We start from the raw sequence: 144,179 nt of genomic DNA on the forward strand, positions 1-144,179 counted from the left end.
TTTTTCCAGATAGATATAGAAAATTTTCGAAAACTACAAACATTTTTAAAACTATTTTTTAAAAAAAGAAATGAATAAATATTTTTTCAGTGAGTATGGTAAGTCAATAATAATAATTGTAGTCTCTCAAGGACAATGTAATGTGATAAATGATTTTTAGTGTTTTTTAAAAAAAATTAAAAAAAAGTACGCGTACGGTAAAAAAAAAATAAAAAAAAGTTTTTAAAAACATATGTAAAAAAAAGATGAAAGATAAGGTTGGCTCTTAAAAGAACCGTTGTGTTCATGCAGGGACAGAGGAAAGGAAGATTATTCAAAGCGACAAATGTGCTGATCTATTTTGTTGTTCACTAGGGAAACACTGGTCTCCCTATGGCAAATTAGATCTTTACAAAATGTGCAATGAATATCAACCTTCCGAAATCGAGGGTTCATTTCCAGAGGGCCAGCAAAAGGAGATTCTCCCCCCACAGATGAAGGGCTCACCTGACCTGCAGAAGAAGGAGTAAGCCCTGCAGGTGATGGTCCAGGCTGAGCTGCTGTGGATGTACTGGCTCGTCTTTCTGAAGAGTTACCTCCAAAAAGATGACCATGTGTCCTTCTGTGTACATCCTGGAGGTGTCTCTTCATGGTGTGATTCCCAAAGGAATACTTCCTGTTAGGATTACCTCTAGAAAGTACACGCTGACACAGCTTGCAAGTAACTAAGGGTGCATTCACCTTTTGCTGGCCTTCTGGAAAAGTAAAATAATCCCAAACATAAGAAGGCTTTTGTTTCCTCTATCTCTGCCTCAAGACAGTGCTGCTAGTGCTAGCCTCACTCTCAGAAGAGCTCTGCTGTTCTGCCATCGTATCCCAAAGACAAACCAGCTCCTTCTCCCAAGGGATCACAAGCAGAAATGAGGGGAATGGGTGTGGTGTAGGAGAGTTCTAGAACTGAAAGTAGTTTCAACCAATCAAAAGTTGTGTTTCAAGATCACATGACCTACCGTACGCTTACGGTACGCTTACGGTACGCTTACGGCAAAAAGTACGTGTGCGCGTAAAAAAGACACGCGCTTGCGCGCATGCGCATAACAGTCACTCCCCGGCACTTCCGCGTAACGTGCGCGTGTGGCGTAAGCGCGCACGCGTCCCACGCGCAGTACGCGCGGCTACGCAAAGTGCGTAACTATACGCAAGCAGCGTAGATAGATTACGGACGTTGCGTAAACCGTACGCTTACCGTGAGCTTACGGTACGCGTACTAAAAAAAAAATAAAAAAAAAAAAAAGAACTGGAAATAAATTTTACATGTTTATTTTAAAAAATATATTAAAAAAAAATATTTAAGGATTTTAAAAATTAAAGCATAGTCTTTATAAAAGGTAAGAAAATTAAATTAAAAATATGTTTGAAAAAATTGAAGAATAAAAAAAAAATTAGCATTTAAAAAACCTTGCAAATTCACTAAAAAAACCATGGGTTTCACACACGTTATAGTTAGGAATTAGCATTTAAAAAACCTTTGAAATTCAGTGAAAAAACCATAGGTTTCACACACGTTATAGTTAGGAATTAGCATTTAAAAAACCTTAGAAATTCAGTGAAAAAACCATAGGTTTCACACATGTTATAGTTAGCTGGACATTTTACTCGTAAAAAACCAATGAAATTGCCCCGTTATAGTTAGTTCAGCTAACTATAACTCGCGCGCCCGCAATGCACTGCTGATGACGTCACATATTACATCACTCATGACATGGTCAGTGACATCACTCATGACATCACTGATGACATCTCAAATGACATCACTTGTACGTACCATTATAAGGATAGTTAATCGATATTTTTGTAAAAGATATTTTTGACACAATAGATCTGTTACATGATATTGTTGATTTTGATATTATGTTAGTGATCCCAAGAACAGACAGGAGAGATCTCTAAGAGGATTCTAAAGAAGAAATTCTGGATGCCAGTCAATCCCCGTTGAATCTTGCGAGTCTAGGAATTAAGCATCAGGGGGTCGAATGGCTGATTCTGGACCGGCATATGAAGTGGATCATCCTATAGCCTTACTGCTAGTACAGAACATGAAAGGTGTTTTATTTGCTGAATATCAAATGTGGGATTCTGAGTTTCTCATACTCTTGGAAAGAATGGAGGGGTAATGTTGTATCCTAGTAAACTGTGAAAACCTTCCTAGAGAAAAATAGACGTATTCATTGTAGATGATATGATGCATTGTAGGAATATTCTAGATGGGGAATTAAAATCATCGTAGTGGCAGAAGTGGCCAAGTGTTGCAGGGAATGGTGTTCCGCTAAAATGTGGTCTTTGTCTCATATAGATTGTTGAGTCAACTCTGGGCAAAGATCTCCTAGGTTTGGATGAGTGCTGTGTATTTACCGGTTCTAGACATAATAAGAGCCTCTTAAATTATTTAGTTAGTGCCATACTCGTTTTCTGTTTTTTGATCCTGGTAGTTCCATAGTGGGCATTAAGGAAGAGGGTGATAGGACCCAGGGACTGTTATTGTGTTATTTCCCTACTTTTATGCAGGGTAATTAAATACCTTGTCCATTGAATAGGTTTTATCTAAGGATAGAATACAGAAGATTACACATATCCTTCTTTAAAAATAATATGAGGAGGCAAATTGTTTTGAAATTGCTGTTTAGAAGGTGCAGAAAAATAAAAATATTGCTCAAATGGTCATGGTCTATTAGATATTCTGCATGCTTTTTTTAAACTGTTATATGAAAAAATTACAATTGTACTGGAATTGTTATGAGATCATTGATTTTTAAACATTAATATGTAAAAATGACATTGTACTGGGATTGATATAAGATAATTTCTTCATTAGCATTGATGTATAATTTTAAAATGTTCCTATTTGTATAGTGAAGACATGATGCCACATAAACACATTTAATGCTAACAGAAAAGGGAGATCGAAGTTTGTCATTATACATACACACACACACACACACACTCACAGACACACACAGAAATCACTTTTTATTTAAGGATCTTTAGAATCTATTTAAAGTAATTCAAGGCAGGACAGATCAACATGTGCTTTCTGGGTATAGGGAAAATTCTAACCACCTAATCTTAATTGATTTGTAGATTCTACATTACTGACTTAGGAATGTCAACATAAACAATACTGCAATGATCTTTTCATGAGAAAACTGAAGGATTTCGCAGATTAGATGGTTGGTGCGTAAAAGACAGCAAACATTTTTCAGTGTGGATAGTTGGAATTTTGTGTTTTTGGTTATCTACACAAAGAACAGCACACAATCAAAGAGTTTTCCAGGACACTTTGTATTGCACAAGCACTTGTCCAAGTCTTTGGCAAATCTGTGCTTCAATCCGAAAAATTCAAAGATGTAAAAAGTTGAAGGAAAACTTTGCAGGTTTAACGCTCTCTCTCGGAGTAGTTTTTAGGTCTACCTACTGATAGCTTTACCAATGTACACCTCAAATTGCAACATACAACACGAAACACACAACATACAATATACAAAGAGAAAATGACTTTGAGGCAGCACCTTTGGCTTGTTTTCTTCAGCTGCCTTTGGGCATTGGTTTGAAGGATGCCCGCCACATTTGGTATCATCTCATAGCATTTTGTGGATGAATACACATGTTTGCTTTTGTTATTGCTTACAGTAACGAAAAGGGGAAAAGAAGTTATTTTATTTGTAAATATTTTTTGGCCATCATGTGATTATGTTTTATTTTTTTGTTTTATACTGTGGAAATATGGATTTTTCTGATCAGTTATGTCCCCTATCTTGGACCCCAACGGTTTCATGTATGAATCACAAGTACATGTATGCTCCCTCCAGTTCCAGTTCTGAAGACGCAAATACATGTGCGTCCACCGTCAACATGTCCTCTTTCAGATCCGCCATGAATAGGCCGGATATTCCATTCCTAAGTATGAAAGGCCACCGGCTTTATAAGGTTCACTTATGCCATTTTACAGTCCAGGCAAGTAGGCCCCGATTCTGTCATCAAGCTCTTCTTGCCTTCTGCCTCTGAAAGCTCCAGTCTGAGCCTGCATCTGTGACCATGAACTTTGTCTCATTCCCTGCGCGGCTCACGAAGCCTGACATCAGCCTGTTGCCTGCCAAAAACTGTATTTCACCTTCAAGATTATCTCCTCCGTCCCTATCCAATGCATTCCTGTCTAGTAGTTTAAGTAAACATCCTGCCAGCTACCGAGCAAAGGCCCGGCTTCTCTGTCTTTATGTAAGTAATTCATAGCCCTGTTACTATGGAAGATTCCTGCCCTCGCATCTAGTGTAGACACTTAGACGCTTGTACACGTACTAACAGTCAGTATAGTCAGTATAGAATAAGATTCTACTCTAAGAGACCTCTCTTTTGGATAACATGGTTCTTTAAACATAGGATGTTAGATATGATTTGGGGATTAGGTTGACTTGACCCTCCAGACTTCTGTCGCCACATGTAGAGTTGAATGTCAAGTCCCCTTCACCCCCTAGCTGCACGTTAATCACACGTCATGCTGCTGCGCGCGCATCTCTGCCAAGTATTTCTGCTGACATTGCGAAATTATTTCATAGGCCCACCCATATGTGACATCATAACCAATGACGTTTTCCTTGTTACACCCAATTACGCCTCCTTCAGCTACGCATGTGAAATGTTATCTTTGCTATCAATTGTTACGCCTCTTGCATTGGCTTCACTGTAATGCCTATTGTATAAAAGTGAATAATTATCAATAATGTATGTACTTCACTTCCTGAACCTTCGTGGTGAAGGAACTTGGAGCAACCGATTATAATCGACCATTGGAATAAAGCCCATTCCGAACCTCTAATACCACGGATTCTGCCTCTTATTTACTGAGCTATTTTATTATGTTTCTGTATCAAATTAAGTCCCGGTAATTAAATTATTTACCACAAGAATGGCGCCCGAATAGGGACACTTTCTCATCTCACGCGCCGGTGGTGCGTTGCAGGCCCGGTCTCCTGCCACAGCTGGACGGACAACAACGCGTACCAGCAGGATTTCCTGTATCTCCCTCCGGTCAAGCGGGGGCGACTGAGGCTGCGATCAACACCCAGACGAGGCGGTGAGAAGTGCGAAGTATCCCGACCAGAGCCTAGCTGAGAGAGCAAGATCCGAGGTATACAGAGGCCCACCAGTTTCCGAAAGTCCCGAGTCGAGTCCAGTTTCCGAAGTGTTCGAGTCGAGTCCAGTCCGGTTCAAGTTCAGTTCCGTTCCGAGGCCTTCCGTTTCCGAGCTACCCGGTGAGTACCATTACTGGGGAGGCGTTCTGGCGTGCACATAAGTTGTGCCGGTCCAGACGGGTTTGGGTACACAAATCCGGTCTGCACTGTTTCAGCAGTGTATCTGTACTGTTTAGCAGTATATCTAGTATATCTAGTATATAAATTCAGAATAATTCAGTTAATGCCGAGTATTATGTTCAGTAATTAAGTTTCCCTAGATCGTATCATCATTGTGCTCACTTAAATGTTAAATGTTAAATGTGTTAATACGTTCCGCATATTGTGGTATGAATGACTGTTCATTATCGTGTTTATTGTATTAAGTTTGTTCAAGATCAGGTATCAGATCAGTTCTCAATATGCCGCTCTTTTCGAAATTAAGACAGATCACAACTAGAAAAGGGGTACTCGAAGAAGCTGTTCCTATTCCTCCTAGGGACACTCCAGGGTACTTCATGTATCATAAACACGGCTTAGACGCTATATTATTTCTTGATTTATGGGTAGACTACACTAAGGAATTACCAGAAAGTCAGAGGTGGCCCGCGGCTGGGACCTGGGATGCAGAGTGCATCGTGAAAGTAGAGGAAGAATTATGGAAAAAGAAAGCTAGACAATCACAGAAAGACGCCATTGAATTATGGCGTAAAGAATCGTATAGACGTACAGAAAAAGCACGTAGACAGGAAGAGAAGAGTAAAGAGAATTCAAATGAAATCCGAGAAAATCTATTAATTGAAGAAGGTGCACGAGTGAAATCAGAACAAGTAGACAGACAAAGACATGCCCTTATGAAGGGTATGTATCCCCTTCTGGCCGAGGGATTACCTAAGGCTACTGCGGGGATACCAAAAGACTTGCCACCCCCATTATTTCCAATAAAGGTACATCCCAAGGGGCATCCTAGAACCGCAGAAGATGTTTTTCTTTCCTCATATTTAGATGACGCAGTTCCCGAGTATGCTAACCCCGCCCCGCATAGACCGTCGGCCGGGGAGGTTCAACGCCAAGATCCTGTATCTGTATCTTTACAACATCAAATCCTGACACAAGTTCCGGCAAGCACGTCCGTTTCCACATCTGAGAGATTAGCAGTAGACCAGTTCGAACAAAGCGAGGAGGAAGGATCAGGACTGCCCACAGGACAGTCAGAAACCATAGCCTATGTAGGTAGAGGAAGATCTTGTAATAGTACTAGATGTTTTACTGACCCGATACGTCCGATATGCCCAGATAATAACAGGAATTTCCAAACACCTATAATAAATATAAAGTCCCCCGAGCATTCGTTCCAAGCCGCTGACAAATTACTGCGAGAACGAAGGGGTTATCATTTTCTCGATTCTATGGATGAACAAGAATTAGCCAGGTCAGCCGTTCATTGGGTTGACAGTCCCGGAAAGTATGATGATGATACAGTAGCACACACATTTTTGAATCTCACCCCAGATGAACAGCGTTTAGCTGGGATTTATATGATTCAACAACTTCTTATACTATATAAAAGCCAACATTCAGATCCTGGTCCCTTACCTGATATATTGACTGAATTACTCACAAATAGATGGAGAGGTTCAGGTACTAAGCTAATTAAAGAAATACTAGAATCAAGAAAGCAGTACATTCTTTTCGTATGTCCAGAACATGTCTCACTGCCCATTAAGGAAAGAACCACGTATTACATGGACAGACAGAATCCCTTACGAGAAGTACACCCAATAAAAGGCGAGGACAATGAGTTTAAAAGTGTATTTGTATATACGCCCATATCGAAAATAGAATTGTTAGAAATGAAGAAAGTGGTACCCAGTCATGACAAAGACCCAGCGGGTTTCCACCGAGAAATTAAAGACATGTTACTCATGGGAGAGTATACCTATCCCGACATTATGACCATATTAAAGGTATTGATGCCTGCTGGCATTTATGAAAAACTCAAGGAAAAAGAGTGGGAGGTGGGAGACCAAAAGATAGACTGGACAGCATTAGAAAATGAAGAAAAGGCCCGAGGTCCAGGTTCGGGGCTTGGGGACAAAACTAAAGCACTACCAGGTTTACTAGTACAGGTACTGCCACGTTTATTAACCACGAAAAAGGAAGACTGGGGTGCAATTTCAGCCTGTAAACAAAAGCAAGATGAAGACACTAGCGATTTCTATGCACGATTTGAAAAATGTTTTGGTATAAATAGTGGCATAAAAGCAAGTAGCGAATCATACCCACATCTGTTTGTGACAAAATTAGTTGAAAATTCCTTGCCCCAAGTGAAGAATAGAGTATTAAAATTCGAGAGTACCTGGCAAGGTAACACCCCATCACAAATGTTACAAATGTTACAGTATCATCACAATAGAATTAGAGAGGAACAAGATCATGAACAAAGACGCATGAAAGACACGAAAATGAAAATGCTAGTCTCCCAGACAGTTCCAGCTGAAGGACATAAAAAGGGTACGACACATTCCGGTGATTCAGCAGGACCTGTAAAAGGGACATGCAACTATTGTAAACAACCAGGTCATTATGTACACGATTGTCCAGTCCTGAAGCGTAATATCGCCACAGGTATTACAAAAGAAAGACCACGGCCACTTAGACAGGATCAGAATGAACAAGGAGCCTCGCAGCATGCACAGTCCATGCCAGCCCCACAACAGTCTATACAGTTTGTGCCAGCTGCACCTGCGCTGCCTGTTGCTGCCACACAAACCACGACACGACAGCTGTACCAGACCGCACAGTATGACTATCCTGATTATCAACGATATGCATGAAACAGCCTAGAGAGGGAAGTTGACTTACCCCTTATCGAGGTCCCTGTAGACCAAGAAGGACCTTATGTACATAGTGAATTATTAGGCCAAGATAGAAAATTTTTACTTGATACAGGGGCAAGTCGAACAACCATAAAACGTAGTGAAGTTCCAGGGGCACCCCTCTCAGGCTCACAGAATATTTCCCTTGGTTTTTCAGGAAAACCTATTGTTAATGAAGTATCACAGCCTCTTCCACTTACGATAGGACCTTTGACCCGAACTACAGATTTATTGCTCACTAAATCCTGTCCAGAAAACTTGTTAGGTATAAAAACACTGAAAGCTCTAGGAGCTATAATATGTTGTTCTCCGGAAGGAGTAAGATTGTTTTTACGTGATTTCAAAGGTCACTATGTGTCTAGAGACATGGATCCCCGACTGCAGACTTTACCTACACATCTATGGGCACAAGGCCCTACTGATGTTGGTTGCATGAATATTACACCATATCGAGTTACACTAAAGGCAGGAGTGGTACTACCACGAATGCGGCAATACAAGTTACCACCAGATGCTGTAGTGGCTTTACTACAAATCATTGACGAGCTCATTGCCCAAGGAGTGGTTGTAGAAACAGACTCCAATGTATGTAATTCACCGATAATTCAGATTCTTAAACGAACAGATCCGAAGGCCCCGCCAGTATATCGATTGGTTATTGATTTGCGCGAATTGAACAAATGCATTGTGCCACAATTTCCTGTGGTCCCAGATATCTCGTCATTACTGACAGCTATTGATTCCGAAGCAACATTCTTTACTGTAATTGATCTCAAAAACGCCTTTTTCAGCGTCCCAATAGATCCGGAAAGCCAATATTTGTTCGGATTTAGTTTAAATGGACGTAGCTTCAAATTCTCACGCGCACCTCAAGGATTTACAGAAAGCCCCAGCATCTATAGCCAAGCACTGAAACGAGAACTCGACAGTATCCACATACCAGTAAACACTGCCCTGCTTCAATATGTCGATGATCTGCTGATCACCGCCAGAAGCGAACCTGAATGTGAGAAAGCATCACTGACAGTTTTACAATTTCTAGCCGAAAAGGGGCACAAGGTGTCCCCTTCTAAGCTGCAATTCTGTGTCCAGCGAGTTGTTTATCTTGGACACTCGCTGTCCAAGGAGGGAAGGCAGCTTACACCCGACCGCATTCAGTTAATAGCTAACATGCCAATACCCAAGACACAAAAGGAGGTACGGGCTTTCATAGGCCTCACTTCATATTGTAGACAGTGGATCCCTCAGTATGCATTTCTAGCAAAACCACTCATTCAGTTGACAACACAGGAGGCAGCCACATCGACTGTTCTCCCTTGGACTCAGGAACATACACAAGCTTTTGAAAGCTTAAAGAAAGTTTTATGTCAAGCACCGGTTTTAGCAACACCATGTTACAATAAACAGTTTACACTTTTTGTTACAGAACGCGAAGGTACTGCCTTGTCAGTACTCACACAGGAACAAGCAGGAGCACACAAACCATGTGCTTATTTTTCTAGTACATTAGATCCAGTAGCTCAGGCTTTGCCTGCATGCCTAAAATCAGTGGCAGCAACCGCTTTAGCAATCAGACAAAGCGATGCTATAGTGTTAGGACATCCATTGACAGTTCAAGTACCACATGCAGTAGAGGTTCTTTTGAATCGAACGCAAACACAACATTTAACTATAGCGCGACTTACAGGGTATGAATTAACATTGTTTCAGCCACATATAGAAATCAGACGTTGTAACACATTGAATCCTGCCACACTTTTACCTGTAATCGGAACAGACCCACTAGCACATGACTGTATTGAAGTTATTACAATCACGACGAAACCCAGACAAGACTTAACCGATGTCCCATTGCCAGACCCAGACCTGACGTTGTATGTAGATGGTTCATGTATGAGAAAAAGTACAGGAGAACTAGTGGCCGCTTACGCAGTTACAACAGACACTGAAATCATTGAAACAAATTGCATAAATACCTTGTCCGCTCAAGCAGCAGAGCTCGTCGCTCTGACACAAGCCTGTATTCAAGCCACAAATAAAAAAGTCAACATATACACTGATTCACGTTATGCATTCGGAGTTGTACATGACTTCGGCGTGCTGTGGCGAGAGAGAGGTTATTTAACTTCTCACGGTGCCCACATTCAGCACGGACCCCTCATTCATGTTTTATTAGATGCAATACATCTACCCACTGCAATATCAATTATGAAATGTAAAGCTCATACGAAAGTTACTGATATCATTTCTCAAGGCAATGATTTAGCTGACAGAACAGCTAAACAGACGGCTCAAACTCAAACATCCGACATGACAAAGACAATAGTCCCGACGCCAACACATTGTATGACGGTTAAAGATCCTACTCTTGACGTAATTGATATACAGACACATGCTACACCAGACGAAATAAAGAAATGGACTGAATTAGGAGGGATCCAAACGGATCAAGGATGGTTGATGAAGGAAAAGTCTGTGTGGTTCCTTCCTGATTCAATGGTCCAGGTTATAATTAACACTGTACATAGTCCAGCACATCTAGGAGAAAAAGTTATGCTAGACAGCATTCAACACATTTGGTTCAATAAACATTTACGAGCAGCAGCCAAACAAAAAGTTCGTACCTGTATGATCTGTTGTCAGTTCAACCCAGGAAAAAGCGTTCCCATAGAACAGGGTGGATTTCAGCCTCCTGATCACCCTTTTGAAGTCCTCCAGATGGATTATATCCAGATGGAACGATGTCGAGGATTCAAATATGTTCTCGTAGTTGTCTGTGCTCTTTCCCGTTGGACGGAGGCATACCCGGTTTCAGATTACACGGCCCCGACTACTGCCAAACAGTTGGTTCGAGAATTCTTCCCACGATACGGTTTACCACGTGTTGTTCACTCAGATAACGGCCAGCCGTTCTCATCCGAACTAATGAAACACGTTTCACTTTTGTTAGGCTATCAGTGGAAATTCCACTGTGTCCGACACCCCGAAGCAGCAGGTCTCGTAGAAAGACATAATCAGACCCTGAAAATTAGATTGTCCAAAATATGCAGACAGAAAGGTGTCGACTGGGTAGTAGCGTTACCAGTTGCACTCTTTTACACAAGAATGGTAGCACACTCTCGAACAGGGCTATCCCCGTATGAAGTGATCTTCGGCAGACCACCAAATATGTGGGGGACGCCTATACCACGCAAAATAACTGATATTGACTGTAATATGCTGACAGATTACTTGGCTTCCTTGATGTCTGCACTACAATCTTGTCGTTCACAGGTAGCTGCAGCTTTTCCTGACAACACTGAGGTGAAACCCCATGACGTAATTCCAGGCGACCTGGTCCTAGTGAGGAACTTTGATCGAAAGACTCAGCTGGATCCTAGGTGGAAGTCGCCGCAGCTGGTCTTGCTCACCACAAGGACAGCCGTGAAGATCGAGGGCAGGAAAGGCTGGATTCATTCAAGTCATATCAAGAAATTTCATGGACTACCAGCGGATGTGAATACCACACCTCGTGTGTCTTCACCCATTGACTCAAAACTTCCTTTTGTTGAAAAGAGTAATTCCGAACTTTATAAACTAAAACTCAGGTCCAATCAGTCAAGCAATTTGATTGTTTAAGTCCTCTCCGAGGTGAAGCGGTTGAATTGTCTCTGACATGTATCCCTTGGACCTGAATAGAGAATGCACCCGAAAAATGTTGAAACGACAGGCGTACTGTAAATCACTGCGTAGTCATTGTACAGTGACGTTATTAATTTTGTTTTCCTTAAGTCTTTTAATAATTACTGCAAGTATATTGTTGCATATATATTATCCTATTTTTAGACACGTTTATAATGTTACGGCTGAACATTCTTTTAGTGAATTACCTCCGCTTGAGTTGTCTTATAGATTTGCGCTGCGCAATAACACGTTTATTAGTATGTTACATCATTCCCATCAGGTTAGCAATGCTACAAATTGTTGGATATGTGGCCGACTCCCTCCCTATCAGAATTATAAAGGAATTCTACCTCTCTTTCCATACCCGTTCACACACAACGGCTCCTGTGGAGCATGGTTTAGCTTAATCAATTCCCTAGATTCGAATTCTGCAGTTTATCAAGATAACTGGGTATGGGGAAATTTGAATTTAGTTTTACTTAAGGTCTGCTATCCTAACAAGGAGGGATTTCCCCAGAGAACAGGAACTGATCTAGAAAATGAAGTGTATGGATTAGGTAATTTTACGCTTAATCTTATGATCCTAAATGTCGAATCCGAAGCTACTCCAATTTTGCCCGCTATGTCAATATTTCCAGTAAAAGGTGAATTATGTGTAAGAAAGAATGGTTCCCTACATATGGGCCATAGTAGATGCACCACTGTAGTAGAATTTAGTGATCAAGGCAAGTCTACATTTAGAGCTTCCCGCCATTCCTATTTTATATGTGGTCAGACGGCATATGTACGTTTGCCTCTAGATTGGGATGGTACCTGCTACATTGGATTTCTTTTGCCACCTGTTTTCCTAGCTCCTCCTGATTATCACAGAAATACTCATTTAGTATATAATAGAGTAAGGAGAGATCTCCCGATAGTCGATTACACTGAAACAGCATGGGAAAAATACACAGATTTCAATAAAGGTCTCTTTCCCTATATAGGTACAGTTACTAATAGTAAGCTGATACGTAGATTAACCAGAACCCTTGAAGCAGTAGTGAACGAAACTATTTCCGCCTTAGGCAATTTAACAGAAGAACAGTCTGCTATGCGGATTGTTGTGCTTCAAAATCGTCTTGTCCTTGACGTCATCCTGGCCGATAGGGGCGGAGCTTGTAGGGTCATCGGATCAAGTTGTTGCATTTTCATACCAGAAAATTCGCCCTCTGTATATAAAGCCATAACCCGCCTTCATAAGATTGTAAGCCAGATACACCAGAATCCAGGCACCTGGACTTGGTCCGGTTGGTTTTGGAGTGTATTATCTACCTTTGGATGGAAGGTCCTATCCTTCCTAGGTATTGGCTTTCTCATACTATTCAGTTGCTGTCTATGCCTACAATGTGGACCAGCGATCTGTGGTCTGTGTGCCACATCGTGTATTCCAGCACCAAGATCTCGTTCGTCCCAGAAGAAAAAAGAAGAACAAATGATGCTATATGAACAGATCAATGGATTGATGAAGATTGATATCTCTTGACGGGCAAGTAGGGGACAAGGAGGGAATGTGGAAATATGGATTTTTCTGATCAGTTATGTCCCCTATCTTGGACCCCAACGGTTTCATGTATGAATCACAAGTACATGTATGCTCCCTCCAGTTCCAGTTCTGAAGACGCAAATACATGTGCGTCCACCGTCAACATGTCCTCTTTCAGATCCGCCATGAATAGGCCGGATATTCCATTCCTAAGTATGAAAGGCCACCGGCTTTATAAGGTTCACTTATGCCATTTTACAGTCCAGGCAAGTAGGCCCCGATTCTGTCATCAAGCTCTTCTTGCCTTCTGCCTCTGAAAGCTCCAGTCTGAGCCTGCATCTGTGACCATGAACTTTGTCTCATTCCCTGCGCGGCTCACGAAGCCTGACATCAGCCTGTTGCCTGCCAAAAACTGTATTTCACCTTCAAGATTATCTCCTCCGTCCCTATCCAATGCATTCCTGTCTAGTAGTTTAAGTAAACATCCTGCCAGCTACCGAGCAAAGGCCCGGCTTCTCTGTCTTTATGCAAGTAATTCATAGCCCTGTTACTATGGAAGATTCCTGCCCTCGCATCTAGTGTAGACACTTAGACGCTTGTACACGTACTAACAGTCAGTATAGTCAGTATAGAATAAGATTCTACTCTAAGAGACCTCTCTTTTGGATAACATGGTTCTTTAAACATAGGATGTTAGATATGATTTGGGGATTAGGTTGACTTGACCCTCCAGACTTCTGTCGCCACATGTAGAGTTGAATGTCAAGTCCCCTTCACCCCCTAGCTGCACGTTAATCACACGTCATGCTGCTGCGCGCGCATCTCTGCCAAGTATTTCTGCTGACATTGCGAAATTATTTCATAGGCCCACCCATATGTGACATCATAACCAATGACGTTTTCCTTGTTACACCCAATTACGCCTCCTTCAGCTACGCATGTGAAATGTTATCTTTGCTATCAATTGTTACGCCTCTTGCATTGGCTTCACTGTAATGCCTATTGTATAAAAGTGAATAATTATCAATAATGTATGTACTTCACTTCCTGAACCTTCGTGGTGAAGGAACTTGGAGCAACCGATTATAATCGACCATTGGAATAAAGCCCATTCCGAACCTCTAATACCACGGATTCTGCCTCTTATTTACTGAGCTATTTTATTATGTTTCTGTATCAAATTAAGTCCCGGTCATTAAATTATTTACCACAATACTCTTCTTAGAAGTGGTGTTTTATTTTTTAGTTTTATACTCTTCTTAGAAGTGGGTGCTCGAGTGGATCCAGAGTTCCTGCATGGAGAAAACACATAAAAAGCAATAGAAAGAATGCATGCAAATAGTCTGAACCACTAGCAGTCAACTAAGTAGCATTCCAATTTTTTGGAACTACTTCAATTGTGATAATGAATAACGTGTTTTAAATTGTGTTTTGTTTTTATTTTGAACATCAGATTATACTTTTGAACAACTTTTATGTCCTCAATATATATACATATATTTTCCAGTTGATTATGATCTATGGCTAACACTATTCATCATTTGTTCTGTATAATGACAATGGGGCATATTTACAAGGGGATAGCGCCACCAGAACGTCACTTTTAGTGACGTTCTGGTGGCGATATCCCCTTCTACTTATGTACATAGATGCTTTAAACCACTTAACGTGGCTTAACGCCACCTTTTACTTAAGGTCCCTTTTCACATTTCACTTAGCATGAAAGGGCATGCAATGGGTGTTGCAGTGGGTGTTCTGCAGCAAAACCCATTGCTTTTTGGTGTGGCTCCATATTTAAAAGGCTGGGGCAGCACCAAAAACTGAGGAATACCTAGCCTTAGACTGGCGATACAAAAAGAAATTTATTAATTTCTACTTTTTTTGCTCTTTCCATGTGAGCAGAATCAGCACATATAGAAAGAGCAAATCGCCTTTCAAGATTGTTTGTGTGCAGGAAGGTGCCCATTCCTTCACATAAGCAATACCCCTGCAGCGCAGGCACCCTTGTAACATGGCACAAGGGTGCCTTTGCTGGTGCTAGGCAGTTTTATTAGCACCATCGCTAGGGGAAACACAGGGGTGCACTGAATTTGTGCTAATACAGCCCATCCCTGCGTTTTAGAAATGTCGGAGCGTTGAGTTACCAATTTTGGCGCAACACCACTCTCCGACATTTTGTTATAAATATCCCCCAATGTATTTCATATCACGCACTTAAAAATTAGAAATAACCTTACATATGCTTACGTCCACTAGTTGGGATCACCTGGGGCCTGATTCACAAAGGTAAACTTACACGTGTGTGTAAGTTTAATATTTTTTGGGCTATTCACAGACTACAAATAAATAGTACCTTAGTGACTGTGTAGACTTCGCACTCTGGCCGGACAACTCCACACATAAAAAGATAGGACAGGTCTACTTGCATATTGCAAAGAAAAAAATAATAAACTTAATTAACCGTCGGTGGAGAGCTCTGCTCTGCCCGCGGAGTGTGCAGAGTTTTGCCTACTCCGTGTTCCGCGGAGAACGTGGAGTAATCAAAACTCCGCACACTCCGCGGTAGAGCGGAGTTGGTCCGTCGCCCGCCTCCACCCCCATATTAAAAATGAATTAAAACTACAATAAGAAGTAAATAAAAAAGACTTACCTTCACTGTGGCGTCCCTGGGCTGCCGTCATCCTCTTCCTTGCGTCTAAGGTTGATCTACGCATGCGCGCGCACCCGCACATGCACATTCCTTGCGAGAAATGTGCATGCGCGGGAACGCGTGCATGTGCAGATCACCCTGAGAAGTGAGCAAGAGGAGGATGGCAGCCCAGGGACGCCGCAGTGAAGTTAAGTCTTTTTTATTTACTTGTTATTGTAGTTTTCATTGATTTTTAATAGAGGGGGGGTGGCGGAGCGGAGTTCCACTGAGTTTGTCACCAACTCCGTGGACGTTCGGGTAGTGCCGCCCCGCCCAGCCTTAAACTTAATCAGGCCCAGAGTTTTCAACCCAAAGATTCCACCTGCTTGCAGCCAGCTATCTTTGGGTATGTTATTACCACGGAAAACTTGCAAAAATCATCATGATAAATCCAGTGCCCTCATGTTAATCCCCAAAAACTCTAAAACCTATTTTTTGTCCTCTCTGAAGTTACCAAAAATTACTGTAACAGTACATCCAAGGATGGGGAGGACGGACTACCCTTAATGAAGACATGGCTTGGCAGTTCGGGCTGGACTGTTCCCTTGAGGCACAGGGTCAGACTGATTTGCATATGGCCATGTCTGAACTGGGGTGGCTGAGTGGGCTAAAGAACGGTGATGGATTAAAACCAGATCAGTTGACTGGGGGTGAGTGCTTGCAATGTTCAACACTCCGTCCATCATTTCCTTTGGTTTTTGCTTTGTTCGCCATAAGTTGGCAGGGTATGCTCAGACGTGAGTCCCTTGCTCACTTTGCCACTGGATTCAAGCAAGCCTGGCTGAAGACGGCTGAAATGCCAGAAACCGGTCCTAGGAAGCTTGTTTCCGGTCCAGGGAAGACATGGCTTGGCAGTTCAGGCTGGACTGTTCCCATGAGGCACAGGGTCAGACTGATTTGCATATGGCCATGTCTGATCTGGGGTGGCTGAGTGGGCTAAAGAACGGTGATGGATTAAAACCAGATCAGTTGACTGGGGGTGAGTGCTTGCAATGTTCAAAACTCCGTCCATCATTTCCTTTGGTTTTTGCTTTGTTCGCCATAAGTTGGCAGGGTATGCTCAGACGTGAGTCCCTTGCTCACTTTGCCACTGGATTCAAGCAAGCCTAGCTGAAGACGGCTGAAATGCCAGAAACCGGTCCTAGGAAGCTTGTTTCCGGTCCAGGGAAGACATGGCTTGGCAGTTCGGGCTGGACTGTTCCCATGAGGCACAGGGTCAGACTGATTTGCATATGGCCATGTCTGAACTGGGGTGGCTGAGTGGGCTAAAGAACGGTGATGGATTAAACCCAGATCAGTTGACTGGGGGTGAGTGCTTGCAATGTTCAACACTCCGTCCATCATTTCCTTTGGTTTTTGCTTTGTTCGCCATAAGTTGGCAGGGTATGCTCAGACGTGAGTCCCTTGCTCACTTTGCCACTGGATTCAAGCAAGCCAGCCTGGCTGAAGACGGCTGAAATGCCAGAAACTGGTCCTAGGAAGCTTGTTTCAGGTCCAGGGAAGACATGGCTTGGCAGTTCGGGCTGGAATGTTCCCATGAGGCACAGGGTCGGACTGATTTGCATATGGCCATGTCTGAACTGGGGTGGCTGAGTGGGCTAAAGAACGGTGATGGATTAAACCCAGATCAGTTGACTGGGGGTGAGTGCTTGCAATGTTCAACACTCCGTCCATCATTTCCTTTGGTTTTTGCTTTGTTCGCCATAAGTTGGCAGGGTATGCTCAGACGTGAGTCCCTTGCTCACTTTGCCACTGGATTCAAGCAAGCCTGGCTGAAGACGGCTGAAATTCCAGAAACCGGTCCTAGGAAGCTTGTTTCCGGTCCAGGGAAGACATGGCTTGGCCGTTCAGGCTGGACTGTTCCCATGAGGCACAGGGTCAGACTGATTTGCATATGGCCATGTCTGAACTGGGGTGGCTGAGTGGGCTAAAGAACGGTGATGGATTAAAACCAGATCAGTTGACTGGGGGTGAGTGCTTGCAATGTTCAACACTCCGTCCATCATTTCCTTTGGTTTTTGCTTTGTTCGCCATAAGTTGGCAGGGTATGCTCAGACGTGAGTCCCTTGCTCACTTTGCCACTGGATTCAAGCAAGCCTGGCTGAAGACGCCTGAAATGCCAGAAACCGGTCCTAAGAAGCTTGTTTCCGGTCCAGGGAAGACATGGCTTGGCAGTTCGGGCTGGACTGTTCCCATGAGGCACAGGGTCAGACTGATCTGCATATGGCCATGTCTGAACTGGGGTGGCTGAGTGGGCTAAAGAACGATGATGGATTAAACCCAGTTCAGCTGACTGGGGGTGAGTGCTTGCAATGTTCAACACTCCGTCATCATTTCCTTTGGTTTTTGCTTTGTTCGCCTAAGTTGGCAGGGTATGCTCAGACGTGAGTCCCTTGCTCACTTTGCCACTGGATTCAAGCAAGCCAGCCTGGCTGAAGACGGCTGAAATGCCAGAAACTGGTCCTAGGAAGCTTGTTTCAGGTCCAGGGAAGACATGGCTTGGCAGTTCGGGCTGGAATGTTCCCATGAGGCACAGGGTCGGACTGATTTGCATATGGCCATGTCTGAACTGGGGTGGCTGAGTGGGCTAAAGAACGGTGATGGATTAAACCCAGATCAGTTGACTGGGGGTGAGTGCTTGCAATGTTCAACACTCCGTCCATCATTTCCTTTGGTTTTTGCTTTGTTCGCCATAAGTTGGCAGGGTATGCTCAGACGTGAGTCCCTTGCTCACTTTGCCACTGGATTCAAGCAAGCCTGGCTGAAGACGGCTGAAATTCCAGAAACCGGTCCTAGGAAGCTTGTTTCCGGTCCAGGGAAGACATGGCTTGGCCGTTCAGGCTGGACTGTTCCCATGAGGCACAGGGTCAGACTGATTTGCATATGGCCATGTCTGAACTGGGGTGGCTGAGTGGGCTAAAGAACGGTGATGGATTAAAACCAGATCAGTTGACTGGGGGTGAGTGCTTGCAATGTTCAACACTCCGTCCATCATTTCCTTTGGTTTTTGCTTTGTTCGCCATAAGTTGGCAGGGTATGCTCAGACGTGAGTCCCTTGCTCACTTTGCCACTGGATTCAAGCAAGCCTGGCTGAAGACGCCTGAAATGCCAGAAACCGGTCCTAAGAAGCTTGTTTCCGGTCCAGGGAAGACATGGCTTGGCAGTTCGGGCTGGACTGTTCCCATGAGGCACAGGGTCAGACTGATCTGCATATGGCCATGTCTGAACTGGGGTGGCTGAGTGGGCTAAAGAACGATGATGGATTAAACCCAGTTCAGCTGACTGGGGGTGAGTGCTTGCAATGTTCAACACTCCGTCATCATTTCCTTTGGTTTTTGCTTTGTTCGCCATAAGTTGGCAGGGTATGCTCAGACGTGAGTCCTTTGCTCACTTTGCCACTGGATTCAAGCAAGCCTGGCTGAAGACGGCTGAAATGCCAGAAACCGGTCCTAGGAAGCTTGTTACCGGTCCAGGGAAGACATGGCTTGGCAGTTCGGGCTGGACTGTTCCCATGAGGCACAGGGTCAGACTGATTTGCATATGGCCATGTCTGAACTGGGGTGGCTGAGTGGGCTAAAGAACGGTGATGGATTAAACCCAGTTCAGCTGACTGGGGGTGAGTGCTTGCAATGTTCAACACTCCGTCCATCATTTCCTTTGGTTTTTGCTTTGTTCGCCATCAGTTGGCAGGGTATGCTCAGACGTGAGTCCCTTGCTCACTTTGCCACTGGATTCAAGCAAGCCTGGCTGAAGACGGCTGAAATGCCAGAAACCGGTCCTAGGAAGCTTGTTACCGGTCCAGGGAAGACATGGCTTGGCAGTTCGGGCTGGACTGTTCCCATGAGGCACAGGGTCAGACTGATTTGCATATGGCCATGTCTGAACTGGGGTGGCTGAGTGGGCTAAAGAACGGTGATGGATTAAACCCAGATCAGTTGACTGGGGGTGAGTGCTTGCAATGTTCAACACTCCGTCATCATTTCCTTTGGTTTTTGCTTTGTTCGCCATAAGTTGGCAGGGTATGCTCAGACGTGAGTCCCTTGCTCACTTTGCCACTGGATTCAAGCAAGCCTGGCTGAAGATGGCTGAAATGCCAGAAACCGGTCCTAGGAAGCATGTTTCCGGTCCAGGGAAGACTTGGCTTGGCAGTTCGGGCTGAACTGTTCCCATGAGGCACAGGGTCAGACTGATTTGCATATGGCCATGTCTGAACTGGGGTGGCTGAGTGGGCTAAAGAACAGTGATGGATTAAACCCAGATCAGTTGACTGGGGGTGAGTGCTTGCAATGTTCAACACTCCGTCCATCATTTCCTTTGGTTTTTGCTTTGTTCGCCTTAAGTTGGCAGGGTATGCTCAGACGTGAGTCCCTTGCTCACTTTGCCACTGGATTGAAGCAAGCCTGGCTGAAGACGGCTGAAATGCCAGAAAACGGTCCTAGGAAGCTTGTTTCCGGTCCAGGGAAGACATGGCTTGGCAGTTCAGGCTGGACTGTTCCCATGAAGCACAGGGTCAGACTGATTTGCATATGGCCATGTCTGAACTGGGGTGGCTGAGTGGGCTAAAGAACGGTGATGGATTAAACCCAGATCAGTTGACTGGGGGTGAGTGCTTGCAATGTTCAACACTCCGTCCATCATTTCCTTTGGTTTTTGCTTTGTTCGCCATAAGTTGGCAGGGTATGCTCAGACGTGAGTCCCTTGCTCACTTTGCCACTGGATTCAAGCAAGCCTGGCTGAAGACGGCTGAAATGCCAGAAACCGGTCCTAGGAAGCTTGTTTCCGGTCCAGGGAAGACATGGCTTGGCAGTTCGGGCTGGACTGTTCCCATGAGACACAGGGTCAGACTGATTTGCATATGGCCATGTCTGAACTGGGGTGGCTGAGTGGGCTACAGAACGGTGATGGATTAAACCCAGATCAGTTGACTGGGGGTGAGTGCTTGCAATGTTCAACACTCCGTCCATCATTTCCTTTGGTTTTTGCTTTGTTCGCCATAAGTTGGCAGGGTATGCTCAGACGTGAGTCCCTTGCTCACTTTGCCACTGGATTCAAGCAAGCCTGGCTGAAGTCGGCTGAAATGCCAGAAACCGGTCCTAGGAAGCTTGTTTCCGGTCCAGGGAAGACATGGCTTGGCAGTTCGGGCTGGACTGTTCCCATGAGGCACAGGGTCAGGCTGATTTGCATATGGCCATGTCTGAACTGGGGTGGCTGAGTGGGCTAAAGAACGGTGATGGATTAAACCCAGATCAGTTGACTGGGGGTGAGGGCTTGCAATGCTCAACACTCCGTCCATCATTTCCTTTGGTTTTTGCTTTGTTAGCCATAAGTTGGCAGGGTATGCTCAGACGTGAGTCCCTTGCTCACTTTGCCACTGGATTCAAGCAAGCCTGGCTGAAGACGGCTGAAATGCCAGAAACCGGTCCTAGGAAGCTTGTTTCCAGTCCAGGGAAGACATGGCTTGGCAGTTCGGGCTGGACTGTTCCCATGAGGCACAGGGTCAGACTGATTTGCATATGTCCATGTCTGAACTGGGGTGGCTGAGTGGGCTAAAGAACGGTGATGGATTAAACCCAGATCAGTTGACTGGGGTGAGTGCTTGCAATGTTCAACACTCCGTCCATCATTTCCTTTGGTTTTTGCTTTGTTCGCCATAAGTTGGCAGGGTATGCTCAGACAGGAGTCCCTTGCTCACTTTGCCACTGGATTCAAGCAAGCCTGGCTGAAGACGGCTGAAATGCCAGAAAACCGGTCCTAGGAAGCTTGTTTCCGGTCCAGGGAAGACATGGCTTGGCAGTTCGGGCTGGACTGTTCCCATGAGGCACAGGGTCAAACTGATTTGCATATGGCCATGTCTGAACTGGGGTGGCTGAGTGGGCTAAAGAACGGTGATGGATTAAACCCAGATCAGTTGACTGGGGGTGAGTGCTTGCAATGTTCAACACTCCGTCCATCATTTCCTTTGGTTTTTACCCTTAATGAAGGCCACAATATATTTCAAGATCATTTATAATATTAAAGCAGAGGTCAGTGCATGGACATCCTGTGATTAATACATTTGTGGTTTATTTAAAATTGCATACAAAGCACATTCATGTTAAAATCAATAGTTGTTTATTCAACAATAAAGTTATGCGATGTTCAATATACAGCAATGTACGAATGTTACACAGAAGTCAATCAATACCATCGATTTATTGGTTCATGTAAGAAGAAAAATCAATGTAATTATGTAATAATTAACGAGTATTCAGTTTATGCATTTAACATGGCTCAAAAAACAATATTTTACCACGAATGACAGTAGTACTATGTACTGTGTACTTTCTATCCACGTTCACTCTCATTTGCTTCTTTCCTTCTCATTGGGTATCCATTACTCAGTTTAAATGTGATTGTGCCATTTAAATGAAAAGAAAAATTACATCTCTTTGGTTTGTATTATGTAAAGTGCCCACAAACATCTTAGCTACAGAAGAGTCATATAAAATGTTAAATAAATTACTTTATGAATATTTTTTTAGTCGATGCAAATGTGTTTGTAACTGCCACATTCTAATTTGCACTAAACAAAAGTGCATTAAAATTCTCTCTGTCAATCACAAACCACACATTGCAAAACCTTGACAGCTCCCCTCTCCTGCCTATTTACAAGGAAATGCGCCAATGCTATCAACTTCTCCTGAAGCCACAAATAGATAATGGCTACTGCTGCAAGGAGCTGATGGGAAGCTTTAGAAAACTGAAAGAGACCCATTTGGGACCAGCTGTCCCGGTGTGCAAGCTGCCAACAATGAGTGAAAGGAGCAGATGGCCCTTGGGCAGTTGCAGGAATCCCTCAATATCCCTTCAAGACTGTGGGCCTAATTTATCAAAGAGCTGCATCACCCCTGTGCCTTGCAATGGGGCGCAAGAGTGACTAAAAACCTAGGAGAGATTTATCAAGCCATGCAAGGTTACCTTGCATGGCCCTGAGTGGCTTGAAAAATCTAGAGTAGGGCAACATAAATAAATCACTGCATTGCCTTACTCTGCCCCAGGGAGGCATTCCATGGGTGGAGCGCAGGTGTTTCCACGCACCCACCCATTGATTTGGGTGCATTCCCAGGTTTACCATTACTGGTAGACCTGAGAATTCGTCCAAATGCTATGCATCCAATATCTTTATTTCTCCTTGTTTTTTCCTCTTTCTATGTGTGATGCATTCTGCAGCACACATAGAAAGAGGAAAACGCCTCAGGGGTTTGTTTTTGTGCCGGAAGCTGTTCCTTCTTGTTTACAACCCAGGCACCCTTGCGTGGTGGTGTAAGGATGCCTCCATTGGTGCTAGGCAGCACATTGTGCTCCGGTGAAGGGAAAACACAGGCATGCGCCATACCAGTTTTGAATACGGCACAATCCTGCCCTTTCCTTATCATGCGGCACAGTAAGGTGACTTTCTGCGCTGCATGATGTTTTCATAAATATAACCCTGTGTATTTTTGTGGCATTTAAACCCACACCCCTTTAAGGACATGGATTGCAATACTAGAATTTTGTTAAAAGGAGAGCTGAGGTGGTTGCTGTTTCTTGCAGGCATAGACCAGAGTGTTCGCTAATATGTGCAATGAGGCACACAGCCTATTTCTTTCTCATTTACATTATTGATGTAGGATGTGTGCACCTCGCTGAACACAGTCCCTTTACATAGCAGAGCTTTAGTGAAATCTTCATAGCATGAAGGGTGAGAATGGGCGAGGCCTGTGAACAAAAATCCGTCCAGGCAGCACTGTTCAAAGCAGCCCTTCATTGCACTACAGTAAACCCAAACACCTCGGGTTCTCTACAAATAAAACTAAAATAGTCTAACAAGATATATCTAATATATTGGCTAAACTTAGTGAAGTAAAGCTAGATGAAACACTTAGTGGGATTCCAGGTAGGTCTTATTCCATCAGAGAAGACAGCTTGTACAACCACACAAGTCAGCTCCCAACACTTAGCAGTATCTAGAGTAAGTTGTCAATGGGCCCTAATAATACATGCACACTTTTCAGGATAAGATAGAGCAAGCAGCAGTATTATTTCTGCAAAATATAAAGAGAAAGAAGAACAGCATGCACGAGGTAACAAAACACTGCACACAGAGCACGGAGGTAAATATTTGTCGCCCAGGAGATGGACTGCCTATCTAATGCAGCGTGCCCACTGAATACATGCTGATAACAATTCTGTGCTGAAAAAAATAACACTACGTTTCAATTCTGTGCCAGGACATAAAGCCCATCGCTCTTCTGGGGCCACTCAAAAGTCGAGCAGTGCTTTCTGTGCTGTTAATATGATGATGCTGAACTAGCCTGTTAGGGTTGACACAAAAGTATGTCAAAGTCCATCTCAAAATTCAAGTCAGTCAGGGTAATTGCTATCACAGTTTCACAGTTACCTAATATGTAAACACTGTGACACGCCCACGAATATAGAATATCATTGTCATGCATGAATTAACATTATTATGGTGTGCATTACCGCCCCATTTCTATTTCAAAATATAGAAATCCATGATATGTGAAGCACCAATTGTAATGCAGGGATCCACATTTCCATGGTATGTAAATTACCATTTTTTTTAGTGATGCAAGTACCATTTTCAAAATGCTACCCACACAAGCTCCTAATTATCTCAGCTCCTCTCCCCTTATCAACCTTCTGCTCCAATAGCTGCCCGGCCTGCAATAGTTGCCAACCACTGCCTGTCTGATGCTACCATGCTCTTAGAACTGCAGAGGCTCTCCACCTACTACTGGCCCACGTGTTAGTAGTGTAGCATGCAGCTGCACACTCCCTGTGCTTTTCTTTCTCAATAGACCTTCTGGTTTTGCTCTTGCATGGAGGGTGATCTGATCAGCCTCCTGCTTCACTGTAGTCACCAGTGGATACATCTTTCTGACACATGTGCATGGGATAAGACCAGTTTTAAAGGTATCATGTTTTTCCAAGCTACCTGTAAAAGCATGGTGTTTTGAGTCAGGGGAAGAATGGGCTGGTCAACTGTGTACTTATGTTGGCAGGGGGTTGCATCAAAAATGTCATCTAGGTCATGTCAGCTCTCACAGCAATGAAAGTAGTCCCCAGTACAGCAGCCTACTATGGAAAAGTCAGATTGCCTGGAAGGGCAGTCCAGCCCTGGGTGATGCTGCTTCACTCATAAAGGTGGCATGAACTGCCTGTACCTGAATCTAGCCTCCCCAGCACCAACAATTTCTGAACTGGGATATTTAAAAAAGAATACCAATTTTGAAGCTTTAGAGGAGGGTGGCAATGGGACTTGCTCCAAAAAGTTCAAAAGTACCACCCACAGCTACAATTGTTCCCCTAACGTTTTAGGGGGAAAATAGTGGAGATTTGATGAAGCCTCCGCTCCTCTGACTTCTCCATCAGGCAGCGGTGGCTCCTCTTCTAAAGCGGAGGAGCGTCGCCCCACTGCTCTGCGATCAATTAAAAAAAGGAAAACTAAAATAATAATAACTAATGTTATTATCATTTTAGTTTTCCAAACTGCTTAGGGGTGGGCAGGTGGGCCTGGGCTGGCCAGAGCAGGGGCCAAGGAGAGGAGTGTTAGGCACACTCTAAAGCGCGCAGGACTGTTTGGCCAGCCCTCTTGAACCGGCCAAACAGTCCTGCGCACTTTGTATGTGCCTCACAAGGCTGCGTTACACAGCCTGGTGAAGAACATGCAGAGGCTCCATGTCCCCGTCTGAGCACCGAACCACGGCACTCAGACTAATCACAACGCAGCATTGCAGCGTTGTGATTGGCCAGGGGATTCTGGGAGCCTGTGTGCCTCCTTTTGTGGCTGGGCAAAGACGTCGGAGATGGCCGCCGGCACCCGGGTAAGTCATTTTATTTTATTTTTTATTCCCCCCTCTGCTTCCCCATGCCCTTGCCCACCACCCCCGTTCAGTAGCAGCTGCCACTGCCATCAGACCCACAAGGCATCATCATTTATTTCACCAGAAATGGTGGCAGGTTCAACGTCCAATCTAGGATGACCAGTGAACCATAATTTCTAATGGTTCAAACACCGTGCAAACCATGGTAGTCTTCGAGTGCTCCTAACATGCTGGCTTTACCTTTCAGAGACTTTGTATATCAGGTTGCTAACAAAGTGGGGATATATTCCTAGTCGCCATATATGATTACAGAAGTTACTTCAACCCCTATAATCACTGAGGTCAAGTTTAAGTACAACTTACTTTTCACTACCAGTGAGATACATGTGGTACCTCTATAAGATGAAACAGTTACCATGAAAATCCTAAATGGTGTACGAATTTGCAGGATTCCTCTGGCAAATGATTTAAAACATTTCATCCAAAAGCATCTTGTAATTCTGCAAAAAGATGCCAGAACAAAAATGTGGAAACATCGATATATAATTTTTTTTTTTATTATTAATTTTTTTTATTGAGCAGAGCAAGAAGGTACCAAAATACACGTTTTCAGTCACAAAATTTGGATCACCACCATTGGAGAAACCATTAATATTAGTATGTCGACAGACTACTTACTAAACAACGTACAAGGTGTTATATATTCTTGTGTTTTATATACTATATCATACCATTCCTGTTAGACGGACCGGGAGGGTCGGCCGAGGACAAGGGGAGAGGTCTCCGGGGAGAGCCGTCTCCAGCGATTGTACAGACGAGTAACTTCCCCCCCACAGATGTACACCACACAAGGGTAGGATTTAACGTTCTTTATAAGCGATTTCTTAAGGTACGATGGAATGGTACAAGGAGGTCTGGACTCAGGGGTCCCCTCGATTCTAGTCTCTTGGTTTGGGAAGGAGGGTAGCGGGACAGTCTGGTTACCAATCTGGTAGATGCGATGATGGATAGCTCACAATCCTCGAGCTCGGTGTTCGGGCTTGGACGGGCCGCGGCAGCGCCAGCAGGTCCCGGTGAAGGTGGTCGTTACACGGTCCGCGGCAGCGCCAGCAGGTCCCGATGAAGGTGGTAGTTCCAACGGGCCGCGGCAGCGCCAGCAGGTCCCAACGAAGGTGGTAGTCCCAACGGGCCGCGGCAGCGCCAGCAGGTCCCAACGAAGGTGGTAGTCACAACGGTCCGCGGCAGCGCCAGCAGGTCCCGACGAGGATGGAGGTTGCAGAAGGCCGCGGCAGCGCCAGCAGGCAGGACGATAGTTCACAAGGCAGGGCTACGGCAGCGCCGGTAGTCCGTCAAGGATGAGTTCTTCTCGGTGTCTCTCGACTCCAGGATACAACTGCCTTCCTGCTCTGGAGCTGCCCTAGTTATAGGTCTGGCGCCCTTTGATGTCCGGACCCTCGCACTTGGAGGTCGGGGGGGTCCGGGATGAGGGAGTCCAGACACCCAGCAGGGGGTGGAGCCAGCACCTGGGGGAGCTGGAGGCGATCGGCACCTGGCGGGGGAGAGCCATCGACACTTCTTCCTCCCATTGACCTGCCAAGTGGTCCGTTCACCTCCTGGGTGGAGGGTGGTGCCGGGATGTCGGGGCCGGGCCAGGCCCAGGGTTAGGGTCGAGCTGAGGCCACGCGGCCTCGTGGCGCAGTGTCCAAGATGGCGGCTGATCCGGCCGGGGGAGCCGGTAGTGGTTCGGCCCCATGATACATGGATGTCCGGGGGCAGGAGTTCCGTTGGGAGACGGGGTGCGGGTTGCCCTTGTGGGTAACACCTGGGAGTCCGGGGCTTGGGCCTTGTCATGCGGGGAGGGAGCAAGCCCTTCATGTGGCCTGTCCAACAATTCCGTTATATATTAACAAACTGATGTATAAAGTGCAAATGCAAAATAAGGCTACGAAATCACATGTGTCTCGACTGATATAAAATTAATCTTTAAGACACAAATTAAGTTCTAGATTAAAGTGCAAATGCAATAGCAGCCGGTAATTCACTTTGGCAAAATACAGTACTGTTAACATCAAATACGAGTATTATCACCACATAATGGGCAAATATAATAGCAGCAAAACTTCACTTAGAAGAAAACAGTATTTCAGTCATAAAATACGGAATATAAGGTTAACAAGATAAAGTGCAAATATAAATAGCAGCCAATAAATAGCATACTAAAAATCATATAAAACTTGTGTAAGTAGAAAATCATTGCCCCAATCCAGTTTGTGGATCAGTAGTGATTTATGATTTAAGCTGACAAATTAAACACCAAAAATAAAAAAAGACAAAAAAAAAGTATATAATACTCTTCGAAAATTAAAAAAACACGCGACAGCTCTACGACCTGTCCTTGAGTAGGAGTAATTCTTCAAATCTTTTCCAATTTTTCTCATATTTCCTTATGCCGCCTACTCGCTTGGCATATGCCTCTTCAAATTTCCAAATCCTTTTCATTTTATTAAACCAATTTAAATGATTTGGAATCTCCTTAGATTTCCAATTTTGAAGTATCAAGGAACGGGCCACCATACAAGATATAGCTAAAAAAAACCTATCAGAGCTAGATAAGTTGGCCTCGTCCCTTGAATGCCTATAACTACTCCCATATCGTTAAAAATCTCCCCCCAGAACTGCTCCAATTGCGGACAGGAGCAGAAAATGTGTAGCCATCCTCCTTCCTCCTACTGATGGCAACGGAAACACTTATTAAGATGGTCGGGATATCGTTTCTGAATCATAGCCGGGGTCCAATAAGCGAGCCATCTTGAAAGAAAGGACATTCTTTTAAAATTAGCGGCGCGCAGGGATCTGTGCCCTAAAAGGCATATTTTTTCCCATTCCTTAGGAGTAAATCTACATCCAGTATCCCTGGCTATTTTTTCAATGTGGCAGACTGTCCCCTTTGCCTGTTCATCCTTCCGCAATACAGAATACCATTTCCCAAGTCCCGAAAACTTGGAGTCATAATGTTCTACCATGGTATTATGTGGAGTATTCAAAATGCCCTCGATACTGGAAATAAAATGAACTATCCGCATATATTCGAGAAATGTGGGCTTTCTACAACCTCCTGCCCTAACCATAATTTCTTGCCAAGATACTATTTTATTATTGATAATGAAACATTTAAGTTGAGAGAACCCACACTCTCCCCATATCTCAATATGTCTTAGTTGCAGGTGAAGGCCAAGGCTGTTACACTCACCCAGACCCAGATATTAAAAACCTGAGGAGCTATTTTTTTTAAAAACTGCTTGAAGCCTAAACTGAACTTCTCGTAGAGACTTGTTTTTAAAAAGGCGGGCATTTGCGTTCCCCCTTCTACTGCCATTTTATCAACAAAAAAACTATCATAGATGCACTTATAATGTAATAGGTCCACCACTAAATTCAATAAGGCTGCCTGATAATATGTCCGTACTTGCGAAAATGCTAGACCCCCTTGATTTATGGGCAACTGAACTGTAGCTAATTTTACTCTAGGAACCCTTTTTGCCCAAATAAATTCCCTAAACAATATATCTAACTCATTAAAATAAGATTGATTGAGACGAATAGGGACATTTAAGAATAAGAAAATCAGTAGGGGAAGAATGGACATTTTAACCAAAGAAACTCTCCCTATAATAGTAAGGGGGAGTGCAGACCATTGTTCAAGGGAGCTTTTTATCTTCTGCTTAGTTCTAAGATAATTTAGTTCAAATAATTTCTGATACTGGTTAGTAACATAGATACCCAAATATCTTATCGTGTCAGTTTTCAGAGCCTGGGCCCTCAAATTGTTAGGAAAGACATTGGGATCAATATTAAGAGCCAGTATCTTGGTCTTTTTTTCATTTATTTTGTATCCACCAAATTGTTGAAAAAGAAAAAACTCTTTAAAGGCTAGCTCTAGGTTCTCTTTCGTCAGGGTTAAATATAGAATGATATCGTCAGCGAACAACTTAACTTTTGACATCCCTGGTATAGGAGAAAAAATAGCAGCATTATTACGAATTTTTAAAACCAAGGGTTCAATAAAAAAGGTAAAAAGTAGTGGGGAAAGCGGGCAACCCTGCCTGGTTCCCCGTTTTATTATAATTTCCCCTATTTGTTCCTGATTAATAACCACCTTTGCGCTAGCACTATGATAAATATTCTTTAACATATTAATAATCTGCTGTGGAAGACCAATACGACTTAAGGTTCAAAACAATGTTTGCCAGTTCACAAGATCAAAGGCTTTTTCAGCGTCAACCATAATTATTGCGGCAGGAATTTCGTTGGTATTAAAAAAATCTAAGGCATGAATTAAAAATTGAGTGTTAGTAGCCATAGATCGACCTGCTATAAAACCTGTCTGGTCCTTATGGATTATTTCTTGAGCAGCAGGAAGGAAGAGCTGAGCACATACTTGCATCAAGATCTTGTAATCAGAATTAAGTAGACTGATTGGCCTAAAAGAATTGACATCTAATGGGTTCTTATCTTTTTTCACAAAGGATATTATTATAGACTCCTTAAATTCAGTTGATATAGTTCCACCCTTTCTAATATCATTAAAAAGTCTATTTATGGGAGATACCAGTTCTTTAATAAAAACCTTATAAAATTCGATGGGAAATCCATCCTGTCCACATGCCTTGCCCCCTGCCATAGAGTTAATTGCACATATAATTTCTTCTTCCATTATTTCATCGTCTAATTCTTTAATTCTGGCCTCTGAAAGTCTTGGAAGATCAACATCCATCAAGTACTTCCGAATGTGTTCGTCATTAACCGGATACTCTGTTGAATAGAGCTGTCCGTAGTGATGGAGGAAAACCCGTGAAACATTATCCCTATTTGAAACAACTAGTTCTGTGACCGGGTCCCTGATGGAAGTGATTAGGGAGGATTCCATTTTTTTCCTGGTAGAATTGCCGCCTACTCGCTTGGCATATGCCTCTTCAAATTTCCAAATCCTTTTCATTTTATTAAACCAATTTAAATGATTTGGAATCTTCTTAGATTTCCAATTTTGAAGTATCAAGGAACGGGCCACCATACAAGATATAGCTAAAAAAAAACTATCAGAGCTAGATAAGTTGGCCTCGTCCCTTGAATACCCGAATAATGCAGTTTCAGCCTGGGGAAAAACACTCATGCCTATAACTACTCCCATATTGTTAACAATTTCCCCCCAGAACTGCTCCAATTGCGGACAGGAGCAGAAAATGTGTAGCCATCCTCCTTCCTCCTCCTGATGACAACGGAAACACTTATTAAGATGGTCGGGATATCGTTTCTGAATCATAGCCGGGGTCCAATAAGCGAGCCATCTTGAAAGAAAGGACATTCTTTTAAAATTAGCGGCGCGCAGGGATCTGTGCCCTAAAAGGCATATTTTTTCCCATTCCTTAGGAGTAAATCTACATCCAGTATCCCTGGCTATTTTTTCAATGTGGCAGACTGTCCCCTTTGCCTGTTCATCCTTCCACAATACAGAATACCATTTCCCAAGTCCCGAAAACTTGGAGTCATAAAGTTCTACCATGGTATTATGTGGAGTATTCAAAATGCCCTCGATACTGGAAATAAAATGAACTATCCGCATATATTTGAGAAATGTGGGCTTTCTACATCCTCCTGCCCTAACCATAATTTCTTGCCAAGATACTATTTTATTATTGATAATGAAACATTTAAGTTGAGAGAACCCACACTCTCCCCATATCTCAATATGTCTTAGTTGCAGGTGAAGGCCAAGGCTGTTACACTCACCCAGACCCAGATATTAAAAACCTGAGGAGCTATTTTTTTTTTAAAACTGCTTGAAGCCTAAGCTGAACTTCTCGTAGAGACTTGTTTTTAAAAAGGCGGGCATTTGCGTTCCCCCTTCTACTGCCATTTTATCAACAAAAAAAACTATCATAGATGCACTTATAATGTAATAGGTCCACCACTAAATTCAATAAGGCTGCCTGATAATATGTCCGTACTTGCGAAAATGCTAGACCCCCTTGATTTATGGGCAACTGAACTGTAGCTAATTTTACTCTAGGAACCTTTTTTGCCCAAATAAATTCCCTAAACAATATATCTAACTCATTAAAATAAGATTGATTGAGACGAATAGGGACATTTAAGAATAAGAAAATCAGTAGGGGAAGAATGGACATTTTAACCAAAGAAACCCTCCCTATAATAGTAAGGGGGAGTGCAGACCATTGTTCAAGGGAGCTTTTTATCTTCTGCTTAGTTCTAAGATAATTTAGATCAAATAATTTCTGATACTGGTTAGTAACATAGATACCCAAATATCTTATCGGGTCAGTTTTCATAGCCTGGGCCCTCAAATTGTTAGGAAAGACATTGGGATCAATATTAAGAGCCAGTATCTTGGTCTTTTTTTCATTTATTTTGTATCCACCAAATTGTTGAAAAAGAAAAAACTCTTTAAAGGCTAGCTCTAGGTTCTCTTTCGTCAGGGTTAAATATAGAATGATATCGTCAGCGAACAACTTAACTTTTGACATCCCTGGTATAGGAGAAAAAATAGCAGCTTTATTACGAATTTTTAAAACCAAGGGTTCAATAAAAAAGGTAAAAAGTAGCGGGGAAAGCGGGCAACCCTGCCTGGTTCCCCGTTTTATTATAATTTCCCCTATTTGTTCCTGATTAATAACCACCTTTGCGCTAGCACTATGATAAATATTCTTTAACATATTAATAATCTGCTGTGGAAGACCAATACGACTTAAGGTTCAAAACAATGTTTGCCAGTTCACAAGATCAAAGGCTTTTTCAGCGTCAACCATAATTATTGCGGCAGGAATTTAGTTGGTATTAAAAAAATCTAAGGCATGAATTTAAAATTGAGTGTTAGTAGCCATAGATCAACCTGCTATAAAACCTGTCTGGTCCTTATGGATTATTTCTTGAGCAGCAGGAAGGAAGCGCTGAGCCCATACTTTCATCAAGATCTTGTAATCAGAATTAAGTAGACTGATTGGCCTAAAAGAATTGACATCTAATGGGTTCTTATCTTTTTTCACAAAGGATATTATTATAGACTCCTTAAATTCAGTTGATATAGTTCCACCCTTTCTAATATCATTAAAAAGTCTCTTTATGGGAGATACCAGTTCTTTAATAAAAACCTTATAAAATTCGATGGGAAATCCATCCTGTCCACATGCCTTGCCCCCTGCCATAGAGTTAATTGCACATATAATTTCTTCTTCCATTATTTCATCGTCTAATTCTTTAATTCTGGCCTCTGAAAGTCTGGGAAGATCAACATCCATCAAGTACTTCCGAATTTGTTCGTCATTAACCAGATACTCTGTTGAATAGAGCTGTCCGTAGTGATGGAGGAAAACCCGTGAAACATTATCCCTATCTGAAACAACTAGTTCTGTGACCGGGTCCCTGATGGAAGTGATTAGGGAGGATTCCATTTTTTTCCTGGTAGAATTGGCTAACAGCTTCCCCATTAACTGACTCTCTTCATACATTTTTTGCTGATAAATTTTGGAATTGCATATTTCCTCAAGGATAAAAAAATCTCTTAGTTCCCTGCTAGCTTTATTTAAGGAGTTGGGGGAATGTTGTAGCATTAAGGCATATTCTTGATCCACCTTATTCTGAAGATTCTCAATTTGCAACCTCCGGGTTTTGGACTGCCCGGCCATGATAGCTATTATTTGGGCCCGGGCCGCGGCCTTAAAACCTCCCCAGACAGCGAAGGGGGTGGCGGTATTATTATTAACCTCAAAATATTGTACAATCCACTCCCTAAATCCAGTAATCCAATCTGCATTTTGAAGGAGGAGGCGATCCATTTGTCACCTTGATCGTTCCTTATCTCTCCCCTCCAATAGCAAGGAAACCCCAACAACCGCATGGTCAGAAAAGGAATTACTACTAATCCATGCATTTGTCACCTGTATAGACCTTGATGTTAATAGATAATCTAGTCGAGAGGCCGAAGAAAAGCGATGGGAGTAGAAGGTAAAGGATTCCATTTCTTGATGGAGATCCCGCCAAAAGTCTACAAGTCCAAACTGTTCCATAATTGCCACCATCATTTTTTTGGTATTAGGCTTCGACTGTCTTTTGTTTTTATTAGTGGAATCCTTTCTAATATCCATGATATAGCTAAAATCTCCCCCTAGAACAATTTGCCCAGGAGAACTAATCAGCCTTTCGTGGATCTGGGTTAGAGGTAAGACATTATCGGATATTGGGCCATAATAATTAATAAAATGTATTATCTGACCCCTAATTTTTGTTGTTACCCAGATCCATCTCCCTAAAATGTCTCTATGTACTTGGAGAAACTCCCAATCCATTCTATTAGAGAAATAGATTGCTACCCCCCTCATTGCTGCCCCTGAAGAGGCAAAAAAAGCCTTTGAGAATTTTTTAGGGATAAACAAGTTGGGGGAATTAGACTTAAGATGGGTTTCCTGAAGAAAGAGAACGCGGGGGTCCAAAAAAGTGGCCCATCTTATAAGTGCACCATATTTCTTTTTATTTAATATCCCATTGGTGTTCAACAACAGAATCTTACAACTACCAGTTGTCATACTTCTGTGCTCTGTAAATCAATCCTGGCCTTCTTACTACTGCTCTTTTTCCTGCTAACACCCAACCACGCACCACCCTAAAAAACCCTCCCCCGGAAATGTGGAAACCCCCCCCTACACCACGCAGGCCACATCACCCACCTCCCACAATTATTCCTGGGTGTCATGTTGTTACACCCCATGGGGCGATCGTGGTCACACCCCCCCCTAACCCTCCCCCCTCCTGTCCCCTGATTAGAACAAACCAAGCATTACGGAAAAAAGAGAAAGAAAAATAGAAGAAAGAAAAAGGGAAGAAAAACAATTTAGAATACATTTCTTATCATTTCTTATCAAGGATAACCAACACCAGCTTAAATAGAACTAGGATCACACTTCACACGAGGGACCAGATATCCCCTTTAAACAAATCTGGGCCTCCTCGATATCCGAAAACATAAAAAATCTCCCCTTCACCAGCACCTTTATTTTCGATTGCTGAACGATAGAGGCCTGAGCCCCATGAGCTTTAAAGAGATGTAACATCTTAACGAACTCTTTTCTTCTTCGAGCTGCAACAGCTGTCATATCGGAAAAGATTCTACATTTCTGCGTCTCGTTAATGGGAAATTGTCGCTTTTGAATAGCTTTTGCCAACACCTTCTCTTTAATTCTATAGTCAGCAAAGTTGAGAACAATTGTTCTCGGATAAGGAGAATTTGGAAAAGGTTGGGCTGGAATACGATGTGCCCTAGTGATAGACAGATCTCCTTCGTAGTCTGGCAACACTTGCTGCTTGATAAACGTGTTTACCCAAAGGAGAGTCTGGGATCCCTCAATCCCTTCAGGCACCCCCACTAGGCGCAGATTAGATCTCCTAGAATGACTTTCCAGTTCCTCGACCTTATTCTCTAAATATCTTTTCTTCTTGTCCGCTTCCTTTGACTCAGCCATCACCGTCACCAGTTGATCTTCAATGGTGGAGATTCTGGCCTCTGCTTCAGAGACTCTAGAGGGGGGGCCGGTAATAGCCTCTTCAATTTTATCTAGCCTCTGATTAAGGGTATTGATCTCGATTTGCTGAAGCTTTTTCATTTCCCTTATCTCTTCTAAAATTAAATTCAGCATATCTCGAATATCAATTTGAAAATTTTCGGATTTCTCCGTACCAAATTTCACAAACGATAAAGTATCAACGCTAGATGACGGTAAAGTTAAGAATGATTCTTGTGATTTCGAAGAGAGATCCAATAATAGCGGGGCAGAAGCCTGTGGGTTATCCAGAGTTCGTCCTAATTCTGGGAGATCTGGCTGAACCGGTAAGTCATTAATCAGCACTGGAGTATCTACCTGTCCACCTGACCCAATCCCCGCTATGGAACAAGGTTCAAGACTTTTTGATTTTGACACATTTGGGTGCTCAAGGCCAGATGTGTCTTGCCCCCTGCCATTGGGATCCAATCCAGCTGCTGGAGAGGACACGCCGGGATCGATAGATTGTTGAAGTGTAGGGGAGTGAGGAGGTAGTAAAATTTGTTTTTTGGTAAATAAAGGAAATTTTTTCACCTCCTTTTGCACGTTCCCCCCAGTGGAGAGGTCCTGGTTATTCTGACCTAGCAGGATAGCCCCTTCCAGGCTAATATTCAATTGTGCCCCTTGCAAGGTTTGACTATCGACAGCCGTGGTAAAGGATATGGTAAAGGATATATCCTCATCTGAGGTGACAGGCGAACTGCAACTGCCCGGTGAAGAAGGCACAGCTCCCCTGTCAGTTTTTCGGACTGCTTGGCGTGCAATCTTGATGAGAGCGCAACGGGTTTTCTTCACTTTTTGTGCTTCAGTTCTGGCCGCTTTGAAATTTGCAGCACGCTCCCTCTGAGGTCTCACCCTTTTCCTCTAAGAGCCAAGGAGGCTGACTCCCCCCCCCCTCCCTCGGCAGGATCTCTAGACCGAGGAAACTGAAAACACACCCCTGTGTAAATGTTCATCTGCCAGTACATTCCAGCTCTCTAGCCAGCAACCCCCTTTTATTTTCTCCTTACGTCTGAAACAGGGCCTGAGCGCGCTCAGGGTGTACTCAGCTGCTCGCCTGTACCGAAGACAAATCCATCCAGGCCTCTGGCAGCTGAGAGTTCCAACATGGTCGAGAGCAGGACCAAAGAAGCAGCTGGTTCATACTCTTGCCAAGCAGCGTCTTCCCCCGGTTTAATGTCCGTTTTTTTTTCCCCTTTGCCCTCCCTAGACGACAGCAGCAAAGAAAACGCCAATCTCCCGCTAACGTCATCTCAAGGTTCATAGAGCGTTGCTGTGAAGCGTTCTCAACAGGGAGCAGGCACCCGCCATCGGCCGCGGCGACCAGCGAGGGGGAGGGGGAGGGACCACGAACGCAACTAGCAGCGTGGAGGCGTGGCTCCCTGACGCTGCATCCTCCTCCAGCCCGATTTAGCTAACGATATGTAATTTTTACTAGCAAACAAAGAAACACCCCCTTAAATTTGGATCATTAGGGTAAATTATCTGTCTATCCACTTCAGAAATAGATATGGCCATTACCTTGTTAATTGTGTGATTAATGTTGGAGAATTCATTTTTAAAATTTTTATTCAGAGCATCTTTTTCTCATTAATTGATTGCACATTTACATCCATAACAATATATTTTTTAAATATCCTTTCTACTTGAATAGGAGCCTTGGCAATTAATGGTGTGAAGGGTTAATTAGGGTTTGATAGAAATATGACATCTATTGTAAACCAGCTAATAGCCCACTCTTCCAAACCCTATTTTGAGATGGAAAGCTAGGTTTTCAACAGTAAAGATTCAGGTGGGTTCATTGTTGGACTCATCCATCATAAGGCTGCTGACTATGGTGTATTACTAGGATATTATTGTCAGAATATAGTCAGATATAAATATTGTGTCGTAAATAACATCCTGTTGCCCCACTGGATAGTTATAGAAAATGTACACCCATTGAGTCAAAATGTATGCAAAAAGTATCCAGCATAGGATATTTATATGAGGAAATATTACTGCATATGATATTCTGACATACAATCCAACAACACCACATTTAGAAAGTGCATTCTTTGTGGGTAGGAATTACATGAGCTTACAAACAAGGATGTAATAAATCATAGAGCGTGCAAACGGAGGAGGATCGCACAACAAGAGAAGAGCAATCTCAGCAAATATACATCGCCTTCTTTCCCACCATTACATTTTCTGTAAATAATTGTATGAAAAATATTATTAAAGTAAGATAAAATAAAAAACAACAACTTCAGACTCATGGGAAGCATCTGTCACACCAAAACATTGGGCCTGATTTAGATTATGGCGGATGGGCTACTCCGTCACAATGGTGACGGATATCCCATCCACAGAAATATAAATACCATAGTATATAATGGGATTTATATTTCAGCATATGGGATATCCTTCACCGTTGTGACGGAGTAACCCTCCCGCTCAAGATCTAAATCAGGCTCATTGTCTTTACATAATATTTATATGGCCAGAGCGAGTAAGCTTATAGTGGATTGTCACTGGCACATAGCTATCATATTCGTCGGGAGAAGGAGGGCACATGTATTTCTTCAATATATTCACTAGTTCAACAAGAAAAGGAACAGGGTTTCCACAGCAATCAATTAGCGGCCTATAAATAAACATTCACTTCCTGCAGCGCAGATAGCCACAGGTTCCATTACTACAAACTCACGCTTGTCACAATGTCAGCATCCACTCTGTCCCAGTGCAGCCTACAGGGGTCTCTCATTCGTTTTTGTTTGTAATGCTAATAGTATAGTGTCCCACTGTGTGGTATTGGTGCCACCCTGCCAGCCATGAGGCATATCCCAGAGGACCATTGTTTCCACCCTTGTCCACTTTTGGACCTCTGCTAGCTACCGCATATTTTCTAGAAGTTTGCTACCCTTCCAAGCAAGAGCAACCATCCTTATAGCTAGGATCAACCCCAAATCAATTTGACGCACACCCTTGATAAAAATCCACTTAGTATATAACAGAACTTTATTCCACTCAGTATACCTGCGATTTCTCTACCCAAATTGCCCTTTCGGTGTGTCTTTATATCAGTCAATTCAACCTGCGAAGCAGTGGAAACAGCATCATAAAGGCGAGATGCGGCCCATCTAGATGTTCCATGTGTCAGCATCACCTGCAGAAGTGGAGACACAAGTGGCTCCACCTCCCTGAGTCCCCAAGTATTCTGAACTGCTTTCAACAGGGCACCATGTGCAAGAAACTAAGAAACTGGCCAGGGCCTATTGCCCATTGATCCATTTCGGTGAAGATCTTCACCCACCTGTACTCCAGGATCCAACCCAGGGTGGCGGTTGTGCAATCTAGCCACTGACTTGAATACAGGAGAACCCAGAGCCAGATCTCTAATACATACTGCTCGCAGGACCCCAAGTTCCTCCAAAATAGTAGCGGGGAATTACCCAGCCCTGCCTTATACCAAGATAAGGGCTCCACTGCAGGTTGAAAATCTGGACATTAAGTTACATCATCTGGCCCTAACCACCAGATTGGTCTTTGCAAGTGGGCAGCTGTTAGACCTGTCCGCCTTAGTATGGTCTTCCTCCAAAACATTTTGCCTTTCTCTTCCATTTTTTTTGCTGATCTCAGTTCTGCTGGCCTCAGGACTTGGTGCACTTTACTTCTTCTAACTAGTTCTAAAGTGCTTGTACTCTCTCTTCTAAATATGGTGGAATTGACCAATAGGCACATTTAATTTACTTGTAAACCCTTAGTAAAGTGGTACTACAAGTAACCAAGACCTGTAAATTAAATGCTACCAGTGCTACTGTTTCATTTCTCTCTGCTGGGACGCCATTCATACATGAAAACGCCATAGTAGACATGCCAAATTCTGACAGTGAAACTCCTTTACGACTTTGATTTGAAATTATGCCAACTGCCTTTGGCATATCGATGGGAAAAAAAATGTAGATTAATATATTATCTACTTGGACTAATTACTTTAAGGTCCTACATTGATCTAGTCTCCAAGGGGTCTTCAGTCCACTTAAGAATTTTTCTGTCCTGAAGATGGTCTACTGATGTAGCACATGACAAGACCGAAACAACGACCAATCTAACCCATTTAGCAAATTGTTAGATAGGGACTTTTTATTGAATGTAGACATTTTATTTGGAAGATTGCCAATCTGTGTTACTTATGTATATGTGAACCTTGTTTTGTACCCTTTGAATTTAACTATTCGATTACAAATGTCTACAAAAAAGTATACACCAGTTGCTGAATGATTTTTTGATTTATTCACTTTTCCTTATGTAAATTGATTTAGAAAATTCAAATATTTTGAGCAATTAGTCTGGGCACTCATAAATGATATTAATACATTTTGTTTCAGTATATTGAAATAAAATCCCTTCCAGGTACTTTTACCTGATAACTAATGGGCCTGCAGCACTGATTGTGCCACCCACCTAAGTAGCCCTTTCAGCATGTACGAGGCCTGCCATTGCAGCCTGTATGGGCATTTTTTAAACTTCCATGCTGACCAGGTAAATTAAATATTTTGCCCAGCCCAAACCTTTCGTTTTATTACATATTAGCCACACCTAGGTTAAGCCCAGAGCATTCCAGTGGGCAAGGTGCAGAGTATTTAAAAAATCTGAGATGCAATTTTAAGTTTTACAGGTCCTGGTAGTGAAAAACTCTCCAACTAATTTTTCACTACTGCAAAACCTATGTCTTACATAGGATAGCATTGCCTTATTAGATTAAATAAGTGAAATCTTCCAATTGGGAGCTGGTAGAACTGTCAAGTTTTGTATCTATGGAATTGTAATTAGGAGCCCTCGTTAATGGTAAAGTCAGATACGTATCACAATTCTAAAAATAACACTTTTAGAAAGTTTGTATTTTGATGTAGGTGGCAGTTGGGCTGATTACATTGCTCCCAAACAGTGACACAAAGTGAAGCTAGAAGTTGGCATGATCGGCCACTGTAAGTTACAAGGGGAAGAGGCTGTCAACTAACAAGCTTGCACAAACAACAGTTGATGCACAGAATGCAGAACAATGTCATACATTCACCCCAGTACAGAGATCTGGACCTAAATCCATCGTTTTTTTGCTCACCATGCCATTCCAGTTTGAACCCAGCCATATGCAAATCAGTCTTGACTCTGTGCCTCATGGGAACAGTCCAGCCCGAACTGCCAAGCCAGGTCCTCCCTGGACTGGAAACAAGCATCCTAGGACCGGTTTCGGGGTTTCACCCCTCTTTAGCCAGGATAGCTTGATTCCAGTGGTATGGAGAGCACGGGACTCACGTCTGAGCATACCCGTCCCACTCGGGGTGACAAATGCAAAAACAACAGTTTATGGACAGAATGCAGAACAATGTCATACACTCACCCCAGTACAGAGATCTGGGCCTAAATCCATCTTTTTTTTGCTCACCATGCCATTCCAGTTTGAACCCAGCCATATGCAAATCAGTCTTGACCCTGTGCCTCATGGGAACTGTCCAGCCCGAACTGCCAAGCCAGGTCCTCCCTGGACTGGAAAAAGCATCCTAGGACGGGTTTCGGGGTTTCACCCCTCTTCAGCCAGGATAGCTTGATTCCAGTGGCATGGAGAGCACGGGACTCACGTCTGAGCATACCCGTCCCACTCGGGGTGACAAATGCAAAAACAACAGTAGATGGACAGAATGCAGAACAATGTCATACATTCACCCCAGTACAGAGATCTGGGCCTAAATCCATCGTTTTGTTTGCTCACCATGCCATTACAGTTTGAACCCAGCCATATGCAAATCAGTCTTGACCCTGTTCCTCATGGGAACAGTCCAGCCTGAACTGCCAAGCCAGGTCCTCCCTGGACTGGAAACAAGAATCCTAAGACCGGTTTGGGGGTTTCACCCCTCTTAAGCCAGGATAGCTTGATTCCATTGGCATGGAGAGCACGGGACTCACGTCTGAGCATACCCGTCCCACTCGGGGTGACAAATGCAAAAACAACAGTTGATGGACAGAATGCAGAACAATGTCATACATTCACCCCAGTACAGAGATCTGGGCCTAAATCCATAGTTTTTTTGCTCACCATGCCATTCCAGTTTGAACCCTGCCATATGCAAATCAGTCTTGACCCTGTGCCTCATGGGAACAGTCCAGCCCGAACTGCCAAGCCAGCTCCTCCCTGTACTGGAAAAAAGAATCCTAGGGCCGGTTTCGAGGTTTCACCCCTCTTCAGCCAGGATAGCTTGATTCCAGTGGCATGGAGAGCACGGGACTTACATCTGAGCATACCCGTCCCACTCGGGGTGACGAATGCAAAAACAACATTTGATGGACAGAATGCAGAACAAGGTCATAGATTCACCCCAGTACCGAGATCTGGGCCTAAATCCATCGTTTTTTTGCTCGCCATGCCATTCCAGTTTGAACCCAGCCATAAGCAAATCAGTCTTCACCCTGTGCCTCATGGGAACAGTCCAGCCCGAACTGCCAAGCCAGGTCCTCCCTGGACTGGAAACAAGCATCCTAGGACCGGTTTCGGGGTTTCACCCCTCTTCAGCCAGGATAGCTTGATACCAGTGCCATGGAGAGCACGGGACTCACGTCTGAGCATACCCGTCCCACTCGGGGTGACAAATGCAAAAACAACAGTTGATGGACAGAATGCAGAACAATGTCATACATTCACCCCAGTACAGACATCTCGGCCTAAATCCATCGTTTTTTTGCTCACCATGCCATTCCAGTTTGAACCCAGCCATATGCAAATCAGTCTTGACCCTGTGCCTCATTGGAACAGTCCAGCACGAACTGCCAAGCCAGGTCCTCCCTGGACTGGAAACAAGCATCCTGGGACCGGTTTCGGGGTTTCTCCCCTCTTCAGCCAGGATAGCTTGATTCCAGTGCCATGGAGAGAACAGATTCCCGTCTGAGCATACCCGTCCCACTCGGGGTGACAAATGCAAAAACAACAGTTGATGGACAGAATGCAGAACAATGTTATACATTCACCCGAGTACAGAGATCTGGGCCTAAATCCATCGTTTTTTTGCTCACCATGCCATTCCAGTTTGAACACAGCCATATGCAAAGCAGTTTTCACCCTGTGCCTCATGGAAACAGTCCAGCCCGAACTGCCATTCCAGGTCCTCCCTGGACTGGAAAAAAGAATCCTAGGGCTGGTTTCATGGTGTTACCCCTCTTCAGCCAGGATAGCTTGATTCCAGTGGCATGGAGAGCACGGGACTCACGTCTGAGCATACCCGTCCCACTCGGGGTGACAAATGCAAAAACAACAGTTGATGGACAGAATGCAGAACAATGTCATACATTGACCCCAGTACAGAGATCTGGGCCTAAGTCCATCGTTTTTTTGCTCACCATGCCATTCCAGTTTGAACCCAGCCATATGCAAATCAGTCTTGACCCTGTGCCTCATGGGAAGAGTCCAGCCCGAACTGCCAAGCCAGGTCCTCCCTGGACTGGAAACAAGCATCCTAGGACCGGTTTCGGGGTTTCACCCCTCTTCAGCCAGGATAGCTTGATTCCAGTGGCATGGAGAGCACGGGACTCACGTCTGAGCATACCCGTCCCACTCGGGGTGACAAATGCAAAAACAACAGTTTATGGACAGAATGCAGAACAATGTCATACATTCACCCCAGTACAGAGATCTGGGCCTAAATCCATCTTTTTTTTGCTCACCATGCCATTCCAGTTTGAACCCAGCCATATGCAAATCAGTCTTGACCCTGTGCCTCATGGGAACTGTCTAGCCCGAACTGCCAAGCCAGGTCCTCCCTGGACTGGAAACAAGCATCCTAGGACCGGTTTCGGGGTTTCACCCCTCTTCAGCCAGGATAGCTTGATTCCAGTTACATGGAGAGCACGGGACTCACGTCTGAGCATACCCGTCCCACTCGGGGTGACAAATGCAAAAACAACAGTTTATGGACAGAATGCAGAACAATGTCATACATTCACCCCAGTACAGAGATCTGGGCCTAAATCCATCTTTTTTTTGCTCACCATGCCATTCCAGTTTGAACCCAGCCATATGCAAATCAGTCTTGACCCTGTGCCTCATGGGAACTGTCTAGCCCGAACTGCCAAGCCAGGTCCTCCCTGGACTGGAAACAAGCATCCTAGGACGGGTTTCGGGGTTTCACCCCTCTTCAGCCAGGATAGCTTGATTCCAGTGGCATGGAGAGCACGGGACTCACGTCTGAGCATACCCGTCCCACTCGGGGTGACAAATGCAAAAACAACAGTAGATGGACAGAATGCAGAACAATGTCATACATTCACCCCAGTACAGAGATCTGGGCCTAAATCCATCGTTTTGTTTGCTCACCATGCCATTCCAGTTTGAACCCAGCCATATGCAAATCAGTCTTGACCCTGTTCCTCATGGGAACAGTCCAGCCTGAACTGCCAAGCCAGGTCCTCCCTGGACTGGAAACAAGAATCCTAGGACCGGTTTTGGGGTTTCACCCCTCTTCAGCCAGGATAGCTTGATTCCATTGGCATGGAGAGCACGGGACTCACATCTGAGCATACCCGTCCCACTCGGGGTGACAAATGCAAAAACAACATTTGATGGACAGAATGCAGAACAAGGTCATAGATTCACCCCAGTACCGAGATCTGGGCCTAAATCCATCGTTTTTTTGCTCACCATGCCATTCCAGTTTGAACCCAGCCATAAGCAAATCAGTCTTCACCCTGTGCCTCATGGGAACAGTCCAGCCCGAACTGCCAAGCCAGGTCCTCCCTGGACTGGAAACAAGCATCCTAGGACTGGTTTCGGGGTTTCACCCCTCTTCAGCCAGGATAGCTTGATACCAGTGCCATGGAGAGCACGGGACTCACGTCTGAGCATACCCGTCCCACTCGGGGTGAAAAATGCAAAAACAACAGTTGATGGACAGAATGCAGAACAATGTCATACATTCACCCCAGTACAGAGATCTGGGCCTAAATCCATCGTTTTTTTGCTCACCATGCCATTCCAGTTTGAACCCAGCCATATGCAAATCAGTCTTGACACTGTGCCTCATTAGAACAGTCCAGCCCGAACTGCCAAGCCAGGTCCTCCCTGGACTGGAAACAAGCATCCTGGGACCGGTTTCGGGGTTTCTCCCCTCTTCAGCCAGGATAGCTTGATTCCAGTGACATGGAGAGAACGGATTCACGTCTGAGCATACCCGTCCCACTCGGGGTGACAAATGCAAAAACAACAGTTGATGGACAGAATGCAGAACAATGTTATACATTCACCCCAGTACAGAGATCTGGGCCTAAATCCATCGTTTTTTTGCTCACCATGCCATTCCAGTTTGAACCCAGCCGTATGCAAAGCAGTCTTCACCCTGTGCCTCATGGGAACAGTCCAGCCCGAACTGCCAAGCCAGGTCCTCCCTGGACTGGAAAAAAGAATCCTAGGGCCAGTTTCATGGTTTTACCCCTCTTCAGCCAGGATAGCTTGATTCCAGTGGCATGGAGAGCACGGGACTCACGTCTGAGCATACCCGTCTCACTCGGGGTGACAAATGCAAAATCAACAGTTGATGGACAGAATGCAGAACAATGTCATACATTCACCCCAGTACAGAGATCTGGGCCTAAATCCATGTTTTTTTTGCTCACCATGCCATTCCAGTTTGAACCCAGCCATATGCAAATCAGTCTTGACCCTGTGCCTCATGGGAAGAGTCCAGCCCGAACTGCCAAGCCAGGTCCTCCCTGGACTGGAAACAAGCATCCTAGGACCGGTTTCGGGGTTTCACCCCTCTTCAGCCAGGATAGCCTGATTCCAGTGGCATGGAGAGCACGGGACTCACGTCTGAGCATACCCGTTCCACTCGGGGTGACAAATGCAACAACAGCAGTTGATGGACAGAATGCAGAACAAGGTCATACATTCACCCCAGTACAGAGATCTGGGCCTAAATCCATCGTTTTTTTGCTCACCATGCCATTCCAGTTTGAACCCAGCCATATGCAAATCAGTCTTGACCCTGTGCCTCATGGGAACAGTCCAGCCCGAACTTCCAAGCCAGGTCCTCCGTGGACTGGAAACAAGCATCCTAGGACCGGTGTCGGGGTTTCACCCCTCTTCAGCCGGGATAGCTTGATTCCAGTAGCATGGAGAGCACAGGACCCACGTCTGAGCATACCCATCCCACTCAAGGGTGACAAATGCAAAAACAACAACATGTTGATGGACAGAATGCAGAACAATGTCATACATTCACCCCAGTACAGAGATCTGGGCCTAAATCCATCGTATTTTTGCTCACCATGCCATTCCAGTTTGAACCCAGCCATATGCAAATCAGTCTTGACCCTGTTTCTCATGGGAACAGTCCAGCCGGAACTGCCAAGCCAGGTCCTCCCTGGACTGGAAACAAGCATCCTAAGACCGGTTTCGGGGTTTCATCCCTCTTCAGCCAGGATAGCTTGATTCCAGTGGCATGGAGAGGACGGGACTCACATCTGAGTATACCCGTCCCACTCCTCGGGGTGACAAATGCAAAAACAACAACATGTTGATGGACAGAATGCAGAACAATGTCATACATTCACCCCAGTACAGAGATCTGGGCCTAAATCCATCTTTTTTTTGCTCACCATGCCATTCCAGTTTGAACCCAGCCATATGCAAATCAGTCTTGACCCTGTGCCTCATGGGAACTGTCTAGCCCGAACTGCCAAGCCAGGTCCTCCCTGGACTGGAAACAAGCATCCTAGGACGGGTTTCGGGGTTTCACCCCTCTTCAGCCAGGATAGCTTGATTCCAGTGGCATGGAGAGCACGGGACTCACGTCTGAGCATACCCGTCCCACTCGGGGTGACAAATGCAAAAACAACAGTAGATGGACAGAATGCAGAACAATGTCATACATTCACCCCAGTACAGAGATCTGGGCCTAAATCCATCGTTTTGTTTGCTCACCATGCCATTCCAGTTTGAACCCAGCCATATGCAAATCAGTCTTGACCCTGTTCCTCATGGGAACAGTCCAGCCTGAACTGCCAAGCCAGGTCCTCCCTGGACTGGAAACAAGAATCCTAGGACCGGTTTTGGGGTTTCACCCCTCTTCAGCCAGGATAGCTTGATTCCATTGGCATGGAGAGCACGGGACTCACATCTGAGCATACCCGTCCCACTCGGGGTGACAAATGCAAAAACAACATTTGATGGACAGAATGCAGAACAAGGTCATAGATTCACCCCAGTACCGAGATCTGGGCCTAAATCCATCGTTTTTTTGCTCACCATGCCATTCCAGTTTGAACCCAGCCATAAGCAAATCAGTCTTCACCCTGTGCCTCATGGGAACAGTCCAGCCCGAACTGCCAAGCCAGGTCCTCCCTGGACTGGAAACAAGCATCCTAGGACTGGTTTTGGGGTTTCACCCCTCTTCAGCCAGGATAGCTTGATACCAGTGCCATGGAGAGCACGGGACTCACGTCTGAGCATACCCGTCCCACTCGGGGTGACAATTGCAAAAACAACAGTTGATGGACAGAATGCAGAACAATGTCATACATTCACCCCAGTACAGAGATCTGGGCCTAAATCCATCGTTTTTTTGCTCACCATGCCATTCCAGTTTGAACCCAGCCATATGCAAATCAGTCTTGACACTGTGCCTCATTAGAACAGTCCAGCCCGAACTGCCAAGCCAGGTCCTCCCTGGACTGGAAACAAGCATCCTGGGACCGGTTTCGGGGTTTCTCCCCTCTTCAGCCAGGATAGCTTGATTCCAGTGACATGGAGAGAACGGATTCACGTCTGAGCATACCCGTCCCACTCGGGGTGACAAATGCAAAAACAACAGTTGATGGACAGAATGCAGAACAATGTTATACATTCACCCCAGTACAGAGATCTGGGCCTAAATCCATCGTTTTTTTGCTCACCATGCCATTCCAGTTTGAACCCAGCCGTATGCAAAGCAGTCTTCACCCTGTGCCTCATGGGAACAGTCCAGCCCGAACTGCCAAGCCAGGTCCTCCCTGGACTGGAAAAAAGAATCCTAGGGCCAGTTTCATGGTTTTACCCCTCTTCAGCCAGGATAGCTTGATTCCAGTGGCATGGAGAGCACGGGACTCACGTCTGAGCATACCCGTCTCACTCGGGGTGACAAATGCAAAATCAACAGTTGATGGACAGAATGCAGAACAATGTCATACATTCACCCCAGTACAGAGATCTGGGCCTAAATCCATGTTTTTTTTGCTCACCATGCCATTCCAGTTTGAACCCAGCCATATGCAAATCAGTCTTGACCCTGTGCCTCATGGGAAGAGTCCAGCCCGAACTACCAAGCCAGGTCCTCCCTGGACTGGAAACAAGCATCCTAGGACCGGTTTCGGGGTTTCACCCCTCTTCAGCCAGGATAGCCTGATTCCAGTGGCATGGAGAGCACGGGACTCACGTCTGAGCATACCCGTTCCACTCGGGGTGACAAATGCAACAACAGCAGTTGATGGACAGAATGCAGAACAAGGTCATACATTCACCCCAGTACAGAGATCTGGGCCTAAATCCATCGTTTTTTTGCTCACCATGCCATTCCAGTTTGAACCCAGCCATATGCAAATCAGTCTTGACCCTGTGCCTCATGGGAACAGTCCAGCCCGAACTTCCAAGCCAGGTCCTCCGTGGACTGGAAACAAGCATCCTAGGACCGGTGTCGGGGTTTCACCCCTCTTCAGCCGGGATAGCTTGATTCCAGTAGCATGGAGAGCACAGGACCCACGTCTGAGCATACCCATCCCACTCAAGGGTGACAAATGCAAAAACAACAACATGTTGATGGACAGAATGCAGAACAATGTCATACATTCACCCCAGTACAGAGATCTGGGCCTAAATCCATCGTATTTTTGCTCACCATGCCATTCCAGTTTGAACCCAGCCATATGCAAATCAGTCTTGACCCTGTTTCTCATGGGAACAGTCCAGCCGGAACTGCCAAGCCAGGTCCTCCCTGGACTGGAAACAAGCATCCTAAGACCGGTTTCGGGGTTTCATCCCTCTTCAGCCAGGATAGCTTGATTCCAGTGGCATGGAGAGGACGGGACTCACATCTGAGTATACCCGTCCCACTCCTCGGGGTGACAAATGCAAAAACAACAACATGTTGATGGACAGAATGCAGAACAATGTCATAGATTCAACCCAGTACAGAGATCTGGGCCTAAATCCATCGTTTTTTTGCTCACCATGCCATTCCAGTTCGAACCCAGCCATATGCAAATCAGTCTTGACCCTGTTCCTCATGGGAACAGTCCAGCCCGAACTGCCAAGCCAGGTCCTCCCTGGACTGGAAATAAACATCCTAAGACCGGTTTCAGGGTTTCACCCCTCTTCCGCCAGGATAGCTTGATTCCAGTGGCATGGAGAGCACGGGACTCACGTCTGAGCATACCCGTCCCACTCGGGGTGACAAATGCAAAAACAACAGTTGATGGACAGAATGCAGAACAATGTCATACATTCACCCCAGTACAGAGATCTGGGCCTAAATCCATTGTTTTTTTGCTCACCATGTCATTCCAGTTTGAACCCAGCCATATGCAAATCAGTCTTGTCCCTGTGCCTCATGGGAACAGTCCAGCCCGAACTGCTAAACCAGGTCCTCCCTGGACTGGAAACAAGCACCCTAGGGCCAGTTTCGGTGTTTTATCCCTCTTCAGCCAGGATATCTTGATTCCAGTGGCATGGAGAGCACGGGACTCACGTCTGAGCATACCCGTCCCACTCGGGGTGACAAATGCAAAAACAAGAGTTGATGGACAGAATGCAGAACAATGTCCTACATTCACCCCAGTACTGGGCCTAAATCCATCATTTTTTACTCACCATGCTATTCCAAGCATCACACATTTCCTCTAACACTTTCACACTTGTTCTTGGAACTTTAAGCATCATTGCTATCATATGTGGTGTAGGTTTGTGCATGTGTGAGTCCATTACCTTGCAATCCTTTTGATAACTGTGACAGGATGCCTGATTTAATTTTCCTGTGTTCACATACAAAGGGAAATGCAGGGAAAGAGACAGAATAGGCAGCTGATTCTGGGAGCAGATAAAACAGGAATCAGGAAAGGGAAGAATTTTAAGAGGGGGAAGTGTGCATGTTGTAAGGAGCCAGAACATTCAGCCGGAAAACGAAGGGTGCTGAGGGAACAGGACAGTAAAAAGTAGGCACCTTGGGTAGCCAGGAACAGAAAGAAAATGGTACTCCTATGAGATTTGGATGGGACTGCACAGTCCAGAGGGGAAGCAAACGGGATACTGGAAAGGTGGAAAGATGACAAGAATTCAAACAATGACACTGAGAGGGTTGTGGAGCAGTGATTGTTCTTGGCTGGTTGGGAACAGGAGGACGCCATTTCCAATTTTGAAGTCCAAGGAGGAGCTACAGCCAGCGAAGTGTATTGGATCACTTTTTAAAGAAACGTGCAAGGGGAAGAGAGAGGAAAGCTGGTGGGGAGAATATACTACCAGAAAAGTGATAAAGGTGAAGAAAGGAATTGTACTACATACATTTCAACAGACCCGATTCAGGCAGGAAACTCCCAATTTTTTAAGTCAAAAATTGTATTAGTTCCTTGTCTGAAATTGCTTCTGCTTATATGATATTCTTTGGGGAAAGTACAGTCCCCCAATTCTTTTTAAAACTCTCCCGCTGTCTAATTTCAAAATGTTGCCATGTATGCTACTGTTTAGTTTAGATGTATTTTTTCCAAGTGTTTATCACATGCACTTGTTACTAGAGCAATTACTGTGGAATGTACCAGAGAGTAAAAAAGTAGCAACACAGTTGGGAATAATATAATAAAATTGAGGCCTTCTGTTGGCTGAGGAATGAGCCGAGGCTAGGCAGGAACCACCACTCGAGTCAAGGTAAGCTAGATACACACTAAAAGATAACCTGTGCTCACCCTCTGGTAGCTTGGCACAGAGCAGCCAGGCTTATCTACAGAGGCAATGTGTAAAGTATTTGTGTGACACAGACACAGTAACACAATGAATAAACTACAAAAAGACTTCACACAGGTTTAGGAAAATGGAGTTTTGTATTCTGAACAAAGTAAGACCAAAACATCAAAAATCCAATGCATAAACGTTGAGATATTGAATTTTAAAAGAATAAATCCAATAAAGCATTTAGAAGCAAATAGCGCTAAAAATGCTACTTTAGGGATAGCTGGACTGGGACAAAGTCAAAGTTTGGGCTAACCTCATAGAAGTGCAGGCTGGCTACAGGACTCATGCAGGCCCCGGTGAACAAAGTACCTCTCCTGGTAACAAGCAATGAGATCTTCTCCACACATTCAAGGCGATGCGTCAGTTCCGAAGATGGGTGCTGGAGTTGAGTGGCATTGAGGGATGTACCGGATTCTGCCATGTGGTCGAGGAGATGCATGAATCTTACTAAGCTGCAATGGCAGTGATACGTTGTCCAATGCATCAATCTCTGGAGGCAAAGCTCTGGTTAAGATGTGCCGGTTCTGCAACATGCAGACAGGCGATGTGTCAAAATCCATGTTGCAAGTATCTGGGCCACTTCTAGTGAGCCAGGCACAGGAGATGGGGTACAGATGTTGATTTCCCTGAGTTTCAAGCAACAGGAGGCAAGCCAGCAAGCCCTTTGAGATCACTTGGAAGAAAGGTAGAGTCCAGCTCTCCTTTAGCAGAGTCAGAGAGCAGCAGGCAGCAGGTCCACACAAGAGGAAAGCAAGCCTTCCAAGTCTGCATTTAAAAGATGAACCCTTTAAGCAGCACAACAGTTCTTCTGACAGAGGTTCAGTTCAAGATTCAGACGTGTCAGATTTTAGGGGGTTCAGAGACTCAGTGCTTATACCCAAAAATGCCTTTGATGTGGGGGTGGCTTCATAGAAGCTTTCTGAAGTGTACAAGTATCCCTTTTAACCCAGCCCTGTCTGCCAGGTGGTCCATCGGGAGTAATCTGTCCTTTCTGTGGCGACAAGACACAGCCTATTCAAGCCCTGCATCCTGCGCAGGCAAGGCAACCAGAATACAGATGTATGTAGATCGGTACTCAGACACACCTATCCTTCCTGTGTTGTGGCTGTCTAGAGTGAATGCACAAAGTGTAGCTGTTACCCACCCCAGTCGTGTTTTGAAGAGACAGGCTGTCAGGCAACAGAGCAGTAAGTGTAGAGAAATATCCACTTTCTAAAAGTGGCATTTCTAAAACAGTAAGTTAAATCCAACGTCACCAGTGAAGACGATTCATCATTACCATTCCAAAGATATGAAACATGAAAAAGCTACTCCTCTCTGATCTGGAATTACATCTTAAAAGTGTATTACAGAACTCCCAATGCTAGACTATGGAAGGAGTAGGCCTCACGGTGGTTAAAAACAAATAGGCTGTTTGTCACTACTAGGACATGTAAAACATAATCACACATGTTCTAGCTTTTACTTGCATGACACCCTGCCCTTGGAATTACTTAGGTCCTACCTTAGGGGTGACTGTATGCAATAAACAGGAGATTAAACGTTTTTTAAGTTGCTCTAGATGCCAAGTCAAAGAATCAGTAAACTGCACACAAAGGCACTGCAGTGACAGGCCTCAGGCAGGTTTCAAATGCTGCTTATGTGGGTGGTTCAATAAGTGCTCCAGGCACACTAGTAGCATTTGAAGTACAGGCCCTGGGTATATGTTACAAGAAACTTACCAGTACATCAAATATATAAATCAGGTATGCACCCATGTCATCAGGTTAGCGGAGAAGCACGTGAACTTTAGCACAGGTTAGCAGTGGTAAAGTGCTCGGAGTCCTAAGGCCAACAAAAAGAATCAGCAAAAACAGGAGGTAAAAGGCAAAAAGTATTGGGGAAGACCAGCATAAGGAAGCCAGGTCTAACACATTCTCTTACATATTTCCATTTATAAAAAGCCCAGATTATGAGTTTCTTCTCAGTCAGGGCCACTATTCCTGCATTTGAATTTACAAGGTGCAGGAGCAATGGATCCGATTTTAATGAGCAGATGTTATTATCAGTAAAACCACTATAGGAGTGGACTGCAATGCAGCCTGGACCTTCGTTTGTGCCACAGCTGACACTCAAACATTCTTCACCATGCCAGACTACAGTCTCCCATTCACTTTCCCACCATCCACACCACCCTCTCTCTTCCTTGGACTACCCAAAGGCAAATCTACCAGTTGCAGATGATTCAAACTGTGGCAGCTGCCTTTCCTTGGACAACCCAAAGGCAAATCTACCAGTTGCAGTTGATTCAAACTGTGGTAGCTGCCTTCTGCTTGGAATTGGAAATGTGAATTAATTTCTGGCCTTCTGAGACATTTACATTAGCTTCCTCTTAAAAAAAACAACTTTTTTGAGGCTCAAGCCCCTTGCACTGTGACTTAGGGCCTTATTTAGGAATTGGCAGTCTTAGGACTGCCATCGATTTTTGGCTGCAAGACCGCCTGCATAGCAGGCGATCCGACTTTCTCCAGACTGCGTACTCCACCAAGAGTTGAGCTCATTACGACCTGCCCTTCCTTCCAACCTTTCCATGGTAATGACCCCGCAATTAAAAGTTTGGTGGAAAGGCAGGTTTTGGGGGTGAAAGCATGTCTCTAGGGTGAGTGTGCCCTGGAGACATGTTCATGGTGACACCTATGTGTGCCCCCATGCCATCTGCATGGTTGCATGCACTGTTGCTCCTGCAAACAGTGCTCCAGGGACACAGTGCGCCTGACTTCCCAGATGCATTTCCACATGGCTGGCATTGGCTGTGGCACTTAACTATACCCCCAGTATTCCGCTGCCATGAATGCACCACAGGCACACTGCCATCCCTGCGATGATATCTCAATACAACAGTCAGGATGCTGCCTGCTCGTCTGCATTTTCCTGACTACCGCAGGCTGACAGTGTGCCCGCCAATTACAAAATCAGGCCCTTAATAGATTGAACCATCATGTGTTTATGCATGTTATGCTGATCTTCAATGATATGCACTGCACTGGTTGCCGGTAAGGAAAAGAGTGCAGTTCAAGGCCCTTGTCTTGGCTCACAAAGCAACGAGAGGGGTTGGCCCCTACTATCTGAGACAGAGACTTCAGAAATATCTTCCCTCAAGAACTCTCAGATCCTGCAACCAAAATCTCTTAATCACTCCGAGGTTTAGAAAGGCTAGGACAGGTGGGCGTGCTTTCTCAGTGAAAACTAGTGAAAACTACAATGTTATGGAACACCCTACCCAATGACAGCTGGACAGGGAACTGCCATTCAGAAAGGCCCTCAAGACTTGGTTGTTCAGAATGCCTTAGAGACCGCTGCTATCCTCTTCCTGCTTTATCCCTTGCACCTGTAGGACGCTAGCGCCGGGACACTTCCGTTGGAAGTAGCTGTCGCGCTCTATAAATATATATAATAATATAATAATATGCTAGCAGCAAACACAAAAATTATGCATTACAGATGGGTTTATTAAAAGACAAAATGTCACATCGAATCTGGCCCTAAAACAAAAACAAAAAAATGTTTGTGTAGAATTGGTGTGAGAACATTTTAAAATTAAATATGGTTGTCTACAAAATGTAAAAACAGAATCCAAATATCTGTACCAACTACCTGTGCCATCACTACTACTTATATAAGTATTGAGATAACCTACACTCCTGAATCAAACATTCAAACAAAAGTAATCTACTTTTTCATAAGTAATCCTGAATTAAACAATGGTGCTGTCCCTGACTTAACCTGGCTAGCCCCCGCCAGGAACTCAAAACATTCAAAAGGCAAACAGAATCTGTTTGGCTGTCGGGACGCACTGTTCACATGCCCAATGGTGCTCAATAATTTTTTTTAAAATGCATAAATAACATTATTGTACGAATCTTTGAAGAAATCAAAAGGAATTAGTGCATTTTAGTTATGAACAGTTGCTTAGTTTCTTATAACCAAGAAAGATTTCATCCAACACTAATGAAAAGAAGCAATGCTCAATAAAAAATGATGACAGTTCAAAACGCTGTATGCTTCTTTATTTTCTTTTTCAGATTTTCATTTCTTGATTGTTCCAAATGGCATCAACACAATTCCCAATGCATTTCGGTGCTGGCACCTTCTTCAGGGGAATACTAGAAAAATATATATACAATCCATCTGTTTTCAACATTCTCATTACAAAAGAAAATAGTATCATTGCAATAAAGTTAAACAAGAGCAAAATTAGACCATTGCACCGGTCCCCATACAACATGAGGGTGTTATATGCAAATGTAATCATTTAAATAAAATGAATGCGTAAGTTCAACCAAACATACCCTTAGAAACACGCAGAATAAACTGTGTAGAAACACCCTGTGTCACCAAATGAAATCCAAGTTCAGATAGGGAAATGTAAGCCATCACCCAAACTCCTGACAAAGCATGCAAAGTGTTTTATTGTCGTGCGCAGGGAAACTCACCTACGCGAATGCCAAAGACAATGTACAGATCAGAATCCGGCCCTACACAGGCTGATGACCGTAATGCGCTGCAAGGAGAATCATGGAAACAATAGGTATAGCCAAACCTGAATTATCACAAAAACAATGTAGATGACATTACTCATGAGACACCTACTTCAAACTTCTGAAATCAAACAGTCGTAGTCTCCCTCTCCTCCACCGATTGTGTAAATGCCTCCAATCTCCGTAAAACTGAAACAGGAAAATATCTATGTCTCCGACACCTTCCAAAGATAATCCAAAATCCCAACGGTATTCGTGAAGCCCTGGCCTTACCTCTGAAAAGAAGTCGCAAGTCAAAGAGTAACTGCTCTCCCCTCCGTGTTCATGGTGTCTCGGGAAATTATGCTTCTCAGTGTTTAACTTCCAGCGTATGCGTGACGGCGAGTGTCATAAAAAAATAGAAGACAGGCTTGCCACTAGTGCGCGCAAAGGACAAACTCTAAACGGGCGAATACACAATAACAATAGTGTTTAAAAAATATTAAAAAACTAAATAGTATTTGAAAAGAAATATAAAAGTGCAACCTTAGAATGCACGTGAGAAAAATAGTAAAAATGAATAATCATAAGTAGTGAAAGAATAACGATGTCAAGAAACTATGTCAGGGAAAATATCGAGATGAGGAAAGATAATAAAAACGTGTCGCTCTGAAAGCGCAACTCAATCCTCATGTAAGTGCATCATGATAATGCACAAAAACAATATATAGAATGTTAGAATGTTAGAAGTGACACTTATCATGTGCTCAATGTACCTGTGCCTTCAATATGTACAACGGACACTTAACATATGCTCAAGATTTTCTGCGTGTTGATAGAGATAGTAAATGAAAAGACTTTAAAATAAAGGATATGGTATGCTCACATGATTACATATGCTGAATCAAACAATAATACAATTAAATTCACAAGAAACAAGTAAATTCAATTTTATCATTCAATCCCCAAGGACTCAAGGTTTTTATAAAGCGAATCCAAAATGTTTGTGCCAAATGTCTAACAATATCAACATGCGGCAGGACCGACAACTGTTCCAGTATGGTGAAACGTAGTTGGGGTATCGTGTGTTTTTTTTTCCCCCAGTGTACTGCTAAACATGACTTCACATTTGCCGTGCGGATCATACTTTTAGGTTCCGTCACTCTGATCTTGATTTTCCTGGTTGTTCTCCCTACATATACTAGCCCACACGGGCACTTAATGGCGTATATTACCATACAGGTGTTACAGTCAGATGTATGTTTCAATAAAAATAAAGCGTTACAACAAACAAATGATGGACGGAATGCTGACAATGCATACATTCTCCCCCAGTCAAGAGATCTGGGTTAAATCCATCGTTCTTTTGCCCACTACACCACCCCAGTTTAGACATGGCCATATGCAAATCAGTCTTGACCCTGTGCCTCATGGGAACAGTCCAGCCCGAACTGCCAAGCCATGTCTTCCCTGGACCAGAATCAAGCATCCTAGGACCGGTTTCTGGCTATCAGCCGTCATCAGCCAGGATAGCTTGACTCCAGTGGCGTAGTGAGCACGGGTCCCACGTCTGGGAATATCCATCCCACTTAGGGCGAAAAGCGTTACAACAAACAAATGATGGACGGAATGCTGACAATGCATACATTCTCCCCCAGTCAAGAGATCTGGGTTAAATCCATCGTTCTTTTGCCCACTACACCACCCCAGTTTAGACATGGCCATATGCAAATCAGTCTTGACCCTGTGCCTCATGGGAACAGTCCAGCCCGAACTGCCAAGCCATGTCTTCTCTGGACCAGAATCAAGCATCCTAGGACCGGTTTCTTGCTATCAGCCGTCATCAGCCAGGATAGCTTGACTCCAGTGGCGTAGTGAGCACGGGTCCCACGTCTGGGAATACCCATCCCACTTAGGGCGAAAAGCGTTACAACAAACAAATGATGGACGGAATGCTGACAATGCATACATTCTCCCCCAGTCAAGAGATCTGGGTTAAATCCATCGTTCTTTTGCCCACTACACCACCCCAGTTTAGACATGGCCATATGCAAATCAGTCGTGACCCTGTGCCTCATGGGAACAGTCCAGCCCGAACTGCCAAGCCATGTCTTCCCTGGACCAGAATCAAGCATCCTAGGACCGGTTTCTGGCTATCAGCCGTCATCAGCCAGGATAGCTTGACTCCAGTGGCGTAGTGAGCACGGGTCCCACGTCTGGGAATACCCATCCCACTTAGGGCGAAGAGCGTTACAACAAACAAATGATGGACGGAATGCTGACAATGCATACATTCTCCCCCAGTCAAGAGATCTGGGTTAAATCCATCGTTCTTTTGCCCACTACACGACCCCAGTTTAGACATGGCCATATGCAAATCAGTCTTGACCCTGTGCCTCATGGGAACAGTCCAGCCCGAACTGCCAAGCCATGTCTTCCCTGGACCAGAATCAAGCATCCTAGGACCGGTTTCTGGCTATCAGCCGTCATCAGCCAGGATAGCTTGACTCCAGTGGCGTAGTGAGCACGGATCCCACGTCTGGGAATACCCTTCCCACTTAGGGCGAAAAGCGTTACAACAAACAAATGATGGACGGAATGCTGACAATGCATACATTCTCCCCCAGTCAAGAGATCTGGGTTAAATCCATCGTTCTTTTGCCCACTACACCACCCCAGTTTAGACATGGCCATATGCAAATCAGTCTTGACCCTGTGCCTCATGGGAACAGTCCAGCCCGAACTGCCAAGCCATGTCTTCCCTGGACCAGAATCAAGCATCCTAGGACCGGTTTCTGGCTATCAGCCGTCATCAGCCAGGATAGCTTGACTCCAGTGGCGTAGTGAGCACGGGTCCCACGTCTGGGAATACCCATCCCACTTAGGGTGAAAAGCGTTACAACAAACAAATGATGGACGGAATGCTGACAATGCATACATTCTCCCCCAGTCAAGAGATCTGGGTTAAATCCATCGTTCTTTTGCCCACTACACCACCCCAGTTTAGACATGGCCATATGCAAATCAGTCTTGACCCTGTGCCTCATGGGAACAGTCCAGCCCGAACTGCCAAGCCATGTCTTCCCTGGACCAGAATCAAGCATCCTAGGACCGGTTTCTGGCTATCAGCCGTCATCAGCCAGGATAGCTTGACTCCAGTGGCGTAGTGAGCACGGGTCCCACGTCTGGGAATACCCATCCCACTTAGGGCGAAAAGCGTTACAACAAACAAATGATGGACGGAATGCTGACAATGCATACATTCTCCCCCAGTCAAGAGATCTGGGTTAAATCCATTGTTCTTTTGCCCACTACACCACCCCAGTTTAGACATGGCCATATGCAAATCAGTCTTGACCCTGTGCCTCATGGGAACAGTCCAGCCCGAACTGCCAAGCCATGTCTTCCCTGGACCAGAATCAAGCATCCTAGGACCGGTTTCTGGCTATCAGCCGTCATCAACCAGGATAGCTTGACTCCAGTGGCGTAGTGAGCACGGGTCCCACGTCTGGGAATACCCATCCCACTTAGGGCGAAAAGCGTTACAACAAACAAATGATGGACGGAATGCTGACAATGCATACATTCTCCCCCAGTCAAGAGATCTGGGTTAAATCCATCGTTCTTTTGCCCACTACACCACCCCAGTTTGGACATGGCCATATGCAAATCAGTCTTGACCCTGTGCCTCATGGGAACAGTCCAGCCCGAACTGCCAAGCCATGTCTTCCCTGGACCAGAATCAAGCATCCTAGGACCGGTTTCTGGCTATCAGCCGTCATCAGCCAGGATAGCTTGACTCCAGTGGCGTAGTGAGCACGGGTCCCACGTCTGGGAATACCCATCCCACTTAGGGCGAAAAGCGTTACAACAAACAAATGATGGACGGAATGCTGACAATGCATACATTCTCCCCCAGTCAAGAGATCTGGGTTAAATCCATCGTTCTTTTGCCCACTACACCACCCCAGTTTAGACATGGCCATATGCAAATCAGTCTTGACCCTGTGCCTCATGGGAACAGTCCAGCCCGAACTGCCAAGCCATGTCTTCCCTGGACCAGAATCAAGCATCCTAGGACCGGTTTCTGGCTATCAGCCGTCATCAGCCAGGATAGCTTGACTCCAGTGGCGTAGTGAGCACGGGTCCCACGTCTGGGAATACCCATCCCACTTAGGGCGAAAAGCGTTACAACAAACAAATGATGGACGGAATGCTGACAATGCATACATTCTCCCCCAGTCAAGAGATCTGGGTTAAATCCATCGTTCTTTTGCCCACTACACCACCCCAGTTTAGACATGGCCATATGCAAATCAGTCTTGACCCTGTGCCTCATGGGAACAGTCCAGCCCGAACTGCCAAGCCATGTCTTCCCTGGACCAGAATCAAGCATCCTAGGACCGGTTTCTGGCTATCAGCCGTCATCAGCCAGGATAGCTTGACTCCAGTGGCGTAGTGAGCACGGGTCCCACGTCTGGGAATACCCATCCCACTTAGGGCGAAAAGCGTTACAACAAACAAATGATGGACGGAATGCTGACAATGCATACATTCTCCCCCAGTCAAGAGATCTGGGTTAAATCCATCGTTCTTTTGCCCACTACACCACCCCAGTTTAGACATGGCCATATGCAAATCAGTCTTGACCCTGTGCCTCATGGGAACAGTCCAGCCCGAACTGCCAAGCCATGTCTTCCCTGGACCAGAATCAAGCATCCTAGGACCGGTTTCTGGCTATCAGCCGTCATCAGCCAGGATAGCTTGACTCCAGTGGCATAGTGAGCACGGGTCCCACGTCTGGGAATACCCATCCCACTTAGGGCGAAAAGCGTTACAACAAACAAATGATGGACGGAATGCTGACAATGCATACATTCTCCCCCAGTCAAGAGATCTGGGTTAAATCCATCGTTCTTTTGCCCACTACACCACCCCAGTTTAGACATGGCCATATGCAAATCAGTCTTACAAGCAGTTACTCTTTGACTTGGGACTTCTTTTCAGAGGTAAGCCTAGGGCTTCCCGAATACCGTTGGAATTTTGGATTATCTTTGGAAGGTGTCGGTGACATAGTTATTTTGCCATTTCAGTTTTACGGAGATTGGAGGCATTTACACAATCGTTGGAGGAGAGGGAGACTACGACTGTTTTATTTCAGAAGTTGGAAGTAGGTGTCTCATGAGTAATGTCATCTACATTGTTTTTGTGATAATTCAGGTTTGGCTATACATATTGTTTCCATGATTCTCCTTGCAGCACATTACGGTCATCAGCCTGTGTAGGGCCGGATTCTGATCCGTACATTGTCTTTGGCATTCGCGTAGGTGAGTTTCCCTGCGCACGGAAATAAAACACTTTGCATGCTTTGTCAGGAGTTTGGGTGATGGCTTACATTTCCCTATCTGAACTTGGATTTCATTTGGTGACACAGGGTGTTTCTACACAGTTTATTCTGCGTGTTGCTAGGGTATGTTTGGTTGAACTTACGCATTCATTTTATTTAAATGATTACATTTGCATATAACACCCTCATGTTGTATGTATCGTTTAACTTTATTGCAATGATACTATTTTCTTTTGTAATGAGAATGTTGAAAACAGATGGATTGTATATATATTTTTCTAGCGCCCCTGAAGAAGGTGCTAGCACCGAAATGCATTGGGAATTGTGTTGATGCCATTTGGAATAATCAAGAAATGAAAATATGAAAAAGAAAATAAAGAAGCATACAGCGTTTTGAACTGTCATCATTGTGATATGCACTTATTATTGAGCATTGCTTCTTTTCATTAGTGTTGGATGAAATCTTTCTTGGTTATAAGAAACTAAGCAACTGTTCATAACTAAAATGCACTAATTCCTTTTGATTTCTTCAAAGTTTCGTACAATAATGTTATTTATGCATTTTAAAAAAAATTATTGAGCACCATTGGGCATGTGAACAGTGCGTCCCGACAGCCAAACAGGTTCTGTTTGCCTTTTGAATCACTACTACTTACACATGACAGAACTGTTTCGCTGGAAATGTTGGCTGAGTGCTGAGGCCTTAAAGAGGCATCTTTGTTCTTGGATGAAAGACAGGACAGCCCCACTAGATATGCACCAAAGTTCTGATGGCACACATGTGCATGTTATATAGGAAGAAAGATGGGAACATATTTTTCCCTGCTAAAAGTGTCCTAAGGGCAACTGAAAGTCTTCCTCAAACCGAGAAGAGACCTGCAGGAAGTGCACACATATCAACCGCTCTCCCTCCTCAACACAGACTGTAGAATCCTGGGAAAAATTAAAGTGAATTGGCTAATACTGTGAATCCAGACAGTGGTACATCAAAACCAGAATGGTTTCAATAGCGGGAGAAACACATTTCTTAACTTAAGGCATTTCTTCTGACTTGTGGAGGAACACCCACCAGTGACCCCACCATACGTGGCACTCTCTGTAGACATTGAAAAAGCTTTTGATAAGCTGGGCTATCCTCACCTCGGGGAAGTGCTATCAAGGGTAGGCTTGGGACCGGAGATATTGAAATGGCTAGATCTACTAAATGCAGAACTGTTTGCCAGGGTGCATATGGGCAGTCAAATCTCTGCTATCTTTTGGGTAGGCAGAGGTGTTGGAATGGGATGCCTGCTACCCAGATTATATTTGCCCTAGAACCGGAGCCAGTGGAGGTACTCTTTCGACGGCAGGGAACACAATGGGGAATATTGAGTGGTGACATCTGGGAGGCCATCTCTCTTTACGCTGATGATGCCCTAATTGACCTCTGAAACACATGTAAAGACGTGCCCCAAGTGATGGAGGTGTTGGACGAATTTGGTATGGTCTCAGGACTAAACCCTGACTCTTTCCCCTACATGGGAAACCTGAGACAGAGCGGGAGGGACCATGCCATTTGAGACTGATGTGGCAATATGACACCTTCCTCTATCTTAGGGTGCACATCTACCACTTTGACAACGATCTAGTGAAGGGCAATCTGGGAGCAGCAGTAACTAGTGCAAGTTATTCCCTGTAATTCTGGACCTCTCTACCACTCCCCCATTGGGTGGAGTTGCAATCGCGAAAATTCTGATACTGCCTTCGGCTGCTTTACCACTTCTCGGCACTCCCAGTCTCTCCTTCCCTCAGGCTTCTTCTGGGAACTGAACGGCATCCTCTGTGACCTGATATTGGGCAAGGGGAGGAAGAGGGTAGCCCTTCAAAAAACAGTGTGCTCCGATGGAGAGGGAAAGGGTGGGACCTCTCACTGCAAGCTGTATTACAAGGCAGCGCAGCCTCAGAGGTCCATGAAATGACTGTCAAGTTCATCTAACCCTGAGCGATCATTTATTATCGGAGCCAGGGATGGCCGAGGAATACTAGACTGGCTTATGGATCTCAGAAGAGATGACCCAAACATGGTATGCAATACTTGTGCATTTAAACATTATTGGAACTGATATGTGATTCTGAGGCAAGGCCCCATTCCCTATGCACCTACTCTACAGTTGTGGGTACTTTCGGCATTTGGCAAGGTACTGGACTGCCATAACACAATACCTTGGATGGAGGCGAACATCCTCAATGTCGGGAACTTATGCCAAAGTAAATCCTTGCTGACTTTGAAGGACCTCAAAAAGCGATATGATATTAATGAGGGCCAGATTCTGACCCACAATGCACTGAGGGTCGCTGTGGGTGCCTGAGCACATGGAACCCATTGTGTCTCCAAAGTTACAATTATTGCTAAAGTGCAGTATGAGCAAACGTGCAAGTACACTACTATACAAGGGGTTACTGGAGCCCCGCAGCCCAAACCTTCATACTCTAAGGGAGAATGAGCCAGCTCAACCGGATAGGAAGAAACAGACAGACAGTGGTGCCGGGTATTGGAACTGATCTGGGGGATCTCTAGGAATTCATGATTACAATTAGGGCTCCCGGTTTTCAGTTTAAACGGATTTTTACATATAAATGCAGACGGAAAACAATGTTTCCTTTGTCTGTATTTATATGTAAAAACGGCAAAATACTAGCAAATATTGCCGGGCTCGAATCCAGTTATCTCACCACGCCCCCTGGGAGGTCGAAGGGGGAGGTTGGGAGCAAACAAACACCACACACCAGACATGCACTCCAGCAATGATGCGGCTGCGCATATACTTTGTGTACCGAGTGTGAGAAAGAGTTGGCATGCGATTGTGCCTGCATTTGCTGAGAGAGATTTGTTTTCAGTTCGAATTCAGGTATGTTCCTGAATCCTACTCCACTAATACCTTCCTTTCAATGGTGAATATTTCTAGGCTTCCTCTGCTGTGGAAGAGCCTGGTCCTTACTGCCTTCTTGAGTCCATGTGCTGTTGGATGCTTCTAGTCAATGACAGGAGGGAGCTCCGTATTTATACTGCCTTCACAGACAAGTAGGTTGCCAGTCAGCTGAGGTAAAAGGTACAGCAGAGAGTACTATTCTGAGAGTATCTTTGCGGTTTTACTTGAACGTTTCCGATAGTGTCTTGAAGGCAGAGCACCTGCAAAAGGGAAGTCAGAGAAGTGCTTGGAGGGCTGGTGTGACGTGGTTACGAAGTAAAAGACCTGGTATTCATTACTCGCCTACTTTGAAATGAAGACAGTTCAAATCTTGGATAACAAATTAAACAAGGAAAGAACTGTTTAAGTGAATAATTTACAGATTTCATAAGAACCGGCCTTGCAAGTTATAGTTCCATTATATTTTCTTGCCTCAGTCTTTTTACGGTAAACGGCGGGGGGCTGGAAGGGAGGGTGGGAATTTGTAAATATATTTGTATAGCGCTTATGACCCTTGAGGAGGCATGGAAGCTTTTTTTCGGCCGGTAGCACGCTATGTAAAAAGCACACAAAAAGGTCTACTACAGTTGAGCAACCCCCATGCCACAGTTACACTAACAACATCCCCACCCGCTGTACCAACTACACCGTCAGTGCTGTCTGGCCGTCTCGTCGTCTCACCTTCTGCGTGTCTCACCTTCTGTGTGGCGGCCCCCGTGGCCCGATTTGCTCAGAGCTTTACCTCTCGGAGCCCTCCTTAGTGCACATGTCTAACCTCCGGCGCTGAGGGCAGCCCGGCCTGTTCTTCATCTCTCGGGCCTGCCCAGCTCCTGCGATGTCTCACTACTGGGCTGCCTGCACACCTGACTCGTCCTCTGGGCCTCCACTGGGCAAGGGGCCGACCACAGGTTCTGGGGGGGTGGGGCGTCTAGCGGGTTTCTCTCTGGCCCCATTCATCCTGCTTCCTCCATCACTAGTCTAGCACCTATAAATCAATTTTAAAGGCAGCGTAGGCCGCCCAAGATCAGTCGGACGACCGCTGGTGGTGCAGGCGCAGAGTCTGGTCTGTTCCTCCTGGTTGCATTGTGTGGGAATGCCACCCTCATGAGGTGGGTCGAAATGGAAAGAGCGAGAAGGGTCCCCAGTTCGTCAGAGCATGTCTATTTGATTTACAAAGGTAGTGTGCTATACATTGAGAACTTAGCTGAGGGGAAAAGGTGTTTGCATACGATTTAGAAATGTTGGAATTTCGCCTTTTTACTGTACTCCCCAAGCGCGCAACAAGCATTGGGTTCAAAGGGCTTCAGCCCACCACCCTCCCACCTTTGTGTGTGTCAGCCTGGCGGAGACAGCTTCACAGGTTCACACACAGCCGCACCCCAGTACTTCACAGGTCTTTAAAAGACCATTTACTTGTTAACGAGGCTTTGTTTTTTCTTTCACTCCTTCTTAGAGCCCCTGCATCTTTACTCTGCCAATTGCTGGAACAATCAGCACCACCCCCCGAAATTTTGATTAGCCCCTCCTGAAATTTTACTCTAGTTGCGCCTCTGGTACTCCCCACGGGATACATTAATGTTTTGACTGCTGAGTTGATTTTAGAGGCATTGTCTATATTGGTATCGAAAGAAATTGGAAAATAAAGATGTTAATAAAAGAGAACACTGGTACCATTATACATCAACGTTATACTAATTTTCTTGGGCACAGTATTTCCCCATTCTATTATTTTCATTGGCCTTGATTGCTCCAGGTCAGCACCCTATTTCCAGACCACACAAAATCTTCTGCATGCCCATTCATCCCTGTGGCCTCTTACTTACCCTGCAGTCAAACATCAATTTGAAATGTTGCCTTACTTTAATCTTTCATGGGCCCCCTGATAGATCCAGCTCTGTTCTGGAGTCTTGCCCTAATGACCTTGAATATGTCTTAAAAAGAGTGCTTAACCACAGTTTTCATGTCATTTCTTTTTAATATGGAACCAGCATGTGTTTCAGCTTTTTGTGCCCTCTTTTGCCAGGTCATTAGAGCGCACAGGAACACTCCTTCAAATTCTAAATGTGTTTACATCAACTATTCTGGGATAGTGAGGTGTGTTTTCAATATTTTTGTAACAGAGCAGCATTTATTTATATATATTACTGAAAATAATCATGCATTGTCAATTTAAATAAATGTGGAAAAATACTAGCTGTAGTGTCGTCTTTTGCTTGTCGCAAAAATAAATGTGGATAAATACAGAAAAAATGACCCAAAAATAAATATGGATAAATACAGACGGAAATGGCAAAAAAATAAATACCATAAAACCGGGAGCCCTAATTACAATACACACAGTGCATTTATGTGCACCAAACATATCTCACACCCATGAGATTACAACACATTTTTCCATACTGGTCCCTGACATCCCCACGAAGCACCTGCTCAGAAACAGATATCTACCACCTGATGTAGACTTGCCCAGAAATTGAGTAATGTTCAAGACCCTGACGGACAGAATGGGACGACCCCTACAGGGAGGCCCACTACAATGCCTCTTCGGATTGACTACCTGAACATGTCAAAATAAACACGTCACTAAGTTCGTGGACCTGGTGTTCATGTTGTAGAAATGCTGCAAGGCTTGGAAGTCTGCTGCGGATCCCCCACTGTCTCTTTGGCTGAGAGATCTTGCATGGGCGACCGTGCAGACATTCACCTGGTGCTTATGCCCACAGGGGGGATGAGCGATGCCACAGAGGGATGCATGGGTTACATACCCAGACAAACTAATAGCGAAGACAGACTAGAGACCACCCTTAGGCCAGACAGGTGTGGACAAAACCACACTAGTGCAGCTTGAAAGAGACATTGGAGATCCCCCTGACATGCACACATAGCCCTTGTCCAACACACCCAACCCTCCTACATCTCACCTAAGTGGCATACACAGTTATACTTGTCTCTGACCACTCTGGGGACCCAACACAAGATCTCCCCCACTCAGACAGTGAGACACCCACAAATATGACACCCCCTGGGGCACCAAAGACCTGATTCAACAGTATTGCAGATTACTAGTTATTCCCAATTGTGTAGTTATCAAAAGGTTTTTGTTTCTGTTTCATCATTTTTTTGTCAATATGAGACATTGTGGTGGTTCACACAAGCCTGTTGAGTGGATGTCCTCCACTTTGCCTATATAACGATTGGACGTTCACTGGATACTGGAGTGACTAATTGAACACATCTAAGAACTTGAGATGTACTTCAACCTACTGAGTGCTGAGAGTCCGAAACTGTATAGTACTTTTTGCAGTTATTATCTGATGTTCCGACATTTGCACCTGAATGTATATGCACATTACCTATAAAACTTAGTAAAGAACAACTGTGATAAAAAAAGAGCAGCTGAAAAAAGTGAAGTCCTACAACTTTATTTATTATGTTAAAGAATTTGGGGCTTTGAGTTACTCTTCGGTACAGTTAAATAAGTAACAACTGCTTACAAATCTGGGACACATTTGCTGGAAAAAGGTGGAATAACCTTTCACTGTTCCTACATCAGGGCTTCGATTGAACAAACTCCGGTGTTAACCCATTAGTCTTCCCTAATTCTAGCTCCTTTTTTGGCTTTGAACAGACATAGGGGCATATGTACAAGGGAAGTGGTGGAGTGAGGCGTTAACCTTCATGGCTTAAAGTCTCACTTCGCTGCATCAGACACGCAGGGCTGCACCATATTTACAAGAATATGGTGCAGCTCTGCACTTAACCCTGCGCTGGCGCTACATTTAGCAGCCAAGTGCCAACGCAGGCACTCTTGCACCAAAGTGCAAGGGTGTCTGTGTAGTGCAGGGGTCCCCTTCCTGGACATAAACAATTTTTAAATGCTATTTGGTAACTTCTATGTCTGCTGCTTAACGCAGCACACATAGAAGTTGCAAAACGGTATTTTCAAAAAATTATTGTTATGTGCAGGAAGGGGGACCTTCCTAGACATAAACAATCATTGGCCTTTTGCTGTTTTCATGTGTGCTGCACAACACAGCACACTTGAAAACAGCAAAAATTAGGAGATATGAAACAGGATTTAGACCAGGGAAAACCTGGTCTTACCCTGGCGCTGCCTCCTATTTTCGCCTCACTTGTGAATAGGTGACAGCATAAGGATCAATGGGTGTTGCGGTGGAACGCCCACAGCACCACCCATTGCCCTCCTCTTTCACGCTAAGCATAGCTTGAAAGGGGGCCAAATTTACAAGGCAGCATTAAGCCATGTTAAGAGGTTTAACGCTGCTTTGTAAATAAGGCGAGGCCCCTATCACCAACACAATGTCACTGGTAGGGGCTTGTAAAAATGCCCCACAACGTCCATGGGTGTTAGCTTGAGCTTTGTGATATTTGAAGCTCTGACAATAACTTATGTAATACCATGGGGCAGATTTATCAATATTTCATGCAACGCAATAAAGTAAGACACCTTGCTACTCTGCACTGCGTGAAATAGAGAGGGAAGGAATGTGACACATTTAACATTATATGGAGCATTCTTGTCCTTTCCTTGTGTTGAAGCACTTTTAGCTGCCGAGCGCCAATGCAGGCACCCGTGTGTCATGGTGCAAGGATGTCCGAGTTGCAGGCGGAATTGTTTTGTACAGGAAGGGACACCTTAGTGCACAAAAACAATCCACAATTTTTAGGTTTTGCCTGACCCAGCGCATGGCGAGACTTATTGAGAGGGCTCCAAAAAGTGCTACCAGGCCAGCCTAGAGCTACAGTGCATGTGCGCCTGCGCACGCGCCCGCTTTACTGCGATTACTTTCACTTTTGCGGCCGCTTTGCATAGCCAATAGGTCTCGCTTTTGGGACCTTATAAGTATTTAGTTATGCAACTGTTGCATAGCTAAACACTTATAAGGTCCCAAAGGTGAGACCTATTGGCTATGCCAATGCTTATTTCTCTTTCTATGTGTGCTGCAGAATACAGCACACATAGAAAGAGGACAAAACGTGGATAAATAAAGATATTTCTCTTTGTTATGCCTTCCTCGGAAGGCATAGCATTTTGACACATTCCCAGGTATACCACTCATGGTAAATCTGGGAATGCCCCCAAATCCATGGGTGGATGTGTAGGAACACCCACGCTCCACCCATGGAAAGCCTTCCTGGGGCAGAATAGCTCAAGGCAGCAGGAGGATAGCTGCTGACTGCGCTCCTTGCTGGAGGCACACGAAAAGGGAAAAGGCCCTGTGCTCCGTGATCGGAGTCCGTGGCACATCGGAGAGGCTCAGTGGGCAGCGCATACCAGGTGAGGAGCTTCGCATGGGAGAACCCACTCCACACGGTAGATGCCGACGGTAGATGGTGACCAAGTCGTTACCCTGCACACACGCACACTGGCTGCCATCTTCAGTGGGAGATCACATCTGCGCAGCCCAGACACCTTCGGAGTGCTGTTTTCAGAGACCTTCGGTGTCGCAACATTTGCTGTATCATTTTTGTGCCATTTGAAGCGCCACCGCACTAGTGAAAGCGCCGGAGATTGCTAGCGCCAAGACTGTATCCTGGGATATTTTCCATGATTAGCGCTGCTCTGGGTGCACACATTTTGGCCACACTGTTTTGGAGGAGTAAAGGCTGCATAGCTGTTTAGAGTCACATTTACGCACCAACTTCACAGCGCGAGTGCTCGTCGAACATAGCAACGTGTCGATTCAAAATAACGGATTACGAGAGACATCAATAATACCAGCACAGAAGGTACTGAATAACAACCGGATTGCCCCCCTGAGCCCTTACTTCGTAAGGTTTTTATCCGGCCTTATTTGCCGACAAGGCATAATTACTTTTGTTGCCATGACCAGTGTTTCCTAACCTAGCGGCAATCATCAATTAAATTGGCCTGACCCTTAGATGGTGGCTGAAGTGTACAGGAAGTGCTCTATATTTCCGTGCAGAGCTGTGCTGTAAAGATTTGCAACACAAACAAAATTTTAAGTGAGACTGTGTCCGCTTGCTGTAAGGAAGCCTTTTTTGCATAAATCTGATCCCACCAGCACGACGATCTTCCCCAGAGCTGGACCTTGCTCTAAGATGGCGCCCATGATGAAGGTATCGGCAAATCAACCAGCAATATAGCCATCCATCAAATTTCTTTCGCTTGCAACTCTCCTGTGCCAAGAACAGACCCAGAGAACTGTTCAATATCGTGAGAAACCAATCCTCCCCTGCACCCCCCAACCTGATGGCCTCCACAAGCAAATGTGAAGAAATTGCCAAGATTGATCAATCCTTCCTTGTAACCCAGCTCCCTCCCATCCCCCAATGTCCTCTGAATACTACGTTAACACCACACTTGCCCCTGATTCCACCCCCTATCTCTTCCATACACCCTCCCTCATCTACCCCTCCTGAACCATACCACACCAACCCACTGATTAAAAATAATGCCTCCTGGCAGAATTTCCACCCTGTTTCCAAACTAGAAGTCTTTAACATCCTATCCAAACTAAAACCGTCCTCTCACACAAAAGACACACTCCCATCTGCTCTCACCCAAGATCTAAAGCACGTCATTGTCCCTTATTGGACCAATATCATTAATGCCTCCCTTTCTACTGGATGTGTCCCTATCTCCCTACAACTCTGACAAATCACGCCCATCCCTAAAAACCTCAAGGCCGATCCTAATGACCCTAACAACCTCGGCCCTATCTCCAACCTCCCCCTACTCTCCAAAGCCCTTGAAAAATGCGCCCTACTTCAATTGGATAAGCACATTGACACGTACAACCTGCTTGATCCCCTACAATCCGGCTTCCGCAAAGGTTGCAGCACTGAAACTGCACTGCTTAACATTGTCGATGACATCCACCTCGCCCTGGATAAGGGTGAGTCTTGCATACTCATCCTTCTCGACCTCACTGCTGCATTTGACACAGTTAACCATTCAACCTTACTCAATGCACTCAAAGATCGTTTCGGCCTTAATGGCACTGTCCTAAACTGTTTCACCTCCTACTTCCAACATAGTACCCAACAAATCAAAATTCAAAACTGCGTCTCCAGCCCCATATCTGTCTCCCTCAGTGTATCCCAAGGATCTATCCTCTCTCCTGCCCTCTTCAACCTCTTTATGGAACCCCTCACCCTCATACTTAAACAAGCCAAAATTAACTACCACTTGTTTGCTGACGACACCCAACTGTACTATAAAATCAAATCCCTCTCTGATATCGTGCACCTCAACACAGCCCTATCCAAGATTCAATCCTGGTTTTTCACCAACCATCTCAAACTTAATCCAAACAAAACTGAAATCATTCTCTTCTCTCCAAAAAACAACCCTCTCCCCATTCAAGCATGGATCCCTGACTTTAATGCCCTTAACTGCTCTCTCTCTCTCGCCAAATCAGTTAAATCTCTTGGCATCACCATCAACAGTAAGCTTGTGCTCAATGCCCAAATAAAAAACTCGGCAAAAGGAGCACTCTTCACACTCCGGCATCTCAAAAAAATAAAACCGTTCATTCCAGCGGAAGATTTCAAATCGGTTATCCTTTCAAAGATTGACTACGGAAACACTTTACTCTCCAGAATACCCAAAGTTCACCTAGCCCCCCTCAAATCTGTCCTCCACTTAGTGGCCAGGCTAACAACTGACTGTAATCGTTCTGAACACATCTCACCTGCCCTCAAGGACCTTAAATGGCTTCCCATTGAGGCAGATCCTCCTATAAAATTGCCTGCATTTCACACAAAGCCCTTTATCAAAAGACACCAATATACCTCTCCAACAAACTCACTAAAGCAGGCTGTGCCCAGACATTGAGAAGCACAAACTCTCTTCTTCTTGTCCCCCGCTATTTAAAAAAAAGCCTCTCAGTCATGCTCCTTCTCTAGAAAGGCCCCCAACATTTGGAATGCCCTCCCCAAAGATCTACGATGTACCCCTTCCTATATCAGTTTCAAAACAGGCCTTAAAATACACCTGCTCAACAAATATTGGGGTACTTAATCCCTCTCCTACCATACTTGTTCTACCCACCCCTACTCTCTTAAACACTTCCGCTTTCCCCCTCGCTCCTCACACTTCCCCATCCTGACCCCCCTCCACCCTACCTCTGTCTTTTCCCATCCTAACTTTTCCCCTCCCTCTCCTTCTCACATACCTAATCCCCCCTGCATTATTATGACCACTGAACCTACCCTTATGCACTTTTTACTGTTATTGTCTGTATTGCTCAAATTGACTCTTTTAGTCCACCATGTGTATTTGCTTCATTTTATATCAATTGTTCTGCTTCTTTCCCTAAATAATTTTTTTGCAAATGTAAAGCGCTCTGATACCCCCGGGTGGAGCTGGCGCTATATAAAACTTGTTAATGAATAAATAAATACGTCTTTGGTTGCTGCGACGCGGATCTCAACCCTTCCTCATGGCACCAAGCTGGGGAACAATCGGCCAATACTGTTCAGACGGGAACCAGCTTGTCCCGCAATATATCTCATACAGGATATCTTCAAGATGACCGACAGATGATCAGCGCCGGCCGTGAACTCCCCGGCTAGGGATCGCCTTTTTGTCTTTAATCCCCTGGAAGCTACCCCCTTCTTGGACCCTTCTAAACACCTGGGGTTAAATTTGACTGTGGCTCTCGTCTCTCCAACTCCCACGTTTAAACTCGAAATCTTCAGAGGAAGAGTGATTATTATCCTGACCGCGAAGACTGATTAATATGGCTGATGCCCGGTGGAGATGCCTAGACAGCTATACAGGAGATCGGCTGTGGTTCACCCCCTCGGCCGTCACCTACCCAGCCAGACATTGGGAACTGTTCTCCTTGTCTTCCCGCTGTGTCTCCTTCCTCCCCTCCCTCCGACGAAGTACCCCCTCCTTGAACCTTTTTACTCTCTGGGGGTTCTAAGGATTGTCCAATTTCCCCGAATTGAATTTGAAACCAACCTCAGCAACTTCGGAGGAATCTGCGAACATTCTACCGACCACAGAGACCTGGCAATTTGACCGATGCCCGTTGGAGCTATCTAGGTAGCTATGGAGTAGATGGGCTGTGAATTTCCCCCTTGGCTGCCACCTACCCAGCCAGACATTGGGCAGACTTTCCTTCGTCTCACCGCAGTGTCTCCTTCCTCCCCCGCTTTCCGACGCTTCAGCCGGCTTGTTTGACTTTCTATTTGTCTTTTGGTTTACCTGAATTACTTTCCCCCTTGCCGGTCTTTCCAGACCCGATCTTCTTTTCAAACTCTTTTTACTTTTCCCCTCTTCCTCCTATACCCCATAGGATATGTGTATTTGTTTAAGCTATGCTCTAGTAACTCATGTTACTGCGTAACACTGATTTTTAGGTCTCGCCTGACCCAGCGCATGCGCTGAACTGGCGAGACTTTTAGTAAGGGCTTAAAAAATGCTACCATGGTCGGCTTACAGCTTGCGGGCATATGGCTTTCCTCGTCATGCTAATTAAGCGCATCGCTCGCCGCGTTTGAGCGCGATTGCAATCAATTTCATTTTCGCGGCCGCTTTGATGTTCTGCAATGCAAACTACTTTGTCTACATAGGCTGGTCTAGCTGAAGGCATAAGACGTGCCCACTGCAGAGCTGTACATGGGATTTATTGGAAACATGATACCTTTTCAAACTGCAAATCCAAATATGTGGCTTATGGCATTTTGTGCCCGTGCAATAAGTTATATATCAGAAAGACAAACCAGGAAATTAGGCACAGAATTCAGCAACATAAATCAAGAATTCGTAAGAATGTCCAGAATGCACCATTGGTGAACCATTGGTCTTCAAACAACCACACAGAAAAGGATCTAAGATGGACCATTATTTCCAAGGTAGAACAGGACGCCAGAGGAGGTGATCTCGACCTGAAATTATTAAAACGTGAAGCAATGCTCATCATCAAATTCAATACATCAGTTCACGGTCTAAATGAATTATCAGAAATCTATAACCTGTAATCATCATTAATTCCACATAAGGGAAGAACACAGAGTCAAGTGGAAAGCCACAGGCTTCAAAGGTTATATGGGAGATCGCCGATCAATGGTGGGTATAGTTGAGCACGAAATGACAGATGTCTGCTCTACAGACCCATTTTACTCGTAATTTCATTGCGATGCAGAATACATTAAAAGCCAGCATCGGACGCCTTTCGTAAAATACCATTGCAACGTGGCAGCAACAATATAGCCCATTAGAACTGGCCAGGTATGCTTTTGAATCCCAAAGCGTATACCAATGGTCGGTTGAATGTTTGACAGTAGGCGGCTAGTATTACTTCCATATAAATGATTCATACCCTTGGCTCGCAGAGACAATAAAACCATTTCAGCTGCTCGCAGAGATAATACATTATCAAACCATCGTAGTGGTTCAGCAAATTTAACATTGCCTTCTAAATAAAAAACATTTTTTTGAAAAGAACAACACTTCCCAAGAACACCGCCGAGCCACGTCCATTATGCGTGATGCGTTAAACAAGGACCGGAAAAGAACTTTTCGACATCGAAAGAAACACATCAGCGGTTCACAAACCTGGTGCAGACACGTCGGATTAATACTCTTCCAAAAGGTAAGACGGGAGACTTTTACGATTAGAACTTCAATAAGTAGGCTTTAAGTTTATAAGGCAATCTCCTCTAAAAGAATTATGTTAAAAGAAACTTCCACCCTCCTTTTGTCTCCGTTTTGTAGACCAACGAGTCAAGTTTAATTGGTAACGTTCGAGCCTCCCTGGCTCACGGACACAGATTCAGCATAAGGTATTTATCAAGAACCAACTTCATCACAATGCTGTAAGCGCATACTGTCTAATTCAACCATGCTAACATAAACATTCCACCCATTCACAGATCTTTCGCGCAGCGAACGAATCTTGCTCCATTCACCATCCGAGAATTCAAGTAAGACGGCCCTCTCATTTCTCACTTCAGTGTGACTGCTTTTTGACATGTATCACCATTTTAGATACAATATCAACGGGCTCTTAATTATATGTTTTTAGGTTGAGTTTGGACTTGAAATACCTTTGAAGTATTTGACAGCATTAAGTTGCAGGTAAGCTATAAGAGCACCCACCGTGGTTAGAGGTTGGTTTGGTCAGGTCATTAGGTAAACAAAGCTTTGTTTGTTTCTTACAGTGAAGATTGGTCCTGATGAGAGTCCCAGCAAGGAAAAGGGATTCGAAACACGTAGACCTTAATCCTTAAGGCCAATCTACTTGTCAAAACAAAAAGCAGAGATTATTGTGCAAAAATCACGAATAATGTGTTCATTTTGATGGCCTTTTTTGTATATGTATTTAATATAATTTTGGTGTTTCTAAATTGTCGATTGTATATGAATGTGGTTGATTGTGTATGAGCGAATAGCGAGTAAGAGAGTTGTATGTTTATGTGGGTTGGATACGAAAGGTGGTGTTATACAAATGAAAAAGAAAACAAAATGTTCAACCAGCAATGTGGGCATTTTTGTGAGACGTGCGTTTAGGTTTGTGGAATGTATTTTGTAAGAGAAATTTAATGTAATTCAAAGAATCTTTTTGATTAAATCCAACTGAAAAATAAGTTGCCAGTGATATTGTTTGAGTCAATACACTTTGTGAAAGTCTCTGTTGAATAAAGTGCAGCACTGGCACATTTTTTGGTATTTAGATGTTATTAGGCTAGGCCTTGCTGCCATTAAGCCAAGACCCGAGATTGTTGTTTCCCATTACAACTATGCTTGAGTAAAATTTACTTTGCACAGACGTAATCTCACTTAATTTGAAGTTACGCTTGAAATGCGTAGTTCCTGTAATGATGCTAATATGCTATTACACCATGTTTTATAATTATACACCGTTTATGTGGTAAATAAAAGTTAAACAAACATTTCTTTAAAATGTTGTGATATGAAAGATTTTTATTGTGACCAGAACCAATTCATGACAACCCACAAAGAGAACATACAATTGCTGTAACATTTCTGACAATATGACATGGTTTATCAGGCAAGAGGAGGGTAGAGCTGAGGTGCAGATGTTTGCATTATGTTGACACTGCTCTGAAAACAAATGCAGGTGTTAAATACACCTTTATTGTCCAGAGCAATGAGAACCTACTTGAGGTTTGGTTCATTGGACACAGCACCACATGCATAGTCCCTCCCTTATGGCAATAGGATGTGTTAAAGCAGGGCCAGGATACCCGAAGAGATGGAAAACAAGCATTGGCATAGCCAATAGGTCTCGCCTTTAGGACCTTATAAGTGTTTAGTTATCCAGCACAATATCCTTGGCGCAACAACATCAAGTGTTGCATGGCTAAACACTTATAAGGTCCCAAAGGCGAGACCGATTGGATATGCCAATGCTTGTTCTCATGTTATACTTGGCTCCTGTAACTGATGGAATTCTGTAACTTGATAATCCTCATGTAAAGCGCTCTGATACCTCCGGGTCTAGCCAGCGCTATATAAAACTCTGCAAATAAATCTTGCACTGCCTTGCGTTACTCAAAATGTACTAAGCCATGCAGGGCTATGCGTGATAGCCCTGCGTGGCATGCATGGCTTGGTAAATATCATTCTATGTGTTGCTTCGCCCTTGCACTACCAGGCATGGCGCAAGGGTGACATACAACTTTGATAAATATGCCCCCAGTTTTCTAAGAAAGTTGACTTTCTTACAAGAGAATCTGGAGTTTTAATCTCGCCTGAGTTGTTGAAGTAAGCAATCAAAAGGTTCACCTGTAAACACTGCATTGCGTTATTATATCTCGCCATTGGGATAGTTTTCCAGAAGACACCTCATTATGAGACAGAGCTGCCATTTGCCTGCTTTAAGTCGCTTTGAATATTGGGGTCAGAGAAGAGCTGGTAAGTTTTTCACAAGATTTAAATATGATTTAAAAAACATAAGCTGGAAACAGACATCTAGTTTTCGTGGTGGCAAAATGGTGCTGGTGTACTCTTCTTTCATGTTGTGAGACACACAGGTACTAAAAATGTGGCACACGTCTCATTGACCAGGCTTTTCCAACTTAAGATCATTATTTTTTTTGTCAGTATTCATTCAGCTTATTAAGTTAAAAATGACACCAGCAGCAGCCCCTCCATTAGGGCAGGGGAGCACCTCCCCACCCTGCCACCACCCTCAAGTGAACCAATAATAAAACAGGTTTTCAACCAGTTTTATTATCGTTTTATTTTTATCCCCTGGACCCACCCCCAGGACAGTGATGAGTCTTGGGCGCGGGTCCAGGGGATGACACTGCTGGTGGGGAAGTGGTAGTGCACTCCCTTCACTGCACATGAGGGTTTGGCCGGCCGTCTCAGGCGTAGAGAAGCTCTCTTGTTGGGGCTGGAGAGAGCGGGCACAGGCTCCCAGTCTGCCTGGGAGCACCAGCTGCCAGTGCTCAGGCCAATCCTGATGCTGCTTTCATGCAGCATCTGGATTGGCTGCAGTGCAGGCTGGGAGCCTGTGCCCAGAAGAAGAAAGAGTGCGATGCGGCAGGCGACGGCGGCGCGGCATCATTCAGGTACGTTTTTTAAAATTTGTCTTTCTTTGTCCCCGAACCCCCCTCCCTTCCCCACCTCCCTCCTACAGCCCACCACACCACTTTGGCAGGGGACGGCCCACTACTGAAAAACTCACATGACACGAACAATCTTTGGAGCACAGCCTATGTTCTTTTAATGATTTTAGCATCATCAGCTTACTTTAGTGGGGGAACCTCTGTGCCCCCAGCTTGGGTGAATGGCCATTAGTCAAGTACAGTAAATTAACCACGTCTGCCGCACATCGGTAAAACAACACCGATTCGGTTAGTGTTAATCGCATGGAACAGGGTGTCAATATGATCTAATATAAACTAAACCCATTAATAAGTATAAAGGGCCTAAGTCATTAGTAGCAATGTGGACAATGCTCTTAACTGGTTAGCCTTGCCAACATTAGGCCCCTGTGCACACCAACCGTTATTTTTACAGAGCAGAATAACAATTATCAAGTATTAAAAAGAAATTCTGTTGACCTATATATATGACAGCACAATACAGTGTATTGTATGGATGTGTCAATCTATTTTCTAAAATCTTAGCATGTGCAGACTGAATCCTTAGTGGATATAGCGCAAATCAACATACCCTAGCGCCTGCTGTTTTGACCAGCTCTCATGGTTCTTAGAACTGTGACATCCTCTGTTGCATTACATCCGTTTGCATAGTGTGGCACATGGCTTTTGGCTTCTAATATATTAAGTAGGGAGATGCTTGTCGATTAGCCACAATATTCTTATCATTGAGATGTGAAGTTGCTGTTTATCTGGGTCACAAATCTGCATGAAGCAAGTCATACAATATCCCTACAAAACAGGTCTAGGTTTCCCCAGCAATTCCTCATTATCTTCTTGCAATTGACACAGAGAATCTACTTGCTTTTTGCTCATGAAGTCTCTTGGAAAAATTCCACAAATCCCCAGATAGTCCTGGCCCCTTGTTATACCGTACTCCTTAGCAGGACAAGTGTTATATTCCTTATAGGTACCATAATGTAGGCCCAATAACTTCAGTAACATTCACCTATATTCTTCCCTACATAACACTTATAATTGTTTATAGTGACTGACCTTTTATCTAGATACGACACTGCATTCAGAACGCGGGTTTTCCCTAGTTTGAAATCTCATACATTATGCACGAGGATTCTTAGAAGCACAGCAGGACTACCATCTCCTGTATAATATCTAAGTATAAAGTTCATGCCCAACGTCATCCTTAGGGTGACACAGTAATACAGTGAGGTAGGACCCCTGGGGAGACCTACGGATATATATACATTACATCTTGCTAAGATAGGAAGAGGGGACCGAAAACTCCATGCCAACACACTGAACAGAGACGCTGAGGTTCCTGCATGCAGACCCTCCAGATCGCAGTGGTCTAACATCACTCACGGGGTATCCAACTCGAGACCAAGACAAGGTCACACAGTCTCTAACTTCAGGTAATGGGGTTGACTAAATCCTAGAGGGATTCTTGGTTTAACACCTATACTCATGCTTGGCACATGTAGGTACATCTAGTTAGGGAAGCATCGTAGGAGTACGCATCCTTTTATCATGTGTTTTATATACTTGTATGTATTCATGATTATTGTAAGATGGTAGAGCTATACCATCTATTTACCTTTATAGTACTGCTAATCATTTATATCTTATACTGTCTAACGGTTGTTGCAGCTCATCTATTCGACACCAGAATAACAACTAGTCAATAAATACTGATTGAAAATGCCCAGCCTGTTTATTCTGTGCATCTCTCTGAGAGAAACTATGTAAGCACAAGTGACTGAGTGAAAAGTAGTATATTGTTTCCACAGTCCTGAGGGATCAGGGTTGTCATTTTCGATGGTTGCCAAGAACTATTCTCTCCTTGGTAAGAGAAGAATCCAGTGGCATTGTGAACTAGTTGGTACAAAAGGCCAAAATATCAGGTGGGGGTGTTCAGAGTCAGTCTGTCATCAATCCTACAGTGTATGCTGTCCAAATGCGCAGATCCTGTATAACTATTATAGGAACTACACAACACAAGAACGTTGTTATTGTTGGATTATATTTGTAAAGCGCCAAATCACCAACGGTCTCTAAGCACTATTACCATGAACACGGGATGCCATATCACTTGCAGATAGGGCAGAATTGGGGTGAATTTATCCTAACGCCTCGTGAACAGGATGGTTTTGAGTTTCTTCCTAAATGCAAGGAGAATCGTCTCCCCACAGAGACTTTCTGGTAATTTATTCCAGATCTGGGGAACCACAGCCGAGAAGGCACAACCCCCCTAAGTGGTTCTGTAAAAGTGTGGACAGGCCAGCAGGTGTGTCCCTGATGAACGAAGACAACGGCCAGGCACATAAGGCTTCAGACGGTTTTTGATGTAGCTAGGCGCCGCTCCATACTCAGCCTTATGTGCAATCCACAGGCCCTTAAACCTGACCCTCTGCTTAATAGGGGGCCAGTGTAACTGCCGAGGCAATGGTGTGGCATGTGTTCTTCTCTGCAGTTTAAGGATCAGTCTTGCTGTGTCATTTAAAACCACCTGAAGTTTCCCCAAAAGTTTATTGGGGAGTCCTAGGTATACTGCGTTGCTATAATCCAGGAGTGACAGGATTAAAGCCGACACCACAGTGCACATGGTAGCGAAAGACTGCAAGGGTACAAGTTTCCTTAATTGCCTCATCAATTCCACACAGCTCCCCACTACTGCAGCTACCTGGTTATCCATCGTTAGCTTGGAGTCTAACCTGCTACCCATGATGAATACAGGCCCCAGCTAGGCCCGCAGGATACAAGGGTTCACTCTCCTGTAATGGAAACTACAAGGAAGTTGGCACGGAAACTGCAAAGTACAAAGACAAAGTTTATTAACCCTTAAGGGTGGTCCTACAACCTATACAACACTCTTCAGTATTGCATAGAGTAGCACAAAGAACTTGCGTACACAGTCCCCTTTTATACACAACAGAGGGGCTCATAAGTGGGTGGATACAACATGAAGCAAGGAATATTGCCTTTTATGGATATTTTCGATACAGAATCAATATGTGGGCGGAGTTGACACACTCCTTGAGCCCGCGAAAACATGGTCAAGCAGGGACTAACTGACAACAGATGTGGTCAAGTCTGGGCATGCGCCGGACGGACAAAGGAACTATTTATAGCCTGTTACTAGGCAGATAACGAGAGCAACTGAGACGGAGATAGGACTCTTCTCGTGCTGAGCACGTGGAGACATGACAATACAAGATGGAGTCCGGACATTAGGCAACATAAGAAGAGAGACTCGTTCTAAGTAAGGGGAATTCATGTCTTCAGTGAATGCTTAATCACATCGCTGTTTCAATTTTCAACAGACGACCCTTTCAGCATTTACTGAAGACATCCGGCTTATTAGAATAATCATCATATATGTCAATTTTCATCATCTCTTCCACTTCTTTAGTTAAATGTTTCTGATAAGTGACATTGGCAATAGCTTTCTTATCGGGAATACAGAATGACACACATAGGGAACAGAGCAAAGGACCACATTGGATACAAATACAACAAGAAAACAGGATTACCACGATAATACAAAGACCAGTTAAAACCTTCCATCCCCATGCAGTGATCAATGCCCAAAACCATCCAGAGAAGGTCCAAGTGCCGTTTTCTGTATGAATTTCAGCTGCGATTTTATGCAACCTATTGATAGCATTATAGACTGATGGCGTGTGGTCGGGAATAAACACACAACAACTACTCCCAATAATTTTACATGCTCCACCTCGGTCAGCTAACATAACATCTAACACCATACGATTCTGTAATGCAACAATTCTAGTAATTTGTCATTCTTCCGTGAGATTCCCAAGAGCAGCAGCGGTTTGATTTGTCACAGCCTCTACAACTCTTGTTAATCTTCGAACTTTCCTACTATTTAAGGCAGCTCCGACAAAGAAAAACAATCCCAGGTTAAAATCAATATACTGCTGCAGGCTAGTATCAGTTTGGTCAACATCATCGATAGATAGAGTACGTTTATACCTATTTACAGTCACATTATTTAACAACTTCAAATCCTTATGATAAGATGCAGGTGCCAAGAATACAGGAGGTAATAAGAATGCTACATAACATACCCCGGACCAACCGGCTGGCAAACGATAATAACCCTTATTCCCACACACAAAGTATGTATTATGGGATGCTAAGAAGGTACTATTATTCAACCCGTCAATGTTCAAGATAGTGATACAGTCACTAACACCAACAGGAATATAACCCACACTCTGGACGCACAGGTCCGCTTGAGCTTGTGCCACTTGAATCACAAATCGGTCCTTCCCCACAGTTTCTCTAGTGTTTGTGAAAATGTAGGGGATCGATTTATTGTCTGGTCGATACTCTTCCCATTCCCATATTGTCCCATTCGCTTGTGGATAACCATCCTTATCTTGGTGACATTCCCTATTAAGTCTAAAGAGTAATCGTCCCACTGTAGGTTTCCGTGTGGCAAAAAGCAAAGCGTACCATGCTCTACAAGAGCCATTATGAGAAAAAGGAAGAGGTATGAATGGCGTGCCTCCTTTCTTCTGATGAGCTGGCATCATGCCACATATCTAACAGTTCGTAGCATTTGTGGCAACATGGGTATGATGCAACATCTGGATGAAAGTGTTATTCAAATAAGACTGACGATGCTTCAATTCTTGATACGGAAGGGTGTAAAAGTAGTGCTCCTCAGGCACTGGGGTAGTCAAAACAAGCAACTCCCGGGCAGGAGTCACATCCTCAACAAACCATGTGGTTATCCCAACAATAGCTACTGTAATAATAAAACCTGTTGCGCAAAGAATCTTCCTCTTCTCCATTTTAGGATGAAAAGTCAATACCTTCCTGAAACTAAAAGGTTGTCAGAACTCTTCCCCTTAGGCAGCGGTTGATTTCTTCACCAGCGGGCCAAGACGGGGTGTCACTACACTAATGCAGGGCTGATCCCCCCCCCTTGCCACATTGGCTCTCCGTTTCACTAACCTAAGGACCGTTCTGACAACTCTGGATACAGCAGTCACTTCCTTGGTCTGAGGTGATATCTTCTTCTTCCAGGAATCGCTTGGTCCGGAAAGAGCTCCTCAGTGTCGTTCGGTTCCACAGCATGGCCTTTCTCTGCAGTCAGAATTTCTCGATGGTCGGTCAATACAGCAGGCTCCACCAATCGGGGCGGCACTTTGCGACAGTGCAGGGAATGGATCCAGTTCTTTCGATTGGAAACCCGCACAGCCGTCCTCGTTGCAAGTAAGACTTGCTCAGGACCAACCCATCTCGGCTCCAAGCTGTTCGTCCTTTCAAAAATCTTCAGCATAACATAGTCTCCGGGTCGGAGATTATGACCTTCACCTGTGGACCGATCAGGGAGCGCCTCCCGGACCTGTTGATGAATAGAAACCAAATTATCCGTTAACTGTGCCAGATAATCATCCATCATTACACAAGGTACATCACACACAGACTTAGGTTTCGGTGGACCCCAAATGTTCATTGGGCGTCCAAAAAAGATCTCATAAGGTGTGTGACCGGTTCGAGAATGCGGTATCGATCTAATTGACAATAATGCCAGCGGTAAAGCATCTGGCCAAGTCAAAGAAGTCGAAGCTTGGATCTTAGCGATCTTAAGCTTCAGAATACCATTATACTTCTCAACCAATCCTGCAGACTGAGGGTGAAATACTGCATGAAACTTCTGGGTAATGCCTAGACCCTTCAGGACATGCTTTATAACTTCCGCTATAAAGTGAGGTCCGTTATCACTCCACAACAATCTGCAAACCCCGTATCGAGGGAAGAACTCCTTCAATAGCATCTTGGCTGTAGTCATTGCAGTATTGTCTTTCGTAGGGTATGCCTCAACCCATTTACTGAAGGCACAAACCACCACTAGGACATACTTCAGATTGTTACAGCGCTCAAGCTGGATGTAATCCATCTGCAAAACCTCAAAAGGTGCAGTGGGTGTCGCAAATCCTCCTGCCGGGGTTCGGGTACCCTTTCCTGGGTTATACCTCAGGCAGATCATGCAGGTCTGCACTACCCTCTTTGCCGTGCTAGCAATCTCTGGATGCTCCCAAACTTGAGTAAGCAGTTTTACAATTGTGGAAGCTCCAACATGTGCTAGCCCATGTGCCATCTGAACCATAGGTTGTACAAAAGCTGTGGGTAACTTCCATCTATCCATCTGCTTATTTCTCCAACAACCTTCATCATCCAATTCTCCATCATTAGACCATTGTTCCCGTTCCTTATCAGAAGCGGTCTTCTGTATTTCCAGCACTTCTCTCCTTGCATCGTACCATCTTTCTACCTGCGACTTCACAACATACATTGCAGTAGCACCAGGCTGCATCGCAGTCTCTCGTGCCACCCGGTCTGCCAAAGCATTCCCTTCTCCAACCTTATCAACCACTTTCTTATGGGCACTGCATTTAATTATAGCAATCTTCTTTGGATATGTTAACGCAGGCAAAAGGTTGTGAACTAACTCGCCATGCATTATCTGTGCTCCATGTGACGTTAGAAACCCTCTCTCCTTCCAGAGTAGGCCGAAGTCATGCGCTACTCCGAAGGCATAGCGACTATCTGTATAGACATTCACACACAATCCTGCACTAAGCTCACATGCTCGTGTTAATGCTATCAGTTCCGCTGCTTGAGCTGATTTCTGCGGTATGCGTGCTGCCTCCACTATTGTTTGTAATGTGGTAGTTGCATACGCTGCTGAAGTCGTACCATCTGGTAGCTTCAGGCATGATCCGTCCACCCACAGTTCTCCATCTATATCTGAAAAGGGCGTATCCTGGAGATCAATACGACCCTTTGTCTGTTCCTCAGTCACAAGAATACGTGTGCTTTTTGTGCTTCAGGCTGAGTTTCCGGAAACGGCAACAATGTTGCCGGATTTAACGTTACACACCTTTTTAACGTAATATGAGGAGCCAAAAGCGTCAACTCATATCCCGTTAAACGGGCACTAGTCAGATGCTGCGTCTTTGTCTGATTAAGCAGGGCATCAACAGCGTGGGGGACTAATACCAATAGCTTATGAGATAACACGATTCCCTCACTTTGATGTATTGACACAGCTGTCGCCGCAACCGAGCGAAAACAACCAGGCAATGCTCGGGCAACAGGATCAAGTACAGCCGAAAAATATGCACAAGGGCGCTGCTTGTCGCCGTGCATCTGCACTAAAACTGATAATGCACATCCATCTTTCTCATGCACATACAGGGAAAAGGGCTTCGTGTAATCAGGGGTCCCTAACACTGGTGCTGAACAAAGAGCCTGTCGCAATTTCTGAAAGGCAACTTCACACTCATTTGACCAGGGAAGAGGAATCGGTGTGTCCTTTGTCAAAAGGGCTAACAATGGTTTAGCTATATGTGAAAATCCCAATATCCATTGCCTACAGAAAGAAACAAGACCCAAAAATGCACGCACGTCCTTCTGTGTGGAAGGCACTGGCGTGTCCAAAATTGCTTGAATACGATCTGATGTGAGTGCACGCCCCTCCTTAGACAAAAGGTGACCCAAATAAGTCACCTTTGGTCTACAGAATTGCAATTTCTTCCTCGACACTTTGTGATTGTGAGATGCCAAAAAGGAAAGCAAGGATAACGTACTCTTCTCACACAGCTCAGGAGTGTCAGCCGCCAACAAGATGTCATGGACATATTGTATAAGGGCGACACCCTCGGGCAGAACAAAGGAATCCAATTGCCTTTTCAACGCTTGACTGTAAATGCTAGGGCTTTCTGTGTAGCCCTGAGGAACTCTACAAAATCGATAAGACCTATTATTCAAAGTAAAACCAAAAAGGTATCGGCTGTCAGGATAAATAGGGATTGAAAAGAAAGCATTTTTCAAATCAATAACTGAAAACATGGTCGCCGTTGGCGGGACCAGAGTAAGTAACGTCGTGATATCAGAAACCACCGGATACTGAGGTATCACGATCTTGTTTACTTCCCGTAAATCAATGATAAACCGATAAACTTTGGCATCCGCATCTTTCTTCAAGATGGGTAAAATGGGACTGTTGCAAACATTATAGGGGACTTCTTCCACTACTCCCACCTTAATCAAATCCTGCACAATCTGTATGAGTGCCTCCTCCCCTTCCTGGGAAATACGATACTGAGGGAGGCGCGGTAACACCGCACCCTCCTGGACACTAATGTGGACAGGCGGAATCACCATCTGTCCCACATCAGTATCCGAAGTAGCCCACAAAGTACGAGGGAGGGAAGCCAAGACAGTATCCTCTGCAACCACACACATACGGTCAGTCATAGGGTGATTATCATTCAAGATCACACGCACGCCAGCGGGGGAGCAGCGGATCGTAGCTCTGAAGTGCTTGAGCATATCAAGACCCAAAATGTTGTCAGGTGTGTTCGGGGCAAGCAGAAACGGACAGGGTGCAGAAAAGGGATCAACATGAAATGCAAGGGGACGGGAAAGAGGGCTTCGAGAGAGTGTACCATCAAACCCTACCGATGTAACCATTAAGCCAGATGGGGGAGCCCTCGGAACCAATTGTTTAGAGAGCGCACTGCGGGTGGCTCCTGTATCAACTAGGAACCGATCAGTAGAACCCAAAACTTTTGCTGAAACATGAGGACCCTTCTGATCAACCGGCACTTCAACAGGTTCCAACCCCCACCCAACACAATCCTACGCATGCTGCGAATCATGGTACCCAGAGCGATCAGCCCCAGACATCTGATACTGGTGTTGCCGATCAAATACATTAGGTCTATCTCGTTGCTGCGCATTAGGGTCAAAGCGAGCACGATCATTAGAATTTCCTCTGAAATTCGAAAAGCCCCCTCTACTTCTCGGTGGTCCCTGACCACGTCCCTGGCGAGATGCATACAACGCCGGACAATCTCTGGCCCAATGACCCGACTGTTTACAATACGCACATTGATTGCGATTAACATCTGACCGACCCGAAGGGGGACCATAAAATCCTCCCCTACCCCTATCGACACCCCGACGAGGCGGACCATACATTTGCGCTAACATCACCTTTGTCTTTAAATCTTTCGATTTCTTCTCTTCCTGCCCCTTCGCTTCTTGTTCCTGATGCTCATAATACTGAGCTATAGTCAGGAGGGATGTCGGAGACGAGGTGGACCAGGAACTTTCACTCGCTTTTAAACGAGCTGCTATTTCCGGTAATAAATTTGCCACATATTTATCAACAAAAAGGTGTCGACCTGTATCATCCGTAAGTGACTGACCACTAAAATCGTGAAATGTCTCCTCAAAGCGCGTAAAGAAATCTGCAACTGATTCATCAAGCTTCTGTTTACACGAGGCTAACATATTCCAGTCAATCTTTTTAGGGGGAATAATTGTTTTCAACTTGGTCAAAATAGCAGCTGGGAGATCTAAGATAATCTGAGGCTGTTTTTGCGCGGGTTTCCTCTCCCTATCCTCATCCTCGATCTCAGACCACTTAGCCTTAAAAACGGCTTGATCATCCACCTTCCGCACAGATCGCCACATATCCGGCGGTAAGATAAGCCCAAAGAACAGATCTATATCTGCTAAGGTCATAGTACAAGAATTCAAGGCCCCTTCGACTTCTTTGTAAAAGGCCGCTGGATTCTTGCGGGGGTCCGGCAGTGCATTCTTTAATGCCATAACATCAGCTCTATGCCAGGGAGTATAAACCCAATTATACACAAAATATCCCTTAGCATCGGCGGAAGTAATATCCAAACTAGTTCCCGCTCATTTAGGAGGAACATACAAAGGTGCCGCCTCTCGCATTGGTTTAGCATGCACTAGTTCGTTCTTATCTGAGTGGGAGGTAGATGACTGGTCATCACCGACACGTGGATTCGACTGCTCCTGCTCCCCTGCCTGTTGGCGCGCTCTCTCTTTAAGGTCGCTCGCCGCGTCCCGTAATGCAAACAGCCGTCGAGCCGCATCAGGCGCCTTAGAGGGAGAAAAAACACCGTTACGTAATGCTTTAGCATCTAATACCACATCATCAGGCTCAAAAACATCTGAATATTTCCGAAAAACAGTAATCACTTCCTCAGAAAAGTGTCCCAAAAAATACAACTTCTCTCTATCCTGCCACTTTTCCCAAGAGTCCAACAATTCAGTGAGGGATAACTTGCCCTTAAGTGCACGAAAAGAAACTTTCCGAAGCTCACCCATTCGGTCAACCGATAACATGGACCGCGTGTCTACCTTATCCGAAGCCGATCCAGAATCCTGTGACCTCGGGGCAGACGCGCCAACATAAGGGGGCGGAGAGCGATCTAATAAATAAAAATCATCGTCAAGATTAGTAAGGACAGGATAAAGTGGCTGACGGACAGCATATTGACCCGAGACTTGCAACCTACGCTCTTTCTCTTGTCTCTCCGTCAGTTCTCTTTCCTCCCGACGCTTCGCTTCCTGTGCTCGCACATGATCATTCTTCCGTTGCTCTTTATCAAACAGCGCTTTCTCACGTTTTTCTCACTCACGCACTTCCTTCACCCATAACCGCACACACTCAAACATATCTTGACGAGCACGCCGTTTACACATACACTGTTCCACATACTCAATCTTACGCATATCAAACGATCCATACAAAGGCCAGCGCAACTCAGGATCCTTTTGGGTGTATTTCCTCCATACTGTGCTGTACATTATAGAAGAAAGACCATGTTTAACATACATATCCCTATTAGGAGTCCCCTCTGGGGGAGCCGGAGCAGATTCCTCGAGGTTTAACCGGTTTCCAAAGCAGCAGCACCACTTACGGAGTGCGCTAAAAGCAGGCATGCTCAAAAATAATGCAAAATATGCAGTATTATCAAAAAAATGGCACTTAAACCTTGCGCCGTTCAAATGTACACAACTCCGGAGAAATATCTCCACATTACCTGCCTATATGTGTTGCAACGCATATATTCTCACAGTAATCAATACAAGATATGACCGGTCATCACAAATCAAACTCAAACGGCCAACCCAGGCTTCAAAACTCGGAGCAAGTACCGTACAACGGTTCTTACCAATCAAGAGTGTCCAGATTCCAACTGCCAAGCTCCAAAATTCGCCCAAACGGCTGTCACGGCAAAACCGACAGAAGAGGTCTCAGTCGAGGACCGGCGCCACCCAGATGGTCAGGTCGGAAGGGAAGGAAGAAAACCTCGGGATGCCAGGACTAAAATGCCACTGGCAGTGATCACATCCCCGGCCAAATTCCTCACCTTCGTCACGACCAGTCCTTCGAGCGGCCGAGTCGCCGATGAGCCCCACGTGACGGGCGCCAATTGATGAATACAGGCCCCAGCTAGGCCCGCAGGATACAAGGGTTCACTCTCCTGTAATGGAAACTACAAGGAAGTTGGCACGGAAACTGCAAAGTACAAAGACAAAGTTTATTAACCCTTAAGGGTGGTCCTACAACCTATACAACACTCTTCAGTATTGCATAGAGTAGCACAAAGAACTTGCGTACACAGTCCCCTTTTATACACAACAGAGGGGCTCATAAGTGGGTGGATACAACATGAAGCAAGGAATATTGCCTTTTATGGATATTTTCGATACAGAATCAATATGTGGGCGGAGTTGACACACTCCTTGAGCCCACGAAAACATGGTCAAGCAGGGACTAACTGACAACAGATGTGGTCAAGTCTGGGCATGCGCCGGACGGACAAAGGAACTATTTATAGCCTGTTACTAGGCAGATAACGAGAGCAACTGAGACGGAGATAGGACTCTTCTCGTGCTGAGCACGTGGAGACATGACAATACAAGATGGAGTCCGGACATTAGGCAACATAAGAAGAGAGACTCGTTCTAAGTAAGGGGAATTCATGTCTTCAGTAAATGCTTAATCAAATCGCTGTTTCAATTTTCAACACCCAGACTCTACACTGCTGGCACCTGTATCGGAGTAGTCCCAAGCTCTTGTGGCCAGAAGAGACTGGACAAGGTGCTAGCCCCTGTAGCAATAGCAAGGACCTCCGTCTTATCCGGATTCACTTTGAATGAAATCAGAGTCATCAAATTCATAGTAAACCGAAGGATGTTCTGTACCTTGAGCTGTGCCTGAGAAGAATTATCAATGCGGACAATTAGTTGAATGTCATCGGCATAGTTGTATATCTGACAATCCAGTTTAGCCAATGCTGCTATCAGAGGCTGGAGATACATATTGAAAAGCAGAGGGGACAACGCAGAGCCCTGTGGAACTCCCCATGGCAAGGCGCCAAGACTAGATTTATATTCCCCTATTTAGACCTTTTGGGACCGACCCTCCAAAAAGGAAGCAATCCATTGGAGGACTGTCCCAGTAACTCCCAGCTGACGGACACGATCCACCAGTTGTACGTGGTTCACCATGTCAAACGCGGCTGAGAGGTCCAATAGGATCAGCACAGAAGGGGACTTCCTATCAGCTGTTATCCGTAGCTCATCTAGCACTGAGAGCATCACTAACTCAGTGCTATTATGGGCTCTAAATCCCGCTTGCCTGGCATGTAGCAGCTGATGCTCTTCCAAAAAGGATGAGAGGACTCTAAGCACATGTTGCTCAAGCACTTTAAACCATTGAGGCCATCAATGCAAGTTGCCTTTTAATTCCAGTGGGATGGTGAAGGGGGTTGTCAGATCCATCAAAATTGTGATATTAGTGATGCCTCTTAATTCCAGCCCCTTGATATACCTCCGTAAAAAGATTGTTGTCCAGAGATTTTCATTTTTGATTTGTGTTTTTATGTAATTAGAGAAGGAATTTAGCTTGGGTAGACATTGCTAATGAGGGCTCAATTTTTCTGTACAACATTTAAAAAAATGACTGATGCGTTGCAGTGATCATGTAATTTTTAAGTAACCATGAGACCTATATACTTCATTTTGGTTTCAAAACATAGGTTTTGGGTCAATTAGTCTTATAGAGACAGAAAATAACTCCTCAGAGCAAACCTTCCACCATGTCCCGAAACGGCTGCTCTATAATCCATTGATTCAAATTTATAAACATGAGCGAAGCAGGTGGTAGCAGTGTATCTTTACCTCCTGACAGGGTGTTGCTAAGTAGAAAGTCTGAGGACTCCTTCAAACAAAGAAAAATGTGTCATATGCCAAACTAATCAAAACAAAAGGCTAACATCAACTGCGGCTGGACAGAAGAGAGCTTGTGATGCTGCAGAAATATAGCAAGGCGAAGTTCACACAAGACTGAAACTGATGGGTGAAGAGGATCAAATATTTTATCATTGTAACAAGTGTTTCAAGTCGTATACAATGGAAAAAAGCCTGGAAAAAAATAGTAAAAAAATATCAGAAACCAGTGAATCACAGCAAGAATCCAAGTCTTCTGAGAAAGCTACAACAACCAAATCCAGTGCCCATCCACTTAGAAGATCTATGGCTACCCCTCATCTACCTCCAACAGTTGATCAGAAAGCAGAGGATCTTCAATGTGTTATCTGTGGTCTAGCCAAGATAAGTGGCAAAGGGATTGATTAAAGAATAAAGTACAGACTATGTGAGTCTCTAAGGGCAAACGTGTTTTTATTTGCAGCTAGTTTCTTCCGAGATGAAGTTCTCAGGTGAGTAGCTGATTCAAACAGCGAGGTGAATGTATTTGCAGTGGATTTGTATGCCCACCCGAACTGCATGACAGCATGCATACATTCAAAAATATGAATGTACCATGAGCTCCCAGCAGCAAGTAACTGCCAGCCTTCAGTTCCATTTGCACCCTTTGAAAAATCATATGACGTTTTAAAGCCACTCAAGTGCTGGCTAGGGGTTCACACTCAGTGAGATCAGAGAAAATAACAGTCAGCATTGATGAAACCATATTGATCCATAATAATGAACTTAAGATTTTTCTGGTGAGAAAGTACAATGACAGTATTTGTTTTTGTCAGTCTAACAAAAAGGATGAGCCACTTATGGTGTTCTCAACTGATTTGACTACTGAAGTTCTTGCTTCCACAATAAGATCACAGGATGCAGTAAAATCAGCAGGAACCTTTTTAAGAAATGTCCTGAAAGATTTGGATTTTGGGCTTATAACAATTTTTGTGAAACCCCAGAGCTCCGCAAATCATGGGAGTCAGCAAGAACATCTAATGTTGTCTTACGTTTATTTACATCATTGTTTAATATCAGAAAAGCAGAACTGTTACAAACAAACATTCTTGAGTTTGGAGCAGAAGCCGACAACATTAATGATGATGGCTTTGATGATAAAAGTTAAGAAGTGGAAGAAGGTCCAATGAACCCGCAGGCTTATGCTGTGAAAATATTTATGTTTTATGAATTACATCATGGCAAAAAGAAAACTCTGCCACACATGATGACTGCCCATGCAAACTTTGACAAGTGCAAAAGTAGAGCGCTAATCACTTCAATAAATAAGGTTGGTTTATCAACAAGTCAGAATGAGAAAGTACAGAGCAGGAACTTGTTAGCAGCTCTTGTTGTAAAATCTTGTGAATACGACCCTCCACCACTTCCAAGTCACTTTCCCAGGAAAGGATTCACAATTGCTGCTCTTGATAAGTTTCATTTTGAAGACAGCTCTTCTTTGTCTGGAACATCCAGCACACATAATACTGCTATGGTGCTTTTTCAGGACTGTACCAATGAAGTCGCTGCTGGAAAACAAGCTGTGTCAGCTGTATGCATAAACAAATGACGCTGCAAACTTATAACCCAACTGCCTCGCCAATTTGTGCAAAATCCCCACAAGCCTTCAACACGTCCCTGTCTACCAGAAAGTTTCAAACTGGTGAGGACATGGATCTTTTTCTACCTGATGATGTGGTCCACAAAGCTGATTTAACTGAATTTATATTGCTTATTTGGTGTGAATTGAAGGATGAAGAAAAGCCAATTCATCAGTGGGCTGGAATCCATGCTCTGACCTCCCAGAATACTGTCCCACTAAAGAAGGTTGAGTTTTTCCCAGTAATACCATCTGAAGTCCCAAACTATGCAACAATGTACACAGCGCCAAACAAATTACAAAATTGTGCATGCTCAGCTTGAAGACCAGCCTATCAGGACAAGTTTCTGTGATGAAGGTGTTTTCTGTATTGTAGTTCACATTTTTATGAGCAATTCAGTAGAATTTGATGATCTTTTTCCAATGATGGGAGTTTTCTATTATAACAAAAGTTGCTTTGCGGTGTGCAGGAAGTTACCTTAGTGGCTGTGACATAGACAATACACTTATTGAGGCTGTAATCTTTGGAAGCAAGACTGTCCAGTCAGTATTTAGTGGAACTCATTATGTTCATTCATTACAAGGTATGTTCATCATATCTGAGGCTATAGAAATATTGCGTATGAAGGAATTGGTTTCCCCAGCACATGCTAATGTCAACATGTATTACATAAATAACTTATATCAACAATTCTTGTCTTTGTTTGTATTTGCTATGTTTATTCTCCTATGTTTTTGTTTCGGTTTTTTTTTAGCCTATTTTTAGCCAACACGTGTTTCGTCACCCATGGCAGGTGGCTGCGACTTCCTCAGGGCTGTTTCGTCGGTATGGTTAGTGTTATCTTTTAAGCGGTTGTAATTCGCCCTGGTTTCCCCAAATAGTTGCTTGTCTTCAATAGTTTTTCTCTCCCAATCATATCAGTTATATCCTTTATCCTTCCGAGTGTTTGCTCGTGCAGCCTTCCCTCGTCCCAGCGAGTACGCTTTGGAACAAAGCGTACTCGCTGGGACAACGGATATACAAATAATAAGGGATAATACTGATACGATTGGAAGAAAAAATCTAACAAAGATAAGGAACTATTTGGGGAAACCAGGACAGAATTACAACCGGTTAAAGGATAACAGAGAAGAAAGGTTCAATTGTGTGACTTCCGATATGAAACTGGAATAGATGATCCAGAGAACACAGAAAAGCTCCAAGGGAATTGTTGGTCAGACATGTAAAATTGAATATGTTGCTCAATGGCAGCTAGTTTATTATTAGGTACTCTCTATTTGCTTTTTTCAGAGAGATGAAAAATTCAAAATTAATAGACCATTGTGAAACTGTTCCTCACCTTTGAGCCTGTGCGACTACACAACTTTGTTTCCAAACAGTATGTGGATAATGATATAAAGAAACGTGTAATAAATGTCCTGGAACATGGAAAGAAACTATATGCAGAACTGAAGCAGGAAAGGTTTATATTGAAAGAGAAAAAGCTGTTTGACATAATCACTAAATCTAAGCTTGTTAATGTTAATGTTACTGGGTATTTGTAAAGCGCATGGCTACTCCCAGGAGTGTCCCGGCGCTAGCAACAAAAGGGAGCAGGGGCAGAAACACAACTGTGGCATCTCAGAGCCACCGATCATGCAAACAACCATGTTTTTAGCTTGCGATGGAAACACAAAAGATCCTCCTCCCGACGCAACTCAAGCGGTAAGTTGTTCCAAAACCCGGAGGCCACCACCTGGAAGGAGCGACCACCCAGACGGGAATGAGAGAACCTTGGGATCCGTGACAAACATGAAGTTAAGGACCGTAGATTACAAGATGGAACATAGAGCTGACATCTGTTTCTCAAATACGGAGCCCCAATATTGTGAAATGCCTTGAAAGCCAATACCAGGGCCTTAAAAATCACCCTATTGCGTACTGGGAGCCAGTGTAGAGATCTGAGTTCCAAGTCTTAATTGCCATAGTAAGAATTTCAACCAACCAGCCTCTACAAAACAGGTCACAAAAAACTACTTTCACAAGCACATAGAGAGATGGATGTAAGAAAAGTGTGAATTTATCAGAGAAAATCTGTTGCATGCTCATCTTCCAACAAATACATTATTTGGTGGAGATGCTGCAACCAAACCAGTGAAGCACCAACTCGTGCAGGAGCTCGAAAAAAAACTTTCACATGAAGAATTTCCATAAAACTGCTGTTGTTGTGGACTATATGTCAAAATTGTGAATGGTCAAGATTTCATCCATGCAAAACGTCTGCGCGGTTGTTCAGACTGTTCTACAGATATCAAGGTCAGTGCGCACCTTGCAAGAACTGCACATTGTCTTTGACAGTTATCTTGAACTATTTGTCAAAGAATGTGAGAGAATCAGGTGAATGTCTACAGGTGGCACAATTGACCTTGCCTGCAACAAAAACTTGGCACCTACACCTGTGCAGCTTGATAAATTGTGGTCAACATCGAAGAAGATGAACTTGGAGATGTTAACCTGCCAAAACATTGCTAATGCTTTAGTGAACAATGAATTTCCAATTATTGCAAGTGGAATGATTGTCAATGAGGAGCTGGTACCTGCAGAGATATATTCAAAAGGTATGGGCCCTCCTGTTGCAGAACTTCAAAGCAAATTGGAGGAAGCTGACATTCATGTTGTGCCACATGTTGAGCGGGCTGTTCATAATGCTTGCAAGCGCACCATTGTACTGTTAAATGACACAGATATTATTATTGTGTTAGTTAGAATTGTTTCAATATTTATAAGTCAAGGATTGACAGAGCTATAGATACATTATGGAATAGGTCAGAAAAGATGCTTGATACCGCTGTTGGACCTGGCCCTTTTGGCCGGATGGTCCCTAGACTTTTCGCCTTCCACCTGTACTTTTTCTGACCTGTTGTTGGCTATTCTATGACTCTGGGCACTTTACCACTGCTGTTCAGTGCTAAAGTGCATATGCTCTCCCTATGTAAAATGTATATGTTCGTTAGATTCCATGATTGGCTTATTTGGTTTACTGTCAGACCCCAGTAAAGTGCACCAGGGGGCCCAGGGCTTGTAAATGCAAATGCTGCTAGTGGGCTTGCAGCACTGGTTGTGCCACCCACAGAAGCGGCCTGGTAAAATGTATCTAGGGTCTGCCATTGCAGAACCTGCGTGCAGTCTGGTACTGTCATGCTGACTGGGCAAGTGCACCCACTTCCCAGTCCCTAAACCTTCGCTTACCTTCATATCAGTCACCCCTATGGTAGGCCCAAGGGCAGGTTGCATTGTTAGCATAAGGTAGGACAATCCCTGATGTGTGTGGCATGTCCTAATAGTGAATTACAGCCATTTTCATTTTTCACTATTGTAAGGCTACCTGTTCTCCATAGGCCAGAATGGGCTGTTAGAATTGTTACATCCTATGATCCTAACAGACCCAGGGAACATGGTAGAAATTCGAGTTTAGTATGCCTGAACTCAGAATAATAAAATACATCTTTTAGTAAAGTTTATTTTAATATTCTGTGTTTGCAAATACCACTTTTAGAAAGTTGGTATTTGCTTGCTTGACCATTTCAGCCCGCCTCTGCTGTGATGTGTATCTGCCTGTCTGGTTGTGTGAGTGACAGGGCTGGGGAAACAGGGGCAGGGCTAGGCAGCCTGGTGGTGAATAGGAAGATTGGCAGTCAGATGGGTGGGAGGAGTACACCTGGGCTCTGAATAGGGTTGTGCTCTGCTACCACAATGCTGGCTCCACCTCCTGCGGAGCGGCTGATGTCTCTGCCCTGCACCCTGAATAGAAAGGCAGAGTCCTGTCAACAGAGTGCTCAAGAACTGGTTTGGACTGGGCAAAGGCCCCTCAACCCCAGAGGAACAAAGGAATTAGGGGTATAAGTATTGGGACCCTGCTCCCAAGAAATTAGATCAGATCCTGCTGAAACAAGAAGAACCTCTGCCAGAAGAGAAGGAACTGGGAAAGCTGTAGGAGGAGTAACTGTCCCTGACCTGCAGTGGTTGCCTTGCTGCTTAAGGAGAGGAGAAAAGACTACAAAGACTTTTATTTCAACTTGTGCTTAAAGATCTCCAAGGGCTTGAACTGAGCTTGCCCCCTGAACGAAGTCCCAGGACCAGTGGACTTCATCCCCAGCTCCCCAAAGTCTTTTGGAAGTGCCTGCTGCTGTTGTTGGGCCTTCTGAGGGACTGCGTGTCGCAAGGAGCTGGAAGCGCGACGCCAGGAAGAGAAGCGTGCCGCCGTCGGAGCTGTTGCCGTCGCATCTCGCAGAGAGTGTCGTCGCTGCAGCATCGCATCGAGCGGAAGTGTCTCGCATCATTCCGGAAGCTTCACGCAACGTCGGAGAAGAGTGCCGCTGCCAAGGCCGTTGTCGTCGCATCTCGTCAAGGGTCATGCCGCTGTAGCTGACGCATCGAGTCGAGCCTTCTCGCAACATCGGAGAAGCGTAACGCATCTGGAAGATCCCATCTTTATTTCTTTTGCACCAAGAACTTCAACGCATCTGCATCGCTGCAACACTTTCGTTGCCCTGCGTGTCGCATCTAAGGTACATTGACTTAAAGTGTCGCATTTAAGAACTTAAGAGAAACTAAGTAATCTTCTACCAACTAAGCAACCGTATTGTGTATTTTTAATCGTTTAATGGTCTTGTGATAATCCTATATAAAGATTCCTTATTTTTAATATAACTACCTGTGTGGTGTCCATTTGTAGTGTTGTCACTTGGTTACTGTATGTGTTCACAAATGCTTAACCTATAACGGTCTGAGATAAGCCTTGTCTGCTCGCGCCAAGCTACCTAGAGGATGAGCAAGGGGTTGTTTTAGTAGTGTAAACCCTTACCCTGACTAGAGGAAAGGTTCCCTGCTTGTCACAAGTACCTACCTGTGCCAACCAGAGAACCCGGATTCTAACAACCGCTTTATATTCTGTACTAAAAACAAGACCCAGAGACCCCCAGTGTTCCTTTCAAGACACATATTCTTACGGGTGATGACCTTATGAGCAAAATTGGAACAAAGCTTGAAGGTTGAACTGCTGAACCTGTGAAGTTTCTATAAAGGATTTGCTGAGATGGAAAAAGAATGTGACGTTAAAGATGTAGAAAAATGCCTTGTGCATGGGTGGAAAACAAGTTCTCACTGTCACACATTTGATGAGCTTAAGTATAGTGAGTTCAAGAGATCACTCCCGCTAAGTGACCTTCCACTGATGTCATATTCTGTGTGTGCATACATTAAAAGAAGGTTCTACTAGATCAGAAGATGTGTAAATGTTTGGATCATGCATATATGGAGAAAGATCCGTGTGAATTTGATTCTGAAGATATTGATGGGGTGCAAAAAACGCCAACATTTCTAAAGCCTCTACCCACAGAACTTACGAGTACAAGTACTTGCAAAACCTGTGCTACAAAAAGATGTCCCTGTCATTATGCTCTTCTCAAATGTTCAACATTCTGCAAATGTTCCAAGAGGGATTGCCGAAACAAATAAATAAAGTGAACTATTCAAATATGTCTAAAACAGGAGTGATAAACATTATTTTCTTTCATATGCAGATCATAAACATTGTTTAGTGTATACTTAAAGGATTAAAAACCATTATTTTTTGTTTTATTTCTATATATGGCAGAAGGGTTGCCCTAAGGAGTTATTTTCTGTCTTTATTAGACTACTTGACCCCCAAAACCTATATTTTGACACCAAAATGAAGAATGTAGGTCTCATGGTTCCTGAAATGTTACATCATCGCTTCAACACATCCGCCATTTTTAAAAATGTTGTCCAGAAAAAATTCAGCCTGGATCAGAAATGTGTACCAAAGTTAAATTACTCCTCGTTTGATCCAAAAACACAAATCAAAAATGAAAATTTCTGGACAACTGTTTGTTTACGGAGGTATATCAGGGGGCCGGGATTAAGAGGCATCTCTAATATTACAATTTTGATGCATCTGACAACTCCCTTTACCATCCCATTGGAATTAAAACACAACTTGCAATGAGGGCCTCAGTGGTTTAACGTTCCTGTCCTGCTAAGCAGCACAAGGAAAAAAGCATAGTATGTCAAAAGCAAGTTTGGCCATCCCTGACCTACTTGATCATGATTTAAAAAAACACATTCTTATGAGTGGGAACACAGCTCAACTATTGAGCCAAGAGGCCCAGGTGTATATTAACACTCTAATGGGTTTGTTATCTCAAAATACCTGTTGCAAAATTATAATAATGCTGCTGAACGTTAACCTGTTTTGAGCCTCATCAAAAAACAATTTTGTTTTCGCGCACGCTGTGCTTATGAAAAGGCTTTTTTGTACTTTTGTCTGAAGCATGACCTCGTCACACAGGTGCCGTGAGTCAGAACGAGATGCAACAAAGAAAGAGCGTCTTTCCTTGTAATGAGCTGATCTGCTAGAAAGTAGCTAAAGAAAAGCCAAAGGTAGCACTAAAGGTAACATGAAAGACTCCTGGCTTGTGAGCGGCAATGGAAGGAACAGGGCGAAACAAGCACTTTGAACTAAAATAGTACGTGGAACCGGACCTTCAGAGGGTCAAGAATTCTGTTGTGAAACTTGTTTCCTGAATAAGAGAAACTGTGCACGTTACATAAGGAGGGACAGATTCACGAAGCATGTTCAGTGAGCAGGTTTGTGTTAGCCACAACTACTTACATCAAACACTTTTTGAGCGAGGCATGGAAATTGAGGAGTAATTCAAAACTAAGACAAAAGTAGCACACTGCTACTCACTACACACGCTACTATTCACAGAGAAAGCTTTGGGAATTGAGTTCTAAATAGTCAAACAGCATCAATGAACATGCTTTCCTAGAGCACTACTTACCAAACCGTTCTTGATTTCTAAGAGTTCTAGGTTCTCATGATTTCCAGCTTCGGAAAATTTCTAGGTTCAGTAATGTCAAGGTTCTACATTCAGAAGTGGATGCCCAATGAGGCAAAAAGGAAATATTTGTTGTGGGCCACATGTTATGATGTATGCATGTGTGTGGACACACATTGGCAATGGGGATTACTGTGTTTCCTACTGGGAGCACAAAGAACAGAGATTGTATCTCCCTGGGGATGCAAAGAACAATTCTGGAACTAATGAAAAGGTTAAGCTCTCTTGGAAAATCGACTATTGATTGAAAAATAAATGCTAGTTCGTATACTGTCAAAAAACTCTTTTGGGAAGTGGTGTGCCATATTAAGACAGGAGGGGGTAAAACTTTATGGCCCAGAACTACTAATATTCTGCCTTGGGTTGCATCGCTTTTTGGACATCCTGACGCAAATCTATTTTGGTATTTACTAAGCCACGCAAAGCCCAATTTGAGTGGATTTAAGTGGCTTTAAAAAAAACGAATGAAGTGCATAACACCACCTAGGCATTACATGGTTAAATCATGGGCGTTCCCATGCATCCACCAATGAATTTTGACCCAAACCCATATTTAGTGAAGACTTGTAAATAAGGGTTTGTACCTAACTGGAGCACCGACCTGAGGCTGGCATAACAAGGAGAAAGATCTTTGTTTGCAGCACACATGAATAAAGAAATAAGCCTCTATGGATTGTTTTTGTGATAGAATATATCCTTTCCTACACAAAATCAACCCTGACCACAATGCAGGCACACTTGTGACTTGACACAAAGTATCACTGCGTTGGCGCTAGTCAGCCACAGTTGTGCCAGCACCAAGAGAGAGCAAAACTGCACCACATCTTTGCAATTATGGCTCCGTTCTGCTCTCTCTTGTCCCTATTATGGAGCACAGCAACATGGCTTTCTGCATTGCATTGAGTGATTGTTTGGAAAATCTGAGCCAACATGTTGAAAAGAGTTGTGGGGGTATTAATGGGCATTGCTTAATTTGTATGTTAAAATAAGTACAAGGGCTTAAAGTGTTTTCGTAGGAATCTGACAATGTGGAACGACTGGGATGACAAATGCCAAGTGTTAGACCTGGCACCTTTGGCGTGGTTTCCCCTGACTTTTTGCCTCTACCTCCTGTATTTTTTACGCTGTGCTGGATTTAGTTTTTGCTGGTTTAGATGCTTTGGGCACTTTGCCACTGCTGATCAGTGTCAAAGTGCAAGTGCTCCCTAGGTAAATTGTTATATTGATTGGTTATCCATGATTGGTATATTTGTTTCACCTGTTAGCCCCTAGTAAAGTGCACTGAGTGTGCCAGGGCTGGTGATTCAAATGCTACTAGTGGGCCTGCCGCACTGATTGTGCCACCCATAGGAGTAGCCCTAAAATGGTGTCACAGGCCTGCCACCGCAGTGCCTGGGTGCAGTTGCTAACTCCCATGCTGACCTTACCAGTGTCCACACTGGCCAGGCCTAACCCTTCCCTTTCTGTACACATTGGACACCCCTATGGAATGCCCTAGGTACCCCCCTGGGCAGGGTGCAGTGTATGTGAAAGGTAGAGCATGTATTGGTGTAGGTGACATGCTCTGGTAGTGAATTACAGCCATTTTCGTTTTTCACTATTGAAAGGCTATCTTGCCCATAGGCTATAATGGGGAATGTTGAGTATGATGTTTACCTGCATATTTTCCCATAGGAGCAAGATGGAAAATTAAAGTCTGGTATCCCTGAACTCACAATTTAATAACACATCTTTTAGGAAAGATGGTTTTTAAATCCTGTGTGTGAAAACAGCACTGTTAGAAAGTGGCTGTTTCCTTTTCTGCCCTTTCTGTGTGCCTTGGCCTGTTTGTGAATTGACTGTCTGGTTTGTGAGTGACAGGGACAGGGGTGGCTCCCAGTGGCTGAATGAGTCAGCCCAGGGCTGAATAGGGAAATTCCCCTGTAGATGGGTGGGAGGAGTAGCACCTGGGCCTGAATAGGGCTGTGCCTGCCTTCCACAATGCTGGCTCCACCCCCTGCTGGGCGACTGACGACCCTGCCCCTCTCTCTCAAAGGAAAGAAGAAGCCAAGTAAACAGAGTGCTCCAGGACTGGCCAGAACTGGTTCTGACTAGGCCAAGGCCCCTCTGCCTTCAGAGGACAAAGGATTTTGGGGTATAAGTATTCGGACCCAGACTACAGAAAATTAGATCATCCTGGAATCAAGAAGGTACCTCTGCCAAGGAGAAAGCTGGAAGACTGAAGAAGAAGGACTGACCTGCTGTAAGGAGAGGGGGAGGACTTTGCTGTGTGCTGTGTCCCCTGGCTTGAAGGAATCTCCAAGGGCCTGAGTAGAGCTGGCCTCCTGTTAAGAAGTCCCGGGAACAAAAGGACTTCACCCCCAGCTTCCCCCTGAACTCTGCTGTGTGAGTTCTGCCCTTCCTAGAGTGCTTGATACAATTGTGGGGCCTCTGGAAGTGGTGCCTGCTGTTGGGAAGCTGACCAAGAGAAAAGAAGTAAAAGATCTGCAACTTTTTCACGCACCGCCGGCTTAGCAAGAACATTTCCGTCGCCGCGAAGATCGTCGCAGCGCCTATCACCGCTGCAATGTCAACGCCGTGTTCATCTTCGGAGTGCATCACCAACGGAGCGGGAAGATTCCCGTCGCTGTGAGTGTCGTCGCAGAGCCTGCCGCCGCTGAGTGAGATCGTCGCACCGCTCGTTAGCGGGCCGCATTTCGTCGCTGCGAACATCGTTGCAGAGCCATCGAAGATAGTCGCACTGCTCGTTAGCGGGCCGTAATTCATCTCTGCGAACATCGTCGCAGAAACATCGAAGATCGCCGCATCGTGCCTTTGCGAGTAACTTTCTACCGGAGAAGCTACGCATTGGAATCCATACAAGTATCGCCTCATCGCCTCATCGCCTCACTCTGCTGCGTGCCGTGGGGTTGTCGCATTGCCTCCCCAGGGTCTCAGGACTGACGCTGTTGCTTGTTTTTTCACGCCTGAGCACCACTAGGAACTTTTATCGCATCACCAGGTACTGTTGGCTAAAATCGACGCTAATGTGGATTATTTTGTCGCTAAGCTAAGAACTCTTTTGAAACCATATTCTTGAACTGTGTATGTTGGATTTTTGTCGTTTTGGTCTTGTGTAGTTTCTATCAAAGTACTTTATTTATCTACACTGGTGTGGAGTCCATTTGTGGTGTTTTCCCTGTGTTACTGTGAGTGTTGGTACAAATACTTCACACATTGCCTTTTATAAGCCTGTCTGTTTGTGCCAAGCTACGAAGGGGGTGAGCAGGGGATATCTAAAGAGTGTATCCCCCTTACCCTGACTAGAAGTAAGGGTCCCTATTTGGACAGTGGTACCTACCTCTGCCAACTAGAGACCCCCAGATCTAACACCAAGGCTACATGATTTTCATTTCATGTGATGCTTCTTTCTGCCAGCAGCCTATGCTTGGTGTCTATTTAGCCCACTCTGCTGCTTGTTTTTCTTCATTACTTTCTCCATTTGACAATGTGCTCTTATTTTTCTCTTCTCCTTACTTCTTTCGTTTCAGCCTTTATCTCTCTTGCCCTTAGTCAAATTCCGATGATAAAAATGAAATTCTCATTCCCAAAAATGAGTGTTTTTGCCCGTGCATAAATTGCAACCTCAACACAAACTAAGGACAGTGGTGCGTACAAGATCTGCAGGATACAAGCACAAGTACAATTAGAAATGAGGCGAGCGCACCTCATTTCTTCACCTTAGGGGCACGACCAGCACGTGAGTAGGATATGGAACAGCTGGAATCTATACAATTAGCGTGCCTGTGTGCTGAAACATTGGAAGATCTGGATGCACAGGGTGCAAAGGCAGTTATTATTTCAAAGGACATGTGTTTTCAAAGTGACACCATGCAGTCAGCCATCAAACAGTGAAAGCTAGTTTTATATTGACATGGAAGACATCTTTCCGCCCTTACTAAAGAGTGCGTCTGTGTTACACATTGAAAACCTCTTCATTTTCAATGGTGTTTATTTGCTAACACCAAATTGTGTCCATGTCATCCATGCATCATTCTCTTTCAACATCACCTTTCTTGAAATATCCTTGTGACCCTCCACCCCGCACCACCTTATTGAAGGTCTTAATGTTATACCTGAGGGGTAAATGCTGCGGTTCATTCTTTGGAAATAGAAGGTCAGAAAAAGCATGATGATCTCCCAACATAAAAAAGGATATTAAGGGAAAAAACATTAATATAAACAGATTAATAATCCTGGTGGAAAACTATTAGGGGCAAGATAGCGTTGTACTGCTTCATACCATTTCAGCACAAGTAACCAGTGCACTCTGGAGACAGTGGCGAACTGTGGAGCTGTTCTGATTATTCCAGCAGTCCTAAGTGAATTTGAGCAATTTAAAAATCTGATGAGGCGGAACCAAGCAACTGTATACTGTTAGAAATTGTAGGGCAGATTTGAAAATGTTGGAGCGCGGAGCTGCGCCAGATTCAGCAGCTCCGCGTTTGCCATTTTTAAAGGATGTGCCATATTCACAAGAATACGGCACAACCCTGTGCTTCCCGTAGCGCTGGTGCAAAAAAAGCTGCATAGCACCAACACAGGCACCCTGATGCCATGTTCCAAGGGTGCCTGCGCTGCAGGGGTGATTGTTTATGTGCAGGAAGGGACACCTTCCTACATATAAACACTCATTCATGGCGATTTGCTTTTTCTATATGTGCTGCAGAATACAGCACACATGGAAAGAGCAAAAAACAAGGAGCAAATATTGACTTCTCCTCATATCTCCATTCTAACGTCTGGTAATCCATGGTGTTAGAACTGTGTTTTTTTGGCCTTGCCTCAGCCTTCTAAATCTGGGGCAGCGTCAAAAAGCAATGAGTTTGCGGGGGAACGCCCAAAGCAACCCCCATTGCTGCACCCTCTGCTGTAGAGGACGGCAGCAGAAAGGGGCATATTTAGAAGGTGGCGTAAAGCCACATTAGGTGGCTTAGCGCCAACTTGCAAATATGGGAAATGGTGCTCTGCCAACGGAGCGTCAAAAAAAGTGATGCTCTGTTGGTGACTGGGGCTTGTAAATATGCCCCAGGCTTTCTCATTGGCAGAGGTATGCACCCTGTCCAAGCAGGAACCACAATCCTAGTCAGGGTAGGTAAGAAACACACTTTAAGTTAACCATGCTCACCCTCTGGTAGCTTGGCACAGAGTAGTCAGGCTTAACTTATGAGGCAATGTATAAAGTATTTGTGCACACAGTAACACAGTAAAAACACCACAACAAGATTCCACACCAGTTTAGAAACATAGGAAAATAATAATAAATAAAACAAGACCAAAACAACAAAAATCTAATCAGTAGAAGTTGAGATATGCATTTTTAAAGATTAAATGCAAATATAGTGCTTAAAAGCAAATAGTGCAAAAAGAGTTAATTGGTTGCACTGGTCCGGTACAAAGTCAAGAGTTTAGGTCTCCTACAAAGGAGCGCAGGCCGGCTCAAGGACCCACGCTGCGCCCCCTGAGCAAAAGTCCATTAATCCCTGTCGCAAGCCTGAGATGCGGGGTGCAGTCGAGCAATGCGTCAGTGATCCCCATGCTGTTGGGATGTTGTGCTTGGTTTCTCCACACAACTTCAGCTATGCATCAGTTCCATGAATGAAGCATCAGTTCTGAGGTGCGGCAGCCCCGAGTGCAATGCAACAGTTTCATCCATGCTGGAGAAGCAATGCATCGATCTTCTGCACTCAGTGATGGCGATGCGTATGTTCCAATACGGTGATTCCAAAGTCGATGCAGCAAGTCCGAGTGTGAGACGCCACCTGTTCCCTGGAGCAGCTGTGATCCGCCAATCCCGATCTTACAGCAGGAGATGCATCGGTTCCAATCTGCACATCATCATTGATGTGGAGGTTCTGGCAGATGCAGCACATTAAATTCAAAGTGAAGTCTTTGTAAGAACGGGGACACGTAGAGTAAGAAGATAAGGTTTATTTAGTAAGGAACAGGTGAGCGCCAGGCAGTACAACCTCCACTCCAGGACACCAGTAGTAACTGACGTCCTGGTTAGAACTCATGATGGTGACAATGAGTATTCCACCCCACGCTCTACATACTAGATTTAAAGGGACAATTACAATTACAATGCAAACACCACACATCCCCCTCCCTTTGAAGAGAAAAGCATAATACATAAATAAATAAATAACAATACCTAGTCAAACATCACAGCAAACAAATGAAATTATTATCTAACATATTCACTCAACCATCCTGGAAGAACTCTTTTCCTTTTAGCAATGACAACCTTGTCACCCTCTTGAACGAGTTCATTGTTACAATTAGAAGTACTAGCAAACCCCTTCTCTCCTCTCTAACAAGAAGAGAAATCCTGAGGAGGAAAAACTTCTTCGCACATTCCTTCGGAAGTTTGACCTGTCATAGATGGTTTTCCACACACAAAACTTTTACTTGTCACACAAGAATCCGCCCCCAACTTAGATTGTAATGCACTTTTATCAAAATAATCCTCCACCCACTCGAAGTCATTAGGATGCTCAGAGTTGCTAGTATCCACTTCATGCTTCTGATCAGGGTCTAGAGCAACACTCTTCAAGTTCCACACTCTACCATCCTTGAGCCTTACAGCATTGCGAAGAACCTCTGCCACCTGCTGAGGTTCCTCATACATACTCTCACCCTTTGGAATTTTTATCGGTTTTTTGAAGCGAACCCAATCTCCTACCACAACAGGGACATTCTTGGTGCCATGTCGTGCATCATACACCTCTTTACTTTTCATATGTGAACAAACTAAATTTCCCTTAACCTCACTAGGTGACCACTGTTCAACCTTCCCGCCCATGATCCAATTCGGGTTGAACTTGCATCTCGGAGTCCTACCTCTCATCATAACAAAAGGGGATAAACTTGTTGCCTAATGCGTAGTAGACCTATATGCCCAAATAGCTTTCTGTAACTCTATCTTCCACTCAAGCTTCTTACTCATTGCAGCCTGAATTACACCTTTCTATACCCTGTTGAATCTCTCAACAGTACCGTTCCCACTTGGGTTATAAAGAGAGGTAGTTTTGTGTTTAATCCCACATTTTTGGAAATAATCCTTCGCCAACCTTGATGTGAATTGTACTCCATTGTCACTTAGCAGACAAACAGGCAGCCCTTCTGATAAAAATAACTTGTCTAAAAACTTCAAAACAGCATTAGTGTCCACTTTCTCTACTATCTTAACTATAGGCCATTTGGCGAACAAGTCAATTACAACTAATATATATTCTTTTGATTCTCCAATTGGTCCAAATATATCGATTGTTATCACCTCCCAAGGAAGATCAGGGATGAGACCCTCACTCATTGGAGGTTTCAAGGTCTTCAAAGATTTATCCGCAGAAGAACAGACTGAACACTCCCTTACAAATTTCTCTACGTCCATGTCAACACCAGGCCACTAAAAATTCTCCTTGACCAACAACTTACTTCTAACTATGCCAAAATGTCCCTCATGACACAATTGTAACATCTTCTTTTGTACCGTCTTAGGTGGAATTATTCTCTCACCCCTAAGTAATAAATCTCTGTCCAAACACAATTCATTTCGTACATCCCAAAAGGCTTTCAAATCCCCACTAATGAGATGTTTCTTTGGCCACCCTTTACGAATATGATTAGAAACTGCCTGTAACAACATATCATTAGGATGTTCATTCATCCACTCATCCTTGCTAATAATCGGTGCACTAGAATCATGAATTAAATCAATGTTGAATTCACCCCACGGATCATCTAGGCATTCTTCAAGTGGTGAGGGCAGTCTAGACAGGCAGTCAGCCACAACATTATCTTTACCAGGCACATACACAATCCGATAAATGTATTCCTTCATTCTCATAGATATCCTTGCCAGTCTAGCAGAAGCTCCAACACTACCTTCGCTAGTTAAAATCCTTACTAAAGGCCTATAATCTGTACGGATAGTAACAGCCTTCCCCCAGACAAACGCTCGGAAATGCTCTAACGCCCAAGCTAAGGCTTCCCTCTCAATAATCGGATATTTACTCTCAGAAGGAGAAACTGCCCTTGACGCAAATAAAATTATCTTCTCAGTGCCATTGTCCATTTTCTGTGACAGCACTGCCCCCAATCCCTTATCACTTGCATCCGTTGTCCACAAACATTCTAGATTCGGATCAAAACTGCCCAAGGCATTAACACTTGCCAGATCATTTTTAATCCTCTCAAACTCTTTACCACACTCCACTGACTATGCAAATTTTGCATTCTTTTTGAGAAGGGAACGTTTGTTGAAAGTTTTACTCGCAAAGTTGGGTATAAATTTGGCACAATACTCTGCCATTCCTAGGAATGATCTGATGTCATCCTTATTACTTGGGGCAGGCGAATCTATGATAGCATTCACCAGAGATGATTTTGGTTTCACACCCTCTGCACTTATTACATGTCCAAGATACGATACACTCCTTTGCGCAAACTTACACTTGCTAAGTTCTACACTTAGTCCTGCCTTCTGTAATATTCCTAACACCTTATAGAGGATAGAGTTGTGTTCCACCTCATTCTTTGCAGCCACTAGGATGTCATCCTGAAAGAAACTCACCCCTTTCACTTCTCCAAACAATCTATGCATCAGCCGCTGAAAGACAGCAGCGGCTGAGGCTAAACCAAACGGCATGCGTTTAAATTGGTAGCACCCAAATGGTGTAATAAATGCCGTAAGTTTCCTAGATTCCGGTGACAGAATAATCTGGTGGTACGCTGCCGATAGATCTATTGTTGAAAACCAGCTCGCCCCACTTAAGGAAGAAACCATTTCGTTGATTTTTGGAAGGGGAAACCTTTCGATGACAATATTGTTGTTCAAATTGCGCAAGTCGATGCATAAGCGGATTTTCCCGTTGCTTTTGCGTGCGACTACGACCGGAGAAATCCATTCTGAACTCTCCACTTCTTCAATTAGCCCCTTAGACAATAACCCCTGAAGCTCTTTGTTGACTTCTTCTCTTATTAATATGGGTATTTGCCTTACTTTATGAACCTTAGGTTCCGCTTGTTCCTTTAATTTGATTTTATGTTCAAAACCTTTAAGTGCTCCTAAACTATTTCCAAAAACTTCTGGAAATTTTGTTACTAAGGCATCACCCACTTTGCTAGTTTCATCCATTATGAGTACTTTCTCCACACTGTTTGGATCCAGAATAATGTGTAGATTTTTTTGGTCAAACCAACCAAGTACTGACGGACCATTTTTTGCTACATATAATTTACCTCTTGCAGACCTTCCCTTGAATAAAAATGTAAGCCACCTGAAACCAAGCATGTTATCTTTTTCCCCAGTGAAAATCACAGGATTCACATCTGTCGGAAATAAATGCTTCCCAATTTTACCCTCAAATTCCTTCTTCCATACACTTTCATTCACAATGGTGTAAGGCGACCCCGAATCAGCATACACACTGACTTTAACACCTCCCAAGGACACCTCACATATAGGTTTCCCTTTCACACAATTGTCCACCACATTCAAAAGATAGTTCACTTGTAAACTCTTGACACAACTGTCTTCGACTTCAGCATCCCCTTCAGTCTATTCCTCATTGTTACTCACAATTTTTACATTGTTTTTTCTACGACATATCTTGCTGAAGTGTCCTAACAGCCCACATATGCCACATTTTTTTTAATGCAGGACAATTTTTACTAAATGCTAGATGTTCTCTGGTATCGCAACGATAACATCTTCTCTCTTCCCATTTCCTTTCTACTACTGTGTTCTTTTGTAACTGGCTCCGCCACTGTCCATTTACATTTTGTCCTTGAATCCTATTGTGATTTTGCACTTTAAACACCCCTCCACCGTCTTTCTCTGACTCTTTGACCACTGTAGCACACCTCCCAGACATCTTGGCTTTCCTCACGATCGCCAAAATATCCTCTAAAGGTGCATCTCCATTCACCCACAATCGATCTTGGATGGAGGAATTGTTACTGTGAATGACCAATTGATCGCGGATAAGATCGTCATGTAAATTTCCAAACTTACCGTCAATCGCAAGTTTTTCCAGATCATCCAGCCAGTCATCCACAAGTTCCTCTTTATTTTGTTTCCTTTGAAAAAATTTGTGTCTCACTACACCAATGCACACTTTAGGTGCAAAGTATTTATCCAAGTCTTTCAAAGCAGCGTCGGACACATTCTCTTCTCCTCCCGCACTTTTTGACATGCGAGAATATGGTTTCAAACCTACTGGGCCCAAAGAATGAAGTAACAGCCTCTTTTTTTGCTCAGTTTTCATCTTCCCTGCTTCAGTATACGTTACCGAAGACCCGGAAACGCCACAGGGTTGTTCTTCTACGTCCGTAGTCACAGGCACGACGAAGTCTTTTGCCGTTGATTAATTAAAGTCAATTTCCTTTTTTTCCGCTTCTCAGTTGCCCCGTGGATTTTAGCTGCTTTTTCCGCTCGTCGCCAATTGTAAGAACGGGGACACGTAGAGTAAGAATATAAGGTTTATTTAGTAAGGAACAGGTGAGCGCCAGGCAGTACAACCTCCACTCCAGGACACCAGTAGTAACTGATGTCCTGGTTAGAACTCATGATGGTGACAATGAGTATTCCACCCCACGCTCTACATACTAGATTTAAAGGGACAATTACAATTACAATGCAAACACCACAGTCTTTGATATTCCTGAGACTTCAGAAACAGGAGGCAACCCAACACCCCCTTGAAGAGTACTTAGGTTCTGGGATGCAGTGATGCAGGTCCAGTCCTTCTTTGTGTCTATCTCACCAACGGGTCTTGCGCATCGCTCCTTTTTTTGGACTGAGTGGTACTTATGTAATGTTGCGGTTATGCTTCCGACATAGGAGATTAAGGTCCAGGGAGGACTTATATTAACCGCTCAACTTTTTTATGGGGTATAAACTGAAACTGCTGAAACTGGCAGGGCCGGCTCTAGGGCGGTGCGATCGGTGCCACCACACCGGGTGCTGACTTGGGGTGGGGGCGTCATATCCCCAAGTATGTTATCATTTTAAAAGCACCTGCTGCCGCCTCTTGGCCTCCAGCAATTTTCAGGCATCAATTAAAATGTCAAGGGAACTCCGGTGCTTAATTGTCTTCCTGGAAAGAGAGTGTAGGTTTGTCTAATGGAAGTTTTGACTTGTCCTAAGGTAGGGCAGAGGGTTAAAGGGTTAAAAGGCCTGCATCTAAGAACGTGTACCATGCAGATAACAAAGTGCATATATTGTAAATAGGTCAGTGGGTTACTGCTTTTGTAAGAGAGCTCCTTTTGTTACTTGTAATTTATAAGTCAAAATTCTAATATAGAACATTGAGCCACGGACATCCTAAAGATTTTGGGGGCCCTGGGTCAAACCTATTTTCGGGGCCCTTGTTTGGATTAGGTTTGAATTTATTAACCAATTGCAGCTCTTTCGCGGCCTCTCTGACCAGGTCATAGACAGTGCACATTCGCACTCGTTCAAATTGTAAATGCATTTACATCTAATATACTGAAATACACAAGCAGCTCACTAATATTAGTGCAAATAGTTTCTGTGAAATAAAATCTGCAACTTCCTCCCATTTCTAATATGTGAGGTCCTGTTTTAATCTCAAAGAAACTTGTTTTATGGATGTTGCATGAAACGTAAACACAATATTTTCTGTAAACTGTTTGCAGCAGCCTCTCACATGTCACACACATTAAAAATAAATTAACTAAAACAGTATTTAAAACAAGCTAAAAATTATTAAAGGTCATCAGGGCAGGCCTCTCTGCAGGACCGACCTGCCTCTATCAGGGGGCACCCTAAAAGCCGGGTGCCCTGGGCCAGGGCTCACTTTGCCTATGCCTTAAAACATCTCTTCACTGAGCTATTAACTGTCATCAAAGAGCTGCATGCAAACTGCAAGGTATATGTTAAAGCTATATGTATTTTTGCCTAGTCTTTCGTTATCCTAATCTTGCCAAAAGGGTTCATTTGGCTAGAAACAATTCTTATTATTAAAGAGATTCCCTAACAATGATGTTATGTTTTACATTCTGAATTTGCGCTTTACCAGAATAAGGACTCTTAAACTATATTGCCTACCAGTATCGATGACATGTCACTCCTACACTACACCTTGCACTACTGCCTGATTTAGCATTTCCTATACACTGATTTACATACATGTGATTGTCTCTGTGCAATGTGTGTCTGGTGTAAAGTGTTCTGACACCTTACACTGGTATGAGTGGTGCTATAAAGCTAAATGAATCAGAGAGACAGTTGTTACGGAGACTGAGGGGGCACTGTTAAAGGGTGCTAGTGAGGGAATCCATAGCAGAGGTGGTCATTGGGGGTGCCAAAAGACATTGTCGCACAGGGCGCCACCAGTGCTAAGGCTGGCCCTGGAAACTGGTCTCGAGTGTGAACTATTGAAATGTGGACATCCGTTAGAATCAGCAAATGTAAGTGCACTGTTTTGTCTTGTTGTGCTAACTCATTTAAAAAAAAGAGAATCTCTGGAAGCTCAAATGTCATTACTGTGTGCAATGTTCAGCATAGTCTTGTTTACATAAACGAACACATTTTAAACTATAGCATCAGGCTTCTTTGCTATGCAGAATTTATTCACAGACACATCCATTTAGAAGTCACATTAGGGACAACAAACCAATCTTGGTAACCAAGAAAAAGACAAGTTGAATAATACTTGAGAGGCCTTATCTGGCCTCTCTTTGTAAGATTCACAATTTCTGCAAGTAAAACAGCATCACAAATGAAAAAGGGTAAAGAGCTTGTCAAACTTTCCACATAGTGGCCATGCTCCACTGAGTAACAATGGATGAAGAGTAGAAGCCAGGCCAAGGCTTGGGAGAATGGATGAAGGAAAGGCCCCTTACACACCCAGGAGACAGATGACTGTAGCAAAGAATATGCAAATCAAGGCAAAAGCAATCAAGTTGTTTTGTTATGTTTTGTACTGTTAATAGTTGGTTTGATACAGCCCTAATTGCATTAGGATTTCTGATTAGGCTGGAATTTTTATTTTTCCCTATCATGCTTTATATATTTTTTCTATTCAGCTCTATAGATTCTTTCAATTCATATAGTGTGGGTTTTTGCATTTTGTATTGCTTTGAATTTTTTCAGATTAGTGTTATTTATTTGTAGGGTATCAATAAATCCTGCATTGCCCCCTTTCAATCGGTATTGCTTTTTGGATTAGTCCTGCTGGGCCTTTCCGATTCCATAGACTCTGAAGTCAGAATTTCTGGTACATCCCTAGACTTCAGGCCTTTGTTCCTTATGTACTTTTTATTAATTGAACCCACAGTGTGTGTGTGTGTGGTGTATATGGAGATGTGAAAAGGCTGTTGTACAACCGAAACAAATCTTTCTTTTGATTTTAAGACCTAGGGACCGGAGTGGCCTGATTCGATAAAGCAGGCTAAAGTTTACATGGTCTTCGAGTGCAGGCTGTTTTGGGATGGAGTGGGAGAGATATTATATATATTCACTGAAAAAAACAAAGGTTTCAGGCACGTTATAGTTAAAAAATTAGCATTTAAAAAACCTTAGAAATTCACTGAAAAAACCAAAAGGTTTTAGAGAAAGTTATAGTTAGCAGGACATTTCACTCGTACAACAACAGTGAAATTCCCCCGTTATAATTAGTTCAGCTAACTATAACTCGCACCCCCGCAATGCACTGCTGATGACGTCACATATTACATCACTCATGACATGGTCAGTGACATCACTGATACATCACTGATGACATCTCAAATGACATCACTGATGACATCATCCAGTGACTGTGTGTTTCTGTAAAGTTTAAATATGTTTAATATATATAGGGAAAGGCATATTGAAGAATGAGTGGGTGTATAAGTGTCTGAATGGATGATTTACTAGGTGCATGACTGACTCTATAAGTGAGTGATGAAATGTATCTTACTGAATGCATGGGTTAGTGACTAAACTGTGTGAATGTCTGTATCCGTCTGTCTGTTGGTGTGTAAGCAGCTGCATGGGTTTGTGAATAGCTAAATGAGTGTCTATATGAGTTATTGATAGGTTCTCTAAGTATCTGTATGGGTTCCTGAGTGTTTGTGTGGGTGGGGTGTGTGTGACTCTGTGCATAGATGTGTGAGTGGGTGATTCACTGGGTGCATCGTTTCGAGAGTGCATCTGTGATGGACTGTATGGGTGGGCGAGTGTGTGTATAGGTGTGTTAGTGAGTGAATGTTTATATCAGTAGTACATGTGTGAGTAACTACATATGTGAAAGGCAGTATATATGTGTGTTGGAGTATATAAATGGCTATACATGAGAGTGTGTTATTGTGAGAGTGGCTGTATGGATGAGTGTGTGCTTGCATCAGTGATTGTATAAGAGCGTAAGAATGTGCTAGTATTTGTATGAGTAATTGAGCTGGTGTGTGTATATCTCAGTAGGTGAGTAAATGGCAGTGTGATTAAATATTTGCATGACTGACTAGGTGTCTGAGTACCTCTATGGATGAGTGGTGGTGTGTGAGTGTCTATTTGGGTGTATGAGTGCATATGATAGTCCTGTACTGAGTGACCATAAGTATGAGTGACTGTACGGGTGAGTGAGTGGATGTGTGTGTAAACCTCAGAATCAGTGAGTGGGTATGTAGTTATTGGTTTTGGAGTTTCTATGGTTTTGAGAATGGCAGTCTGTAATTTAGAGTGGGTTTATCAAACGTTATATTAGGGTGTTAGAAGATGGATCAATGTATCACATGGATGATGTCATCAGTGATGTCATCAGTGATGTCATTTGAGATGTCATCAGTGATGTCATCAGTGATGTCACTGACCATGTCATGGGTGATGTAATATGTGACATCATCAGCAGTGCATTGCGGCGGCGCAAGTTATAGTTAGCTGAGCTAACTATAACGGGGGAATTTCACTGGTTTTGTACGAGTGAAATGTCCTGCTAACTATAACTTCCTCTAAAACCTATGGTTTTTTCAGTGAATTTCTAAGGTTTTTTAAATGCTAATTTCTAACTATAACGTGCCTGAAACCTTTGGTTTTTTCAGTGAATTTCAAAGGTTTTTTAAATGCTAATTTCTAACTATAACAAGCCTGAAACCTATGGTTTTTTAAGTGAATTTCTAAGGTTTTTTTAAATGCTAGTTTCTAACTATGCCTACAGAGGTTGGACATTTGAAGAAAGAAGAAAACACGCACAGAAAGAAGCAAAAGAAATGCAGAAAGAGGCAACAGAAGTCCACAAAGATGAAGAAAAGTGCAGGAAGAAGCAAAACATGTGCATAAAGAACCAACAGAGGAGCAGTAAGAGGCCTTGCTGCAAAATCATCCTGTGCCCACCACTTTTTCAGACAGGTACTGGTGGTAACTGACTCTGACTAACCAAGCCTAGAGTCAGTGCTATGCTAAAAGACACTTAGAATATAGTGAAAAGACCTACATACACTAGGGAACACTATGCGTTGGGGTACCCATGTGATTAGCATGACCTCCTCTGTAAGTCCCTAGTACAAAATAGGGCAGGGGATTAAAACTACCTCTTAAAACGCGCTACGGGCGCGTTTGTACAGTGGTGAAGGGAGGGGGGGCTGAGGTGACATGTGTGCAAACTCGCCTGTGGCGTGTTTTAAGATGGGGGATAAAGTCCCCTTCAATCCTGAGGGTCCCTGGGATCCAACCAGCCCACCAGGTACCTCCAGTAAGTGCCACAGAGCTGCGTTGTAGAGAGGTGTAAAAAAGGGCATGACCTGGACCACCTCTCTGCAGCGCAGCACAGTAGCGCTTACTGGAAACACCTGGTGGGCTAGTTGGCCCCCAGGGTCCCTCAGGATTGAAACAGAATTAATTCTGCAACTTTAAATGCACCACAGGGCGCGTTTGCACACATGGCACCTCAGGCCCCGCCACCTCCCTTCACCACTGTGCAAACGTGCCCCGTGGTGCGTTTTAAGTTGAGGGATAAAGTCCTCTTCAATCCTGAGGGTCCCTGGGGGCCAACTAGCCTACCAGGTACCTCCAGTAAGCGCCACAAAGCTACATTGCAGAGAGGTGTAAAAAGGGGCATGGCCTGGACCACCTCTCTGCAACGCAGCGCAGTGGCACTTACTGGATGCATCTGGTGGGCTAGGGGGCCCTCAGGATTGAAAGGGAATTAATTCCCCAACTTTAAACGTGCCACAAGGCGTATTTGCACACATGTCACCTCAGGCCCCGCCCCCTCCCTTCACCACTGTGCAAACACGCCCCGTGGCACGTTTTAAGTTGGGAGATTAAATCCCCTTGAATCCTGAGGGTCCCTGGGCTCCAACTATCCCACGAGGTACCTCCAGTAAGCGCCACAGAGCTGCGTTTCAGAGAGGTGTAAAAAGGGGCGTGGCCTCTGAACACCTCTCTGCAACACAGCTCCCTGGCACATAATAGAGGTACCTGAGCGGGTTTATCCGACATATTAAATACACGTATCTTGCAAAAATGGGAAGCGAGTAAGCTGTCGCATTTTGAATATGGAGAGGGGGCTGGTAAACTGTTGGCCTGGAAGGCAAAGTCTGACAGAGCGCGTAACATTATTAGCGAGGTAACAACCACCCAGGGGACTGCTTCCTCTGACATAGAGATTAGAACCGCCTTTAAAAATTTTTTTCAGAACATCTATTTGGAGGACAAGAATATTGACTTAGCAGATATAGAGAGTTGGCTAAGGGGTATCTCTCTCCCAAGACTCTCGGATCTGCAACGCGATATGTTGGAAAAGGAGGTAACCAAGGAAGAGGTAGAAGCAGCAATTTGTGCTAGTAAGAGGGGGAAAGCTGCTGGTCCGGATGGCCTACCAGCAGAACTTTATAAGATCCTGGTAGAAGAAATTTCTCCCTTTCTTACAATATTATTTAACCATATCATAGTAGGAGGGGCCATACCACCAGCAACTTGGAATGAAGCTTCTATTACTCTTATATTAAAACCCGGTAAGCCTCCCGATGACTGTGGTTCTTATCGCCCCATATCCATTTTAAATGCAGACTACAAAATCTTTGCCTCCTTATTGGCTAGTAGACTGGGTCAAGTCATACCCGCGTTAGTTCATCCTAACCAAAAGGGATTTATTAGAGGCCGCCAGCTCTTCGAGTTAACATACGATCTAATTGGGGCCATAGATATGGCCACCTTGAACGCAGCCCCATTGGCCATTCTCACGCTCGACGCCACCAAGGCCTTCGATAGGGTCAATTGGTCGTACCTGTCGGGGGTCTTGGATAAGTTTGGCGTGGGGGGAAACTTTCAAAGGGCTGTACGGTTGTTATATAATTGTCCAACAGCTCGGGTACTTGTTAATGGAGGTCTCTCTGAATCATTTTCCATCTCTAGAGGGACCCGCCAGGGCTGTCCTCTTTCCCCTCTTTTATTTGACCTCTATATCGAACCTTTGGCTCAAAAAATTCGTGAGGAACCTCGTATCAAACCTTTTAGATATAGGGAATGGGAGAAGAAAGTCGCATTGTACGCGGATGACCTCATGGTTATGACAGCAGACATCGATACTGCTTTCCCGGCAGTTATCAGTTTGGCAGCCGAATTTGGAAATGTTTCCGGTTACGAGGTAAATGCTGCCAAAACTGAAACGTTGGTATGGAATGATGTCGGGAGCAGTTTTAGTAATGGTTCGAATAAATGCCTTCGATATTTGGGCTTAAATATTATTAAAGATATTACTTTGATCGCGTCCAATAATTTTGCCAGGATCGCAAAGGAATGTCGGAAACTGATGAGAGCTTGGGTGCATCTTCCTCTTACTCTAATTGGTAGAGTTAACTTAGTCAAAATGTCTATCCTTCCCAAAATCTCTTTTTTGTTTAACACAATCCCTCTTTATTTTGAACCTGCTTTGTTGTCTAAACTTCAGGGTGAGATCAGTTCTTTCATCTGGTGCAATAAAAATCCAAGGATAGCTTGGAAAAAGATAAGGCGTCGAAGGGAGAAGGGGGGCTTGGCAGGGCCCGATCTACAAATTTATGCCTGGGCTTTTCAGCTTTCCCATTCACGTATGCTCTTAAAAACTCCTGCAGGTGATGGGATTGGCAACCTGTTTTCTACTTTGTTGAAGAGCGAAGGAGCTGGGCAGTCAGGTTTTTTGTTTAAGTTTGGAGACCCTAAATTTTTCAAAAAGGTGAAGTTAAAGACTTTACAGGGCCTGGCAAGAACTTGGGCAAAAATTTAATCTTCTACTAAACTAGGGTATTATTCCAGCAGAGCTCCCCTCTGGGACCTTCCAGAGTCCCCAAACTGGCTAAGTGATGCACTTGCAGTACCACTCAGGGAATCAGGGATAGCTGTTTGGGGAGATCTTTTTGTGGAAGGGATCTTGATCCCCTGGGAGGATTTAGTTCGTAAAGTTGGGCCCAATCTCTCAAGATTTAAGTATTTACAAATAGCAAGTTGGTCCCAAGCAGTAACATCACGATCTACACGGCTTGATAAGTTTGTTCTAGGGGGAGGAAACTACTTGGAAACTCTTTTGGTTGATCAGACTCCTGCAAAAAAAGAGGTTTCACTATGGTATTCTTTAATATTGGATGAAATGGACGGCGAATTTGATCTCCCAAAACAGCTCTGGAGCTCTTCACTGCCAGCCTCCAATGTTGTAGACCTCTGGTTGAGGTCCTGTAAATTGTTGTGGGAATTAGTCAAACCAGCTTGGCTTCGCAGGAATCACCTGTTCACTTTACATAGAGCTTATTATTCTCCACAAAGACTTTCGAAATTTTCTGCCGGAGGCCCGGTGGCTTGCCCGAGATGTGGACTTATGGAGGCGGCTGATACACATATGTTCTTTGAGTGTTCCCATTTAACTCCTTTTTGGGATGCAATTAGTATCAAACTCTCGGCCAGCCTGGGTCGCCCAATATTAATAGATCTGAAACTTGTAATTTTTGGAATAGCAGACAATTTACGATCTATGGCTGGTAACCTACTATTTTACGCAATGTTAGCGGCTCGAAGAGAAATTTGTAAACGTTGGAAAGAATCTACGCCACCATCTCTTTTTGAGTGGCGTAGTTCTTTGCTTCAGCTCTCTAAACTAGATATAGCTAGGGCCGGTAATCGTGACAGGAGAAAATACTGGAGGATGCTGGATGGGACTGCTTGAACTTGCTGGGTTTTTTTTTTTTTTTTTTTTTTTTCTCCCAGCTCCGATGATTATTCTGCCATAGTGCCACCTTGCTGTCTTATCGATGGTCTCCCTCTCTCTCTTGCCCAGGCGCACATATCCTTTTCAGCATGAATAACCACAAAGATGGTTAACGTCTGTCAGCTGGCTAGCAAGGGTTGAGCTGTTAGGGCGGCCGTGGTGGCTGTAGGGCTTCTATATTTGATCTCCCTCCGTTTGCCCTCCCAGCAATTGCTGCGCCAGCACAACGGTGCGCCCGTAGCTCCTGTTATCCAAGCAGCGGCTTTCAGTAGTCTGGAACCATGGCAGTAAATGAGGAATAAAAAAATAAAATAAAAAAAAAATAAATAAATAATAGAGGTACCTGGTGGGCTAGTTGGCCCCCAGTGACCCTCAGTATTCAAGGGGAATTAATTCCCCAACTTACAACGCTCCAGGAGGAGCGTTTGCACAGTGGTGAAGAGAAGAGGCGGGGCCTGAGGTGACGTGTGCAAACATGCCCTGTGGCGCGTTTTAAGTTGGGGAATTAATTTCTGTTCAATCCTGAGGGTCCCTGGGGTCCAACTAGCCCACCACGTACCTCTAATAAGTGCCACAGGGCTGCGTTGCAGAGAGGTGTCCCAGACCATGCCCCTTTTTACACTACTCTGCCACGCAGCTCTGTGGCTTGTAGGCCCCCCACCCATTTAAGAGACAAGCCCCGGGGGGGTGGTGGTCCCCAGGGCTGCAGGGGGGCCATTCGCCCCTCAAATATTTTTGCAAAGCCCCGAAGGGGTGGCGGTCCCCAGGGCTGGGGGCCCCTTTGGGCCCCCATTACAATATAAGCATTGCCCCCGGGACTTGGCCCACCCAGGGGCTTCAATTAAACAAAGCACGGAACCCTGCGCTTCGTTTTTTTAAAAATTCGGCCGAAATTCATGCTAGGTGCACGAATCTCGACGATCTTTTTTAAAACAAACGCTTTTTTTGGCCCTGGGGTTCCTTGTGGGACCCCCTGAGCAGGCCTAGGGGGTCAGGGTGTTTCTACCCTGCCCCCTTTTCCTGCATTGCTCATTGTTTTTTCTGTTTTCTTGAGCCTCGGTTCTACCGAGGCACAAGATGGCTGACAACACTTCCTGGTTTGAGTGTTGACAGCCCATTAGCATGAAGCTCGTGATCGGGAGGGTGCGCGGATCCACTGCGGCCATTGATATCACTATCTTTATTTCTTAATTTCTCAAAAACTACTGAACGGATTTACACTATTTTTAAAAAGGTCGCTTTCTGAGCCAAACAGTACATTTTTGCCAAATTTGGTGTAATTCCATTCAGCAGTTTTTGCTATAACTGTGTCTAAACTTTCCTATGGGAAATTGATTTTTTGACCTCTATTTTTTGATTTTTACAGGAACTACTGAACGGATTTACAGCATTTGAAAAAAATTTCTCTTTCTGAGCCAAGGGCTACATTTTTGCAAAATTTGGTGTAATTCTGTTCAGCAGTTCGGGCTGTAGCCTGTTCTAAAATTTCCTATGGGAAATAAAATGGAGAAAACACGTTTTGGGACCCCCCTTTTTTCTCGGCCCCCGCTTGACGAATCACCGCCAAACTTTCAGGATAGGAGCTGACTGGAGCACCCGACCAGTTTTGCACATTTCACGAAGATTTGTCATCTGGCGCCAAAGTTATTGGGAAAAGAATGTTACAAATTTCCTACGGATTATAGGTCCTAACTATAACTACCTACTGGCGACCGCCAGTAGGTAATATATGTTGAGTATTTTTTATGTTTTCTTTTCTATTACAGAGAGTGCCCTATTGTTTTTGCCATACCTGCCTTTTGCATTCCATTTGAGGAACTTGTATAAGATGAGGATGACTTTACAAGAATGAAAAATAGTGTCGCTCATCTTTTGTTTATAAGTATCAGGGCTATTGGTAAGTTCTAACATGAATGCTGGCCTTGTGTTGTATTCAAAGCCCTTGTATTTTTGAATAATATGTTGATTAATCTCCATAAATAAATAGGTCTTTTCTAATAGATATGTTGTTTATAATTAGAGAGTAACAAAAAGAAGATTGTTGATTAAATGATAAATTGATGCTACTCACTATTGTGCTATTTCTCAACATTTATTAAATTTGTGTATTATTTGTAGTGGGACCGCTATGAATTTTTCAATGTGCATATTTTTCAATCAATTTATTACACGTTTTTCTTTTGTCAGACACCCTTGCAGTTCTTTTTAGCAACTCAGGAGTTGTCATTATCTTTCATCCTTTGTCATAATGTTTGGTCCTGATGAAAGTGAATGTGAAATTGGAGTTTAGCCACCGAAAAACATGTTGAAGTTTTTTTAAATCTGTTCACTGCTGTTGACCATACAAGGGGGAAATAACTCATTGTGTCTCCTTGATGTTTGGACTTTGAGGCTACAGCAGGGACCTTGTTCTTAACTAATTGGACCACATGTATCAAATTAATGTGGGGCTATCTTGGGGTCTCTCCTATTACCTTAGCTCTTGTTGGATTTTAATTTTGATTTACTGTTGATGATTATATGTTGGATTGTTTTGCCAGATTTATGTTTTCTGAAAATACGATTAGAAATATTGGGACGTATATTTACTAATGACATTTTACATATGAAATTTTAATAAATAAAATTATACATTTAATAACGATTTTCTGTGAAGAATTGATTGTCTGAGCTTTGAAGAGTCTTTGTGTTTGGAGCTTTATGATAAACGGGGACTCTACTGCTCTTAAAAATCCCACTTCCTGTGTTGATGTGTTTGTAACAATCTTGGATTTGCACAAAGAGGGGCCCTGAGGCATTATTTGCAGTGGAGCAAACAGGGGACTACTGCAAAAGTGGGTAGGGTTACCCTGGGTGAACCTTTGCCCGATTGTTCTCCCCTACTGACAAGCTAGTGCCAGACATAAATGTCGCATCTGTGGGAACACAGAAAAAGACCTGCACCTGTTATTGAGACCTGCGAGTGGGCCTAAAGGGCTGGACTTAACCCCACCTATACATAGGACAAAAAGTAGACTCCGAGGTTCAGTTGGCTGACCCCCTGTGAAGCTATAGGGACACAACAAGCTTGAAGAAGCTACTCTTCCTAAAGAGCCCAGCTGACCAATTCAAACTGGACCTGCCCTAGACCTTGCTGTTGGCTTATATTGGAGTTTGTCTTGACCCCCAAGTGCTGTTCCTGAAGTCCTGGGACCCTTGGTTGGTGTCAAAGTGTACTCTTCCTAACATCTCCCCTGCCTCAAGGGCCCTACAATGGTTACTGGTTGAAGAAAATCACAAAACACATACAGCAAAGAAACCTCTGCTCCAGATTGACACCCCGCCTCAAAATCCCGGCACACAGGGAAAAACACATAGCTGGTACCTCCTTGTCTGTTTAAACAGCGAAACAATGGAATTCATTACCTCAAAACAGAAGATCCACAGATAACTATTACTCAAGAGCTGGCTCTTCCCTTCATGACCACCATAATCAAAATACAAATGTTCAGCAATGGTATACACAAGACATCTATGGTGCATATACATGTGCTTGTTAACGTGTATTCTTTAATTATTTGCATGTATTAAGATATGCATTTCTTTGTACAAATGCACATATTATGAATAAAAATACAAATAAATATATATATATATATATACACATTCTTGTATTTATGCTTCACATAATATGTATGTATACAAATGTGTATATTACTTATGGTTCAATTATATACATTCCTCATATTTACTCTTAAAATATTCATGGGTCATTACGCAAATAACATAAGTATTTGACTACATGCTTATGGGTCTTTCTTTTTTATGATCTCAACATATAAACATGATTATGTAAAAAATATGAGTAAATGCTAACTACTCAATAAACATATCATTTTAAAAAAATCATAAAAACATACATAAACATAATAGAATAATAAAAACAGATATCTAATATTAATGGAAGAAAACAAACGAAAATAGTCTGAGTATGTATCCCCTCTCTCTCTCTCTCTCTCTCTCTCTCTCTCTCTCTTCGCCATTTTCATATTGCACACCCACAGTCTCATTCGAGCTTCCCATTGGTAGGTGTGCAATATGAAAATGGCGAAATGGGTTCAGCGTTTGCACACACCGTCTCCGTTCAAGCCTCTGAAGAGAAGCATATGGAGCTTCGAAACGCATCAGGCAATTCCATTACGGAGCGGTTTCTACAAGCGGATCCTCGTCCCTGCCTATCATAAATAAAGCTGCTGATTGAGTGCTACTCACCAGGTGGACATCCTTTGGAGCAGAATGTAATACGCGGCCCTCCTGACGCGGAGTGTGCACTACCCCGTAATGTTAAGGGGGCCACCCGACATGGTAACTATCATGTCGGCAATGTGGGCCAGCAGTGGCAAACAGGATTCAGGACGAGTCCACTTGCAGGGTCCATACAGGACAAGATTTGTGTGCTATCCGGATCACATTTCCCACAATACCCAGTCTCATTCGAGCTTCCCATTGGTGGGTGTTTAATGATGAACTGAACGTTAACGATATTAATTAGAATTTTACATCTGACATCAGTGCTGACAAAGTGACATTTTTAGATGTAGTAATATACATTGATAAAGGGAAAATCAAAACCAAAATCCATAGAAAGCCCACAGCAGTAAACTCGGTGCTACATGCAACTAGCCAGCACCCGAAACATCTTATACAAAGTACCGAGGCCGAATTAGTTAAGGCCCAACAGATTAGTCGCTCTCGATTTCTCCAATGAGGGTACACTAAAAAATGTATAGATGCAGCAATTTTGAAAAGTGGGTCAGTGGATAGAAATACCCTTTCGAAAGTCAAAATCACAGAGGCACCCATGACATCATCCGAACCCAAATCAATATCTAATGATCAATTTCGAATGATAATCGGATATAGCAAGCAAAGCAGGGAAATTAATCGTATCATTCAGAAAAATTGGCCTTTGGTAAAGAACGATCCTATTTTAGGTCCTATATTACCAACCAGACTCTCCATTACTAACAGGAGAGCTCCCAATATGCGAGATAAGTTGGTACAGAACAATCCAGTAGATAAACCAAAAGGCAATTGGTTAAGCCAAAGAAAGGGCTTTTTCAAATGCAAAATTTGTAAAGCGTGCCAATTTGGCACAAATACATTAACATACAAAATGACTTAGGTACGTGGGAACACCAAGCTACAGGGGCACAAGAGAATTTTACAACATATAAGAGCTATAACCAATAAAGACCCTGTATATCCGGTGGCTCGGCATTTTATGGAATACCTTCAATCAGATCCTAAACATCTTAAATATTTTATCATAGACTGTATTCCATTCAGCAGACGTGGCGGTAACAGAGAAAAAATGTTAAGACAACTAGAAACCCGTTACAATTTAGAATTAGATTAAAAAAATCCGAACGGCCTGAACGTCACAGAAGATCTGCATACATATTTATAAAATGCCAATTAAATTGCGGAGTCTGACCCCCATAACCACCTCTATCTGTCCTTGCTTTTTCCATTACCTTTTCACGATAGACAATCTAGTATTTATTTAATTACAACAAGAGTTTTCATTTTTGGCACAAAACTAGTAGCATATCTGAGCTTTAAATTATTACTGAGCAGCTAAAAAGAACCTCACATCACACAGAAGTTGGTACGAACTACAAGGGATAGTTTTTTTACTAATTCTTTATATACATTTTTTTAGATATTTATAAGGATTTACAAAGGCTTTTGTCAATAAAGATAACAGTAATTTGCACATATATTGCACAAAATTGCACAAACAGGGATTTTTATTGAATGTGTAGGATCCTTGTGGTACAGACATCACCGGTTTAAGTTGTGTGATAACTAAGAGTCATATATTGAGATAATGGGATCAATTAGGTATTTACACCATGATTGTTTTTAACATTTTTTTGTCTCTTTTTATAGACTTCATAAATACTAGAATTTGTATTTTTTATGAAACATGTCTTATCTATATATGCATTGTTGTATTTATATATGTATTTAAAATATTTATTTATCTATTTATATAAATGAACCCATCATTTGCACTACTTTGTACAATTATACGGAGATGAACATATGTCAAATTTAGCTACATCTTTAAAGTTGTGAACGAAATGAAATTGAAGGTGGAATTAATGTAATGGTATTTATACCGACAAGTATCAGACTCTACATATGAGCAATCAAGCAATAGAAGTAATTTTGCGTACTGTCACTTTAATATTCATGGTGGAAATAAGAAAAGAAAAGAACACATACTAAAAAAATGGTATTTAAACAGTCATGTGACTTCTAAGCGTTTCATGTGATCAAGGCTCTACGGAGTTGAAACGCGTTATGGCTGACTTACCTCACGAAAATAAATCAGTTTGAACGCACTGAGATGTGGTCCGTGCTCCTTTCTTCTACATATTGAAGTGCCAAGCAGCAGCGGAGTGTCTTTTGATATATATATATATATATATATATATATATATATATAATCTACTGGCGGTCGCCAGTAGATAGTTATAGTTAGGACCGTGTTTCCATAGGAAATCTGCAACATTCTATTTGGAATAACTTTGGCGCCGGTCGACGCATCCTCGCGAAATTTTCAAAACTAATGGGGCGCTCCGCTCCGCTCCTACCCTGAAAGTCTCGGGGGGATTCGTCAAGCGGGGGCTGAGAAAAAAGGGGGGTCCCAAAACGCATTTTCCCCATGCATTTTCCCATAGGACCTTTAGTCCGAGCTACAGCCCGAACGGCTGAACAGAATTACTTGACATTTGGCAGAGAGGTAGTCCTCAGGTCAAGGATGTGCCTTTTGTTGGTCTGGTGTAAATCTGTTCAGTAGGTCCTGAGAAAATAGCATTTAAATAAATATATATATCTGTAAGCGCGCTCCGTGCGCTTACCGTAAGCTTACCGTACGCGTACGGTGCCGTGCGCGAGCTCAATTCTGATTGGTGGTTACATGACTGTAAACATTCGAATCGGTCGAAATCAGGAAGTGTCGGCCGCCATTTTCTGTCTCTCGCACTGAGAAACAAAGGTGGGGAACGTGAAAAGGGGGCAACGAAGAGAGTTGCAGACCCCCTAGTGTTTGTCAGGGGGTCCAAGAAGGACCCAAAAGTACGGAAAATACATTTAATAATTTTTTTTTTAAATCGCGGAGTGCGCGTACGGTAAGCTTACCGTACGCGCACGGCAAAAAAAAAAAGAAAGAAGTAACAATCACATTTATTAAATAAATGAAAGGACCCACAAGGGAGAAAAAAACAAATGTTACTGTGTAAAAAAAGGCGAGGCGCGCACGGCATGGACTGCACAACGTGGGCGCTCGGTGCGCGAAGCGCGCAGGGTGTGCGCACAGTGAAAAACCAGAAAAAAAATAAAAAATAAATACATAACTTAGCATTTAAAAAACCGTACAAATTCACTGAAAAAACCATAGGTTTCACACACGTTATAGTTAGGAATTATCATTTACAAAACCTTGCAAATTCACTTAAAAAACCATAGATTTCACACATGTTATAGTTAGCTGTACATTTCACTCGTAAAAAACCAATGAAATTCCACGTTATAGTTAGATCAGGTAACTATAACTTGCGCGACCGCAATCCACAATGTGTAATTTCAGATGTCATCATTGATGTCATGAGTGATGTCACTGACCATGTCATGAGTGATGTAATATGTGACGTCATCAGCAGTTTATTGTGGGTGCGCAAGTTATAGTTACTTGATCTAACTATAACGTGGAATTTCATTGGTTTTTTACGAGTGAAATGTACAGCTAACTATAACATGTGTGAAACCTATGGTTTTTTAAGTGAATTTGCAAGGTTTTGTAAATGATAATTCCTAACTATAACGTGTGTGAAACCTACGGTTTTTTCAGTGAATATATATATATATATTCACTGAAAAAACCATAGGTTTCACACACGTTATAGTTAGGAATTAGCATTTAAAAAACCTTGCAAATTCACTTAAAAAACCATAGGTTTCACACATGTTATAGTTAGCTGGACATTTCACTCGTGAAAAACCATTGAAATTCCCCCGTTATAGTTAGTGCAGGCAACTATAACTCAAGCGACCGCAATCCTCTGCTGATGACGTCAGATATTACATCACTGTATTTAGACACTTATTTACCCATGTCTTCTTCCATTAATTTTTAGCTATACATATATTACAAATATTTTTTTTTCAGAAAGACTCATATGTCATCAGTGATGTAATATCTGACGTCATCAGCAGAGGATTGCGGTCGCGTGAGTTATAGTTGCCTGCACTAACTATAACGGGGGAATTTCAATGGTTTTTCACGAGTGAAATGTCCAGCTAACTATAACGTGTGAAACCTATGGTTTTTTAACTGAATTTGCAAGGTTTTTTAAATGCTAATTCCTAACTATAACATGTGTGAAACCTATGGTTTTTTCAGTGAATTTGTACGGTTTTTCAAATGCTAAGTTATGTATTTTTTTTTAATGGTTTTTCACCGCGCGCCCACATTACGCATTTCGCGGAATTTTTCTGTTTCTACCGTACGCGCATGCTACGCGTACTCCGCGATTTTTCAGAAAAAAATTAAAGGAAATTTTGTCCCTTGGGGGTCCTTCTGGGACCCCCTGACAAAGGCTAGGGGGTCAGGAACTGTCCACCCTGCCCCCTTTTCATGTTCTCCACCTTTGTTTTTCACCCCCTCAGACTGTGAGAGACAAAATGGCGGCCGACACTTCCTGGTTTCGACCGATTCGAATGTTTACTAAGATCTAACAACCAATCAGAATCGCGCTCGCGCACGGCAGCGTGCGCGTACGGTAAGTTTTACCGTACGCGCACGGTGCGCGCTTATAGATATATATATTGATTTAAATGCTATTTTCTCAGGAACTACTGAACAGATTTACACCAGACCTGCAAAAGGCACATCCCTGACCTGAGGACTACCTCTCTGCCAAATTTCAAGTAATTCTGTTCAGCCGTTCGGGCTGTAGCTTGGACTAAAGGTCCTATGGAAAAATGCATGTGGAATACGCGTTTTGGGACCCCCCTTTTTCTCAGCCCCCGCTTGACGAATCCCCCCGAGACTTTCAGGGAAGGAGCGGAGTGCCCCACCTATTTTGAAAATTTCGCAAGGATTCGTCAATCGGCGCCAAAGTTATTCCAAATAGAATGTTGCGGATTTCCTATGGAAACACGATCCTAACTATAACTATCTACTGGCGACCGCCAGTAGATAATACATATATATATATATATATATATATATTCACTGAAAAAACCATAGGTTTCAGACACGTTATAGTTTGGAATTAGCTTTTAAAAAACCTTAGAAATTCACTGAAAAAACCATAGGTTTCAGGGGAGTTATAGTTAGTTGGACTTTTCACTCGTACAAAACCATTGAAATTCCCCCGTTATAGTTAGTTCCTCTAACCATAACTCGCGCGCCCGCAATGCACTGCTGATGACATCACATATTACATCACTCATGACATGGTTAGTGACATCAGTCATGACATCACCGATGACATCTCAAATGACATCACTGATGACATCATCCTTGTGATAGAGTGGCAGACCTCCTCTCACCCTAATATAACCTTTGATACACACATTCAAAAATAGAAACTACAAATTTCAAAACAATGGACATACCAATACCAGTTACAACAAACCTATTCAGTAATTCACATACACATCCACTCATTCACCAACAGTCCTATACAGTCACTCATACATGTACTCACTCATCATATGTACTCATACACCTATACATCCTGTTACACAACGCCACTCATCCATAGAGTTACTCACACACATAGTCACTCATGCTAATAAAGAATCAAACATCCATTTACCTGCATATACAGTTTTACACACACCACCACACTTACTTATACAGAAACTTACACATACTTAGTCTTTTAAACAATCACTTATAGAAACACATACTTATTCATACAGGAACTCTTCCAATCTCTCACTCTCACATATACTCACTTATATATACCAATAGTCACATATACTAGTTTAAAACATATGTAGTTACTCATAAAGACACTATTGAGACAGTCATTCACTAACACACCCATACACACACTCATCCACCCATACAGTCTTGCACACATGCTGTCTTCAACACATACAAACAGTGAGTCACTCATTCATGCATCTGTGCACTAAGTAATACCCCCACCAAACCATACAGACACTCAGACACTAATACGGATACTCGAAAAACCAACTAATAACTAGGGGTGGGCGGAATTTGCGCAATTGCGTTACGCAAATCTCCGCGAAACGGTAAAAAATCTCCGCGAACACGCAGAAATTACGCGAACCCGCGGAATTGCTTGTTCGCGATGCTTTTTTCCTGTTCACAATTGCTGTTTGCGTGCTCGGGGAGAAATATCTCGCGAACACGCATTTTGAGAACGCGAACAAGCAAAAATTTCGCGAAATCGCAGAAAGCAGACTTTTGAGCAATTTCGCATTCCCCGCGGAGCGCGAAATTACGCAAATTCCGCAAATTCCGCGAGCGGAACGGAATTTCCCGCCCAGGCCTACTAATAACCTATATAGACACTCATGTAGCTACTCACCAACCCATGCAGCCACTTATACTCAAAGTGAGAGACTGATACAGATATTTACATATTTAAACATTACTCACTAAGGCATGTATTCACTAAGATACACTTAATCAGTCAGTCATACAATCAATTTTTCAAAAAAAATCATCCATTTAGACACTTATATACCCATTTATTCTTCCATCGACCTTGAGATATACATGTATAAAACATATTTAATTTTCAGAAAAACACACATTCACTGGATGATGTCATCAGTGATGTCATCAGTGATGTCATTGGAGATGTCATCAGTGATGTCATGAGTGATGTCACTGACCATGTCATGAGTGATGTAATATGTGATGTCATCAGCAGTGCATTGCGGGCGCGCAAGTTATAGTTAGCTGAACTAACTATAACGGGGGAATTTCAATGGTTTTGTATGAGTGAAAAATGCAGCTAACTATAACGCCCCTGAAACCAATGGTTTTTTCAGTGAATATATATATATATATATATATATGTATATTCACTGAAAAAACCATAGGTTTCACACACATTAAAGTTACGAATTAGCATTTAAAAAACCTTGCAAATTCACTTAAAAAACCATAGGTTTCACACATGTTATAGTTAGCTGGACATTTCACTCGTAAAAAACCAATGAAATTCCCCCGTTATAGTTACTGCAGGCAACTATAACTCACGCGACCGCAATCCTCTGCTGATGACGTCAGATATTACATCACTGTATTTATACACTTATTTACCCATGTCTTCTTCCATTAATCTTTAGCTATACATATATTACAAATATTTATTTTTCATAAAGACACATATGTCATCAGTGATGTAATATCTGACGTCATCAGCAGAGGATTGCGGTCGCGTGAGTTATAGTTGCCTGCAGTAACTATAACGGGGGAATTTCATTGGTTTTTTACGAGTGTAATGTCCAGCTAACTATAACATGTGTGAAACCTATGTTTTTTTAAGTGAATTTGCAAGGTTTTATAAATGGTAATTCGTAACTATAACGTGTGTGAAACCTATGGTTTTTTCAGTGAATTTGTACGGTTTTTAAATGCTAAGTTATGTATTTATTAATTATTTTTTTTCAGGTTTTTCACCGTGCACGCACCGTGAATTATTTTTTATTTTTTTAAATCGCGAGGTGCGCGCAGCCTGCGCGCACGGTGTGCTTCGCGCACCGAGCACCCACGGTTCGCAGTTCGTGACGTGCGCGCAGGGTGCGCGCACCTCGCGATTTTTAAAAAATAAAAAAGATTGTTTTTTTCTCCCTTGGGGGTCCTTCTGTGACCCCCTGACCAAAGCTAGGGGGTCAGGAACTGTCCACTCTGCCCCCTTTTCACGTTCTCCACCTTTTTTTTTCACCCCCTCAGACTGCGAGAGACAAAATGGCAGCCGACACTTCCTGGTTTCGACCGATTCGAATGTTTACCGACATCTAACAACCAATCAGAATTGGGCTCGCGCACGGCAGGGTGCGCGCACAGTGCGCGCACAGTGCGCGCGTATAGATATTGATATGCTTTTAAATGCTATTTTCTCAGGAAATACTAAACAGATTTACACCAGACCTGCAAAAGGCACTTCCTTGACCTTATGGCTACCTCTCTGCCAAATTTCACGTAATTCTGTTCAGCCGTTCGGGCTGTAGCTGTGTCTAAAGATCCTATGGAAAATAACATGGGGAAAACGCGTTTTGGGACCCCCCTTTTTTCTCGGCCCCCGCTTGACGAATCACCCCAAGACTTTTAGGGTAGGAACTGAGCGGAGCGCCCCATTAGTTTTGAAAATTTCGCGAGGATTCGTCAACCGGCGCCAAAGTTATTCAAAATAGAATTTTGAGATTTCCTATGGAAACTAGGTTGTAACTATAACTATCTACTGGCGACCGCCAGTAGATAATATATATATATATATATATATATATATATATATATATATATATATTTATATATATATTACCTACTGGCGGTCGCCAGTAGGTAGTTATAGTTAGGACATAGTTACTATGGGAAAATGGCAACATTCTATTCTCAATACCTTTGCCACCGATTGATGAATCTTCGTGAAATTTACAAAACTAATTCTTTGTTGAGATCATCTCCTATATTGACAGTTTGGGGGTGATTCGTCAAGGGGGGGGGGTGAGAAAAAAGGGGGGTCCCAAAATGTGTTTTTATAATGTTAATTTCCATGGGAAACTTTAGACAAGGCTACAGGTCGAACGGGGAACGGAATTACCCCAAATTTGGCAGGGAGAAGGGTCTTGGTCTAGAAAGCACGCTTTTGTTTATTTGGTGTAAATCCGTTCAGTAGTTTTTGAGAAATATCGAAATTTACAGATATCGATATTTGGGAATTCTGCCATCCGATTGGCTGAGGCGTTCCGAGCACAAGCTTGCTGCTGATTGGCTGCGAGCGCTGCGAGCGTTTGCAACTAGGAAGTGTTGGCCGCCATTCTGTGATTCCGTTGAAGTGAGTAAGGGGGAAAAAGGGCAAAAAATGTGGGAGAGAGGAGGGTAGGAGCACTGTAACCTTTGTGGGGTGTTTTAGGGTGTGGTATTGAGGGGGTGCGAAGTGAACTAATCATACCTACCAGTGTGAAAGTTCAAGGCTATGAAAAGTAATTGAGGTATTGGCTAGTGTGTGATGTTTCTACGGTGAGCTTGTGCGTGACTCGAGGATTAAAGTGTGAGCCCACACTGTGTGTCTTATGCTGTGAAGTCATGTGCCCTGGCCGCTGCAGTACAGTTGTGGAAGTAGTACCTGGGCGTAGTTCGCGAAGTAGCACTTCGCGAAGCTACGCAAAGTGAAGTTCGCACTACGCGAGCTACGCGTAGCACTTCGCGAACTGCGTAGTACCTTGTTCGCACTGTGCCAGATGTCGTTTTCAATGATTGCACAGTACGGACAAGCAACCGGCACTGTGCAATCATTGAAAATGGCATCTTGCACAGTGCGAGCTGTAGTTTTCTACTGCTCGAGTAGATTTTTACTCGAGCTTCAGCTTTCTCAACGCGAACTGGTAGTTTCTCATCGCGAGCGGTCGCGAGCATACGCGACCACTCGCAATGAGAAACCTGACCTTTATTTTCCATGCTCGCGATCGCCGACTTGAAGTTGCTGATCGCGAACAAGGAAAAAGTCTCGCCGGGATGTCATTTTGCTTGCTCGCGGTCGCCAACTTGACGTTGAGGACCGCGAGCAAGCAAAAAATGACCGCAGCACTACGCAACACTACGCTACGCGTGTTCGCACTGTGCTACGTGCAGTTCGCGTAGTGCGAAGTAGCGCGAACTTCGCAAACTACGCGAGCGTAGCGTAGTGCTTTGCCCAGGCTTAGTCAGCATGTGTTTATACCTACTAAGATGAACTACTGACCCGTAGTGGTGTGAAAGTCCTGGGTACGGAAAATATGTGAGGTATTGTCTAGAGTCTCATGGAAGGAGGAAGTGTTGGCCGCCATTTTGTGATTCCGTTGAAGTGAGTAAGGGGAAAAAAGGGCGAAAAAAGTGGGAAATAGGAGGGCACAAGCACTGTAACCTCTGTGGGGTGTTTAGGTGTGCTATGAAGGGGGTGCGAAGTGAACTAATCATACCTACCGTGTGAAAGTGCTAGGCTATGAAAATTAAGTGAGGTATTGCCTAGAGTGGGATGCTGCTAAGGTGAAGTGGTGCGGGACTCGGGGATTAGAGCGTGAGTCTAAATTGTGTGTCTTATGCTGTGAAGTCATGTGTCGTGGCCGCTGCAGTACAGCTGTGGAAATAGTGTCAGCATGTGTTTATAACTACTAGGACAAACTACTGACCAGTACTGGTCTAAACGTTCTGGGGTACGGAAAATATGTGAGGCAGTGTGTTGAGTCTCATGCGGCTAAGCTGAGCTGCTGCCGGACTCGGGGATGAAAGCTTGAGCCCAAACTGTGCGTCATATGCTGTGAAGTCATGTGCTCTGGCCGCTGTTCCACATCTGTGCAAGTAGTGTCAGCATGTAGTTATAGCTACTTGGAGGAACTTTTGTTTCGAACATCATAACTTGTGTATGGTGCTTAGGGGGTGTTATATAGGGAGTGCGGAGGTAAATTCGTGTGTATGAAATGAATTCGGTATTTGGAAAGTGGAAAGCACTGACTCCTATGGGTCTGATGGCGCTGGGGGCGTACTGTGAGGTGCTGCTGGAGTTGGGAATAAAGCTGATTAACTACTGACCCCTATTGTGAACTTTTAACGTGCACGTGGGGTTGAATGTTCGATAAAATGTTGCAAAAGTATATCGTTAGGTTAAAAAGAAAAAAATTATGAATTTTTAACCTGCAGGTGTCGTAGAAGGTTCCAGAAAGTGTGGTCATAAAATAAGTTGAACTTGTGACCTGTATGTCGCGCGGAATAATAAGTAGCTTTTCGGAAGGAAAATTCAAAATTAACCAATGGAGGTAAGTTTTGGAATGTCGTGGAAGGAATGAAGTATTCTGATTTGTTCTTTACATGTATTTATGTGTGGAGCGACAGAGAAATTGTGCCATTCCTGATTTCATTCTTGATGAAGTCGGAGCTTTACATATACTATGTGAGAAAGAGAGAATTGTATGCGTGTGTCATTTGAAATCTGGACAACAACTACAAAGGTGAGTTAGAAATGAACAAGGGGGCATATTTATAATAACTGACGCATCCCTGCATATCAGCAGGGATGCGCCAGTTATTGTGCGCCCCAGCTCCGCCACCATGGATGCGCCGCATTTATAATGCGGCGCACCATGGGGCAAAAACGGCACAGATGCGTCACGCATCTGTGCTGTAAAAGTGGCGCATTGCTGGAGTTGCGTCGCAAGCGTGACGCAGCTCCAGCAATGCTCTGGGGGGCCCTATCTTCACAATGCTGCGTCAATCCTTACGCCTGCTTCAAGCAGGCGCAGGGTTTTGACGCAGCATGGGCTCAAAAGTGACTGAGTGAAATCTTGTAGATTTAACTCAGCCACTTTTAGGAGGCGTTGCTGCGCCGGAACGCACGCACATGCACAGGAACGCCTACATGTGGCGCAGGGCTTTACAACGTGACGCATCTCCCAGACGCGTCACGTTGTAAATACCCCGCACCGTGGCGCAGGATTTGCGCCGCTTCTGCGTCACAAAAGTGACGCAACAGCGGCGTAAATGAGGCGCAAGTCAAACATAAATCTGCCCCAAGGTGTGTTATGTGTTTTATAGTATTGATTAAGGGGCATATTTATAATAACTGACGCATCCCTGCATATCAGCAGGGATGCGCCAGTTATTGTGCGTCCCAGCTCCGCCACCATGGATGCGCCGCATTTATAATGCGGCGCACCATGGGGCAAAAACGGCACAGATGCGTCACGCATCTGTGCCGTAAAAGTGGCGCATTGCTGGAGTTGCGTCGCAAGCGTGACGCAGCTCCAGCAATGCTCTGGGGGGCCCTATCTTCACAATGCTGCATCAATCCTTATGCCTGCTTCAAGCAGGCGCAGGGTTTTGATGCAGCATGGGCTCAAAAGTGACTGAGTGAAATCTTGTAGATTTCACTCAGCCACTTTTAGGAGGCGTTCCTGCACCGGAACGCCCCCACCTGCACAGGAACGCCTACATGTGGCGCAGGGCTTTACAGCGTGACGCATCTCCAAGATGCGTCACGTTGTAAATACCCCGCACCGTGGCGCAGGATTTGCGCCGCTGCTGCGTCACAAAAGTGACGCAACGGCAGCGTAAATGAGGCGCAAGTCAAACATAAATCTGCCCCTAAGTATTTGAGGTGATGTTTTTAATTTTGAAAGTATTTTTTATTTCAAAGTAATATAGTGTTAGTAAAGTGTGGTGTTTGATATTGGTTATGAAATATGTATAAAATTTGAGCTGTTGTTATATAAATATTTTATACATGTTTAGGAATTTTTCACAGAGAAGAAGTGTAGTTTGTCATCTTTATAGGACTGTATTGTTTTGAAAATGAAGTACAGCGTTAATTTGAGTTTGTAATGTATTTAGGGAGATAAAGAAAATATTGCACGTTTGCAACTGATACTTTTTGTGGAAATAGTGGGGTGGGGCGGTGGTGGTAGGAGACGTATGTGTTAATAAGTTAAAAGCGATACAACGAAATGCAGAAATATTATGTGGGCAGGTTGTGGTCTTATTTTTGACACTGAGAGGTAGGTTTGAATGTAAGTCAGGGTAGGTTGTTGTACAGTGGGGCCGTGTACAGTGTTTGGAGATTTCATGTAGAGGAGATGGAGATAGGAAAAGTGATACATTCCTTTTATATGTACGCATAGTTTGAATCATGTGATCCTAAGTTGAGATAAATATGAATATGGTTTCTGGTTTGCATTTGGGTATAGTGAATAGTTTTTGTATTTTCTGACTAGTGAATAATAAAAAGGTAGATATACTATAATATATGGTAGTAAACGTATTAATTATTGTCTGTTCTTATGGAATAGAAGTAGTTGGGGAGTGCTTCTTTAGAAGAGATGTTTCATAAATGTGCGAGAGATAAAAAAATGTAAATGTGCGGTATATTTTCTGTGTGACAATTGTTGACATTAGAGAACTACATGTGATTATAAGTGATACTATTTGTCCGGCTGTGTTGCTGTGGCTGATGTATGTAGGTATTGAAGTGGTTAGTTTTTTATTGATGGTGAGCTTCACTATCCCTTTTGAGATACTCGTCAATTTATCCATTCCCTTTAATATCTTTAATATAGATACAGTAAAGGGACTGTATATCAAAAGTTTGGGAATTAGAGTGTTTTAACGACTTTCGTAACATATAGATGTCTAGCTTGTAAAGGTGGTGTAGTTCGACTGGGCCCATTTATAAACCGTGCTATGGGATGGTTTATGCTTTACCCGCCAATTTGCATGTTTGAATGCTTTTACTGATAAGTGTTCCGGCAGACACCTGTTAAAATTAACGTTGTATATGGGTATAGTGGTGCTACTGGGAATGGTGGGGGTTTCTGTTTGATTTTGTATGGTTAAGCAAGGGTGGGGGTGGGTGTGGGGGAGGTGGTTATGTTGCTGATTGAAACACAGAATATAGTAACGCGCAGATGTCGAGCTACTAAAGGTGATCTAGTACCACTGGGAGCACTTATAAAGTGCCCTATGGCATGGGATATGTTTTAGTCGCAAATTTGCATGTTTTAATACGTTTTGCTGATGAGCGTTTCAGGAGACATCTGTTGAAATTAAGCCTCTGTTTGGCTATAGTGGCGCTTCTACGTTTGTTGGGGCTCTTTCTTTTATTACATAAAGTTAAGCAAGGGCGGGTGTTGAGGTGGTATAGTGATACTGTGACTATTTATAAACCGTCTTATGGTATGGTGTATGTTTGCAGGTTTTAATAGGTTTTGCTGATGAGCGTTCCGGCAGACACCTGTTTACATTAAGTCTATGTATGTATGGCTATAGTGGCTGTAACGGGAGTGCTGGGGCTCGTTGTTTGATTTCGTAAGGTTAAGCAAGGGATGGGTGTGGGTGGGGGAGGTGCGTATGTTGCTGATTATAAGACGGATATTTGTAACGTGGGCATGTGTAGTTACTAAAGGTAATGTAGTTTCACTGGGCCCATTTATAAACAGTGCTATGGGATGGTTTATGTTTTACCCGCTAATTTGCATGTTTGAATAGTTTTTGCTGATAAGTGTTCCGGTAGACACATGTTAAAATTAAGCCTGTGTATGGGTATAGTGGTGCTACTAGGAATGGGGGGTTTCTGTTTGATTTCGTACTGTTAACCAAGGGCGGCGGTGGGTATGGGGGAGGTAGTTATGTTGCTGTTTGAAATACAGAATATACTAACATGGAGGTCTGGAGCTACTAAAGGTGATGTAGTACCACTGGGGGCACTTATAAAGTGCCCTATGGCATGGTATATGTTTTACCTGCAAATTTGCATGTTTTAATACGGTTTGCTGATGAGCTTTTCAGGAGACATCTGTTGAAGTTAAGGCTGTGTATGGCTATAGTGGCGCTTCTACGTTTGCTTGGGCTCTTTCTTTTATTGTGTAAAGTTAAGCAAGGGCGGGTGTTGAGGTGGTGTAGTGGTACTGTGACTATTTATAAACTGTCTTATGGTATGGTGTATGTTTGAGTTACAAAATTGTACGTTTTAATAGCTTTTTGATGAGCGTTCCGGCAGACACCTGTTGACATTAAGTCTATCTATGGCTATAGTGGCGGTAACGGGAGTGCAGGGACTCGTTGTTTGATTTTGTAAGGTTAAGCATGGGTATGGGTGGGGATGGGGGATGTGCGTATGTTGCTGTTTATAAGATGGACATTTGTAACGTGGCCATGTGTAGTTAGTAAAGTTAATGTAGTTTGAGTGGGCCTATTTATTAACCGTGATATGGTATTGTTTATGTTTTTCACGCAAATTTGCATGTTTGAATACTTTTTGTTGATAAGTGTTCTGGCACACACCTGTTAAAATTAAGCCTGTGTATGGGTATAGTGGCGCTACGAGGAATGGTGGGGGTTTCTGTTTGATATTGTACAGTTAAGGAAGGCCGGGGGTGGGTGTGGGGGAGGTGGGTATGTTTCTGATTAAAACACAAAATTTTGTAACGTGCAGATGTCGAGCTACTGAAGGTGATGTAGTACCACTGGTGGCACTTATAAAGTGCCCTATGGCATGGTATATGTTTTACCCGCAAATTTGTATGTTTTAATACGCTTTGCTCATGAGCGTTCCGGTAGACGGTTGTTGAAATTAAGTTCTTGTATTGGTATTGTGTGTTTACTAGGTTTGGTGTGGCTCTTTCTTTACTTTTGTAAAGTTATGGAAGGATGGGGAAGAGGGTGGTGCAGTGGCAGTGTGCCCATTTATGAATCGCTTTATGGTATGATATATGTTTTTCTGGCAAATTCCCATGTTTTAATACTTTTTGGTGATGAGTGTTCCAGCAGACAGGTACAGAAATTACACAACATTTCTGTGGATAAGAAATCTTCGTGCTGATAGACACTCTTGTACTGTGGTAGAAGGATGATAGCGTTGATGGAAAATTATGAAACTTGGTGCCATTGTAGATTTTAATGGAAGGTTACACTGTTTGTTTGTTACTATGGTGTAGGTAGGGTTCTAAGTGGGAGAAAAGAAAGTGGGAGTGCTCTAAAAGAGGGGGGGCAAAGCTCTTAAAGGGGTGTGGGCTATGCAAGTTGGGGCATGGTCTAAATCAAGATAAGTATCATTGTGAACCAGGAGTCCACTATGGCTGACCCTTGCATTGACCCCTATTCTATACCCGTCCACCAAGTGGCTATAACCTTGAGTAGCAGTCATTCTGTCTCTGCCCCGGAATCCTGTCAGGGGCTTGATCCATCCGCCAGTAGCCCTTTAGCAGATTCGCAACTTACCATCCCTGATACTGCCGGTTTTCCTCTGGCTGGTGGCTCTCTTTGTTCTTGGAATATTGCTGGTTTGAATTCCAAGCTAGCTATTTCTGATTGGGTAGATTTTATTAACTCAATGGACATTTGTATATTCCAGGAGACTTGGCTTCTTGAACCACGCTTTTGTATGGGCTACCTAAATTTTCACATCCCGGCAACCAAGGGATCCCATGGGCGTCCATCAGGGGGTTTAACTATCTGGTTAACCCCTTCGGTGCTCATGACGGAATGGTTCCGTCATGACCCACGGTTGAGCTGTGCTCATGACGGAACCATTCCGTCATGAGCACACCCGCGCAAGATTCCGTCAGCACAGCGGCGGAATCTGCGCAGCATCGAAGGGGTTAAGAAGCGAATTGTGTTTGACCACCAAGCTTTTCCACACGGGAAGTAGAGACATTCAACTGTTGAGGTTAGATCTTGGATCACTGGGTATAATCGGCATATATAATGTGTACGTAAGGGGCTCCAGAGGTGTAAAATCTTCGATCATTGATGACCTACTTCGCCTGTTTGATCTTCATTCAGCTGACACCTTCATCATCGTTGCAGGTGACTTTAACGTATCATTTGAACCTCTTGTCGATAATAAGTGGGACCCACAGGATAGTGAAGTGTTATGCTGGGGTATCCCTCCCCTGGAGTTGTCCCCTATATCAAGATGGCCAGAAGTCGCCATTCAGATTAATTCCCTTTGTATGGAAAGGGGCCTGAGGGCTCTGAATGGTAGGATGCCAAGCGATCGTGAGGGTGCCTGCACATTTAACAACGGGCTGAGTAGGAGTCAAATTGATTATATTTTGGCTGATATGAAATTATGGCACTCCCTTGTTGATATGGAAATAGTGTCCCTTCCAGAGAGCGATCACAACCCTCTCTGTTCATTACATAAATGGTGGAAGGTAGACTGTGGTCCTGTTGAGGCCAGGGAGTTGTTCCCTCCTGCGGTGGTGTCATCTAACGACATGCGCCGTTTGAGATGGTCCGGATTTATGGGGAACCCTACCACCTTATCAAAAATTATAGAGGAGGTGGATGGTTCCATCATTGATATTGAGTCAGTTTTTGCCTCTGAGGGGAACCTGAGGGATGTTAAATCAGCGCACGATAGTTTATTTGCAAGTCTGAAATCCTATTTCCTCACAAAAGCGAGACCAGGACCAAGAGGCGTTAACCAGCAAGCCTCTTGGTATAATAAAGAATGCAGGGAGGCAAGGCTATCGCTTGGGTCTGCCCTGAAGGGTGGCGATGTAAGCCTGGTTCGTCACAGAAGAATCATCTACAAGAGCTGTGTCGCTAAGGCTAAACGCCAATGGGATGGTAAAAAGTGGGAGGACCTCCTCGAAGCAAGTCTTCGGAATGATAGTAAATTATTATGGAGCATTGTAAAGTGGGGTTCTGGTGCGCAGCCTGAGTGTGCCCAAAACAATGTCTCGCAAGAGAAGTGGGTGGAGTATTTTAAACCGCAGTATGCTTCCCCTACCGATCTTTCTGATAGCTACGGGTCCCCCCAGTTGTTTAATCCAGAAGATAATTTTTCTATTTCTGAGGTGGATCTAGCATTGGTAGGAGTGGCGTCTGGCAAGGCTCCTGGCCCGGACGGTGTTCCTGCGGATGTCTTCCTGTATGACAAGCTAAAATGGGGGAGATATATACAGCTGATTGCTAATGCGATGGCACATGGTGCCCCTATTCCAAGCTCATGGAAAGCGGCGGAAATAATTCCGGTGTACAAAAAGGGAGACCGCTCGCTTCCTGAGAATTATCGGCCTATCAGCTTGATTGACGCTATCCAGAAGATTACTGGCAGACTGATCTTAAATCGTGTCCATCTCTGGATTGCGTCAAATAATATTTTATCCCCATTTCAAGCCGGATTCCGCAAGCACATTAGCACTGTTGACCAAGTCTTCCGTTTTATCCTCCTTTATTGGAAGACTGTGGTCTTGGGTAAGGGAAATTTGTATGCAGTGTTTGTGGACCTAAGGGCCGCCTTTGATTTAGTCCCTCGTTCGAAACTATGGCAGACTCTAAAAGATCTGGGGCTTCATGGCGGATTGTTGTCCTTAATCCAGAGGCTTCACGCAGATAATTCGGCTAGAATCAGATGGGGTGGCCAGGGCACGTTGACTGAGGATTTTCCGGTCCAGAGAGGTGTCAGGCAAGGTTGTGCAATGGCCCCCACTTTATTTTCCCTATATATCAACGACATAGCGGATCGACTTTTGAAAGCTCACGTTGATGCTCCCATTCTTGGCAACACTAAGGTCCCTATTCTAATGTTCGCTGACGACACGCTTCTAATTGCTAAAACACCTGGCGGACTTCAGCGTTCATTAAATATTTTTGAGTCCTTTTGTGTTGATCGTGGCCTGGAGGTCAATATTAAAAAAACTAAGCTTATGGTATTCAGGCCACATAAATCTTTTAGAAATCAATTTGTTTTGTTCAATAATCCACTAGAACAAGTACAGGCTTTTAATTATCTTGGAGTTAATATCCAAAACAATTTTGCATGGAAGCTACAGAGAGATCTGACTACTCTAAAACATAGGCAGCTTGCTGGAGTATTAGCTGCTGAATTTAAAAAGTCTCCTTCGAAGCCTATTAGACCTGTGCTACAGGTCTATAGTGCTAAAGCAGTGAGCTCGGCTCTTTATGGTGCGGAACTGTGGGGGTACGAAAACTTGTCTTCCTTAACCATCTCGGAAAACAAGTTCCTGCGTAGTATCACTTCTCTCCCGCAGAGCACACCTATAGTTCCCTTAAGGTACGACCTTGGGAAGAACTCAATAGCTGATGTAGCCAGGCTTCGACCTATCCTTTATTGGCGTCGCCTATGGACCACTCCGGCGTTGGCACAGTATGCAGAGGGTTTTCTTGATATAATGTCGCTGGTGGGCTCCCGGAAGATTGCTTGGCTTAATGAAACTAGAAAATCCCTTGAGGCTCTGGGGTTGAGCGATCTTTGGGAGAACCCTACGGTAGCTACTTTCCCATCTAAAGCTCTGTTGAAGGAGAAATATTGGGAGTTGATCAACACAAAGGTATTTCTTGCCACTAAACCCCTTTCGCTTTCTGACGAATTCATGAACATCAAATCTGTCCCTAGGCTTGAACATTTTTGGGATCTTGTAACCAAAGTTTTAGATAGGAAATTTTTTTTCCGGATGCGGGTGGGAGCGTTGCCCTTAAATTCATTTGTAGCCCGGTGGGAACCTAAGAAAAGTAATTTATGCTCCTTCTGCAAATCCCAGGTGGAAACATTAGCGCATATGTTTTTTGTATGCCCTGCCTATTTGGCCCCGAGGCGTGTATGGTTGAAACCCATTTGCCAACTATTGGGTACTAGACAGAGTGCTGAAGCAGGAAGACTTCTTCGCACCTGCACTGACCCGGTAATTGTTGTGCCTGTTGCTAAATTCCTGGGGTGGGCATGGATTATAAGAACCAAGAGTAACAGTTAGTAAAGTCAGATGTCCGGTATGTTACACCCAATGATTTTTTATTATATGCATTTTTAAAACTTGTAAATATTTTAAACAGTATCGTTTTTATATTGTCTTTCTGCTAAATTATTTGTGTATTCTGTACCTGTACTTGTTTTGTCTCGCTTTTATGACTTTTGTCGAATAAAGCTGTTTGGATTGGATTGCATTGGCTTTAGAAAATCCTCTCCAATTATCGTAGGTTCAGAAAAAAACATTGTTTAAAGGATTTCCCTTTCTTCTACAACGTGGGTAACCTAGCGTGATATTTCCAGTTCTCAGTAGTGAGCCAAATAAGCATGCGTACATTGATGTGCATGCTGTCACTGCAGTGTAATAAAAAAAAAATTCACTATCTTTGAGAGGGCCGAAAATAGAGCCTGGTAGAGAGTCGTTTGGAGGCTACCTGAAAATAAGTGCTGGTCTCCAGACCCGGCCCAATTATAGCGCAGTATCCATGCATCCTAAGCACTGCGCCATTCAACCATCTTTTAATTGATGGATATATTCCTACTTTTATATATATATACATAAATCTGTTCGTCCGCTTATCTTAAGCATCTATGAGCGCACTCGCCTATAGTAAGCACTGTGCCATTCATGCAGCGATACGCCTATATATGCATAGATATATCTGTCCCAGAATCAATCCTAAGCATTTATCAGCACACCCGTCTATCGTAAGTACTGGTCTTTGCATTAATTCATCCTTCCATCCATCCATACATTGATACATTGATCTATGTATCTATCCATTGATGCATCTGGCCATGCATCCACTCGCCCTTTTTTCAACTATACGTTCTTATTTCCGTACATCGTCCGCCCCCATCTTAAATACGATGTATTATACTCATCCAGCTACCCTCTTAAGGCGTTGAAAACGCTTGCGAAAAGCATTGACAGGCAGATTTTTAAATAAAGAATAACAAAGCCTTGAGTTACTCTTTGTGGAGCATACTTCAACACCCTTCTCTGGTGGTGTTTTAAACAAAGGTACATCTAGCGAAAGAAATGTAAAGGAGCTTTTAAGTGTAATACGTTAATTTAGAAACATAACGTTTTGTTGAGTTGTTTATAGGTGCACTGTTTTAAAGTGCCCGTGACTGACAGATACTGAATACCTGTACTTCTTATGTTTGAGAAAGTATACCAGAGAGCTAATTTGGGGTGGTGAGAACACCCACCCCCGCCCTTGCTTTATTTCCATGTGAAGTACAGTATAGGAATATCAAAGTAATTGGAAAGCTTTTATGTTCATATTAAAGAAGGGGTGTGAGAACTTAGTGAGGCAGGCAAAGTGTGTGAAACTCCAGATAAGCGAGAATTTTACTATTTATCACTTCTGCAGCTGTGTAAACCATGGCGTAGCGAAAGTGAATTACTTGGAGAGTTTGACTGCTACAAAGATTCTTTTAATGCTTGTAAAGATAGCATTCGATGTCCAATTTTCCCTACATATTTAAAAATGTTGAATGATGAAGTTGAACAGGAAAAGACTATTATAGCTGAAATAGCTCATGAAAGTTCTCAAGATAGTCAAAGTAGTGGTCCATGTAGTCAAGATCCTCTTGGAAAACCAATGGTGGAAAATTAAGCAGCGATTGCTATGCATGAAGTTGAAATTACAATGCAACAAGCACACGTGGAGAATATAACATTGGAAAAGTTAGAAGAACAAGTAAATGTTGAACAGAAAGAAATATATGTGCAAGTGAGAGAACGGATAGAACATGGTTTGTTGCATGAAAAAAAAGAATGTCTGTGTTCATCTTTTAAACCTCTTCTGATGTACATCAGTGGTCAAGCTGGGACAGGTAAAAGTTTTTTAATTAAAGTTTTGACAAGTTATCTTCAAAAAACTACTGGTTCACATTTATGTTGTGTGGTAACAGCTCCAACTGGATTAGCTGCACATAATGTTAAAGGAGTTACTTTGCATAGATTATTGATGTTACCAGTGGAGCATGATAATAAATTAGAATATAAGAAGTTGTCTGGAGAAGCTTCTTATGAAGTGTCAAGAGAGCTGAAGAAAATTAAACTTTAAATTATTGATGAGGTGAGCATGGTCTCAAACTTAATGCTTGTTTTTGTACACTTAAGAATGCAACAGGTATTAAAAACAGATTACGACGTTCTCTTTGGGGGAAAACATTTAATTGTATTTGGAGATCTGCTACAACTAACTCCTGTAAAAGGAGAACCAGTGTTTAAAACTCTTCTAAATAAAGACACTAAGAAATCTTTGGGAAGTATTGGAAATGTGAATCTGTGGTTACATTTTGAATATAAAGAACTCACTCAGAATATGCGACAAGCAAGAGATGAAGATTATGCAAATATTCTAAAAGATGTAAGAACTGGTGTTCTAAGGAAACATGGTAAACAAGCTTTTCAAAGTTGTCTACTAAAGAACTTGTTTACAAATGAAAACACACCAGCAGAAGTAATGTACACGAAAATGAAAGAAAAAAAGTCTACAGTTTGCTTAATGCCTACAGTGGAAGAGTGTTATACATTTAATAGAGAGCTTATGAAATTGGAAAATCAAGAAATAGTTCGCATTGAAGCTATTGATAAAATAGAGCATCAAGGAATAACAATTGTTCTTTCAGAAAAACTACAGACTAAATTGGATTCTTTGGAAAAGTCTGTATCAAAAACAGGCTTAGAATTTTTTTTAGATGTATGTTTAAACTGTCGGGTAATTTTGAGGCGTAATCTGAATGTAGAAGAAGGTTTAGTGAATGGAGCAATGGGGAAAGTTGTTGATTTTGTGAAATATCAAAATAGAAATGGAATTGAATTTTTGAAAGTTAAATTTGATCAGATTGCAGAGGTAAGACAGATTGCACCATCTGCCGCACGTTTTTTGCTTGTAAAAGACTTGTATGTTCGTAGAAAACAGTTTCCCTTCTGCTTAGCATATGCAATAACTATTCACATATCACAAGGTTTAAGTGTAGATAATGCTTTGGTAAATGTTGGAAAA

This window comes from Triturus cristatus, chromosome 2_1, assembly GCF_964204655.1.
Source record: "Triturus cristatus chromosome 2_1, aTriCri1.1, whole genome shotgun sequence".
Classification (NCBI taxonomy): Eukaryota; Metazoa; Chordata; class Amphibia; order Caudata; family Salamandridae; genus Triturus; species Triturus cristatus.